This window comes from Diuraphis noxia, unplaced genomic scaffold (assembly GCF_037042655.1).
Source record: "Diuraphis noxia isolate RWA-SAM2 unplaced genomic scaffold, SU_Dnox_SAM2 contig0002, whole genome shotgun sequence".
NCBI classification, from domain to species: domain Eukaryota; kingdom Metazoa; phylum Arthropoda; class Insecta; order Hemiptera; family Aphididae; genus Diuraphis; species Diuraphis noxia.
The window spans coordinates 20,000,001-20,135,264 of record NW_028301712.1 but is presented as its reverse complement, the minus strand read 5'-3'; the positions used below and the strand labels follow the sequence as shown (position 1 = coordinate 20,135,264).

Genomic DNA, 135,264 nt, shown 5'->3' with positions numbered 1-135,264 from the left:
TACTTATCTATATAAATAAATTAAAGTATCGCAAATCACAATTTTAATAAGGTAAATAATGAAGCAAATTACTTAAATTAATTTTTAGATGCAAATTACTTATATATATATATATATATATATATATATATAAATATGAATATATTTTTATTTTTTGGGTTGTTCTTGAGGCCAAATTATGTCGCCCGTATTATAAGGTGGAATTAACCATAAGGCACTAGATTAGTGGTTGCCAAACTTTTTTTTTACTCGCTACGTTCTCAAAGCATGACCAATCATAAAGAACCACCGCCGTTTATTGGGATGCAATTTACTATTAGATCAGATAATATTCTGCAAAGGCCCTTAAAGGCCCTATAATTAAGTATTTCCCAAAAATCAGAGGATCCAAACTCAAAGTTGAAGATAAAACTATAGAATCATTTTTCTGCTCCAAAGGCCAACGAAGGAGATAAAAAATTTTTAAAATAAAAAAAAAACACATAAGTTTCAAATTGGAGAGCAATTGGTTACCTATTTAATTCGCGCGAGCCGTGCCCGTTTCAAATATAATATTATGTCTTTTAAAATCGAAATGATAATTTATTCATTCTTTATATACCAATCATCTATATCTAAGTAGTAGATTATATAACTGGTCCTAATCTTCTGATCGGATATTTATACTTCTACATAAATATACTGTTTATAGTACGATAGTTAAAACAACTACCTACAACACTTGAAACTTGTGTATTTGTGTGTCTATGGTTTTTGTAGGTACATATACATTATATTCGTGACAGTAAAGTGTCATTTAATTTATTTGTGTTGTTAGACTCATTTTTTATTGCGGTTCATAAACTGTTTTTATTTCTATCATAAACTTTTATGGCAAACGCCGTGACGTTCAGTGGAACATAAAACTGTTCACCGGTAAACTACCTAATTACCAATGTTCATAGCTCATAGGGAACGCGCGAACAATTACTTTATCCATTTATTTATTGTCGTAAGCTTAAAAATGCATGTGAAGCTTCAATAATTATCATGCAGTGGATGCGAGCTCCTATGTATTTATGATGGGTAGCTGATAATATTTTTATGTCAGCGTCGTCGTTTAAAAAATTATCATAATGTTTACAAACAGCATAAAATATGATATTTGTCTATGTCCAATGAGAAAATGCGACATACTGCGTGGAACCGATCTCGATTGCTTAGATTGCAAAGGGATGCGCAGAATAACCGATTTTCGTCAGGGTGCAGCACATACAATACAATACTACTGAATATACATAATATACAATTAATAGAATAGTATATCTATAGTATTAGCAAAATATAAATAACAATGGCACGGCATGTAAATGCAATAAAATAAGTAATTACTTCACAATAACACTGTGTAAAATATAATTTTCAGAAGTAGTTTGAAAAAAAAAAAATTGGATTATATCACGCCACTATAATATATTAATTTCATATTATAACGCTATTACTTTATTAAGTAAGTACGTGTATAATACTACTGAGAATTATTGTAAAAAAAAAGTAACATTATACATTTTTACCAATAAAAATATTGATATTATATTATTATTATCATTATTATTATTATTATTATTCATACCTTTGTAGTTCACAGCATTAAAATATTATTAACGCCATATTTACGTGTCATTTACTTGGTTCGCGCACAAATTTATTGTTTCGAAAAAATTATACGGTAGTACTTGTATCGTAGTATGGCTTTTTAATAATTGATAAATAATAGGTTTATAATTCATGATCTACAAGATTATTATTAACATAATAGTATTCAGTATTTAATTATTAAAACATATTGCATTATGATACATAACTAATACTATGATTTAATTCCCATATTGATGTAACTAGGTAATCGCATACCTACTTAGATAGTATTCCGAAGACTTCATCTTTCAAAAATATGTATAATATTTGTAATAGTACTAAAATTTAATAAATATATTCTTTGAATATTGTGCATATTAAGTAATTGGCACTGATAAACGATAAACTATATATTGATTATTATAGTTATTTATTAATTATTTTAGATATTATTCATATTAATAAGTTTTTATTTTAAGTTGGACTTTAATTTATAGTCTATACCTTCATGAATGATAAAACGTAATTATTCTTTTATAAATAAACAGTTTAATAAAATTAACGGATATTAACAAACGATTAATACTTAAGTCAAGAATCTTATAATATATTTGTGATACATGCATTTAACATTATTTAAAACATCAACATTTTTTTATTTAGTTGTTTATTCAGCAGACATTATTATTTATGAGGACTTGGACAACAAATTGGAGTATTGGGCTATATTATAATTGTTTTTATTTTTATTTTTATTTTTTTTATTATTGGAGTATTAGCTAGGTACTTACTATAGGTACTTTAATATATAATACATATTGTTGTACTTATGTACACGTTTTAGGTAATGTGGCAATCTTACTAAAATAACAATTTATTTCCTAAATAGTTAGAATATATAGATTATAGAACACACTTCTAAAGTTTCAACAAATAAATAAATTATAACTTTATTAAGTATGAATATATGATTATAATGTAAGTAATTCAAAGTTTACTAATAATATCAAATTATAGAATTATATTATCTCAAAGTAGATGTTCAAATATTCTTCCAAAAAATCTTTTTAAAATTATTTTACCCAAGATGTATACATCTAAAAGGCAAATAATATATAGGGCTCTCCAGGGTTAGCGGGGTAGTTAGGCAGGTATAGTTTACTGAAGTTGGTATATGTTCCTGATACATTGCTTCATGATAATTAATTACTGACAATACAATATTATAATTATATCGTAAAATATAATTTATTAGCATTTTATAAATTTATAATTTATTATTATCGATTTATGTTTGTAGACTGGGCAATCCCTGATACATACAAAAGTTAATAGAGCTCATGAAAATGTGTATAATCGACAATCGTTACTAGTTCATAAAATCATAACTATTATAGTTATAGATCAAATATTATATTACGAATCGGTATAAATCGAGCATTCGAGCCAGGTATCTACATAAAAACCGTAATATAGATTTCCAATATTACCCATCTGACAAATATAAATTACAATATAATTATTATAAGCATTATAGGCATATTATTTATAAAATGTATTATCGCTCGGTACAAAGTACCTACAAAATATAATATGTGCTTCGGAACAGCATTGTTCTTAATTACTTCTTATGTAACATATTATTATAATCACTTTTCGTAGATTTAAAAATAGAACTTGTTTGTAATTAATATACGAAATAAGTACTCGATATTTATATTTAAAGAACGTTCTATGTTCTATCTATAAAATTATATATTATTGTATTTACACAAGTACTTAAACAAAATAACTATTCATTGATATAACTATGTAAAATATATAAGTAAATATTGCGCAGAGTCACGTGAATATTCTGTATAAACAAATTAAAAATTCAAACGATCGAGGTTGAATTTTTCTGTATGGATGGGTATGTTTCTCGTACATTGTCGCTCGGATTTTACTCCGCCCACCTGTAAATACATTACTATTAAAATATTCTATGTTTAAAAAGGGTAATTTTATTGTTTTATATAAATACATTTTTTTTTTATATTAATAAACATTTATATTCTAAGCTTATGTATTGATCCTGGTCGATTTTCAAATATATTAACACCAAAATAAACATTTATAAATTATTATTTCTTGTTTAAAAAATCAATATAGGACTATTATAGGTATATTTAAAACTTTTTATTTAGAAATTTCAATGTATACAATCTTCACGTTCTCAAAGTACAATAATTATTTCTTAGATAACTTTAAAAAATAAACAAGAACAATTTTTAAAAAGAAACTCTACACTGGAGGTGCTTCAAGCTTTGATGATATATTTTATTTTATAAGATGGCTCATAGTTTATTTTTTAATTTTAACTACCAATATTTACGTATTTCTAAGAAATTAGTGAATATGTGGATTAAATAGATCACAGCACCGCATGTTACCCTTAAGTTGTCTTAGAGATTGGCTTGCTGGGATCGTTAGAGAAAATAAGAGTGGGAGGATAGACTTAAAAAATCAAAGCTATAATAATAATTATAATTGATACAATTTTTAGGAACCTTATAAGTTCAAAAGTATATTATTAATTGGAAAAAAGTTATATTGACGAATACAATTAATAATATGGCTACAACATGCTTAAGTATCGACAATATATTGAATTATATTATTTTCACAAGTAGGCACTCGTTTTTACAAACAATTCAAAGTTAATCTACAATACTTTGTTTATTAATATTATTATACACCCGTAGATCTACAATTTTTTTCTAATAAAAATTATGATTTTTTTTATCTTGCGGGACATTGTTTAACAATTCATTGTCTCAATAAAATACATACGACATACTTACCATACACCTATGAATTGTCGTCAGACTTGCACGCGTTCGACGTGTGTAAATGTGTAATAAATAATAAATAATAACTTAAAAACAACATCAAATAAGTATATACTTACCAATATAATGACAGTGATTCGCTCGAATCATGATCAGGTCCATTTTTAAGGTTAAACCCGCGAAATTTAATTGCTTACGTTCGTGTTTTATTCCTAAATTCTAACCTTATATGCAGTAAATAGGACTATATTTTACAATATATTACGCGTTATATAATACAAGCGTATTATTATTATGTTGTCCGAAAATTATTAATTTAGAAAATACACATATTACAAATATTATGTATAGGTATAGATTAATATATATATATATATATATATATATTGTATACATGTGATTATATTATATATTATTGCAGTAACCCTGGTGCAACTCGATCAAATTACACGATTATATATGTATAATATATATATATGTATATAATTAAATTTATATAAACATTAAACCTATACCCATTATTCCTTAGTGTATGATATAATAATGATGTAATATATATTATTGTTGATTGTGAGCGTAATCGCTAATTTTAAATCATTTTTTGTGACATAAGTTTAACCATCATGCAACGTCATTTAAAATTGTCTAAAGGGAGAACAAATTATCTTAGGTACTTGTAATATTTGTATCCTCGTTTCAACATGATTAGAGAGAGGGATAACTCTTCCTAATCGTGCACGAATGTGCACCGTACAAAATGATGTATAATGTTAATGTATCTATTTTTGTTTTACAGTGTTATGCAACTCACAATCTACAAACGCGACAATTCTATTTTTCAAAATAAAATATTATACATTGTACCTACGTTTATAGCCCGGAAGTATTTATCGACATTTTTATACATTCATAAGTGCAATTAAAGAAAACTGTCGTTAAAAACAAATTCTTCTTTACCGCGCTTAAACCTAGGACCACGAAAAAAACCATTAAAAATTAAAATATTTCATAATTGTGAGTTTTCCACCATAACTGAAAGTGACGTTGATATTATCGTAAAAAGTCCTGGAAGGTTGAACTTATTGACGTTATCAAAAATTTGAATGCAAATTTGAGAACACGATATATTATAACGTACAGTGAACGAAAACTAATCATATTTTACTATCACTGAATTAGTGAGGGAACAAAACAAATGAAGTATAACACACGTCATAACTATTATAAGAGAATAAATTCAGTTATTATAAAGTAATCGATCATTGTCAAAATAGACAAATAACATCAACATGATTACTCAGAAAAACATACAACACCAACTCAGCGAATACTTGGTAGTTGGATTCATATAGATATTAGGTACGTAAGGTTAATAAATAGTGGTTTTTGAAGTGTACCCATAATTGCGTGCACCAAAAAAGTGTCACCACTCAAAATGTGTGATATATTTTTGATATAACTAATACCAGTGCTTGAATTCAGAGGCTATATGCGAGAAGAGAGAGTCCTCTTCTCAAAAAAAATATATATATATATTTATGGATATCTAATTCAATCATTATTGACTAATACTATTAAATATTACGTGACGCTTATTCATAAAATCGTGCACCATATAAAAAAAATGTTATTCAAGATGCAATTAAAATATTTTGAATTTTTGATGCATAAAAAACCTAATTGTAAAAACAGTGAGGTTGCTCGCATATATTCGACACTATTATCGGCTGTCGAGTGTACCTCTTTATTGAATATTAACTGTGATGGATATTGTGTTAAATTCATTTATAAACATTGCATACGAAAAACGAATCTGATCGTAGACAGCTGACAGCTTGTAAGGCGTAAGCCTACATTTCTAAAGATATTTTTTATAAATATTTATGTATATTGATAATAGTAAACTATTTTTCCAGTACCTAGTATTTAGTAATACGGAAGCTTAAACTGCTTAAGACCAAAAACAAATTGCATAATATATTATATAATAATAGTTATGATGTTATTTAATTTTCATAGAATATTGTTATAGCTGTTTTAACTTAATTAAAGTTATAAATTAATACTGACGCACTGCAGAACGTTGTATATAATTTCGTATCTTTGTGGTATTTATATAGCTTAAAATTTATCTGAATATTTTGAAAATGTAATTATGTACCTAAATAACACCTAATACTAAATAATAATGAACGCAGTGTGCAAAAAATGTTTCAAATTCCTGCGAATGTTATATATAAACATTTTTGTGAATAATCAATATTGTCAACATTTGAACATATAATCTCTAAATAATAAAATGTATACTGGGTAATTCAAGCATGCTCATCCCTATTTTTCTTTTAATATATTGAATTTGTAAGATTATGATTTTTGGAGTTTTTAAATATACTTAAAACCCATATTTTCAAATTTGTGAGATTATTCTTACTACTTGAGAAGAGTCCTGTCGCAATACAAACTACAGTTTTTCTAATAAAAACTCCCTTTTTTTACTGTAAATTGTTTAAAATTGTTTAATGGATAATTTTTTTGAAAATGTTAATACTTTTAATTCAAAATTTGAACGAGTAATTTCTTAACTACATAAATTGGATCTAGTATTTATTAAGCTTGGAGATCGTATTTACAAATAATATATGTTGGTCACTGATACATTAATGTTAATTATTAAAATGTTCGAATTATCATAATCCCTTAGGTATAATATATTATCTTCCAAAACTATTATCCTTATAATGCGAAGTTAACTACTCAAAAACTAATCGTTTGAATTTTGATATAAATAAGTAAACATTTTCATAAAAATAACACACTAAATAATATATAGTAAAAAAGAGGAGTTTTTACATGAAAAACAAAATTTTTTATCACCATTGGAAATGCCTTAAGTAACATAAAAAATCTCAAGAATTTTAATATATGGACTTTTAGCATATTTAAAAATGTCAAAGATCAGATTTTAATTAACTGCGTTATTGAAAAAAAGGGGGGAAATGTTTGGTAAATCACCCTGAATATATACGTGTATGTTTGAGATTTTTAGTTTTATTTTAGAACACCTTATAAGGAATCTTGTACCTATATTGTCTTATACTTTATAAGGACATTTCATAAATTTTTAACTACATTTAATTGTAATTTTGTGTGAATTTGACGAATTTAGTCAAAATTGAAATTCTATATACTTTGATCGCTTAGTTTTTTAGGAACTCGTAATTTTTTTATCTCACTATATAAGTATTTATAACAATTATAACAATTAACAATTATAGACAATTTAATTCTATTTATATTAATATCACAATATTATACATATTAATATATTATATATTATTGTATCTTAGAAAAATGGAAAATAACCGACTGTCTAATTGTATTGCATTCCAATCTAATTTGATAATTTACTCATTTTCATTTTTAATTTGTCTAGTTGAATTTTAGGACTCGCCCTTAATGACCTCAACACATACAATATTACAATCCATTGTGTTGGAACAAACAAAATTTGGTCAACATAAAATGACGGACGATAATACGTCAGACAGGATCGTTTAGTGTTTTTTTTTAACATACAATATTTAAAAATACCTTATCTAAATTACAACTATTAATGTATTAGAACCGCATAATATAGTAAATTATGTGACGCTTTTGTCACTCGTAACGATATCAAATATACGCGTCTATTTATAAATACTATTACCTGAGTATGATAATTACTATACATAAATCATATTATCTGTATGTTTTAATCCATTAAAAAACATAAGCACATCATATTATATTCTAATTTTAGTAAATTTTATCCGATAAATGATGATCCTATAAAATTTGTCCTTAACAAATTTTATGTTAAATCTCTTACATAAATGTATAATATACCTATGCTGTATTAGCCAACTCCCTTTGAATGTTTCATCAGTGAACGCAATTATTCCTTTAAATTTAAAATTAAGGGGTTATACATAGGCAATTTAAATGAAATTTAGAAAACATTTTAATTCAACATTCAAATGGACTTAAATGAATTTTTCAAATGTTTTAGAAGATTATTTTGAATTTTATTGAAATTTGTATGAAAAATATAACAGTAATATTTTGTTTGATGTAAAATATTTTATCCAAATTGTCTTCTATGGTGTGTTTGAAATTTGAATCTTATTCTTTTAATCATTTTAACATATTATTATATTAATATTACTAACTTTACTGTTTCAATCAATCAGTATAATTAACATAAGTACATACTAATGTTATGTATAAGAAAAACAATAATAGATTATTATTTCTGTATCAAAACCTAAAATATTGCGCTGAAAGGAAGATATCTAAGTAAAATTGTTTTGTAACTATTATTCACAATGTTTCATAGAGTGTATTGAATTTTTATAACATAATTAAGTTAAATATGTATATAATAGGTAACAGATTAGAAGAATATAACTTTGCCCATCCAAGAATAATTAACCTCAATAAACTTTTTAAAGTCGTGATCAGAAGAATCAGGAGTGCTTCATAAATGCCAATGTAGTATATTTCAATGCAATTAATAAAATTGCTTGTGATATGACGAAATAAAATGTATATATAGGTAAATAATATCAATAATATATTTTTATATTTTATACCTAGTCCTAAATTATTTTATCAGTTCTTAAAGGGGTTTTCATCGGTTATAAAAGTGAGAATAATATACTTCATGACGCCATAACTGAGCTATAATCAATATTCACGTGTCCACGCATAAAATTCACAAAAACAATTTAATGAAATGAGCTAATTATGTTTGTATGATCGCTCAACATTATAGTAATATATGATCACGTTCACGTATATAATGAATGCAGTTTAATTTCCTTTGGACAAAAAAAATTAAATTACACGTGTTTTCTATACAGGGTGATTTTTTTTATCATGAACCATTCATTATTTCAAAAAGTATCAATGTTTTTGAAAATATTTTTTTACAAAGTTTCATGTTATTAAAAAAAAAAACGTTTTTATTAAAAAAATATGTTTTTTAATATTTTTTATCCTTATAATTTTTTAAGTTTTCACTTTTTTGAATGACAACCTAGAGTTTTAATTTCATATTCCAAAGCAGAATATTTTTCTAAGTATTTTGATGCGTAAAAATCGAATTTTGGACGAGTAGTTTATGAGTTATAAGTATTTAAAGTTTAGATTGGCGGAGTGGAGTGTTACGGGGTTACCCCACAAAATGTTTGTCCACTACTCCGCTTGTCTAAACTTAAAATACTTATAACTCATAAACTACTCGTCCAAAATTCGATTTTTACGTATCAAAATACTTAGAAAAATATTCTGCTTTGGAATATGAAATTAAAACTCTAGGTTGTCATACAAAAAAGTGAAAAACTTAAAAAATGATAAGGATAAAAAATATTAAAAACATATTTTTTTAATAAAAACGTTGTTTTTTTAACAACATGAAACTTTGTAAAACATTGATACTCATTGATGATCAAAAACATTGATACTTTTTGAAATAATAAGTGGTTCATTATAAAAAAATCACCCTGTATACTACGAAGATATTATTTCAAAATAACACAACGCTTTGATATCTACACCGTACAACGATAGTAAGTAAATAAATAAATATAACATTTAAAAGATACTAAAACAATATAAATTTTAAAAAAACAGTAAACAATACACGATTAAACGACGTGTACCTATGTAGTACGCGTTCATCTATATTTAGGTATATTCAGCAACATTTTATAATATTAATGATAATACATTGTTTCTTAAGTCTATCTTAGTATCTTTTACTAATTTTTCATTTCTGTGGGGGGGGGGGGCTTGACTCAACAAAAATACATTTTATAAAACTAATAATTTTTTTATATTTCACTCAGAAAGCTGACTTTGATTTAATCACATATAGATTTAACCGTTTATTCAACTGTTTAAATGATTTACGTACAACCATTTTCGCGATTATGTGTTTGTCTCGATTATTGTAATTTATTTTTAAAAAAATATGGCAACCTATTCCGTGAACTACTTGCGAAAAAAAATATTGTAAGCAACGTCGGATAACATCGGATGGTCCCACGCAATTGTATATTAAAAATCAAAGGAAAAAGTAATATAATACGTATAATACAGAAGTTTATTCGCTCATTAGGTACCTATTTGCAATTTTTTACTTTATATATTGATTTAGTTTTGAACCAAGTAGTTAAATTCACTTGGGTTTGTTCTTATTGTTGAAGATGATTTTAAAATAATTTAATATTTCTCGGAAATTTATTTATTTATAGTAAATATTATATTTGTCGTGTTTAATGAATATATTAACAATAGATATTGAATGAGTGATTATAAATATTTTTTATGCATCAGTCATGCGTTATTAACACACATTACAAACAACAACTTCAGATGAATGCAAATGTCATAATACTCAGATTACATAATTAACAATGATGTACTATCATCATGTAGGTTACATTGATTTACACAATTAAATAAATGTAACAAATTTTATAAATTGAAAACAGATCGAGTTGGTGTAAGTACATAACTGTTAAAAAGTATTGCAACTGTATGTATGTAGGTACTTCAAACAATTAATGCTCGAAAACAAAAATAATATGATGTGAATTGAACTCATTAACTCGCAGTTATTATGCCCTGTATTTACTGTATATAGAACATATTATACTTTTGCGTTTGGTAATAATTATCGCACAACGCCTAAAATGTAATCCCTAAATTTTCTCAAAAGTCATGTTTCAGCACTGTAGATTATGTGACTAAAATAAAATTAGACATAGCTATATAAGTAGATAATAAGAACATTATAATACTACGCGGCATTACGTGATCCGTTAAATTAAAATCACAGTTTGTACCTATTATCTTTCTAAAATCCTGTTTTACGTAAGTACAGTGTAAAGCACTAATACAAAATATTCATCAACCATATATTCATCACTACTCTTGATCCTTACATCAACTCACTGACAATAGTAATCAGTATAATAGACTACAGTTAATTACACATTGTATTCCTGTATAATATATTCAATAACCTTTTTCCATCCGTCCCAAAAGTTAAAAGTGGTGATGAAGACTTCAAGAGAAGACTCGAGCTTGCAATATTAATTATCATAATATTATACGAGATACGACTTTTATACTTGGTCAAAAACGAATGCGCAACGCTATTTTTAAAATGGTTGGAGGGAGAGCTATATTTTTTATAAATGAAGTCTAGCAGCTAATTTATTTTTTTTCCAAATTGTTCAATATTTTTCAGTTTATACAATTATTCCACAATATGTCTATGACCAATTGTAAAATAGTAAATTGTAAATCAATATTACATTTTAAACTATCTAAGCTGAAATCAAATTTACATTATTTAATTTTAAATTAAAACTTTTGTAAATTATTATAACTTATTTGCTGAATGCCGTGAAAAAATAATTATCTGTAGATGTTTAATATGATTTTGTAAATTGTAATGCTCATTGTTCAAGGTTTTAAAGATTAAATATTCAACCCCCCCCCCCCCTAACAATCAAGGCCCAGGGATGCATCAGTGTATACGTTGGAATATTATAATAACATAATTTATATTAGCTTGATTTGAAAATCTACGTCTGAAACGCGTTAAATTTATACAAAGCTGTCCAATGTTTAGTGGTTCTGTGTAAACATTACTACCGGAAAAATGTATTTTTTAAATATAATTTTTAGCCGACCGATGTTTTAGTGGAAAGAAAATAGTATAATTATATAAATTTAGTTTATTATGCTCGTGAAAGGTGTAATTTTATAATTAAAGTTTTCTGTACAAAACATCGTTTTTGCAAGATTTTATTTGAAAATTATACTAAATTAAGCGTATTACGGCGTATGATAACTACTCATGTGGTATTTTCTTCTTACGATATGTTACCGGTTTTTAAAAAATATTTCGATTTCTATTGAACTAGTTGCACATCTTTGTAAATATTTTATGGTTTCTTCCTAACCACAAGTTTTGCAATACATTATTATTACCGTGCATAGTTATTATATAAATTTACAATAATAATAAGAGAGCACAACAGATATTATTATTATTGTTTAATTATTGCCAGATAACCATATTTAATGATTAAATCGTAATAATAATATTATTAAATAAAAAAAATGTTAAATGTAAAACAAAAGTATTATACTCCATGGGTGGTATTCGTAATATCTCTTCTTTTAGAAAATCGTTTGTGACGTTTGTTTTTTTCAACAATTTTCCTGTTCCACGAATCAGATAGTAATATATCCTTAGCATTCTTCTTTGAATACCTATTGATCAATATTGTGAAAAAGTGATCACACGATGACGATATCATACTAATATTTAATGTTTAGTAATTGTTAGTTCTTAAATTAACTAGACATTATTAACTACCTATATGTACAAAAACAACGACCAACACAATACGCATACAAGTACATACAATCAGTTGTGATTGGGATACCCGGAAACGAGAAAGTATAGACACGATACCTAACGAAGCCACCACATCACCATTATTCATACAATCAACACATCATGCGCATTCGAAACTTTTAACACAATCCATCAGAAAATAGTGGAAAAATGGCAGTATTTTTAGGAAAAACTTCCTCTCTCCAACAAATTAAGAAACCTAAAGTTATTATTATGTTTAATTCGAATCCAACGATAAATCATTATATACGAAAAACGGTTTGTCAGGGTTAGGTTGAGTTAGGTTTGGTCAATCAGATCTTATGTTGATTATATTTCAACAAGAAATTTTTTATTGCTAATATGGTTTTTTGAATTAATTTTTACCAAAAAATCATATTAAGATTTGAGAGGACGCTACATCCGCATAATATGTTGTTTCCGTCTTACAAATGTAAAACATTGCACAAACCGTTTTGCTCGGGAAAAAACTACTCAAGCTGTAATCTAAGCTAAGCAATCAAATGTCCACACTATACAGAAGAGAATATTTACAGTGCAACGTTGTTTTTATTTTTTTCGATATTAGAACTAAAAAAAAAGTTTTTCAAGTTTGAAAAACTCAAAAACAATGAATTCTTAAACAATAAGAACTTTTTTTGTATTTTTCATATCGAAAAATTAAAAACAACCTTGTACTGTAAATATTCTCCTTCTTTATAACGTGAACATTTGGTTGCTTAGCAAGAATTACAGCTTGAATGGTTCTTCCCGCGCAAAACAGTTATCGCAATGTTTTGCATTTGTAAGACGTAGACAACGCATGTGGGTGTAGCGTCCTCTTAATCGAATATTGTATACAATAATAATTTATCGTTAAACTCAAATATTTAACACATTCATTTCAGCGACTTACTCTATGACGAGGTGCACTAGATGTCGCCTACTGTATGACATCTGGTTACTTGGCCACAGTTTGTCGTTTTTCTTTCGATTGCATGCTCTGCATTTTTACTTTTGATCTCCTCAAAGTTTTAGCTCGTACAGATGTTTAACCATAAAACACTATCGAAGTTGAAAATTGAGTTATACTGTGTTCTACTATAAAAAATAAGCAGGTACACAAAAAAATTAATAAATGTGAAATTAAATATTAATGCATCGTAACCACCAGAATATAACCTTCTACAAAAGAGGCTTGGTTTTAAATGTGGTAGGTAGTTATTAGTTTCTAAAGCAAAATCAAGTACCAACTTTTCTATAATAATATTAGGTTCCATCTCCGCTGAATTGTATAATCAAAGATTATTTCTAAGTTTAAATATTACAAACGTATATGAGATAATACGGAATATCATATTTATTATTTATAACATTGACATTTTAATGCGAACTCAATGTATCCACATAATATCAAATGCAATTTTTAAGAAACAGTTGAGGATTCTATGAAATCAGATATACAGTCGAGACGGCGGTTAAAATGATAAACAGCTTGTTGGATATAAATTATAAATACGTCATATTCTCGGAAAACCTGTCATTCTGGGAGACTGATAAAATCAAACTTTGTACGAACATTCTCCGAAGAATATTTTAGATTTAATTTTACATAATGTGTTAGTATAATAATGGTTAATATTATACTATAGCAGAACATATTATAATATTATGTTTTATATTTTAATACGATTTACATAACATATAATTATTTAATATGTTTGCAGGTACTCCGAGTCTTTGAATAATATTCGATTCCATAGAATTAACTAAATATTATCAAACCGCCAAGAGGATTATGAACACATAATATATTGTTTTTTGGGTATTATCAATTTTTTAGAAACCATACCCTTTAGCCGTCTCCAGGACTCCAATTCAGTAATAACTAAATAGTATTAAAATTCGCATACGGAAAGTCTACATTTTTATTTCAGAATTTATTGAGTTTGCGTAATTTCACATGATTTAACAAATTATATTCTACTTCAAAAGAACACGAAAAATCAATAACGATCAAATCTTACGGAACTTAATATTTTATTTAATCATGATGGTAACTGGTTACTCCAAGACAAAATTTATGATATTCGACCTTTGACGTCTGAGTTGTCCATAATTCCTTTAATTTACCGTCAATTATTATTTCGATTACTTTCCTCTGAGTAAAAACTAATGCAAAAATATACTCAAGTACCTTAAAAATATTCAATATTTAATAAATCTTAGTTTTAAATTTGTTTTGCGTTTTCTTGAATATCGAATAATTTTGCCAGCATCATGTATACATGAATAATAATACATTATAGTTATTAGTTTATAATTTTAATATTTAAAGTAATTATTATTGTTACTATTTACATTTTATACACATTTTTTTATTATTATAAAGTTTATTTGACATACAAGGTCATCAAACTTATTAATAATATAATAGAAAATATAACAAATATGATTGGTAAGATTAAATTAATTACAACATTTACAACAAATTACAGTAATTTAAATCGATAAATAAATAAATAATGATCCAAGAAAGAATAATTAATTAAACTAGGTGTAGTATTTTCCTTTTTTATTTAATTTTTTGATATTTTTAGGGTTGAGAGGGGCATCGTGAGGACGTCCACGTTTGAACGTTAGAGGGTAATTTTACGCACATAATTATATATAATATTTTGTGGATTAATGTATATTAACGGTTGACCATTTAACTTTTTTTTACCTTTTTTCGATTTTAATAATTAATGGTTTAAAACAACTTGGAAAAATACATGCACATATTAATATGTCGTTTATTGGCTTACGTCATTAAAGGCGATTGTTTAAAATGTTGATGATAATCTATAATGTATCACAGTGCGACGAAATTTCGTAACTGAATTAGGTAATATTTTACAAAACATCGTGTACTCACGTTGAAAATGCCTTGAACAAATCGACGAAAAAATCGATCTAAAAATCAAACTTAACAAACCGCAGCTTATGTAAGTTATACATTTTGAAAAACCCATTTTCGTTTTTAAAGCATTAAATACATAGCACTTATAACCTGATTTTCGTCGGTTTGAGTTGTTAAGTACGGTGTACCTGTTTACGGTGATCTCTCGTAGTGTACACAGTCGTAAAACAGTCAGGGAATAGAAAAAGAAAAATTATTTATTACTGCATCTTTGTTTCTGCAAAGATGTTTTTTTTTTTGCATATACAATCATTTACTTATTCTACTAAGTGAAATAGTGTGAATTCGTTCCCTGAATATCCATCCATAGGGTATTCACCCATTTAGTATAGATAATAACAGTTGTTACTATTGATGGCAATCGCCCTCCAAAGTTCAAAATAATATATAAGGTAATTATAATAATGATACTTGACGAGAAGACCCAGACCTATGTACAACTTGTGGGGAAGCTTTAACTGTTAAACATATCCTCCTATACTGTCGAAATTGCGCAGACACCAGAACAGCCTTAAGTATACCTGAGCATCTATATGAAGCACTAGGACCCGATCACGAAAACACTATCAAAATCATAAAGTTTCTTAAAATAACCAAATTGTATAACCTTATCTGACATTTGTAATTTTTTTTTATTTTTATCTTTCACTACCAATGCTGTACTTATATATTTTAACGTTATACCTTTATAAATAATCTACATTATTCATAATGTTATTTAGCACCTAATTTAATGTTTACATTGTACAATTTTCCAATAACCTTAGTTGTTGCGGCTCTAATAAATAAAAAAATTATACTTGACGTCGTCTAAGTACGATTTATAAGTTTATACTCGGACAACAATGACAGTGTAATAAATTAAAAACGATGAACCGTACATTATGAGAACTTCTTGCGGCGCAAAAATATAGGCAACTTATTTAGCTTTATTGATGATATGTTCATCGTTGCTAGTCGTAACATTACAGAGCGATATGAACCGTAAGATCGTTGAACTATTGTTAAATAATATTAGTGAAATTTGAATTTAAACATATGCGTTCGATTGTCGAAATCATTATTTGTTAATTCTCAAACACTTTTAAGTTGTTATAACCAACGTAAATAATATAAATGTTAAGTGTTTGAGAATTAACGAATAATTATTTCGACAATCAAACGCATATGTTCAAATTCAAATTTCACTATATAATATTATTTGACAATAGTTCTACGATCTTACGGTGTAGTTTCATACCGTTCTGTAATGTTACGTCTAGCAACGATGAACTTATCATCAATAAAGCTAAATAAGTAGCATTTATTTTTATATCATTTATATTATGTACGTTGGTTATAACAACTTAAATGCGTAAATTTTTTTTTGTAATGTTCCAGGGGGTAACACGGTCAACTTCACGTCAACCGATTTTCGATTAGAAAAGCAGACACAAGAGTTTTTTTTTTGATTTAATGAAACATTGACTGTTCAAAAACGTTCAGTATAACGTTCAGGATCATTTTACAATCTCAAAGATTTTTTTTAAATTACATACGACTTTTTTTTTTTACATATTAGTTACGAATTGCACCGTGAATCATCCGGACGTCTGCAAGTAGTCTTTCAGGAATAAACCTAACCAGGAAGTATCGCTCAAATAATTACCTTCAAAAGTCGTTAGTCTATCAATTATACCTATATTTTTATGTAATCGAGCTGGTATATTAAAATTGTTAAGAATTCAAATCGTGGTGAAATTGATTATTTCCACGAACGCGATTAATATTAATAGCCAATCTCATATACTGATATACTGATTACAAAAGAAATATAATTAACAGATAATTTTTAATAGCATTTATAATACTTGTCTCTAACAATAATTTATGATGAACGTTGTGTTAAATTTTCAAGTTTTTGACAGACTACTAAAACATTTTACTGATGATAACTAAAAAAAACTAATAGTAATTTTCTCGAAAATGTTATGTTGCATAGAAATTATAAATATAAACATCCTGTGAGGCTGTAAATATGTCATAATGTATAGTTACGCTAAAAACGTTTTTTGAAAACTGGTTTTGAAAATTATTGGGATTTTTACTTTTGAACTCTGCCCCAAGTAGCAAATAGATTCATTTTTCTACCAGAAAAATTCAGATAAGAAAAATCGAAACATTTCCCGAATCCCAAAAAGTGATGGCAAAAAAAAAAATTATAAAACACACGTCATCATAAAATGAACCGTCTCACTTAGAATCTAAAATATATAACTGATGTTATTTTCCCATGCATGTTGTAATGTATTAATTAGCCAATTTCTTATTAAATTATTTTTTTTAATAACACCTTAACTATATATTATTTATATACATTGATGTATATATTGTTAAAACACCCCCTCCTCTTATTAAAAAACCATTAATACTGATATTTTCTTGTCAATGACACATTCATTTTGAATCAGCAGATTGTATACATATTACATACACATAATATAATAAAATACATGGAAAGTAATAAAATAAGATTTTTATTTATTTTTATAAATGGATAAAGTTGAAAACTGTAATTTTAAATAAATGACATAAAAAAATGATATAAAAAATAAATGCTATTTATTTAGCTTTATTGATGATATGATATTTTATATACCTATCTATAATTTACATTCATTTTATATCGAATAGTTCACGCGTTATATTATAATAAAATACTTATAAGTATGTTAGACATTTTATGAGTTTAGAATTCTAGATAATATATATATATATCTAATTCCACTAGTAACCTAATACAGGATCGAGATTAAAAATGTTGACTTGTGCTGTATTTTATATCCAACAATTTTCATATGTTTAGAATATGGTTTTCAGATTGTAAATAGTTTATCGTTATAATATTATATACATTCTTTTCCGGCTAAAATTAGGTACTGCCTAACTGGCACTCTTGACCCCCCCCCCCCCCACTATGGATACATCATTGACTGACGTGGCTGCACATTGTATACATCAATTTATAGATAGAATAATTCATCAAATACACGTTTACCCTTTTACTCTGATTTTTGAACATTGCAAATGTATTTTCTATGTAAACTTCGATTTTTAATGGCATTTAAGGAATTCTTGAAATGACTAAATGAGCATCTTCGCTAAAAACATCAATCCATAAATCATAATATAGTAAAGATAAAGGTATAATTGAAAAAGTTATGACACTTGCTCTTTGTAAAATATGTCGCACGAAAAATCTAAACGAAAAATATAATGATGTTCATAAGATTTGATTTATAAAAAAATTAAAAACAAAAAATAATTGTAAATCTACTAATTTGGATCATAGTCATGGAGATAACAATATAAACTAGGCGTAGTGTTTCTAATCTTGTTTAAAACAGAAAATTAAATTGTTGAAAAATCTAAAATTTTGAAAGAATAAAGCTTTTAAAAATATATTTTTAATGCACAGTAAAGAGCACAATCGAACGGAGGTGGGGAGGTGAGCGTGTTTTGTGAAGCACGCTGTATACACGAGTGCATTTTTTTAATATTATGGGCTATGGCCGCGTGAGTGCTAACTACCAATAGGTAACGGATGTTTAATTGATCACGATAAACTGCTACATTACTGTTGGCACGTACATATGTGATTTGTTTTCTGAAACAATATAATGATATTAGTTTTCTTTTACCTTTTTGTTGCTCTGGTCCTCGGTTAGGTACTCGGTGTTTCGTAGATACAGGCGGCTAACAGCTGGCGGATGACGGGGAAGTAGACAGTATATAATAATATGGTGTATGCACTGAATATGCAATCCGAATGCGTTTCCTGCTGCAGGCCGTCGGTGACGAATACTCGAACATGGAACGCAGACACGGCACGTATAATAAATACTAATGATAATATTATAATGTACGACATTCGGTCCACTCTCGCGATTGTATAATATTAACAACAATATTCTGATACGATGATACAACACACGCACTTGGCCAGTGCTCGAGTACGCGACGGACAGATATTGTTATTATTACACATAAAATGAAATTCGAAAATATTCGCCGAGGGCAGCGTAGTTTTGAGTGTTGGTCGTCGTCGTTTTCGTTTATTCGATGATCGCACGGAGGAGACGATGTCTCCGAAGGGTTTTCGGTTTAGTGCACTAAAATAATATATATTGACAGACTCAATCCGGCCAACGATTTTCGGAAAGCGCCGAAAGCGGTAGAGCTGCTGAAGCACGTGTGAGACGTGCGACCGGCGATCGATTAAGACGTTTACACACGGTCGACGGCGATCTTCTATTCTTAGGAGCGTACGTAGAAAATAATAACAAAACGGAGCCCGACCCGAAGAATTTATTAATCTAAACGTTTATTTGGGGACGCGAGGCACTGCTGCGTCAACTGGTCGTCAGCATACACACGATATCACCGTCGTCATAATATGTCTCTATGTATGTATAATATATTAATATGCATACGTATGTCGTTTCTTGTTTATTATTATTATTATTGCAGTCTCCCGTTCACAATACACACCTACACTGGCTGTGGTACCCATTTACATGTACTAGATGTGTGTATTATATCCGTCCCTCTATTCAGACTAGTTCCTCATTATTACAATGATAGAGTGTGCTGATTTTTTTTTTCAAGTCTTCTATGTCATACGACAAAAATATAACAGCAGTATGTAACAATAAGATGCCGTCGCGACGTTACTATACTATACCTACATTGTATACGTTATAATATTTTAATGCCGTGTTGTATAACTTCTAACACAATCACTAACCATATACTGCGTCCGTGTGGTTATTATTGTTATCTTAAATATGACATAAATATTATTACCTTCAATCGTGATGCCGAGAGTTAAAATCGTTTTTAAAAAACAAATAATAACTGTTGTTGTTGCGCTGTCGTCACTGTTCTCGTTGTTTCTTGGCGTTTCGTCCGTCGTACGGATGACATTATTATTATTATTATTATTACGCGAATCGCATAATATTATATATTATATTATAAACCGAGTTCACAATAACATAATATTATTCTACCTGACACCGTACCGGTATTAGGATTCTCTACGGGTCTCGGACGTCCTGTATTCCTATACTGCGATTCACAAACAGTATATTCCTTCCGAAGAAGCTAGGACACTATAAATATTTATGAGGGGATAATAATTGATACCGAAAAATTATATATTTGTTTCGATGTTGGTGAAAACAAATTAATACAATTTAAAAATATGTTGACAGTATTTAAAAACTCAATTTTAAAACGCTTTACTTATTTAAATTATTGGAACTAAATATTAATTAAGGGGCTCGGTAGCGAATAGTTATTTTAGCCAAAATAGACTAATATTTTTGTTCATTATAGTTCATACTGATTGATCTAGAAATACTTATGAAAACTCATTTAAATTCTTTATTATATTAATTTGTAATCGGTCAGTCCATTTTTCCCATTTTCACTCCCTCCCTTACAAATAAAAATTTAGTTTTTATAATTTGAAATTTAGGAATTTTCAAACGTTGATTATTCCAAGTTAAAATCAGAAATTTTAAAATGTAGACTATATCATTAGAAGATGTAACGAAGATTCATCTGCCACTTAACGTTTGAGACTTGAGTAAACGAAGCAGCTTTGCTCCAAAAGCCACGAGGGATTCAGGGACGAGTCCACCAGGCAAAGGGACAGGTGGGCTATGTTTGTGGGTGGTTTAGTTCAACTACATGTGCCATTTGCTACATTGAAGTGTTGCATACGATATCATCATTTACACATGGCATCATATGTGTCCTTGTTGACGTTAACTGGAATCTTAAACTGACAGAACGGCACAGAACATACCGTAAGATCACGAAACGCAACAAGGCTAGAACGGCTTTGCTAGATAATCGCAGGGATAATGGATCACAACCGTAGAGAGGTATGTTTTGATTCAGGGTGTTAAACTGTTTACTGAAAATCCACTTGAGTGCTTCGTGATCATAACCTTAAGAACTGATAATAATTTGGATGTGGTTCTAATAAATGTCCACACACGTCACGCCATCAGATGACAAAGATGAAAAATAAAAAGAGTTAATTTATGAAATACCTACTGGAAAATATTTTGTAAATTCTTCTTCTTCGTTTCGTGAAGGTTTTTATTTTAAATTAATAATCTTCAGCTTCACTTTTTCTCTAATAAAGAAATGTGTACCGACTCTTCTGTGATTATATATTATTTTTCACAACAAATTATTCTTTCTTCACTTAACCGATAATAGTGAACATATAAACAAATCGTCTGCATCTTGCTTATCATCGCATTCACATTTTCTGTCCTTTTACATTCCTCATTCACATTACCAGCAGTCCTTTAAGTTTCTGATATTATCCAATTGATTAAGTATTTTACATGTTGACTTTGATCAATGACTGTCAGGGAGTATTTTAGAGTAATTATTAAGTTACAGCATAAACAATGAACTACTTATAGAAAACCTTGTTATAATATTCAATAACTAACCAATTATCATAAAAAAACAAATTATTTCATAAAATATGAAGAATATATTTTAGGAAAATAATTTTATATAATATGTAGAGCTTATACCCCAGAATCCCATAATTTCTACCAATACCAAACAGGAAAAACTGAAAAAGAGACGGACACTTGTTAACCATCTCTAAACCTTTGTGATAAATTTAACGAAAACCATAAATATAATATTTCTCTCAGATATCACTAGAAACACCAATCAATATGTAAATAATTACAAGAATACAACAAAAGCCTATAAACTAAAAATCAGCATATATGCTTATGATACTAAATTTGTAACGGTCGTGTTAGTGCTGATGAGACAGTCTATACATTATATCACTTGCATAATATACGATATCCATACGTGAATTAAATTGTGTTTCCAATATAAAAGTTACAATAAAAGGGCTGTCATTCTCAATATCAGTACCTACCCTACACTTGTGAATTTACCGTGGTAAACAAAGAAGCACTCAAACAACCCTTACTATATATTTTTGAAATATGAGCGAACAAATTATAACCATAAGTATACTATATACAAAATGTCCCGCGAGGATTTACCCATTGCGATATATAAACCAAATAATGGAGATATCAAAATTCTGGTTTTATAACAAGATTCACAGGGATAAGAACTACAATTATTTCATTTTTAAATTTATTTTAATTTTTGGGTAAAAAAATTACAAAATATATTTTTTTATTTAATTATTTCCAAAAAAAATGAAGATAGCCATTTTGTAGAGTTTATTTTTCTGAAAATATTGACGTTTCAAAACTTTATTTTCATTAATTTCCCGATTTTTAATATTTTTTTTAGTTTTGAAGAAACAAAATATGATTATAAATTTATATAACTATTAGAAACACGGAAAATATTCTACCGGCCGTATGGGAATGCGTGCGGCACGGCGGGTCACATGTTTGATAACATTACGGTGTTAAATAATTCGCAATTTTTCTCAAAACTAAAAAAAATATTAAAAATCAGGAAATTAATGAAAATAAAATTTTGAAACGTTAATATTTTCAGAAAAATAAACTCAACAAAATGGCTATCTTTAATTTTTTTTTTAAATAATTAAATAAAAAATATATTTTTAACTTTTTTACCAAAACATTAAAATATGAAATAATTGTATTTCTTATCACTGTGAGTCTTATTACAAAACCAGAATTTCGATATCACCATTATTTCGGGAGATATCGCAATGGGTAAATCCTCGCGGGACACGGATTAATATTGTAATATTAATTGTAGTATTGTACTACAATTTATAATCTATATCAGGGCCAAGTAAAATATTTAAAAATGATTAGTATTTTTTTGGTAAACCAAGTCACAGTTTCATAATTTTGCTATTTTTTACCATTGGTTTCTGGCTTTTGCGATCACGAAGAGGATTATATGGATAAATAATACAGTAATCAGTGATACGCGATAATCTATATGATACAGTACATCGCGTATTCTCAAAATAATAGTAGCTAGGTACTCAAAATGGCTGGTGCCTATTACAACGATCTACAATTTTAGATTCTGAGCGGAACGATGAATGTATCAATTTTTCAATGATGTGTATTTTTATATTTATTTATTTATTTTTCGTCTGTAAACACGATAAGTTGTCGTATTAAAGCTTCGATTTTCAACTTTAGTAGCTTTCTAGGTTGGTATGTGAAACAAGTTTGTGAGTTGGGGAGGTCTTGAAATTTCTAGTACTTTTCAAAAGCACCGGTAAAAACAAAAAAAAAAAAAAAAACATGAAGGAAATACGGGAATTTTGACAAAAATAGATTTTTAAGAAAATTGATTTTAGATATTAGTGTTTTTCTAAAACTTAAAATCTATTTAATTGAAAATTTACAAATTATTTAATAGTTAAAACCATATAAAACGTTTAACATTAATAGCTAAAAATTCCACCAAAGGTTCTACGAAAGTAGTTAATTCTGTAACAAAAAAATTTAAAATCTATACACACAAAATTTTTTCTAAGTTCAAATTTGGATGAAATTACATATTAAATAACCAAGAATAACAATTTTTGTTATATTGTTGTAATTTAAAAATATTATTCGTGGGTACTTGAAATTTCTAGAAATAATTTTGAATAGTTAACGCATGTTCATTTAAGGGGTTATATATAGGCAACTTTGACACAAAATAAAGTGAAATATAAATATTGAAGAATCCTAGATTTTTGATACAAGAAATAAGTACAAGCAATTAAGCTCCATATATTTCTCTGTATAGAATCATAGAAAGTCGATAAAGCATTTCTATTTATTTGTTTGATCTAATAGAACTTTATTTGTGTTTTACAGAAGTTTTTTGTTGCGTTTTATTCGTTCCGTGTGTAATTGTTACTGGTTATTAGGTTTAAATAATATTAATGTTAACATTTTCTGCATCGTCATTTTCTGATATCGGGTATTCGTTATATGCTCATGTACATAATGGCGTACATACTTGTTATAGGTTATATATATTATATTTAAGCCAATTAAGGGTGAGTAAGCCATCTGAAAAACGTATTCCATGATGAAAATTATATGTAGGTTTTGTAATTAAATTCGACCATCGTATACCATGACTCGCTTTCGCCTGCCGGTAAAATACGAAATAATTGCGTTTTGATATAGCTCGTATAGTGGCTAAATTAATCATTAATAACGGAAACGCGTCAAGTATATCGCGACCTGTTTATTAGTGCTTCTACGATGTTGGGTACATCTACCTGCAAAAATATAAAAACAAATATTCTGATTGAAAGACGATTATTAGTGAAATAAATTCATAATATCATACGTGATGTATAAGTGTTCGTATACTCAATGTAAGTGGTTTTCTGCAGTATTTTTGATTTTACTATCTTCGACCCTATATTATAATAAAATCACCGAAGCTTTTGCACTGCAAAAACTGGCTGGTGGATGAATGATGACTGCAGGCAATACTCACTGACCGGTTAAAATTGCATTCACTTTTATTTATTATTATTCTAAATGATATGCATATTTTATACATATTATAATAGAATACTTTAAATTGATGTAGAAAAAAATAATCCGTGTAAGTAGTTTATTTAATTTCAAAATGTTGTACTTATTCATTTTTAATCATACCAGCTAAATTGCCAGTTATAAAATCCACACTATCCATGTTGACCTAGTTATTAATAATTTAGGTATTCCTCACTACCGACTAATAGGAAATTTTGAAATCATTTGCTGGGTAGGTACCTAAAATGCGTGATGACACGAAAACACGACTACACAATTTGGCCGATTTCCGATCGGTGAGCTGAGCTGGACATAATAAACGATATATATACATGGAACTTTTGTAGCAGTACTGAGTACTCATATAAATTATAATACATATACGATATACACTACATCTATATAGTCGTTTTCTAAACGTAAAATAGCGAATGTGCACTTGTTTTGTGCATTCAATATTTAACGTTGGGTAATAATAAAAAAAAAAAACCAAACACGGCATTGTATAAAACCAATAATAGAAAATAAAAATGATTTTATTGTTCGAGACTAAAGAGAGCATAATACAGAAGTACATAAGCATATAAAATATAGTACGTAGGTATAATAATTTATATTAACAATACAATACTATGATAAATTAGTATTTACCCACAGAGTAAGATCACATTAAGTGAGTATACTTGATGAAAATTAAAGTCATTTGAATATTTGACTTAAAGATTTTTAACATGAAAGTATAAAATAGGCACACAATAAGGATGTCTGAGATGTTTAAAATAAAAACAAACATTTGAGTCATAACCCATCAGTAAACCTAATTGTTAAAAATCATTTAATTATATTTTATCATTCATTCGTGTTTTTTTTTTGGTCTAAAATATCTAATGCGAGTATCGTGATATTTTTGTAGTACCTATATCGCTCGAACGTTTAAGAAATCAATAATTATACTTAACATGCATTTTTTTTTGATTTCAGTTTTAAATTTTCATAATGACCTGCATCTAATATTTAGGTAGATTACCCAGATTTTAATTTCGTTTAAAATGAATATATTTTATTCAGATCAGATATACAGAAAAAGATTATAAGATACGGATGTCCCCTTACATTACGACATACACAGTTTATATTTGTTTCTTATTGTTTATTTGTTTTTAATTGTACAGATTAAATTTTATAAATTTATTTAAAAAAACACGGATGACAGAAAGTTTTAATTCGGTCAACGAGATCGTGAATAACAACAATAGTTGTATTGCATTACAATTACATCGATGATCGACATATTCACATATTATTATATTCATAGCAATTCCTATAGGCACAGGCTACCGATACCTACCTTATTAGGCTTATTATATATCATTAGTTTTATTTTGAGCTTAATGATTGCGTCCGAAGACTATACACAAAAGTACTTAGGTATTAACAATATTATCTTCATAAACACTTTCTACATACATCTCGAACAATAGTGGAACAGAGAGTAAACAATCGTATACTACTCAACTACTCAAGTCAGTATTCAGTTTTATGATTAAAAGTGACGATGATCACTGATGATCAATAACGGTAAGGTTCATGAAAAACATAAATTTGGAGCAGGATAGTTCAAAACATATTATTACGCAGAATTAGCACTCATAAACGGTAAATATGTACAACATGGCACTCGGCAATATTTCAATGTATATACCTACCTATATGATTACCAATACGTGATTTTTATTTGTATACAATTAGTGAATACACATAAATCATGATAGTGAGTGAACCAAGGAGAAGTGTGATGTGAAAACAAAACACCTCAATTTCATGAATAACAATAAAAATAAGTTCCTTCCCAAATAAACAAACGTAATATAATATAATAATGTAATATATTTCAATGACAATGATAAGTAAATATTATTGTATTTTATACTCTGAGCGGAATGATCAAAAAGACATAATATTAATGTAATATACGTACAGCGCGACCATCATACTTTGTCATAATTGCCTAATGTCGACATTCTTAAAAAAGATAAAACAATATTGTGCAGAATGTGCATAAGATAGGACCCAAAGCTAGGCTACATTTAGCAAATATTAATAAGTTTAGGGTGGGGACTGGGGAGCTTACTCCGTATCAGTTAGAATCTCATCACCAGCCCTTATTATATATATATAGGTATATTATGTTTTTTTTTGTGACTGAATATGCCGTATGAGATGGTGTAGATTAGTGACAAGAATGCAATATGCCTATAAAATCAAAACCAATTAAGAAAATATATTTTCTGGCAAAAGACAAATCGGTGTCGAAAATGGACGTGCAAATTTTAGATGAAAAAAATCCACAATGTGTGGTATACACCCAAAATAAATTATTTTGTCTAAAATATCAAGAAAGATGTAGCCTTTAGAAAGAAAGAGTAATTATTACTAGGCACTCAAATAAATTGATAGTTTGGAAAACTCTTAGCCGCTGCTTACTGTAATTATTGGGCGAACGAGAAAGAACTTGAGAAAATTTAAGATTCTAAAAGATATTAGAAGAGAGGGAAGGCATTGATGCGAATGCGGAGAGGTTTAGACAATGGCACATCAGCTATAGCATTGCTTGCAACAATTGCCCTGTCAGATTCGATTTGGCAGACTAAAGAGTCAATAAACGTCAAACGAAATTGCCATCGAAATAGTACCTTGGTAAAGCATTTATTATTATTCAATACATTTTTATTTACTTATATTTATATTTTAAATTGTGTTTACTTAACTAGTTGATACTACATTATATGATATATAAAATTGAAATATATATGTAATACATGGTATTCATCGGTGAGGCCCACACGTAAAAAAAATATAATAGTATAGGTAGGTACATATTTATATTATAATATATTATTATAGGCACTGTTATTAACATTTGAGTTAAAACCAACTACAAAATGACTAAAATGATTATAATTTATTTTTATTTTAAATGTACCTATCCTAACTGCATATGATAACTTCGAATGTTTATAAAAAAAAAGAAATTTAGTTACGATGAGTATATTTTTTTAAATATTAGGTTGGTTCCAATGGTAACATAAACAAAACGAATGATCCATATTTCAGGTTATTGTAGGAAGTCACATCGATCTTGATTGCTTCAGCCATAAATGAATAAAAAACTTTGAAAAATCAATCAAATCTAAATGTAGATATTTAATATAGTGTTAAATTGTTCTGTATCATTTTCCTACATTTTAAACCATACAGTCGCTTCTTTAACAACATTTTTCCATAGTGATCTGCAATATAATCATTTGCAATGCAAATAAATAATTTTTTATCAAGTCTTTCTTAGAATATTAGGATGAAGTTGCGTAAGGGAAAATTATTCATTGTGAGCATTAAAAAAAAATGTGAATCTAGGTAGATTGTATTTATCTAGCACACCGTGACTCAATCCATTAAAAATATTTGAATAGGTACCCGGGCAAATATAATATTCAAATAATGTGCAGTCCTCTGGTAACCATCCTCATGACATCTTAAAATCTTAAATCAATAAATTTGTATTTATGTATATATGTATATGTATTTATCTAATTGTATAATTATATTATCATATAATTATACAATTAGATAAATAAATATACATATATATAGTTAACTGCTTCGTAATGTGATAATTTTCATTTTTCTGTATATAAAAAAACTTATACTTCTTACTTTTATACCTATGATGTACAAAATTTCAAAAACTACTTCTGTATCCCTAAGTTAAAATGATAATTGTCAGGAAAACTTTAAATAAATGATAATAATAAAAAAAAGGTAACCATCCTGGCAGGGCCTATGAATATTGTTATCCTCACTCCTCGGTACAAATTTCAAAAAATATTTCACTGATTTTTTTTAAACAGTATATGTGATGATGGAACAAACAAATTTTTATCATCGAATTTACCTTTTTTTTAGTTATTCTTATATGACGTAATTTCTTGTTATGCCCTTCGTATCACAAGTTGACCTTACCACAATTGTCTGGTTTATGCACCAATGGACAGCAAAAGTAATATCTTCCTTGCCAAACGACTCCGCCTTTGCAATCATTATAATATATGTATATATATATTTAATATATAACCATTTAAAGATGTATGAGACTTAATAAATAAATACATCATCAGTAAAGAATTGTATATATAATAAATATAACAATAAAAATAAAGTTAACGAACATTATATAATGTAGAACGGTTGAACTTGTTTTTCTCCTTTTTCAGTATAATGATATATTATGCTTCTGCCAGTGATACATAAATATATATAATATATTGCCATTTGGATACGAATAAAACTATTATTACCAAGCCGATTATTAGGTATTTATAGGTATATTAATTATTATTATTATTAGAGAGTTTAAAATGCATTAATAAATATTTATTTTTTTGAAATTTCAAATTAATTACACGTCATCACAATTCACATTCTGGGTGGTTGATAATTTAAAAATTAACTTATTAGTTGTAACTGATTGGTTAAGAATGAAAAACATCTGATTTATAAATTAAACATAAATTTGAAATATTGAGAGGCAGCGGCCAATATCATACACACTTCACGCGCCTAACAAGTAATCAATATCTAATACTATCTAAGTACACATTTGTCGCAAAAATGTGTAATTTTGTAATGGTCATTGGTCTTTACATGTCAGCACTTATTAGTTAGGTATTACTTAATATAAAGACTCATAAGTCATAATGATGATAAATATTTTATACAATTAATCAGATCCTTTACTTTTATAATATTTCGTCACGGTTGTTTGTGATACTTTTATTTTAACTATGTTGAAACTCGAATTATACGATGGCTACATCGCCCTACATTTTATGCTACTGCGCTTATATACTAGCCAAAAACATGATTTTTGGTGATGAATTACATTTGTTTATATAATATAATATACAATTACGAATACATACTTATTTGGCTTTTTTTTTTTGTTATAGGAAATAAAAACAAAAAATTAAATCAAATTTTTATTGATATTAAATATGTTACAAATATATATTGTATACAAATGTTAGCTGATGTTTTCACATCAAACTAACTTAGACTTTATGATAAATTAACAATAAGTTTAAAAAAAGGTTGGATAATATGTATACTTAAAATTTTTATTACCCTGAGAATTATATTATTTTCACATGCGACAAACTACCAGCTGTGTATAATAATATATAAGTACCTACACACATACAAAGAAGTACACAGTAATATACTAGGTAATAGAGTATAGTTAAGTGGTCGGAGTGGCGTTATTAATATTAACCTGCAGTATTAATATTGAATACAATGGATAATTTTATACTTATTGTATTTTCAAGTGTACCTACGAGCTACCAACGGTATGTAAATTTAATATAGGTATACATTTTATTATTATATACACATGCCGTTTTTTGAAACTTAATAATGTATGATTAACGAAAAATAAAACCAGAAAAGTTGCTCCGCTGTATAGTAGGTGTCGAGTGTACTTCAATCTGTTGCATATTATACAAAATACAGTTATGAGAGGAGGTTGGATACCGTCCGTCAGCCTATATGTCTGAAGTTATTTTATTATATATTTATTCAGTGGCGTAGTGTGACACTTGATGGCCTACTATGGATTATAAGAGGGGGAGCCCTCCGTAAAAAATTATTAAATTATTAGTGATGCTAGAAAGAATCTGATTCATAAAGCTATACTACACGTAGATACTTGAAGTTTAAGTAATAAATTTATTTTAATATATAAATAACATATAAAATATGTTGACTCGTTTTTAACTATTTACAGAAATTTTTAATTTTTAATTTCTATTTTTTTTTTCTATATACGAGTATAGGTACTTAACAATTTATTCGCAATGTCAAAAATCTTGAAAACTTAATACTATGTTAGGTTAGCAAATGTACAACAGCAGTTTAAAAATATTATAATAAATACTTACGCGACATTTTTTTCAAGCATTTAAACTTCAAATTTGAACAAAATTAGATATTTAAAGGAGAAGAAAAATTTTAGTTTTGTGTTATAATTTAAAAGTATTATTTGAGAGCAAATAATGTAATTTTTAAAGTATATTATTACATACATACACTCGATGTCATATTTTTCAAATGCAATTTTGTTTTCAAAAAATTATCCAACCTACTTACTGAATTCAAAAATGTATAATATAGTAAAATAAATTATACTTCAATAGCAATAATATCATGAAACATACTACGAGTATAGCAGACAGACAGACCATCTCGCTCAAAATCGTTTTTTGTATACAATAATTGCATATCATTCAATACAACTTAACTCATCCATTACAGTATGGCCACACAACACCTACCACGTAAAGCAGAGCGGTTCCAACTTGCCCACCTTTTATGTTTTTGTTTTTCCCAGACGCTTTTAAAAACTACTAGGAATTTTCCGTTTTGACCTTATAAATGTAGTGCTTCTTATCGTGCATAATATGGTAAAACTCAAAATTTGACAAAACTAATTTTAACTAACCAATACTAATTTTCAATAACTCATTTCGTCAAAACTGCTTAAACTAAACTAGAATTATTCAGGAACCTTATCGTTGGAATTAGTTCTAACATAGCTTTTACTTGTTGTACCTGAATTTGAAATAAAATAATAAAAACTAAAACTAACTAGTATTCTAGTGAAAGCCAACTTTCAAGATTTCTAGAAAAAGGATATTACAAAAATATGAAAATTACATTAATTAAAATGCTTATCAGTGAAAATTATATGGTAATGTATTTTTAATATTTATTAGTTGTAGTGAGAACACATGAAGAATTTTGTATTCTATTTTCAAGTTTTTTTGCTGACAAACAGCAATTTATTAGCAATATAATATATTATATTTTAATATTTAGACTATTTAGAGTAACAGACCGTCTCGGCGTCTACGCCTGAATTATTTTTCGTATGCAATCATTCATTATTGAGTTCAAATTTAAAGATACAATTCAACTACAGTACTACTACACTGACATACTCAATTTTAGAAACACTCGAGACCTACCACCTACTATGTGCCAGAGAGGATATCTACTTTAACCTATATTTATTTTTGTTCTCCCAATTGTTAAAATTGTTTTAAGTTATGTTGTTTTATTACTTTTAAGCCCCCTACTTTTATATAGCAGTAAAAATAAACACATCATTGTAATATTAATAGATTTATAGCTTAGTTTGGGATGTAATATTTAACTGATACTGCGATCACTAAATAAACTATAATATTGCGGTTAAATAAAAATATACGGTTGCCACTTTGGCAGGACAGACAAATTACTATAATATTCTATAAATGTCTACAACAAGAAGATATCTACATAGAAGAACAAAAAAAAAATTTTCCTTTTTATTTTCGGTTCTACTATATGTACATTTCACAAATCCTCCATACAATGTACAAACGCAGTCAATTGAAAAACACTTGTTCTTGGTTGCTTTCACAGATGTGCTAATTAGTAATTTTAATGAATGTCCGGAGGATGAAAAATATTTTATCAGTTTAAATTAACATAATATTACAGTACTTACTTGGTTATATAATTTGTTCATAAAATATAATAAGATATGTCATATACTTAGGATTTACCTACCTGATTACAAAATGATTGTCTATAACTTTAAGTACCATATCTCCACAAATATTTTAAGTCGATAAATTCAGACAATATTAAAATCCAATCAATAACGCATTTAAAATATTTCGATTGGCGCAATTATCGTACTATATTTAGTGATAAATAAAAATAATAATTATAGAAACCATTGTACCTATTCATTACTTATCCGTACTTATTATATACTTAGATTGTGTCCACGTAACCACAATGATCGAGTAGATTAGTTATTAAAGTAATTATTAGACTATAAATATAAATAATACTAGATACGGGGAACTTATTAAAAACAAAATTAATTCCTCTAAATGAATCAGTAAGCTCTCTCCACACAATTTCATAATATCCAAAGAGGATGTCACCTCGTATGTATTTTCTCCGTCTTAGAACGTAGCTCCCTCTGTATTTATAGTAGATTTACCTAAATTTAATAGTAAATTCTACAACGGATATTGTAAGAATAATTATCTATGTCATAATAATATTATTTTTAATAATTAAATTGAAAAAAAAATTATACTCTCACATTGATAATTAGCTGGCCCGTATTTAAAGGAGGGCTCGGAGGAGCAATTGCCCCTGGTGGTAATATAAAAATTAGGTTTAGGAGCAGCACAATATTGAGATGATCAAAAATGTAAAATATAATGTTATGAAATTATGAATTAATTTAACATTTTTATCTATCAAGTTGTTGTGTCATTTTAAAATTATTTTAAATAACATTGTATATTGGTTGTTACACAGTTTTATTTGATATTAATTGTAACTTTTTACTACTACAATTGTGTAATATCAATAAAGTAAAATATTTTTTTTTAGGCAGGGGGGGGGGCGGCGGCAAATTTTATGTTGCCCCTGGTTGCAATTTCTATCAATACGGTTCTGATGATAACTAGTATAATTTATGTTATAAAATAACGACGCTACGACATAATATTGATAAAGTCTTTCTTTATACGTTGCGGAGAGTAATTTTATTATAAATACAGAGGGAGTAAAGTTGTTTGGCGCAAAACAGTTTTAGTTATGTTATACGTTAGTAAGACGGAGACAATACATGCGGGTGGGGCGTTCTCTAAGGACATTATGAAATTATGTAAAGAGAGCTTACTGCATAGGCGCCAGCAGAAATATTTCTAGGGTGGGAGGGGGGTGCAACGTTAGGATTTGAGGATAAATATTATAATTTTACTAGGTGTTTTAAAATAATAATCTTTTTTATTATTACGATACTCGTATACAATATATTATATTTTATTATATTACAACTTTATTTCATACTTTAAATTTATTGTATAGTATATAGAAATTTATCTTAAAACATTCAATTTAAAAAAATATTTTGAAAAAGCCAGGGGGGGCAAATGACCCAGCTTGCACCCCCCCCCCTGCGGGCGCCTATGGCTTACTGATTAATTTGAAGGAACTAAGTTTGTTTTAAAAAGGTTACTCGAACGATAAGGTATTATTTAAAGCCAATAACTACTTTAACAATTAATCACCTGGATGTCTGTATAGTACGTGAACATAATCTAAAATAATTAGATTTTATTATAATTTATGCTATAATAATAATGGTAAATTGATAACATAATCAAATGCACGATAAGTGTTATTTATATTTAAAACATTTTTATTTTTCTGTTATAGAATCAATAATAATGATTAACAATAGTCACTTTCGGAGGTTAGTTAAACTTTAGTAGGTAACAAATAACAATAATACTAGAAATTATTGAAAACTTTCTACGTCGACTACTTTAACGTGAGGTCTTAAAGAAATCGTTTTAGAGATGTTATTATAATTATTTATAACTATTCATTTATAACACAAATTCAATGAGAAATCGGATATTCGGGTATTAAATTACAGTAATACCCATTATTTTATTTACACCTAAATAATACCCCAACAGTATTCAACATATTATAATATAATAGGACAATAGGACAATAGAAATATTATATTGTAAACTGAGCAAGGAATATATTGATGCATATGTTCTCTATTAATTACATTAGGGCTTAAAGTAGTATGAAACAATATAATCACTTTTTTCGGATCTCTGAGTGCAAATGCTGTTTCATACAGCACACCACTTCTAAAATATCACCATAGTAGTGAAAAGTGTGCGTTTTTTGAAACGTAATGATCACGTTTGAAAGTTTGAAATTTGTTTTCATCATCACTTTTTTACCAAGTAAAGTTCAATGAGTAACACAAAAAATCCTTCTGAATTAACAATTCAGCCAACAAAATACATAAAAATATGATGAGTCTTAATCATTTTAAAAGCATAGACAAATCAATGGATTGTGCACTTGTCTACACGAAACAATAAGTTATTATTTTTATGGGTGGTTCACTTATCACTGACAGAAGGATTTTACACAATTAAACTTATTATTATGATTGATCACTCACGTATAGCATTGCAAATTTATTAATTGCGTTGTGATAATATTCAACATGTCATTTGAATTGCGTTCTGGCCTGTTAAATATCAAACTTCCTGGGTCTTCCGAAAAACTGTTATCCATGAAAAACCACAAATACCACCGCACACATACTTTCACTGCAGAATAATAACTGTTGCTTATATGATACCACATGAAAATAGAACACGTTTAAATGTTTTTATTAAATACAATATACAATACACGCAGTTTGAGTTTTCAAATTATTTTTGTTTTTATTGATTTATACATCTTTTTATTCATGTATATAATATTATAATATATATTATAAATATATATAATATATTATTATATATTATAAATATATATTATATACACGCATAATTATTATTTATAAATTTCTATATGTATACATATATATAAAGTAGAATCAAGAATGTGTCATACCACAAAAATTTATTGACACGTATTTAATGTAATATAATTTATATATTATATATATTTAATTATATATATAAAAAAAACAGGCTATTCACAAGTACATGAAAAATTAATATTAGGTATGCACCATTATAGAAAATAAAATATTACTAAATAATAATATGATTTATAAAATGTATTCACATTTTTTTAAGGAAAAATAAAAAGTATAAAGTATAATATAATAATAGTGTGAAGATTGCAGAAGACATTATAGATACTACTATTTAAAGTAAAGAGAGCTAAGGGGAGAAATAACTTTAAGAATCAAAATATCACATATTTTAATGTGGCTTTATCTTTGGTACTTAACTTCGCACAATGTTACAGTCCATTGTGAAGCAAGCCAGACGTACGGGAACATTTTGGTATCGCTTCTCATTAGCATATTAATATATCGATGAAGCGAATCAAAATATTTATATCATATATCAATTTTGTTCTGGAATAATGGCATAAAAATAAAATTAATATCACAAAGGCAAAAAAAAAATTAACGGTACATAATGCTTTCTGCAAAACCACTTGATCGATTAAAAGTATGTTAATACGCTAAAAAAAATATTATTCAAAAACAAGACAAATCGTTAAAAATGCCTAGATCCATAAATTATTATTTACACGGATGGATACACTTAAACTCCGTTATATCTTAATCTAAAATTGTTCCATTGACTATTATCTTTTTGTATATATATTTTATATTTTATATTTTTTCTTTAAGTATAAAAAGTATAAAAAATATTTGTTACAAAATAATAAGTTTCAAAAACAATATACAATAATTAGGCCGTTAATATTATTATTACTCCGCCTATTCCCTTTTATATTACATACAGGAATACACATTATAATTTAAGTTATTATCTCATTCCTGCCTTAAACATTTCGTATCAATAAACCTGCATTTCGATATAACAAAAAAAAAAATGTATACATTACAGAAAACATATTTAACACTAGTTAAATAATAAAATTAAATTTAAAAAAACACATTCTATCTTTATATAATATTATAACATTAAAATAAATGGCACTTGCAGTAGTGTGCCACATGCGATAGGTGGATTTATAAAAAATCTGTTAATAATTTGCATTATTATGTATATTATCAATATCATCGACAGTCTTTAGAAAACGTACCCTTTTTAAAGCTGGATATGTAAATAATTGTAGTGAGTACAGTTCCTGACACCAATACTATTGAATATGAATTTTGACGTATTTCTGTAAGTAAAATTAAACATTTTTATTAACGGAGGTAATTGCAAACTGTCAATAATTTATACAATTATACTACACACATACAATTATTGGACTAATTTATTATTTCTAAAAATAAAATATATTAAATATGAATACAATTTTACGTCAAATTGTAAAATGAATAATATTGTTTATTAATATTTAATATATACTGATTTAGTGTTTGTTTTATATTTGTATAATAAATTTAAAAAAGCTTACAATTTCAGATTTCAAAAATAGTTATACGTGGTATTAAAAAATCAAATTCAAAAGGAAGCAAAACCAATAAAAATAACTTATGTAATAAACTAATAAACTAATAAATGATTAATTCAATAAATATATTTAGGTGCTATATTATTATTTATTACCTAAATCGTTATCAATTTAGTATACATCAATGAGTAATCAAAAATTAATTTTTATGTCCTTAAAAATCATTAAAAATTTAAAACAATAATTAAAGATGATTTGATATACATAAGTCAAACATTTTAATATGAGGTTATCGAAGGTTATCGTCAAAAATCAAATGAGATCCAGTTAAAACTTAAAGAATAGGTTACTTATAAATAATACTTATTATTTTTGATGTACCTATTCAAATATGTTATAACACATCTTATTATAACAGTTTATTTGAATCTTAGTACAAGTATTAAATCATAATAAGATATATATATTTATAATAATATAAGCTATACAAAGGTTTTCAATTTTTGTAGAATTATCATTTAAATAAAAAAAAAACGAGTAAAATAAAGAATCTTTATAATTTTTTTCACAATACTATGTTTTTGGAAAATATGTATTGTTGAATAAATACAATATAATCACCGCAATACATAATTACGGTGTCATTGTTCACGTAACCTGTGTGGTGTAGCTGTACCTCTTAGTTATATTTTCCTCCCACGCACATAATTAAAGATGTCACACATGTGACACGAAATTGAAAATTAATATGTTTTTAACTTTTTAGCATTATTAAAATTATACAGAATTTTCCAACAGTTTTAAAAACGCATTAAATCGCGTAGGTAGCCATATAGTAACAAATAACAATGAAACATTTTAATTTTGATACAATGAGTTTGAAAATATAAATACCAAATTCAATTCGGATAACATCATACATCGGGTAGCCTTCGTTTGTATATTAGGAATTAGAATGGATATTTATTGTATTTGAATAAAATATCAATTGTATTATAACAAGGTCCAATAAGTATATAATATGACAAGAGTATGAACCGTGTATCAATCACCGGAGAAAAATGTTTCGTACTATTTTAATAGAGGGAAGGGCCTAATTTAATCTTTAACGGTGGTCGCGTTCTATTTATGGGTTCCCTCATGACACACACCTCACATACACGCCCGCGTCCCAGCAATATTATACTCAATACCTCGCTCAATACAGTACAATACAGTACACAGTACAGTAGTCGTACAGGACGATTCTTTCAAAGCAATAGTTTACTAAACAATTGTTTAATTGCAATTGAAAATTCTGAAATGTAAAACGCTGTAAAAGTTATAATAATCATAATGAGTAATCGCATTTTAAAATCAAACTGATGGCGTGTATTATAGGAGGAATTAGAAAATATGGATACACAACTCGACAAGTTAGCCTAGTTATAAAAGTCTTGTCTATGCTAATTTAAAATATACAAATTACCTACATCTATTAAGATATTTCTGGGTAAGACAAAAAAATGAAACTATTTAAAAAACTATGGACTCACTGTTAGAGGGAATCGCTCTGTGTAAATGACTTATTTTATACAGTATAACATGACGCATTGTTAATGTGAAACAGTTTCATTTTTTTTTTAAATAATAAGCTAACAATGTGCCGTTTTTGGTATAATCTTCCGGCCGCCACCCCTGCACTAAAAACCAATTATTTCGTTTGGAAAACGCATACCAATACATTATTATTTTATACTCTATACCTATAAGCATACCACACCATTTCGAATACTATAAATTAATCTGGATGCGGTACACACCCAAAGGGTCGTCCTCGTGACGTCGAAATAAATAGCCATCAAATAGAACAACATCGTTGTTTGGATGAGTAATTAAATCAACAGATATTTAACTGTAAATAGTAAATTTTACATACTCCCCAAACACACACAGGGGTCGTTCACGATAACGATGACCCTCCGATCACGGGGGAGCCATTTTTACCACCGGATATTCGAAATATTATTACGTTTACGCAGTCGATTCGATGTGTTGTCTCATAACATAATATAATAATATATTCCCCAGCCGTTAACACACATACACTCGACGGGAGTCCTACAACGATGTTATTATTAGGACCATTATACTACTACCACGGTGTTGGTACATAATATTATTATACACAGTTTCGAATCGAGAATGTCTCGTAGCAACGGCCACGACCATTGTTGTTGTCGTAGAGATTCGTAAGCAATCGACTGACTACCACACGATATGCCATGTGCAATGGACGAAGCGTATTTTTTGAGTAAAATGCAAAAAAAAAGATGAGTACAACACTACTGTCTACTGAAGTCTGAATGTCTGCATAATCATATTATAATAGGTCGAAGGCGATACAGAGAAAGGCTTACGTAATAATTGTCAGGAGTAACACATCTTTGTCGCAGAATAAGTTTAATAACATTATTACCTATGACCCGGTAAAATAAAAAGCACGATTGTCATAATATCTAACATCCTTCGAGAGATATCTATACTCTTGTTACATCGTTACTCATTAACTCATTACGTTAATACTTTGATTTGTAAACAACAATAAGGACAAATGATAGAATAGTAATAAATTATATAAATTATATAATAATACACATAAACGATATATCGCGACCTTGGGTCAAATGTCAATGGTCATCGCACCATCACTATTATTACGGTCACGTACATCGTAACGAGTAAAATCAGTGTATAGATAACGACGAATATTATATGTAATTGCTTTTTAAAATTCCCACTTGCGGACATAATATAATAATGGTTTCACGGAATGACGGAACATCGGGAACATACATCCTGTTTTCGTATAAACAAAAAATTCGTAGTAGTAAAACGGATAAATAATACGAGCAATGGCACAACTGATCTTATTATTATTATATTATTTGAATATAAATAAAAATATATAATATAATATGATAAATAAATCTTCTCAATGCCATAAAACTGACTCACGTGTAATATGTAAGCCATATTATAAAACTTGGAACCTCGCATATGGATACGGTTAACGTCTTAACGATAACTAAACAATAACTGATTGTGTTCTCTTGCTACGACTGTACCCTTCAACCCTTCGACGGACCCACCTCGACCAATCCTCCAGTCCATCAATAGGGTTTATTGGTTTATAGCAATAATGTATATGGGAGTAGCCGACGAAACAAAGGTATGTGGTAGATTGTTATTATTATTTATATTGGTTGGTTTCTTTTGTAGTTTATCGTTCGAATAAAAGGACAGGGAGGGGTTGTCACGGAAAATTAAACGTACAACATTTTTGCCACCACTTTTTTCTTCAAGACATTCTAGAATACAAATCTTTGATAGTTAAAATACTATTAACTATAATCAACGTTAATAATTAATGTCTAACACACGAAGTATAATGTGTTGTTCTATTACAGATTCACAGATTACAATTCATAATGTTATATTTAATTCGACTATGCATCGGATTCTCGTAAACGCAGTGTTTTACAACTACAACTACAAAATATTACAGCTTTACCTCACCTATACGGTTCTACATAGCTATCAACATAGTTATTAGTTATTACGGAACGTCGTACAGGAAGGCGATTTATTTCGTCGTTGAGAACATTAGCCATTATACATGTAAAATATATATTCCAATATAAATCAACGTCATAATATTGTCCTGTGCGCAAACTAGAATAACTTAAATAAAACGAATGTTAACTCCAGGAAGCCAATTAGAAAGAATATAAGGGGCTTCAATGAGTCACAGTTTGTTATAATACGATAATATTAGTGTATACAACGCGAACGTCATAGAATTATTGTTTTCGTTGAAAAATTTTTTTTAATTAAAACAAGGTCCAAGCGCCTGCCGTTGATACGATTCAAAACTAACACAATTCACCAAATCATAACAACGACAATGTTAACTGATATTATTATTATTATTTTTTTTTTATCACGATAATTAATTTATAAGACTGTGCGGTTAATGCACTTATTGATAATGTATAGGTGATCGAAGAATATTTTTCAACACAACTTATGACACAATATTATATAATATATAAAATAAAAATATAATTACAAAAATTAGTTGTTCAACTTTTCACGTATACCTATTTAAAAATTACCGTTGCAAAAATGTTTTTAAGCATGAATTTTTTTTGGTTATTTACTAGTAAAAAAAGTCGTATACTAAATTAGGGGCGGCATATTTATATTTGCTCCCCCATACATTGATCCTTAATACGGCCCTGTCAGCAGAGGAGGATCTGTTTGCACAATACTACTCCTCAATTTTAAACATGAATTTGAATATAATAAATATACGTTAAAATTCTTTGATTTTAAATAGTTTCCTTGAATAACTTTTAGATCCTCGCAGGCTGATGAATATATTTCCTTTTTTTAAGTTATGGACTGTAGATACAATATAAAACTGCTCGAAACTATATACCTAATAGCAGTAATAGCTATTGCTTAGTGTTTTTTATAACTTGATGACTATTAAAATAACCAATTATTGTAGATAAGATTTAAAACTCTAACCAATACAAATTGAATTATAATATTTGTTATTGTACAGAAAAATAGTGATTAAAGTAGAAAACATTTTGATGGAAGACTAGTTACTATAAATTTAGTAGCGTTCCTGAGTTCTTACCAGTCTATATCTAATCAAATTATTATAAGAAGCTCACGAGGTCTAAACATCCATTATTTTTTATTTCATTCACCTATTTGTTCAATAAAAGTTTTAATTAACAAATTTCCTCCTAAAAAAAAATTATCCTACCAACACTACATATTAGACCTGCTCAGAACAAATAAATTCGAGAAATAAAATGCAATTTATGAATTTATTATAGCAAGAAATTAAAAAAAAAAATTTATTTAAATTTTAAAGTTGTTTTAGTTTAATATTCCTATTTCATTACAGATAAACAAAAACTAATTTATATTAAACATCACACAAATTAATTTTAATGTTAAGCGTTCTTTCCCCCTCCCAGACTTTGTAGACTTCAATTGAAGAGGTCACATAATCTTACCTAAAATAAGACCATTGATGTAATATATTACTTTATACAACAAAACTTCCTAATATCAGATACTTTCGCTCACTGAAATTTAGTCTAGTTATTCATAGGGTTAGTTTGTACCCAAGGGTAGTTGTCCATCAGGGTAAGTTTCAATGTATTAAAATGGATAAAAACTAAATGAAATAAATAAGAAATATAATGAAGGTATCCATCTAATATCTTGCACAAATTATAAACAAATATATAGGTTATTGAGAAGTTTCAATTTTATCAACATAGTTCTACATTTTTATAGATATTGAGTCATTAAATATTTTAATATATTTAGACGTTCATATTAAAGGATAGAACTAAACCAATATTTTGAAATATAATAAATTAGTTTTGATGTACGATAATATAGAAAAACATTAATTTATACATAATATTATATGTTTCTAAACAATGTAAGTTTTAAGGACAATTAGATCACATTAAATGTCATACAATTACAATATATAAATATAATATACATGATTAAACACAGTTGTGTTTTGAAATCGAGTTTGAAATATTTAATTATTGTACTACTTCTTTTTTTTTATAAAATGTGTTCAATGCGTTTAAGTCTAATGATAAATTATAATTTGATATATAATATCATTAATTTATTAATTTTTTAACTTGAAAATGATAGGTAAGTACTTTATTTTATTTAAATTAACATCAATATACCTACATTAAATATATGTCTTGTGAATAAAATTAGGGAACACTTATGAAAATATTTACTATGATTTTTCTATTTTGGTAATGCAGTTTTTAATTCCAACTAGAAATAATAATCATAAGTTACTAATAACTAAATAAGGCTTACAAAGTTTATTCATATTCATGCCTTTCAATTTCAAATAGTATTTGAATTTAAATGTTTTTAGGTAAAAGAAAGTATTTCAATGACAATAGATAATAAAATAAATGTATTAAAGGTAACTAAAAACATATCTAGCATTTAGTAATTGATAAACACAAGTAATTTATTATCTATTAAATCAATAGACTACATTTTATAATTATATTATGCATTGAAGTTATATTTTATATTATGTTAACAAATTATGATAACACAAGTTATTGTAGATACCTACACACCCATTGTAAAACTAAAGTAGTACACTAAATATTCCAAATAAGTAAATAATATATATCAATCTCTTTAAATTCATGATGGCGTGAGAAAAATGTTCACAGAAAACAATGGATACAGTGTATTAAAACTAAGACTCATATTACCTATATGCTATGTTCAAAAATAAATGTTTACCTGATAAAAATTGAAATCACCAGCAACATTTGACATTGATTGATGCACACAAAACACAAAATTCTAAAAAATATGGCTTATAGAACTGTACAGCAACAATAACTCTTCTTCTCTTTGTCATTGCTGAAATTCATTTCACGCACAATCTCTGCAAACACTTCATTTACATTGGTACGGTTCTTGGCACTAGCCTCGACAAATGGACAGCCCCAGATCTGGGCTAGAGTGTTTCCCTCGATTGTTGGAACCTCACGTTGATGTTCTAAATCAATTTTGTTTGCAACCAGCAATATGGGCACCCGCTCTGATCCCTTCACCCTGGTGATGAGCTCCTTCATGGGTTTAATGTCCTGGAAGGTCTGATGGTTAGTCAGGCTGTACACGACAACAAAACCCTGTCCGTTCTTTATGTACAAGTCGCGCATACTGGCAAACTGTTCGGTACCGGCAGTGTCAAGTATTTCTAACACGCACGGTGAACTGTCGACTTCTATCTCCTTCCTGTAGAAGTCCTCTATGGTTGGATCGTACTTCTCCATGAACCGGCCAGACACGAACTGTACGGTCAAGGCACTCTTGCCCACGCCGCCCGAGCCCAGCACGACAACTTTGAATTCGCGCATCGTCGTTGAATGGCCAACTGTAGAGCGACCACTGTGCGCATACGGACGACCGCTATGACCGGTTACTGACGGTGACAGCAGTGAAAGACATATCGACTCGTCGTTTCTCTCCTCGGCTTTGACGTACCGTTCGCCGGGGGATGATAAATTATATTGATATTTGATATCGATCAGCTGTAGGGGGATGCCAAAAAAATTTTAATTCAAAAATTATTTTGGAAAAATAATAAAAAACGCAACTAGGGCTGACGGATATCGAATCTCGTCTACTCCTCTAGTGACGTAAAAAAAAAATTCTTACATATTATTACAAGCATATGAGACTTACAGCGACAACAACAACGAGCAAAAGCAGCAGCAGCACAATGAAACGACGATTACGCACACACTCCCAACAATCGCGTTTACGTTCACGCACACACGCCCAGTTTTATCGCGTGTGTGTGCGAGTGCGAGTTGCCTACTACAGTGGCGCCAAGGTTGTGTCCATGCATTTCCCGGCCGCACAAAAGACGATTTTTTTTCGCCTTGTAATTATTTTATATTTACAGTTTCACCGACGACCGACGAAATTCAATTTTGATTTTTAATCGTTATGAATTATTAAACTTGAAAAATATTTCAACACTTGAAATAACTACAAACATCGCCACCAAGTCGTTCGCATCACTACTGTTAAGAACAAAGTAGGTATAATTTTCCATCAGTCTGCCGATCGTCCTTTAACTCCTACGCACATTGCATTAATATTACGTCGGATGTAAATAATAATAATGATGATGACAAATAATCGGATCACTGCGAAATCGACGATTGAGTATTTTCAAGCAAACCGTAATCACTAATAATAACTGGCAAACCGTTGTCGAGTCCCGTTTTTAATATTATAATATTTTATCGCGTGCTAATCGGATCGGCGGTCCTCGTCGGCAGCTACGCGTCACAACTCGCGAGCGACGGTGAACGATCGGTAGCTAAGTCTGAAAACGAAAATAATATTATTATTAGTATTACGCGCGGTAGACGGCAGCCCCACCGGTGTCTCAGACAACACACTACAACTGCGCTGTATGCCTTATGCCTCTATACATGACATATAATACTGATTACTCACTCCGCGCCGCCGTGGGCATCAAACACCGTGAATCTGTGAAAATATATCGCGATTATTATATTATTATTACTATTAGAAATTGTGATATTATTAACAGCAACAAGCGAATTACTTTACCCAATGATTTATTAAAAATAATGTTGGTATAAGAATTCAACAAATACCTACCATAAATCGATAATAATTATCATTATCATCATTATTTGTATTATTATTGTTTTTTTTTTTATCTCTGCGAGTCGCGACAATACAATATTTTATTGCATTCGGCTTATCACTGATGCTCGCGACCTACAACTGTGATTTGTGAATTATAATGTATTATATTTTTGCTATTGGCTTAATATTAGTTCATATCACGGTGGTTATATAACCGTGGTTCATATAGAACGCCTTAATAATAATTATAAAAGTATACAACATACACTTACAACGTGTCTTGATATCTTGAGCATAAATCATGACATATTATAATTTATCATTATTGTTATTCGCAATTTCGCATGCATTATGCACAATGAATACAGGGTGATATTTTTTAAGCATGGTCACCCCCATTTTCCCCTCTAATAGTACATAAACATATTGTATTCGAATTCTGGTTTTTAGAATTTTTTAGTAAACTTAAAAATCATATCTTCTAATTTCTGATATTTTTTATGCTATTTGAGGAGTATCTTGTGGTGATACCAATTTTAATTTTTAAAATAAAAACCACTCTTAATGACTGAAAATTATTTTGCGAATAATCCTGTATGTTTGTCACTGAAGTGGTACAAAAAATTTTAACCATTCAATAAATGGTCTTCAAGCAATCAAGTATATTTAAAAGTTCCAAACATCTGAATTTTAATTTATTATGCATATTTTAACCATAAAAATAGGATTAACAACGATCAGGCTTAAAAGATCACTCTGTATATTTTAGTATATTCGTTATAACTACCAACCTACCTAGTCGAGTTTTTGTAATCAGAACTCAAAAATATTAAACAATAAACACCGACAAAAGTCCTACCTGTCTATGCTTTATATACATATTATAAATATTATTGAATAATATTTTTAATATATTTCTATAATAATTTATACGTTGGACGTTGGTACTTTTATAGAATAAATATTAAGCATAATAATATACATAATATTGTCAATATTGAACATTCAACTTACACACATAATTATTTAATTTCAAAGTTTAAACGATTCTCAAAAAAATAGGTTATAAATTATAATACATATTTTAAAATTGTTTGGGTGTAAAAATATTTGTACGTAATATAATTTACTACCAACAGTGAATAACCATAGATAATTCGTTAAAATTGTATACTTAGCATTCTAGCCTTTCTGTAATCATTGTTCATTATTTTGGTTCCTTTTTAGACACTAAGTTTTATAACAGAAATTCGTTAATTATTACAAATAAACAATAATATTATGTGCCTACTAGGAATTAGTAATAATAATTGTATTGGTATTACCTTTACCTGTTCCTATAATAATATGTAATATGTTTATACTTGATACTTCTTTATCATACAGCAAATTGTAAAACATAGCAATCATACCCTATTGCTCCTAATAGCAATTAATTCTTATTTATGAACCATGAAGTTAATAATTACCTATTTTTACGTATTTTTTCGCTAAATCAACAATTTGACTTGATAGTTGTGATATTATGGTTTATGACTGATTAGTAAAAAAATTAAAGATGTTATGTAGTTAAATTTTGACTTAAATATTATCTATGGATGGTATGGACTTGAGACTTGGCATTTAATATGAAATATGTATATCAATATCTTCTAATTTACAATTGTCAATAGTTGGTACATATAGAGATTTTGAGCAACACTTTGTATGAAATGTCGTATTAAAAATAATTTAGTAATACTCAGAAATCAATGATATTAATTATTGTCATTTATCATTTATGTGTAGTAATTATGTATAATACACACGAATATAAATATAGAGGACATATTATTGCATAACTGAATATAATAGTTTTTAATTCTATCAAGTACCTTCCAATTAAATGTATTTATTCAGATATTTATTATCATATTATCCATTTCCTATGCTAAGTGTTTAATGTTTAAAAATAATGTATAAATAATATAAAAATATAACTAATAGCAATTATAACTATTAACTATAGTACACGCCCAGTTTCCCAAACTATATATAGTTTATCTGGAATCTAAAAACATATTCCACATTATTTTCAGATTTATATTATAAATCTATAGATTTATCTATTTTAAATATTTAATATGTTTAATACTTTGTTCCATAAATGTATACAGTATGTTGAGGGTAAGATTTACTGCAGACCTGAAGTGGTTTGGTCAATTTCTCTAACATGGGAAATGTGCACCTAAGTATTTTAATTGACAGTAGCAGAATTAAAAACATGCGTGAGGGATGGAATAATAGGTTCACTCATTTGGTTGGAAAAAAATTAAAAATCTATCGATTTGAAGCTGTTAAAAATATAAACAACGATGAAGTGAAGGCTGACAAAAATAAATTAAAACTAAGTGAAATTGCCAAATTGGGCGATTGACTTACAACTTTACAAGCTACATAAGTGCAAAACGTATTAAACAATGTATATTGTATGTGAACAATTTATTAGAGAAGAATTTAGTATTTTGACTGTACTTATTTTTTACTAATATAGGGATTAATATAAGTCTACAATTTGATTATTTGTATAATTTTTTTGTATGTAACATACAAAATACAAATATAATATACTCGTAACATATAAATAGTATATTTACTTGCTAATATGTAAAAAAAAATTTACAAAATATGAATAATTATATTTTAGGGGATTTTTTTTCTGGATAAACCATTTTTAAGGTATACTCGTAAAGTAGGTAGTATACTTTAAAATATTGTACAAATCATTTTCAATTTAGGTATTTTTTAAACTATTTTATAATGTTAATACGTATGTATATTTTTTTTATTGACACAATTCCCTTGATGCGTCATTAAAATATGCATGTGTTATAATAAATTATCACATAATATATTATTATGATATGGGCCTTCATACGTTGAACGTCCACAATAATACAATATAATATATTTAACATTCAAACAATATATGACTAATGTCGTGGACATGTTTAAATTTGTGAAACTAGTTATTCGGTGGAAAACTATGAATCAATGAAATTAGCGACTGGCCTTACTGTTCTTACTAATATAATATATTAATACTTTAATAGGTACCTATAGCATAATATAATATGCTAATTGTCGATGCCATAATTTTGAATGTGCAATGTGGTGAAATCACAGATACATAACTAAATATAATATATAGTATACTAGTATACAGCACACATTGTAAGATAGCTGATAACCATATTTATTAATATATCATATTATATTCGGTAAACGAATATCCCCCCCCCACGACTGTTTTCGGTTAAATTCTGCATCTTTCCCAATTCCCCGATATATTTTTTAATGCGGACATTTTCCTCCAAAACACATTAAAAAAAATGTATAAATTAATATATTATATCATTTTAAATATGATTGAAATATTTAATTTAATAGAATGTCAGGGTACAGTTAGTTTTCTCTCTAAGGCCCGCAAGCGCAACATAGACGAGTCATAATAATAATCATTATGTTTTTTCGTATTTTAAGTTGGTAATCTTAAAGTGAATAGTGAATCACTAGTTACAAAATTTTTAGAGGATTTTATTTTTGGAAATAAAACTTATCGATTTGTCTAAATATTATTTCAATATTCAATACAATTTAATATTCATGAAATATAATTTTTAATGTCGAATATAAATTACAAAGTAAATATAATATAAAAAAAACAATATGTCAAACATTCGAAAATATTATCTTCTAAATGTTTGTTATTGGTAGATTATTTAAAATTTATTTAACATTGGTAAGATTGGAAGATCGCTCAAAAAGAACATTTTTATTTTAAACGATTTTACTTGAATGCGTTTCAGTTGCATGTGGATTGTAGTCTATACTATAGACTCTATAGATCTAAGAGAGAAAATAAATAAATATTGCGTAGACGGCAGATATCGTTAAAATGTTATGATTCATTCGGTAATTGTTATCAATGAATAAATTATCATTAATATTGTGTCATCAAGAACGGTCACGATTATTAAGAAGAAAGAACAGGTTAAGCATCGCGCGCCATATCAGCGGTCAGAACTAGTTACGCTCCGCGTAGTTCATAAAACCGCCGAGCTAGTCAGAGGGGCTAGATTTTTATTATTTTTATTATTCCATTTATTCCCAATAGAAAAGAACGTTTTGTTTTTTGGTGTAATTCTAAAAAAAATGTCAGTACATACATGACATTTTCACTGGTTTTTTATAATAGCACTTCCTATATTTGATACAATTTTCAAAATATTTTGACTTGTTTTGAGCTGTTTACGGATATACTTAGTTTCCAACTTTTTTAGGTTTTTTTTTTTGAATGACAATACAACTTTATTTGTTAAAATGTTAAGTAAAAAAGCTTGAAAATTTAATACGATGCTTCTTTATATTGTTACAATAGTAGTTGAAAAATATTTAAAATCCCTAGTCACAGTTTTTTTTTTTATAAGCATTTAAATGAAATCTTGACAAAATACGGAAAAAACACGAAAATTAGCAAATTATTTTGAGTTAGAAATTCATAAAAATTTTTCTTTTTGAATCAAGATTTGATAATTTAATATAAGATTCTTCATAAGTATGCCTTATTTTATCAAACAAAAATCTCTACCAGAAAGTCAAATTAAATTTTTATGATCATTTGAAATTCACATTTTTACAACATTGGATATTTACTCGATTTCTCATGTAGCGTTTTTCTAGTTTTGTTGTAAATCAAAAAAGAATCACTGTAGATGCATGAAAATTTGACTGAATGTTTATATTTTCATTTTATATATATCATAAAATTTTTAATCTTTTTGAGCTGTTTATAGACAATTTCAAATTTCCATTTTTTTAGTTTTTTTTTTTTCTATAAATACCAATAAAATTTTATTTGTTGGCAGGCACGCCCGTAGAGATGCAGCTCAGGGGGGGCAAACAAAATTTTTTTTATGTTTTTCATACAAGATTTCGGCAATTACGCCTAACCAGCCAAAAGTATTGAAAATAATCGTTATTGCGATTAAATACCTCCTATATGACTTGTTAGATACAAGGATTGTCGAATAGTCGCTCAAGATCAACTTTATGTAAAAAAACTTCCAATTTCGTAAGTGACACGAAAAATCTCAGGGGGGGGGCAATGGCCCCCACTGGCCCCTCCCTCCGGGCGTCCCTGTTTGTTGGCCCAAAAAGCGTGAACATTTAATATAAGGCTCCTGATATATTGTTACAATAGCAGTTGAAAAATATTAAAAATTCATAATATGTACGATTTTTTTTTTTTATAAGCATTTAAAGTTCGAATTTTTACAAAATTTATCAAGTTGAAAATTTACAAGTTATTTAGTAGTTAAAAATTAATAAAATTTTTATAGCTAAAGATAGAAAATTTATAACATGGTTCCACGTACTTAGGTTATTTTGTAACCAAAAAATCTCAAAAATATAAGCACACTACGGTTATTTTTATAATATTATTTTATGATCAAATTTTGACGAAATCACATCATATTAAATAAATATTAAATATCAAATAACTAAGAACAATGATTTTAGTTATTTTGTTGTAATTTTATAATATTAATTCAACTTACCGGCTACCGTATTATAAGAAATAAGTAATATCAATATAAATAAAATTTAAAATATCCACTAATCCACTTGTAAAACAGTCTTAGCCGCCAAATAGGTATATCTATAATTGGTATTCTATATTGAGTGTTGACTATCAATATGAAAGCATTGATAAAAGACTAAAAGAGCTTCAATGCCTGCCTCTCCAAAAACGCGGCCTCAAATAATATATTATTAACATAGTCGTGGCCTATCCATATTTTTATTATCTATGGTAGTGTGATATCTCACTTTATCAAATCATACATTTTTATCACACCAATTGTTGATAACTGATAACAATTGTTTACGTCGGCACTCGACACGGCACCTATCATTGACTCTATAGTCATATTAAAATAAAATTGCTATATATCTAGTTAAGATATTTAATAGTTGAGAGTATTAAATTTTAGTTCCTAACAAATTACATTTTCTACATACCACTAGGCTTTTGACATTTTGTGTATCGCACTATTGCTACTAGTTCATACAAACATTTCAAATTGAATTATGGCGAACAATAAGTCAGGACGAATATCTGATACATTGATTCGATGGGAGGCTGAAAAGAACCCATTGGCACCTTTAAGTCAGTCTCAAATCGACGCATATCTGAGTTTGTCTGAACACATAGGCGATAGTGATTTTATGGTATGTGTTGTACATTATTTGAAAATGATGTATTATATTGTTTTGATAGCTATATAATATGTAATTTTGTGTTTAGTCTTTTGAAATCAAAGACCACGACAATGATAAACTAAATATTAATGAAGAGCCACAAATTTTAAATACAAATATAGAATCTGCGGAAGATGTGAGTATTAGTTTTTGCATTTACTTAGTCTGGAATCTTAGGTTGGAGAAACAATGAATAAGGACTATAATTATGTTTGTATTTAAGTTCAAAAATTATAAAGTGTCGATTAAGACGAATATTTTTTTTCTTAGTCATGTCATAATTATAGTGTGTTAAAAATTATAATCATAATAATTATGTATCTAATTATAATCTATGGATTTAAAGTATTAACATATTTTTTTCTTTTTATTACAAATTTGAAATCGGGTACTTGGTAGGTGTCATGCTGTATAATACCAACAATTTCATTTTCTGTTTAGTTTCTTTGTTCAGCATATTATTTCATTAAATACTGTATTTTAAAAATACTTTGTGTAAATGTTATATAAGAATGAATTTAAATTTTTTTTGATTTTTGGTATTTATTAGTAGTTAAATGTTTTAAAATTTTGTTTTATAAATTATAGGTATCTTAAACTTATACTTAGACTATTTTTGACATATTTTATGCAAAATCATTCTGCAAATGTGAAATATTATGCTCTTATATTCATATTATAGGATTTAATTGTACATTTATTCATAACTCTAGTTATCATAACTATTATATATTTATTATGTTTTAGATTGAGTTGTTGTGTGTGTGTGTGTTTGTGAAGGAGGGGGAGGGGGGGATAAAGGTAATTTTCCCATTTGTTTCTCCTATTCAATTATTCAAATATATAACTGAATGTCTAAACTCTAAATGATTATATAAATTTAAATAACAGTTTAACCATGTTACTAAAGTAAATGTCGTGCTTGGGAGAATTTAATAATAAAGTTGATCTTCAACCTTCTACACACAAGTTACTGACTTAAATTTCCTAGTTGTAATTTTTGTTTAGTTTTATTTTATAACTTTATATTAATTATTTCATAGTTTCATAATTTCTATTACGAGATAGCACAAAAATGGATGTCCACAGAAATTAAACCATGTATACAGCTTGCAAATGAACTACGAAATCAGCTGGACGAGTGGAAATTAATGTTATCCAAGGTAAAAACAATTATTATATTGTTATATGACTGATGTAAAATTAGTTATTTAGGCTATAAATGATAGACAATAGTATATATATATTTTTTTTTTACAAGAAATGTACTATTAAATATTGTATATACAATTAAGCACAATAAGTATATGTGACATTAGGGTAACAAAACATTATGGGGTTACGTGAATAAGAAGCCACCCATCAGTAATACTTAGCTTGTTTATTATGTGATTACTTAAATCTTATTAGGATTAAGTTAGATGATCCCTACACCATTTCCTTTTCAGCCTGCGACTGAAGAACTGACTTTTAGAAAATAGCTTCTTCTTCTACTGTTTTTATACCTAGGTCTTTGTGGAGGGTCATGTTACAGACGAAGGGTGGGACATTTGTGATTTTATAAAGGGTAATAGGTATTTTGGAAGGCCTGTATTTTATTTAAATTTGATTTTTTAGCCGTTCCCCATTGTTAGATTTCATACGTCCATATGGGTTTCAGAAGTGATTTGTATTTTTGAAATTTTGTTTTTAAAGATGTGAATTTATTTTTAGAAAGTAATACTGTTAGAGAACGGTAGCGAGCATTAAGTATAAATCTTTTTTTTTTTATATGATTTTGCCATGTTAATCTTTTATCGAGGTTTAGTCCTAAGTATTTAACAGTGTCAAGAGCAGGGATAGGTACGTTATTTACAGTTACGTTAGGGCAAAGTCTGTGTCTTAGGGTGAAAGTTGTGTGAATGAATTTGTTGTTGTTTAATTTAATTTTCCATCTGGCACACCATTCTGAGAGTAGATTTAAGTGGGATTGTAAATTTCTTAAAGCAATTAGTAGATCATTATGTACCTACTGACAATATGACTTTATCATCAGCAAAGATAATAGTATATAAGTCATTTTTAGATGGACGAGTGTATGCAGCTCATTAGTATGTTGGAAGAAAAATACAGTGAAGTTTCAAAGAAAACAAACTCTTTATATTTAGCTGGAGAAGAACTACATACAGATCAGGTTTTAAGAATTAGTACAGTTAATTTTTAGCAAAAATTAAATTTACATATTTGTTTTAGACAAGTTTGAGTAACATATGCCAAGAAATCAATGAACGTTTATCCATCTTCAATGCTGCAGACTCTATACACTTGAAATTGGATTCACCTTCATTTATTGTCACTAGTGAAATGTTTGCTAACATGATGATGTCCATTGATAACGGAATTAAATATTTAAATTCTCATGTTGGTATAGTTAAATCATCATTATTAGCATTGAGTATATTATATTGCATATACAATAATAATATTAGCTTTTTATTAGTATTTATCAATCAATATATTATTACATATTTGCCTTACATAGATGTCATATAAAGAGAGCAATAAATATCTTGCTCTGTATGTAAATGCCAGGTACAAGGCTCTATCACTTGTTCAAACTTATATAACTCAATGTCTTCAGACTGGAACAGAAAGTTTAGACACAGCTGAATTTATAGCACACTATGGAAAGTTTCAAGCAATTGCGACTAAAGTACGACCAGTGTTAGAATTATTGGAAAACCGAATAGATTTGGATCCAGTGTATGTTTGCTGCTTAATTCATTGACTAGACTTATTAGATTAGCCATCCAAATATAACATCTTTATGTTCAATTTATGTTCTTAGATATTCTGTTGCATTGGAAGATTGTGTACTGGCCTATGTGACACGACGAAAAGCTCTTCTTGGTTCGTCCATCAGTAATACACTGTCAAACTACACATCAAGTGGGAGTGATTATTGTTCAACATTACGTTCATCGTGTAAAATACTCATACAATTGACTCATGATGAAAATCGATTGTATCAATGTTTCTTTACAAATAAATCTTCAGTATTCAGGTATGTCATGATACAAAAATGTATTTTTAAATATTTTTATTCATTTTAATATTTTTATTATTTTTATTATTATTATTATTTATATATTAATATTTCCATTTGTATTTTGGTAGTTTGAAAGTTTTGTATTCTTTTTTATTATAGAGAATACCTAGAAACTGTTTGTATGCATTTATATGATATGCTCAGACCATTAGTGATTCACATGAAACATTTTGAAACATTAGTAGAACTTTGTACAATCCTAAGAATAGAAATATTACAAGACTATGTTTCGGAGGATGGTAACTAAAAAAAAAATTATTATTTATTAAAACTATTGGAGTTAAAAACAAACTGATTTTCTAGCATCTCTTGAGGTTTTTGGATCTGTAGCAGAGTTACTTTTACAAGATATACAAGAGCGTTTAGTATTTCGAGCCAACTTGTACTTTGTCACAGACATTTCCGAATACAATCCATCACCTGGTGATTTAGCATATCCAGAAAAATTAAAACAAATGGAAGCAATCGCTGAAGAAATGCAATATCGACAGTTGACTAGATACGACTCAACTGGTAGTTTAGTGTCATCTGTATCTGAGGCACCATCTGTTATGTCAAAACAGTCTACTGGTAGGTATTCATAGCTCTTTGTAACTGTTTATTGTTTATCTTTATTTCCACACTTTAGTGAAATAAATCTTACTTGCAACACACGTCACACAATAATATGTAATATTCAACAGCCCATCATTATATAATCATTATAATATGTCATATCATCTATAACACTTGTCACTTAACATTAAGCTACTGCTTAATTTGCTTTATTTTGTGAAGAAATCATGATTCATAAAAGTTAAAACTAATTATGCTATGTCCATCTGTATCTTTATGTACTATTCTTAAAAGGTTATCATTAATTAACTTGAAGTACTCATTTATCATGTATTATACAGCTTAAAAGTTAGTATAGTCAGTTGTCCCTATAGCCTGCTTTAATTTTTCAAATTATTAGTTTTTTATACTTCTTATTTGTAGCCTGGTAAGTAAAACACTTTCAAATTGTCTCCAATAAAGAACACAGTTTCACTGCACTCTACTACAATGGACTTATAATACGTTATGATTTAATTTTGTAGGTGGATGGACTTCTGCTGCAGATCTTCATGGAATGTGGTATCCACCGGTGAGGCGTACATTGATGTGTTTATCACGTTTGTATAGATGTGTTGATAAAACCATTTTTCAAAGTCTTTCTCATGAGGCAGTTGCGTTGTGTTTGAAAAACATACATCAAGCTGCTTTGATGATTTCTCAAAAAAAGGTAAATTTATTTGAAACATTATTTTTAATCTTTGATGGCAGTTTCTTTTCATACCTTTGAAAACTATTAAGAAATCAAAAAATGTCACATAGTGTTAAATATATGTTATTTTAATTAAAATTTTTTATCTTAGACTCCAACAGATGGCTCTTTGTTTGAGATAAAACATTTGTTGATAATCAGAGAACAAATAGCACCGTTTCAAGTAGATTTTACTATTAAAGAATTGAACCTGGATTTTAGTAAAATGAAAAATGCTGGTAAAATAAGTTATTTAAAATACATATACATTACACACTACATTTTACATCATTTTAATAACTGCTCACTTAAAATATATTATGTAAAAATTTTTTTTTAGCTTGGGGTTTATTTCAAAAACACGACAAAATGTTTGCTTTAAACTCTAGTAACTCAATCATTGAATTTCTACTGGAAGGAACACCAGTTGTGCTAGAAAACTCTGTGGATTCGAGACGTTTAGTAGATCAAACATTAAAAGAGTCATGTCAAACATTCATTAATCATTCATCTAATACATTAGTATCACCATTGTCTATGTTTTTAGATGAAGTATGTTTTGACTTGTAAAAGCTTGATATGCTCTCAAACATTTCTTCTTATAACATATTTTTTACAGGTTCAAAAGTATATTAAATGGTGTAATATGCAAGGATTCTTGGCTATCGTTAAACAACAAGAATTTGCCCAACCTAAAGCTATTCATGAAAAGGTACAAGAATCGTTGGCAAAAATCAAAAAAGATTTACCATTGATCCATCAGAGTATGGCCTTGTATTTAGCCAATGGAGACACACAATTTGTCTTGTACAGGCCTATCAAGGTACATCAATAAAAATAAGTTTCCCAAGCATAATTAACTTATTTTTATATTTTTATATATATATATTTTTTTTTTTTAGAATAATATCTTGCACATGTTTACAAAAATTCAACAGTTTTTAACGACAAACAGTTACACTAAAGAAGAACAACAATTAATTGCATGTCCTTCATCTGAACAAATGTCTATGTTGTTATCCACTTCATCTTTGGCATATACTAAGTCGTGAGTGCAACATTATTTTTCTATACTTAGTTTTAAATTGTTCTGTTATGTTATTCAATGACTATGATTTTCTAGGAACTCGAGAAAAACTAGTGCTGTATCCATTGATGAACATCCAGCTGAAACTAATGAAAACTCTACGTAGTATTAAATCAATTTGATTACATTAAAATGGTCTGTGATAAATGTTATGAAATATTCATTCATTAAAAATAATTATGTTATTGTTTATTACTTATGTTAGCATTAATGTATAGTTACAAGTCATTTTAAAACGCAGTTAATGGTCTAAAAGGCTCAGTTGTATTATTTTCGCTGATAGTTAAAGATTTAGGGCGCTCTCTTTTCTTCAAAAGCTTTTCAATTTTGATTTGTGAAATTTTTCTCTTTTCTCTTTTGTGCTTCACAAATTCAATTGACAATATGATTGTAGCCAGCAATATGCCTCCGCCTAAAAGTACAAACATGCCTTGGACATCATCCAATGCAAGTTGGCGGTCTTCAGGAGCAATTATTAAATTTGGCTAAAAAAATTTGAAACATTAATTTTTTAAAGATATGATGGACTGATTCATTCACATTTCCAACTCCAGACTTTTGTGTGATTTCCCATTCAATATCTTTAATTATTTTATTTAATAATCCACTCTGTTGTGTTCGAAGTATGAAGTTGCTAAATATGTTACGAAATACAAAATTTTTTTTATAGGCTACACCTATATTAAATGGAATATAACACTCTGAAGCAACATGAAGAAATATTTTCTTGTTTTTGTATCTGAAATCAACAATATAATATAATATTCTTGGCCGTATATTTGATAATTATTTTTGTCACTCAAAATTTATATAGGTACATACTTTTGAATGAAGTTGTTTTGGGATAAATAAGTGAGTGAAATTTTAGAACCCAGAAAAGCATAGTCTAATATGAACCTGGTTCTGACAATGTAATCTATTGCATCCTCTAAATTATTCATAAGCTTTATATTTGACAGGAGCCTTTGAGACATTGTGTCATTGGTAATATTTAAATAATGTTTCCAACCACCCTTATCTAAAATATAAATTATAATTTAAATATAATATCATTATTGAATTTATTTTTCTTTGTTTTAATTTTTTTTTCAATTGAAATTTTATGTTTTTACTATACTTTTTTCTGTTGTTAAGTTATTATGTTTTTAAATTATTATAGGTAGACAATTATTTAATAAAAATAAAATAATAGTTTTTTTATGTCTTTTAGTCTTTAAGTGTACATTTTTTGAAGACAATAATAACTAATAAGTAATCTGTTTCGTCTTTCTTAACTTTTCCTGAATACAGATAATGAATCATAAAATATTTCATTTATGAATTTTCCACATTTTGTGGTGAAAAAATCTGTTATGATCCTGAAGGTTCACGACAATAAAAAACGTACAATTATGTAATTTAAAATATAAATATAGTTTATCGTGACTTTAAAAAAATAAGAATAGCGAATTTACAGTTACGAACGTTCTGTTACTCTAAGGCTCTGTACTAACACTGACTGTCCTCCACTCTTGTGCGTCGGCCTACGGCCAGCCGGATGTCGAAATCCCTTAGTCGGTGAATTCACGTCGACGAGCCGTCGGCTAACACACAATTCTTGACAGTCGTATTACTTATCATACTAATATATACTCGTATTAATATTATACATAATAATATTCAGGGGTTAATAACACCCCTCCGACTAAATGAGACTTGGGGATCCCACGATCTCACAGTCTCGTCTTAACCTATTTATCCGAGAATTTAATAAGCAATACAAAAAAAAATTTTTTTTTTACTTTGTTCCTTCTTCCAGAGTACCATTTGATGATTCATCTGGTATTTCTGGTTTATACACTTTAACATAGTTTTTTCGAATTCTTATTATTATGATAGAAAATATTATTACTATAATGAAACAAAATACATATATAAATATAATATAAAATTCTATTCTAAAAACTAACATATATTCAACTTATATTTTGCTTTGAAGTTAAAAGTGTAGGGGACATATGTAACTTAAAAGTTTGCACAAATGTTTTAAGGATATGAGGTTGGATGAGTGCATTTTTGAATTTCTGATTTTATAGTGTGCTAATTACATGCTAAAAATCAGTGTTGGATAAATAGGCGTAAACCGTTTGCCAAATCCATCAAAAATGTGATCTGTTTGAGCGAATGTTCATTCCAAAAAAAAAAAAAACCGTTTGGGTGAATAAGTGTGAATAGGGCTATAGCTGAATTAACTTATATATCGTGCAGTAAGTTCAATGTACATTTTCAATGTTTCTTTTTCTTCTTAAATCACACATAATACACAGATACGTGCCAACTTTCATGCACGTCCTCGCGTGTGTCTAATATTATAAATATATTCTAATATTGTAAACTAATATGACATGAAAATGTCAACTTAATGTTTATGTTTGCTAGTTTGGAAATATCAGGGTGTATTATTGTCTATTGACAACTACAGTTGGAGTAGGTCAGGGTTCTGCGTATTAAAGCGGTCGCGGTATCTGGTTTTAGTTGCAGTGTAACTTTGAAATTAACAAAAAAGAAAAATGTAGGTACCTATTTTAATAAATTTTTATAATTTTTACCAGCCATGGCGCACAATTTGGAAACCATAGAATGTCGATTTATAATTTTAGTAATTTTTTAAAAATTAACAATAGGTAAATTCACTCTAATATCAAAAATAACAGCACACTATTGAAACTAGTGAACGAAAATTTGCTATGTTTTATGTGTAAAGACGAAGACAACAGCCGCATGTGTGGTGTCTTCTTAAAAGAATCATTTACTAATTACTATGTTTATATGATAATTGATTAGATGTTCGCACTACCTATGTAGTTTAAAAATTAAAACCGATTTAATTTCAAACCGTTTTAACGCTATCATATTATATAAACTTAGTACATATTATATGACTATATGAGTGATTTCAAAATAATATGAGAATAGATAAGTACCAGATAAAGAATTTTCAGAATAAATTATGGTTAAAAATCGTAACATTTTGTGAAAAAATTACATAATATTAGACGATTCCCATTCAGGTTAGTTTGCTTGTATATCTATATGTTCATCGAATATGTACCTCAACTATGATATTTAAAGAATTTGTTCGATTGAAATCATTACCAGACTTAGCTAATGACTTTGTTTCAGATGAAATATCGAACACATTTAATGATACACTGAAAAAATGGCTATTCGTAACTGTGACCATATTTTTTTTTTCTCTAAAGCGGAATACTTGTACATTTTAATGAGATAACCATTTAATTTTGCGTAAAATAATAATTTTTTCATTGAAAAAAAAACATTAATTGCTTATATAAAAATTGATAACAAAAAAACGCAAATAATTAAATTAATCATAATAGACTCTCAACAATCTATGGACTGTGGATTTTAATGTTGTATAGTATATATAAAGTATGTAGGTATACATATATTGTAAACTGTATAGGTACACTAGGTACAGTATAGATGTATGATTGTTATATGACTGGTATGTGATCAATTAATATATCTATCAAAAGTCGACTTTTCTTAGAGCGGGATATTTTTAGGTTGTTTAGCTGGACAAGTACCTATCTCGAAAGCGGGACGTATATGGTCACGTTAAGCATACCCAAGATTTGAACTCTTTACATATAGTTGCGCCACTGGTAACTAGTATTTTTAAAGAATACTTTATTTTATATTCGGAATACATATTTGAATTTAATTTGCTATACATCTACACATTAAAATCATTAAATATACCTACCTATAGACAAATAAGTAGCATTTTATTTATTACTTCATAGCTTATAACACCACAATAAATAATAATGTTAATAACAATAATTATAGCAATCAATTTGTGTATTCACCAATTTAAAAATGTTAAGGGTTCAGAAACAAAGTATTTTTTCAATGAATAAAAAAATGCAATAATACGTAGAGCTATTGTAATGAAATAGACTTTTTTTTAAGTAACTATTAGGTAAAAAAAAGAAATTCCAATGAAAAAAAGAATTCGAAAATGTTTAATTGAATACATCGTTTGAATAGGGGGTTCTTTACAAAACTGCAATTACTTACCTAATGTCATTACTCTGTACCCTTTATTGACCAACTGGTATGATGTATCCACTATCACCGGTTGTTCTGGTAATGTTATGAATGCTATTATTGAACTAGTGTAGGCCGTCGTAATAATAATCGTAAAAATCCAATACGTTCCTACCATGAACAACGGACACATAATAGTAATAATCATTTACTAATTTACTACTTAAATAAAATTCAAAATTTGAACATATTATGTAATGATAAATAATACAATAAGCCATGATACATATACGATATACACGGTCAATAACGAACCTGTAACGGCTGTAATAAACTCCTGCAGTTTTACTCACCAATAAAAAGTCTGGTTGATCCCATTTTGGTATTGGTCCAAGACTTGACGCTCTTAAAAGTGAACAGATTTGTGTACGTCCCGAACATATAACAGCACATGCTTTCCAATTGTTTGGGACTCTTGCACAGCGTCTTCACACTGCGGTTATTTGTGAAAGCTATGGGAAATATGGCCACCATATAAGTGATCACCACCATAACCCAAATGCTCCAATGAAATGGACCAAATATCGCCCTATACCTATTATGAGTTAGGGATGATAGTTAAAAATCTCAAAAATTTGTAATTTTAATGTAAAATCATCACCTAATAATGAAACAGTTGGCAAGACACTAAATTATAGTGGTTAATAGTTTAACTGGCCCAGTTACATTTTATTAAGAACCTAGTAATTTGTGAAAGTGCGTCAATGTCTAATAAAAGTTGGGAACCAACTTTACACATGTTTAGACACTGTAATTGAATTTTTTGGTTTAAAAAAATATATATATATATTTGTGTATAGTTTGAACTATGAACTTTAAATAAAAATATTTTTGTTAGTAAAAATATAGGTAACTGATAAATAATATGTTTTGATGTTTATGAAAAAATAAAAATGCTTTTTAGATATATATTGTATAGTAAGAGAGGTAAGACCTTCTCATGCTTTATTTGTGTATTAATTGTGTGTGTGTGTGTGTGTGTGTGTGTCTTAAAGGTGGGTCGAGAAATATAGTATATTTCCGTTTGATTTATTTCATGGGCGTAGGTAGGAAATATTTTCGGAGGGGGTTTTTGTCTAAATTTATATTAATATAATAAAATTAAGAATCATTTATTTGTAAGTATTAAATAATATAATTATAATTATAATTATTTATAATATAAATTCAATATTTTGTCCATATAATTTACAAATTTAAAAAATTTTAAGATAAAACTTTGTTTTCTTGGTTAGGTTAGATTGTTTTATTTAATTTCGGGGGGTGTTTGAACACCCAATCCCCTCCCCCCTTACCTACGCCCATGAATTTTATTTATATTATATTACCGCGAGGCAAGTGGCAACGATGTCATTATTATTACAATATTTGTTTACTTGGACAAAGCAAATGATCCTAAAGACATAAATGTCCCACAATCTTGCAAGATAACAGGAGAAAAATCGACTGACGAATAACGAGCGTTGGTCATGTATAAACCTGATATTCCGAGATCAGCTTTCGAGGCTATTAAGTCTCCAATAATACGATCGTTAGCTTCGTCTCTAATGAAAACAAATAAGCATGTAAGTTATATATTAAATTATTTTGTTAAATTATGAAGAAATCTATAAAAATCTATAAAATAGATAATATACAGTAAAATTACATTATAATTATAAACTATTATACCTACCTATAATATTATACTTAAATTTAAATATTTACCTACTGTAAATGAACAAAATTATACTATTATAAAACAGTGGTACATCCAGGAGGGGGTTTTAAGGTCGAAGCCCCCAAAAAATATTTTTTATATATTTGATTATTTATTATTATAGTCAGTGGCGCGTGTTTTCAATAATTTCTTGAGGGGGCGGGGGCTTAAAATTTGAAAATCATACGATAAAGGTTATTTGTTTCATCTTACTTTGAACGCAACGATACTTCTCAACAAAACCACACATTAACATAATTGTTTGTATCGTTAAATCATCAGAAAACCCATGATAAAATATTGATTAACAATGAGTAACTTTTTTTCTCTCTTGTAGGTCTCAATCCCTCCCCCTCACCTTAAATATGCCACTGAATTTATAGCACATCGTAGGTATTGTCATTTGTCACTAATATATAACGATAACGAATAGCGATGTTTTTGATTTCTAATTTTAAATGTTATCAAATGTTAGATAGTAATATATCAAATTAATAGTTAGGTATATTGTATATAGGTATATACTACATAATAAGATTTGTGGCAATCACTGATTGATTAATTAAAATCGATATCGTTAAACATTTTTTTCAGCGATTGTAAACTGCGCATCTAACCTAAAATCATACACGTAAACTGCGCCCGGATAAACTTTTAAAATGAAATAGGTACCTATGTTATTGGAAAATTAAACTAAATTAATAAATTTCTAATCTAAAATTACAATCTTTAATTTCGTAACATCCATATAATATAAATAATTAATAGAATAAAATAAAATTAAAAATTAAAAATATATATAATTTTAAAAAGTACAATATCAGGACAAAAAACATATTGTTGATACATATTGATCAATTGGAATTTGATCACTGTTATATTTATTAATTAAAATTTGTAACGCTACGCTTTTTTCGTTCGTCAAGAATTAATTGAACTTATTCGATTGATTTAGAGAATGGAGGCAGTGTCTTTCTTCTATTATAGCATTATATCTCTTTTAATATTACGTACATCACTTACTTGTAAAGTTGTAAATGTTCCGTCAGTGGCAAATTTTTAATAGCATTACAAAATATTTTACTAGGTTTGGTGATTTTACAAACGGGGCACATTATACTTTTTTAACATGAATATTAACAGTTAACATATAGATAACAATTTGGGTTCAGATTATAAAAATAAAAGTCATTTTGGCACAGTTTTACGTATGCCCATTTTTTTTAGGTGTTTGCTAACATAACAACAAAATATATTTAAACAGAATCCCTTAATATAGTGAATATAAAGATATCTATAAACAGGTAAACACTTGGTTAAAAATATCTATCCCCCACCTTCAGGACAAATTCCTAATTACGACATTGGTTAGGTTATTCATATTATAGGGGTGGCCACTAATCTCAATTTAGAGACTAGAGAGCCGTAAATTATAGAAACTAAATTAGTTTCACTAATTCTAGACAAGTCCATTGTAAAGGTATGTTTATAAAATGAAGACTTATTATTAATATATAAATTATTTATTATTTTATGTTTTTATACCATAGACGGCATAGACATGGTAATTATAAATCTATAAAATAATTTCATAATTAAAATATGATATCAGCTGTCATTCGCCATTCTTTGTTTAAACTTGAGAAACAATATTATTTAAATGGATTTAAATGTAACAAGCAACATTATATTATTGCTCTAGATTCACCTGGATTTTGAAAGAGTTGCGTCCTGTATTTCCAATGTGAAATTCAATGCTCTAGAGATTAATTGTAACAATCGAATTTCGATCCCGTCCCACGATGATGCAAAATGTTCTTGAATCAAGTTTTTGTCGACGCTTAATAAACTAAATATGATAGATACACACATTCGTTCAAAAAACAGAAAAATTATTTTCTAAAATATGTGATTAACTGCACTACCTCCGAAATACTAATGGCGGGTTTTCAATGACAGACAAAATAAATCGATGTCCCCGAAATCCATCATTTAATTTGACCGGATACAAATCAACCTCCGGTCTCGTAAATTTATTCAGCTTCCACGTGGTTAAAATTGTTTGAGCGCTGCTTCCTAAACCATCTATGTACATTTCATGAGTGTATAATTTGATATCAGCTACTTCCTATAAGAATATTGGTATTTCTGCAGGTTATTCTATACTATTAAAAATATATAAATACATTAATACTAAATTAATAATACAATATATTTATAACAATTAATGGAATCCGTAAATAATGCATTTAATGTGTAAATGAGTTCGTGTTATAATGTTGTGTATGTTTAAAGTATGTATTAGCTTTACCAACATAAATTATGTATATAAACTATAAAGTATAATATAAGTACGTTTGGATTTGTTTTTGGTTATATTTGAGTTATAAATAAACAATACGTTATAGTATTTAGTAGAAGTAGATGAGTAATTGAATAATGGGTTAATTGGTTAATAGATATTTAAATAATATAAGCTGCTCGAAAGTATTCGTTATCTCTTATTCTTTATCAAGTAAAAAATAATAATTAGTGGGCGCATTTATACTTATGAGCAATAATATTAGAGTACCCAATATAATACTTGTTTAAAAGTACTATTATAGGTCTATAATTTTAAGTTTTGACTTCATAGATGAATACACAAAAAATGTATTATAATATTTTTAAAATATTAATCTAACAACAGTGTATAGTATATTTATTATATTCTTAAGATAATTTTATTTTAAATAAAAAGTAAAAATTAAATTAATAATGGAATTCTCGGAGTTGTTATTTTATTTGTTTTAATCGATTACATTTTTGTTCTTTTCCTGCTGTAAGGCTGGTCCAGCGGAAGCAACCAATAAGTTCATAATATTTTGGGATGCTTGGCTCTTGAAAAATTCTTGTATTTGCCATTTGGATCCAATTGTCACGATGAATACTCTGCTCTCAATCGCGTGACCAAATTTAGTTGCAGTGATTTCAGGATCTTGGCAAAATATCATATAGTTTTCGCATCTAGACTCCAAAACTCTGGTCCTTTTTGATGAATATTCATTAACATGAAAGAGATTGTACGATATTGTATTGAACGATGGCAACATAATTTGCAGAAGATCCTGAAATAAAGAAATAAAGTAGCCGAATGGCAATACAACAATTAAATACACGTGATCACGTGATCAAAAAGTTTTAGTATGTTTATAATGTTTATACATATTAAGTATATGACATAATCAGTAAGGATCACCATAAAGTAACTACGACAACTATTGCATACTACCAATCTACATACAATTTTAGTTATCATTATAACTATGTTTATAAGTTATTAAGTCAACAAGCTATATACCTACTGAATATAAATACAATTTTTTATATTATCGTATTAAGTGAAGCTATTTTACAAGTTAATATGTAGGTATATATTATTTTATGTTTTATTAAGTACTTTATTAAAGTTATCTAACTAAAAAATAACCATAAAATAACAGTATCGATAAAATTTTAGGTTTATTTTTTGTTATACCAAAGCTTATTATAATTCAACTTTTCAAATATCTATAAAGAAAATACCTTTCTTTTAAATTTGTAGTTTGGGTTGAATTTTAGATTCTAACCGAGCGATTAATATAATATAGATTTTACGTTGATCTGTGTTTGTTTTTGTTTTTGTACAGTACCTAATTAAGTGCTTAGATTTTCAACTTTAGGGAAGTTTTCTGGTAGCGAGTTGGATGTAGTCGGTACTTTTGAGATGGTGGTTAAACGTAAAAATTATATACATATAATTCCTGGTACTTACAAAATAAAAAAAACTGAGAAAAACAACTAAAAAAGATTTTTTGTTAGTTAAAAAATAAATAATAGTAACCTATGTCTAGAATTTTTCCCCAAATGTTCATAAGTGTTTTTATAGCAATTTTAAAATATTAATGATGTATATGTTTATTTTTCGAGAATAATTTAAAGTTTAAATGATAACAAAATCAAGATGATTTGCAAATCATTTTGTAGTTCAAAATGTATTAAATGTTCAATTGTTGTAGCTAAGGTTTGAAATTTTAAAACTAGGTTTCTCATAATTAGTTCATAATATAACCAAAAAAAATTTAAAAATATATAAACACAGTATTTCAATATACAAGTTCAAATTCGATTTTAAACTAAGAATAATAACAGTTTTATTGTTATAATTTAAAACTATTATTCATGGATACTTAACACTATTAAAATGTATTATTAGTGAATTGTAATATATATATAGTGTACAGACTGACTGTCTTTTATCAAAATCGTCTTTCTTATGCAATGATTTATTATTAAATAATTAACACGCTCATTATAGTGACCCACTCATCGAATCCTACTGTGAAGCAGAACGGGATCCACTTGTCTACATTTTTTTTTGAAGTTGTCAAACGCCGAACCGTCGAAGTGTGATAATACTAAATAAGTACTTTCAGCCTGTAAAGAAAACTATTTCAGCCCAGTGTCGAAATTATAACGTTAACAATTTGAGGAGGTTAAGGGGGGGGGGGGTGCTGAAGCACTTTTATGCATTTTCCTAAAAAGTAACTTATATGCTAGAATAACTAAGTAAGATAGTTATGTATATTGTATATATGATTGTAGGAGAGTAATCACTAATATTATTATTGCTAAATGCTAATTATACGTTTACTATTATCCATCATTGGCGTATTTAAGGGTTTTCCGCCTATAGGCACTTTCCAATTCGTAGCCTTCCTCCCCTCCCCCTACATCCTTATTACAATTTAATTTTCAATTTAATTACTACACACAATAAAATTCTGTCTTAATTATAAGAAATCAAATCCACGTATTTTGTTATATATATGTGCTCGTACTGTGTTGCGTATGTGTATAATATAGTTGTAGGTACATGTAGATAGATGATTAATTTTGAGTGAACAAAAATTAGTTGAGTTTGATTTCATCAAGTGAAAAATACTTTTTATAATTTTGTAAAAAAAATCGTTGAAATTTGCCGCCCTCCAATGTTGCCGCTCTAGGCCCGGGCCTATAGGGCCTGTGCCTAAATACGCCTCTGCTATTATCAATGAATGTATAATCACTTTGTGTGTACGATATTATAATTTATAATATGCATTAGGTACCTAGCTATATTGATTTGATTCTGTATAGGTAATAATAAATAAATAAATATTTTTTTTTGAAGTAAATTAAAATTATTATTTATTAAATTTGAACTGATATTCTACGGGTTCAAAGATAAGTTTATATCTAGAAAGTTGGGTTAGCAACGTCCTTTCCCTCTACAACTGCTAATGAACGAATAAAGTTCAATACCTATATTATTTTATACCTAATAAATACCTTTATTTACATGGTACTTGTATACAATATACATTTATTAATGAAATATATTTTATAATTTATACAAGATTTGTATTTTTCGTAAATATTAAAATATTAAATATTATAAATGTAATGTGAGATACCTAATTAACTTATATACCCATACTTTATATGGATCATAATATGAAAAATATTATTCCTTATCACGAAGAGTAATTATGACTATAAGTAGGTAAAACGGGGTCATCGGGCATTCGGTCAAATTGTATTTTATTATTATTATATGTATTATGTACCTATAGTATGTGCACATGATCTTAATTCGTATACATATATGCAACACCATTAAATTTTTAGATAGAGGCTACGGCTACCATACTATTATGATTTATGGTACCTATTATCATATAATACATGAATCATTTAGTCACTAAAAAAATAATGTTATGTTGGTAGGCAATTAGAATTCTAAATTCTTGAACGATTAGAAACAAATTCAATTTTATGATATTATATTAATAAAGTTATAATATACAATATACCTCTGCCCTATACCTATTCAATATCTTCTGTATAATAAATTATATCTTATGAATATTAATATAGTGGAGGTATGCATCACGTGGTCATGTTAAATAATGATAAAATATATGTATTTATTATTGATTATCTACTTTTTAATGATAACAAAACATAGATTAACAGGAAATAAATTTGGAATTTAAAAAACTGAAAATTGTTTGAAAACCAATGACGTAACCAAATTAAAAGTTTTAAACACCAAAACTGTTTATAAATATTTATTTATAAAATAGCTATTTTGGATTATAAGAAAATATTTAATACAAAATTGAAATTATTTAATTTTAGTTGTAAAAGCATAAAATAAAATATAACATAAAAATTATAGCGCAGAGTTCTAGAAATCATTAAAGAACAAAAAAAAAAATGTATAGCAAATAGACCTGTTACATCCTGTATGTCGATGTTTCAGATGCTTGATAATTGGTATATTATCAGTACCTAGGTAACTAGTGACACGTAGCATTTATTTAATAAATGTATCTAATAAGTATTTTAAATTATTACTCGCAAGTCTTAGTGTTTGCTCATTATTATTATTATTATTATTATTTGGTAATCGATCGTTATAGGTAATGATTTGTTTGTATTTTTGTAATAACCTAACTTATACTTATATATGATTATTCCATAATACGAATAATAGTACTTATGTTATATACAGTGACGTATTTAGGGTGGTTTGGAGTTCAACCAGTAGGTACTAAAGAATAAAGATTGAGAAACACTGGTATATATACTATACGTATACATTTATTTAACTCAATACTTTTTGCAATATTGGAGCAATTATTACTTATTAATATTTGTGAAAAATTAAATTTTAAATAACCCTTAATAGATAAATCAAGAATAAATAAATAAACATGAATGAATATAGTATATTATATTAAACTAGGTATATTACATTACATAATACTTAATAGCCAATCTGACTCCGTCAGAAGTTTATCACATGTTAACTTTTTATATTTAAAAAAAAAAAATCGTTTTATTTATATAATATGATTATAATATTAATATAAGCATGTAATAATAACACATAATAGTATAATATTCGTGTATAATGTATATTATGAAATTGCATTTTGTATCTAAAATTCTAAATTAATTAAGACGAGTGTAACTACTACCTATCTACTATGAAAAAAATTGTTAAATTGTTATAAACAATAAACGTAATACGTAAACCTACATGCTTTTATTCGTTTTATATACTTACCTAATTTTAATTAGGTATATATATTGAGAATATCAGCGTACTATTTGTATTTGAGTCCAGAAAAACCAATCTTGTTTTAGGTTTATTTGATTCCATGATTTTCTGTATTTGTCTAACACAGACGCATAGTATACAGTAAATACACACTCGTGACAGGATTTTAGCTGTGGTCTTTGCAAAATGTACCTATACCGATTCATATTGTGAAGCGATAAGAATTATGAAAATAGATTTGAATTTGTCGTAAAGACAACTTGAGAACGAATCCACTAAACTTTTGATTTTTGGATTTTTACTTTTCAAAAAATTGAAACATGGCTATTGTTTAGTTACTTTTTTTTAGTATAAAGTTTTTACCTATGCATTTTGAGGATAATATCTAAAATATGGAAAAATCAATGTCTTGACGAAAAATTCAAACCGGTTTTTAAAATTCTTGTCATTCCATTAGATCGGTATGCTTGACATAGAACACGTCTAAATCCTATGTCCCGTATTGTTAGACAAATAAAGAAATCACGGTATTAAATCCCCTTAAAATTAGAGTGAATTATTGACCTATTATCTAATTTAATTTAAGAATTCAAGAACATTATCTATTTTATGCGTGGGTTTTTTCACAATATTTCTATAATTATTAAGCATTCAAGCAAGTTATAACTTTTGAGTATATACAATTTTACAATATTTAAAAATGCTCAAATATTTCAGAAGTTGAAATATATAGCGAAAAGTTAAAATATTGGAACAGTCGAAACAAATGTTCTTAACTTTATTTATTAACTCATGTATGATATATAATAGATAAATTCACTCCTATATTAAAGCCAGCAATATAAGATTGATTCTTCAGAACGCATATTTGCTTTGTTGCACGTGGGACAAAGAGAGAAATTAAAATAAATAGTGAGCTAACATTCTTTTAAAATATACTTTGAATGATAAGTCATCGTGATACGAAAATGGTTGATTTATAATCATTGCAGTACTCAGCAATATAATCCAACTATATCCGTTAGACTTACTTCCACTAATTAAACCATTTACACGAGTGTAATGTTATGAGATATTATTAAATTATTTACAATAATTAAAGTACAAATTCTAACTTCTATAAGTACTAAAGAGTATATTATGCTAAGGCACCTATTAAAATAAATTATTGTTAAAGCATTCAATAAATAACATTTAATATTGTTCACGTTTTTACTGTTCTTAGTGTAAACAATAAATTAAGATCATTGTTAATATTAAAAATTACCTTGTAATACAAATCAGTATCAAATAGATCGTCATAAATTATATTCACATGACAACTGCTCAAATACTTGTTGATGATTTCATTAACCAAAGAATTTAGTACTTTGATTTCGGGGTTTTCTTTCTAAATCCAAAAAAATAATTGCCTATAATGTAGTTTGCTTGAAGATAAAGATTCAACTAATATTACATCTGTATTTAAATTTCTTACGTCGATTAAATTAAGCCGAGAAACTAGGTTTGCTAAATTGTTAAGGGATATGTTTTGATTTCCGTACATTAAATGAGTACAACTGGCTAAAACAACGAACAGGATTATTGGAAACTGCATTATTGAATTATTCCTTAAACTTTTGGTAGGTAAGGTATACATTTAGTGAGGTAGGGTATTTTATACTAAACTTGATTTTTTTTTTTTTTGCCAATGCCTTATAAATTCTATTACAATACAAAAGACAATTCCATATTATACACGTCATATTTAATATTAATAACAGTATATGTATGCTATAATATTATAGGGACATGATCCACATAATATAATAATAATATTTTGATTAAATTGATTCGTGTTATCGTTATGACTAGTTATTTATCGTAATGACTTAATACATACATACATATATATATATATATATATATATATAAATATATAAATAGTCATAATTTATAGGTAGGTACTCAAAATTCAATATCCATGTGACATTTACAAGTCATGTGTTAGGCATTTAAATTTTTAATAGATAGCATATTATATCCATCAAGTATAAATTGTTTAAGATCTGCTATGCTTGTTATTCGTACCATTCCTGAAAAGTAAATTGAATAGAGTTGACTTGAGCCTTGAAGTATAGGTAATATATATGAAACAAAAACTTATATCATCACTCGATTATAGGTATATATGTAATATGTTTCAATGTTACAATTGTATGAGTGCATTTATATACAATTTGATATTTAGTAAAAAGAAACTTGTTTCATGTTTGTGTATCGAAGTTATACTTGGACAAAATTATTCTCTGGTTTAGAGACTTATTTTCCATGGTAATTTTAATTAATATTACACTACACCCGCACATGTGTTCTTTCCGTCTAACAAATGTACAACATAGCAAAAAGTGTTTTGCGCTCGATAGAACCATTCAGGCTCTATTCAGGCCGTAGCCAGGCCAAATTCCCTGGTGGAGTAAACTAAATTTTAGGGGGGGGCATTATATATAAAAACAATGTTAATATCTAGTAATTTTAATATTTTTAGAGAGGGCAACGCCCTCTCTTCCACCGCGCCCCCCTAGCTACGAGCCTGGGCTGTAGTGATAGCTAAGACTTCAAATTGAAAATATTATCGGTAAAATATTGTGTTTTTTTTCCATATTACTCATTAGGTATAAGAAAAAAGTTCATATTGTTTCAAAATACAAAATTTTCGTTTTTTTTTTCAAACTAGAATAACTTTTTTGTGGTTCCGACATTGAAAAATAAAAACAATATTTCACAGCCAAAATTCTGCTTTTTATGTGGTAGAAATTTCGTTTCTTAGTTATGTCTGTAGCATTTTCGTCGTAAATTCTTATTAAATTATGATATATGTAATATAGGTACTAATATGTAATAGGTATACATTTTAAAGGATAGTTAAAAGTATTACAGACAAAACTGATCGTTTTAGATTTTTTTAATAATAAATTTTTAATATTCCATTCATTCTTAGGTAATTTTTTTATTATATTTAGGTTTAGATCATATTATGTTTATTTACTTGCACATATTATTTAAATATGTTCAATTTATATAAAAATCATGTATAAATCTTAAAATAAAATTTCAAGTTTAAATGTTGAACTCAAGAACTTTAAAAATCCTGAAACGCTTTAAAAAATGAAAAATACGACCTCAAAATTTAAAACTTTCAAAAAAAGGAAATAAACGGAAATTAAATCTTTGTTATGGCGAATTCGCGACGTTTGTGGATATTTACCTGTTATCAAATCCGCTGTTATCTCCGAAAACAGCTGATCGGCTTAACCTCATTCGGATACGGTTTTGAAAGTCGTTTCAGCATCGTTGCGATTTGGAACGCACGGTAGTTAGCATAATAATTATACCATGTCGTCATCCATTGTGTGTTGATATCAATTATAAAATTATCAATGCTGATTGTTGCTTGTCAGTGTTGTAGTGTTAGTTGTCGTCATCATTTTCCACTATCACAGTATCACGCGGCAGCGGTGCTTGAGGCCGTCTGTTACTAGTTAGTAGTTACTTCTTACTTTGCCCGCTTCCTTGACCGTATTAACACTATTAACGATCATTCGTCTGCTGACCAGACTTGGAGGTCTACACGTCCGCTTTCGACACGTGTCGTCCAAACACACGCCATGCCGCCCCTGGCCACTGCCACTAGACCATTACCCGAAGAAGACATCAAATTACCCGGCATCAATGCAGTCCTGCTCGGGCCACCCGGTTCGGGCAAGGGAACGCAGGTAGATTAGAATTTTTTTTTTTTCAAACACCGGAACGAACGAACGTTCATCTTCTTCTATTCACTATTTTTCATTTCTTCATTTTTTGTCTTATCTACCCTGTTGTCGTTTGCAGGCGCCAAGACTGTTGCAGAAATTTTACTCGTGTCACCTGTCCACAGGAGACATGTTGCGCTCCGAAGTGGCTTCCGGCTCGGAACTTGGTCAGAAGGTGAAACAAGTCATAGAATCAGGTAATTACCAATGATGGCCATAACTGTAAATTTAATCAATCTGAGTACCTACCTTCTATACTCCAGTATATCCAGTTTTTCCCTTTGACAGTCATGCAGTTCAATTTGATGTACCTATTTAACAAAGCTTAATTTTAATTATTTATCAAACAAAACTAGGTATAACTATAAGTCTATAAAGTTGTAAAATTTAATACTTTATATGATGTGTTTTTTATACCTTCTCTTCGGTAAATCTTATGTAATCTTAGTTTAAAAAAAAAAGTGATTTAAATCTCGTTGTTGTGTAATATTTTAAATATTATTAAATTAACTTAAAAATAAAATTCAAACCTTTTAAGTTTGCTGATCTTAAAAGACTGTAGCCGCTATTAATTATCTATTAATTATACCCTAACACTTAAGAACTTTTCACACTTATGCAAAATAGTATAGGTAAGGTAGCTGTTATGAAATCAAAGTGGTCAGTCACTTCTAATTTTGTATCAATTCTTAATATAAATGTATATGTATTTTAGTAGGTTTATCATATTAATCAAATCATTAATTTTTAATGAGTTGGATATTTCTTTATGTAAATTGGAGGTCATATTATGTGTAATATTCTGTTTAGTAAAATCTTGATGACCAGTTTTTGTCAAAAACAGTAAGACTCCCCTCCAAAAGTCATGTGTACTGTAGGAAAATGGCAAAGTCCATTCTCAAAGTTATTCTTTCAAAATATTCAGTAGATAGGATCTAAAATTTTTACAAGTATTAAAATTAAATAGCGAGTAAGTATTCTATGTAAAACTCTTGCGACTTGTTATTCTAACGTGTTTAAAATTGTTTTTTTAGGATTTTATGACTAATAAACAGTATATAATAGGCAAGTGTTCAATAGGATTTTAAATTCAATGTACATTATTGTGTTTTATCTTTGAAGGTTTTTTTCCCTCAAGCAAACTGTTAATACTACTGGAAATTTCAAATCCGACTTTTTGTTGTATAATAGTTTTTTATTATTCTTTTTACAAAAATAACTTAGTTAACTACAGTATATTTTTCTTCAAAAACATGTTTATACTTAACCTATATTATATTAAACACATATTATTATCATTATCATTGTTATTAAATAATAATAAATGTGTATTTAAAGTTTTTAAAATTATTATCAATGTTATGGATACCTTGAAACAATTATAAAATACATGGTTAGTTTGAACCATATAAAAAATTATTGTAATAATGTTGGTATATCATATTATACCCATGCTATTATATTATGAATTTAGCAATTATAAAATTGCATCTAGAAACTAATTATGATTTATTATAGACAAAAATTATTAGCATTGTAATTCAGTTAAAGACTTGCATGGTTAACATCACTTTATGATACTTTCTTCAATTAAAATTGCTATAAATTAGTTTTTAATAATAAAATCTCTTGTTACTATTAGGCTTAAATTACCTATTTATATACATATATTTTTATGTTGTATAAAACAATTTAATTGAGAATATAATTAATAAGTGTCGCTGGTTACCCTCAAAGATATTTTCATGATGTCCATGTATTTGTTTTTTTAATATCAAATATTTGTTCTTATAATTTTCTTATAATACACCATATTATGCTAAATGCTTATTATATTCCTTAGCAAAGAATCAAATCTTTTATAATGTAGTGTGGTAAAAAAAAAATTTCAACTACATTTTGTTTTGATCAGATTGTTAATACCTATTTTGTTTAAATTAAGTTTTACATAAAATGTTTAGTTAAAATTATTATATAATATCTATGGTAAAAATTAATTTGGTCTTAATTATTTTTAAAATTTTAGGTAACCTGGTTGGTGACAGCCTTGTTGTAGATTTGATTGATCGAAATTTAGATAGACCAGAGTGTAGACAAGGATTCTTATTAGATGGTTTCCCACGAACAGTTCCTCAAGCTGAAAAAGTAAAAACAAAAAAATCTAATAATTTTCAATAACTTAATTTTAACTATAACATTTAATTGTCCTTTCAGTTGGACAGTCTTCTAGAAAAACGGAAAACACAGTTGGACTCTGTGATTGAGTTTAACATAAGTGACAGTTTATTGGTACGCCGTATAACAGGGCGTTTGATTCACCCTGCTAGCGGTCGATCTTATCACGATGAATTCCATCCCCCAAAAGTTAATATGAAAGATGATGTAAGCTTTATTTAAATTATGATTTAATATTTTGATAATTAAATTTTTTAACATAATATAAAGGTTTATCTGCAACTTTTAGGTAACTGGCGAGTCTTTGATACGTCGCGCTGATGATAATGTGGATGCTCTAAAAAAGCGTCTTGAATCATATCACAAACAAACATCTCCATTGATAGATTATTATCAGAAAAAAGGTTTGTGTAATTTATTAATCATAATTAAAAACAAATATTTAAATTATTATATTGTTTTAGGAATTCATTCTAAAGTTGATGCCTCTAAGAGTTCTGATGAAGTTTTCAAAATGGTAGAAGATATATTTTTGCGTTGTTCAAGTTCATCAAAAAAAGACAGAGTAATATTTGTTTGAATCATTCCAATTTTGAGTTTTAATGTTTGAGGTTTTCAAAATGTTGGACGTACAAAATCATACTGTTTTCCATTTTCTCAATAACTTTAGTAATTATAATTATAATAAAATGATCTGAAATTGTAAATCTTTTTTAATAGAAAATGGTATATTATTCAGTGTTTTCTATTAACAAATAATAATTATTTTAGGTTTAATTTAAACAAAAACCAGTGATTTTGGGAAGTAAGTATAGTTATTAAATTTAACATATTTGGTGTACTTACTAAGAAGCTTTTACGGGTTTAATATATACACATTTTGTTTGATTAATTTCAATTTTATATGTGCTTAATATGTATGTAGGTATATGTATGTATATAAATTACAATTAGCTTATATAAATATTAAAATTAAAAGGTACTTTAATTTTTACTAAGGTTGCCATTATTTTATTATCTTAATGTAGTGGTTTTTTCAACTTTATTATATTAACATCCTATGTGTAATACACAAATATAAATTTTTTATCAGGGGTAAAATGCATTTGTATAAAGTGAAATCTCTGAATACTGCTCACTTTCTGCACTGAAATTTTTTCAGCTACTCAGAGGGTTCAGATCATAAAATTTCGTTGTTGGTTTTCAAGTAAACCATTGGGATACATCTGTTAGGGGAAGTTTCACTGTATATAATATATATTTGCAGTGATTATAATAATTATTTATATATTTTATTAACAATGTCAACAGCTGATCCTAAAATAAATAGCAATATGTTATTATTTTAACATTTATTTTATACCTAGCTTTATTTGGTAAAAAATGATGTTGAAAAATAAAATACACCTCTTAACAATTAAATTATCTATGAAAATTATAAAAAGTAATGTAATGAGGAATACTATTCACAAATCACAAACAATTTTACAGGTAATTTAAGTAGTTAGAGACGTGTATTTATTTTTTCAGCAACATTTTTACCCTACTTTACTGGTATGAAATAAATGTTAGAGCATTTAAAATTATATTATTACTATTTATTACATAACCAGCTGTGTTTACATAGTTAACAAAATACTTAAATATATAAATTGTTATTTATTAAAATGCTTGTAAATTACATTGCTTATTGCTTTTTGTGATTTTTATTTATTTATTCCTATGGCTTAAACCATAATATAATAGAAACAAGGATGTACTGAATGAATTCTTCTCGTTGAATAATTTATTCATTATTGTTTAAGGTGTATTAATTAATGTTAATCCTCCTAAACAGGCTTGTTAAGTCCATTTTCCTTATCGAAAAACTAGGTTTTAATCACGACCTATTTACCTAACATACAAATTATATCACGAAAAATCTGAATCAAAATTGTAGGAAATTATAAACATTAAAGATATAAATATAATATCTGAGTGCAGCGGTGGTTGGCTTCAGTCACTAACGCCGAGGTTCTCAAACTTTTCAGGCTAGATTACTTACTTTGGTCAACCCCAGACGCAAATTTCACAAATCTTTTTGTGTCCTAATCTAAACTACCAATAAAATGTTGATTTTTAAAATTTTCTTCCCCCCCCCCCCCTTATAAGTTTTCGTGGCCAATCGAAGTGTCGGGACCCATACTTTGAGAACCGCTGCACTAACGTGTTCAGCATCAACCTGTATCTCTAGTTCCCAGATGCGTGACCACCCCGGTTTTTAGTGCAAAATCCTCGTCACATATACATTTGTTTTAAACCAACCGTATCCTCCCCCCATTAATAAACCTACTAAATTACCCAGGCTTATGACCTCAGATGTTGAAGCCCTAACTTAATAAAAACAATATACCTAGGCAATATTTATGCAGGAAACTAGCGATAAAACCTGACGACGAAATTCTTATAAATGAAATAATAAACGCGTAATTGATGGTTTATCAATCTTTTTTCTCCACGCTTAATTTACATAGATCATATTATGAACGCTATTTATTCTTTTGAGCTTAATTCCTTTTTTCCATAAAAAAAATCCAAAAATAAAAGCATAATCACTTGGTTACACTGTGTTGAATGGTTAATGGAAAAACAGTGTAAGAGATTACAATTTGGAAACCTGACAAAAAGCGACCAAGACAGCGGTGGATTGATCGAGTTATAGGGAAGATCTCAAGCTCCTGGAAATTAGAGATGGAGACAATTTTTTATAAAAATTGGGATGCATGAAGAGGTGTAGTCGAAGAAGCGATGGACATATAAGGCCTGGAATAAACAAAAAAAAAAAAAATGTTTACTTGTGCCAATTTTAAATTACTATTCATGGTACCTATTTATAAAATAGATATTAGAAATAGTATATTTCGTTTGGTTAATGATATAAGATATTTTTATTGCTAATTGGTATAATAGTATCTAATATAGATGGGGGAGGGGTCGCAATGTGATTGTCCATATTTTATACCTATTTTAGGCGGTTACGTAACACTAAAAATGTTACGATGACCTACGTATAAATATATTATACTATCTATACGACAAATGGCATGTAAACTATATATATATAAGACCAGAGGCGTACTCAGGAGTTTTCAAATGGGGGGGGGGGGTTGAACATTTTGTTTTTTATTACTGGGATTTTGTCTCCTTTTTAAAAATATTCTTATTTACCTATCTAATCTTACAGTTCTTAACAGATAATGCATGCAATCGTTGTATATTGCATGTTGACATACGATTTAAAAAATATATATTTTGTTTATTTTATCCCTCAAAAAAAAATTTTTTTTTAGAAAATTGCTCCTTTGATTTATATATAGGGGAGAGGTGGCCACAGTGAGACACTAAAAATTACTTTTTAAATATTGTTTTTGTTTTAAGTGATAATCCTTCAACGGCGTTATGGTTTTATTCTAAATATTATTTAGCATTAAAAAACATATTAATACATTCTAAAATTTAACGAAATTTCAACCCAGAGAATTTTTTTTTTAAATGTCAAAGTGTTTCACTGTGACCCAGCCTTGTACACAATGAGACACGTCACGGGGCAGTATGGTACATAATATAAAACCTTTTAAATTTGTCGCTTATCTTTTATATTTAAACTTTTAATTTCACAACATTTATATAATATGATAAAACAATTAAAGAGAATTTTTTTAACAAATTTTAAAATAATTAATTGTGTTTTTGTACAATTAAAAAAATGTAGGTATTCACTTAGTTTATTTCAATAGTTTTATGTTTAAGTTATGAAAATTAAATAAAAAACGGGTAAGTCGTGTATGTCGCTCTGCTGTACAGTAGGTTACAAGTGGGTTACTGTAATGGATGGAATTAAATTTGAATCCAATGATATTATATCATTGTATACAAAAAACGATTCTGAGCGAAGGCGGTTTATCTGTCTAGGATATATTATAGATTATTAAAAATTTTCAAATCTTAGATTTAAAAAGAAAAATTTTTATGAATTTCTAGCTTAAAATAATTTGCGAATTTTCGTGATTTTTACATATGTTGTCAAAATTCAAACATTATTGAATGCTTGTAAAAAAAAAATTGTGACTACGCATTTCTTTTATTTTTCAATTTTTATTGTAAAAATATATTATGAGCCTTGTATTAAATTTTCAAATCTTAGATATAAAAAGAAAATTTTTTATGAATTTCTAGCTTAAAATAATTTCTGTATTTTCGTGATTTTTACATAATATGTTGTCAAAACTCAAACTTTGAATGCTTAAAAATAATTGTGACTATGTATTCCTTTTATTTTGCAACTGCTATTGTAAAAATATGTTAGGAGCCTTGTATTAAATTTTCAAATCTTAGAATTAAAAAGGAAAACTTTTATGAATTTCTATCTAAGATAATTTGAACATTGCCGTAATGTTTACGTATTTAGTCAAAATTTGAACTTTAAATGCTTATAAATAAAAATCGTGCCTACGAATTTTTAATATTTTTTAACTTCTATTGTTACAATGTGTTAGAAGCCTTGTATTAAATTTTCAAGCTTTTCTACCGAACAAATAAATTTTTATCGATATTTATAGAAAAAAAAACTAAAAAAGTTTAAAAATTAAAATGTCAGTAAACAGCTCAAAACAAATCTAAATATTTTGAAAATTTTATCAAATATATAAAACGCCTATATAAACATTCAGTCAAAATTTCAAGTATCTGCGGTAATTTGTTTTAGAGTTACACCAAAATAAGGAAATCGCTAAAAGTGAAAATCCAATGTTGTAAAAATTTAAATTTCAAATGCTCATAAAAATTTAATTTGAATTTCCGGTGGAATTTTTATTTGTGATAAAGATTGAAAAACTTGTAAGGATTCTTGTATTAAATTTTTAAATCTTAGATTTAAAAAGAACATTTTTTATGAATTTCTAGCTTAAAATAATTTGTGAATTTTCGTGATTTTTACGTATTTTGTCAAAATTCAAACTTTGAATGCTTATAAAAAAAAATTGTGACTATGAATTTCTTTTATTTTTCAACTGCTATTGTAACAATATGTTAAGAGCCTTGTATTAAATTTTCAAGCTTTTCTGCCTAACAAATACATTTTTATCGATATTAATTTAAAAAAAACTAATAATGATCGAAAATTTGAAATGCCTATGAATAATTCAACTTAAGTCGAATTTTTTTGAAAATTGCATGGTGGATAGAACATACTTATATAAACATTAGGTGAAAATTTCATGTATCTATGGTCATTTGTTTTAAAGTTACATCAAAAACCAAAATCGATTTGGTCGAAAAATGAGTGTGCGTAAAATTTCCCGTTTTTCCCTTAGTTTTTAGTTTGTTTTTCTCAATTATTTAGAAAAGTATTAAGAATTTTTTACTTTTGACCCCCCAAAGTACCAACTAGATTCACTTTCTGATCGAACGAGGTACTGAAGTCAAAAATCGAAGCATTTTTACTGCCCCAAAACAAAACACACATCATGGTAAAATCAATACATTCATCGCTCCGCTCAGAATCTAAAATCATAACCTAATATCACTTTATTATGATCACAATTTATTTCAACAGTCTTGTTTTAGAGTTAACTGATGTTGGGTACAGCGAGACAACAGTCTTTATTTGTCTCACTGTTTACCGATCTATTATTTTGCAGATTTTTTATTATTCTCGTATGAATATTTATGATAAACAATTGTGCATATAACTAAATTGTGCACAAGAAAAATTTAATTTATACATACCTTAAAATACGTAACTTTGAATAAAATTCGATACCAAAATTGAAAAAAACGAAGCTCACATTTTTCACGTTTTGATAATAAAAAATAACAATATTATGATAAGATGATAGTATCATTTTTGATCTGAACTTACTAATAGGCAATAGCACGGATATAGATACTAGTATCTCTATCCGTGACTAATAGTTAACCATTATATTTATTTATTATGATTTTATGAATCTTCTGGATTCTCCATCTGATGGATAAATATTAAATTAGTCGACTCATATTTAATGGATCACTGTGCCCCGTGTCTCACTGTGGCCACCTCTCCTCTAAGCACGAACGCACAAGACTACATTTGAATTTTGTTCGATATTCTTTTCAATGAATTCTTTTCATATTCTTGAGTGATATTAATTGTACGTTATAAGACTCGTGTTTGTAGGTAGGTACTACGTTTTTGGTAGGTATATAAACTATAAAGAAATATAGAAGTCGGCTTGTAGACTTGTAGTGTTTGTATAACCGTTATTAAGAAATAAAAATGCTTGATTTCTACGGAGGAATTGATATTTCACGAGTAACTAACATAATTTACATAATATAATATTATACTAGCTAATGGACGTGCAGTACTTCGTTGCCCGTTAAAAATACCATTTCTATATGATTCAAAATTTGTGTTTAATTCTTTGTTTAATCCATGTACTTCAAGATTTTTAACATAGCTATAAAATATACAGGAATAAAACTATTCAATCATAATATTTTCTCGCATTTTTAACAATGTAAAGGTGAAACAATTTTTTTAAATGGTACCTAATAACAAATACCTTAAATACCTAACTAATTTATTATTCAAACTGTCAATCGATCTTTTTTATGGAAGGCATAAATGCATAATTGCATAGAAATTGCGTTATTATAAAAAAAAAAAAAAAAAAAACACTAAATATCAATAAAAATTAAAAACTTTTAATGCTATAGATGCACGTTCAATGGAAACAAATAATAACAAACTCAGGAATAATAATTTCTTTCGCACTTATTATTATTATTGAAACTAATAGTAACCATCTTCTATAAACAGAAATTTCCATCATAAATCTCAAAATATCTGAGCGCCTCTCGGGGATGGGCTTATAACTTTTTAACTTAGTTTATCTTCTGTTCATTGGTCTAATATATCTCTGAACCAAATTTCGTCTCAATCGGTCCAGCCGTTTAGGAATGCATAAAGGACAAACAGATATACAGAAATCCATTATACGTATAAATATATATAGACTATAGGTACAAGATACTTATAAAATATCATAATTTATTATTCATAAGAGGATTATTTCAAAGACCAAACACAAATATCTTGTACACGCGCGTGTGTGTGTATGGCAACATTACACATACGTACGTGGATAAGCATATTATATATTAAATAGGCACTGAATATATAAATATCTATATGTATATACGAAAAATTATAATATAATCGTAGGTATTATTCAGTATTCTTAAACAGTTATACTAAAGGATAATAAATATATATCTATATGTAATATGTATATAATATGTAATAATAAGTACGAAGTTGATATGCACGAACAATGATGATTAACAGTTAAACACTGTTCGGGGTTGCCGATTCGCATCGACACACACAGCAAGACGGGAACAAAAACCAATCCATGAATATCCCTTTGCAGTCGTTGTCGGGATCGTACGCTAACAGTCTGTGCCATTTATACTTTTGTTCGCATCCACAGTCACCTGAACAGCGTGCCGTCAACGTTTTGCTGTAGAAATAAAAAATTATTATTGCAATTTTTTCTCCAGCCATGTTTAGGACATTTACTAAATGCTGAAGGTGTATACATATGGTAATGGTTATTGGCTGTCGATGTTAAATTAAAAAAAAACTTTTTAAAAGAATTACCTTGCATGTGTACAATATACTCAATACTCAATAGAGAGTGGAGTCGACGGGCTTTTTTGAATGTAATTTTTAAAAAGAAAGTTTAAAACAATGTGACCACTCTGTATCCTATGAAAATAGGTAAATTATTTTGATGAGAAAAGAGATAGTTTGCTTTGGTCGCAAGATGTTGTTTCTTTTTTCAGTTAAAATGTTTTTAAATTTAAATTAATTGTTATTACACTATTTTGTACTTTTCCAATCAAAAGTGATTTTTTTAGTATTTAAATTTCATAATACGAAACGATTGAATATTGAGTCATTGAGTCGATGGACAATAGTTAGAACTTGCAATTTTAGAATCATTTAAGTAGTATGTAAACATTAAATAATAGGTATTATCAAATACCTACTATACATTTGCTGTTGTTAAATTTTTTTTTCTTTATTTGAAAATATACAATCTATACCTGTTGGCATAATAAGTATATTATGTGTTCTGAGTATAATTTTTAAATTACAGTAATGTATTAACATATTGTGTAGAGAAATCATCCATTAATGACATTCGTAGCTTGCTTTTATTTATTTCTCTCTTTTTTTTTTTGATTGTTAAAAATAACAATTAATTGATGAATAAGTTTTAGAATATTTATAGTCAGTTTGATTCACATAAATATTAGTTATTTTGTTTTGTGTTTTATTTTTATTGACTCACGTGCAGACTTCTTGATGAATAGCTTGTTCGAAGTGTTCGGTGTTAACGATCGCTCTTGTCTTACCAACGCTGTTAGAAGCCCAATATGGAGTAACCACTTCTACTTTAGACTCGCAAGAGTCAACCCTGTAAAATTAAACTCCAATATTAATTGGTTCTAGGTAATATGCATACGAAATCAATCGCAGTAAAATATGTAGGTAGTTACTATAGTTGTTGTTGTATTGTTATTTTGTAGGCATTTGTGATATTTGACCTTATTATTAGCGGCTAAAGTCATTCAGATATTCTAACGCAAACCTATAAATACTTAAGAACCCATTTAGGTACATGTACCTACCTGCGGAAGAAATCTCGACTTCTTCAAAAACTCAAATGTTTTTCTATAAAACTTATAGTCATACAAATTTGCATTCCTACATGATATTTACTCTAATTATACAGTTACTTATAAATAACTAAAAAAAATAAAAGTTATAAATTATAATATGATGCCTCAATAATGATTAAGAATGTTTCTGTTTTCTCGAAAACAAATAAATTTTATGTTCACAATTATGACGAAAATATGAAGTCAACTGTTATAAATAATGTTATTTAGGTAGATAAAATGATCCTAAATTATTTATTTAATGTTTTAGGAAATGCATTACCTAGATAAAACATTGCATAAGTAGGTACGTATAAAAATTATGTTATATGTATGTAGTGGGTAGGTATACACAATTGTAAGTAGGTACCTACATTCTAATGGTTTTGTATAATATACAGATATTCAGTAGATAATATGTAGGTATTATACTCAATTATGATGTTATTCCATAATAATATCATCAATAAAATATAATATTATAGTTATTATATTGTTTTATAATAATTGTGATTTGTGTTATATAACTGGTACTGTAGGTATTAAATATAATATAGTCAAACGACTTATGCGAAAGCCCGTTTTTTCGTTACAGTGGGGAGATTTAGGTTTGGCGGCATCCAGTATAAAAATATGTATATTCTGTAAGGACGTAACAAATTTATAATTTATTACTGTTTTATTACATAGGTACCTAATCAACAATTAGTGAAAATAATATGCATCTTTTTAGTTTTTATAAGATATTAATGAAAAACAAAAAAACAATATAATAGACTTGGCATTCGTTATTATTTTATTTCGTTTGAAATGTTAACGTTAATCATGTTATTAATTAATAATACTAGTTATGCTCTTATAATTTATCTTTAAGATATTTTATATTTAATTTTAATAGTTTTAAACAAATACCGATACTCTTGTCATGTACTAAGTTATTTGTGAATTTGACGGTGACGTGGTGTGGTATCTTAAAACTTCAAAGTGTAGTTTAGCCAGTTTAGGGATATATGTCCTAGTTGACATGCCCTAGGGCCACCGCTAGTTTTGATGACAAAAACCATTTACCTACAAGAACGTTGCAGTACACCTTGAAGTTAGCCATAAGGACGAGTAAACAAAAACACATTATTTTTGTGGCTATCATATAATAGAAACGTTCACGGCCGTCCTAAGTTATTTTGCAACCAGGTGCGATTGAATAATTATCAATAATATTTAAGATTCAAATGCCGCTCTTAATAATTATAACCACTCAAAATTGTCGCCCAGTGCCGACGCGCTGATTGCATGCGCCTTAAACCCTGAAAACGCCTATATTTTTATGAATCGCGAAGATATATATATATATGTGTGTGACGTGTGTGTGTGTGTTACTGTCAATTATGTAAATTAGGCAATAACGTTAATGTCTAGCCAATATCATAAACTCCTAAAATTAGTAAACAAATCGTCAATGCCTAGGTATTAGCTAGCTGACAACGTAGGCAATGTGTGAAAATCAAATATTTGTTAACACATTTATTACCATGAATAGAGAATTACCTCAATGTATAATATTTATAGACGATGTTGATAATTTTGTATAGTGAAATATTTGAATTGGGTCAGAATTTTATTAATATGAGATAAATTATACATGATATTATTACTTAAATAAAATACATCGAACGATTCATTCTAACAATTTGATGTACTGTACACTTTGAAGGTAAGTAGGTAGGTACTATATGCAGATGTTAGTTACCTGCATGTTATGCAATGTGCTAGTAGGCGTACGTAAATACAAATATTATTATTTAATGCAGGGTGGTCCGACTATAGCGGCTTTCTAAGCCTTTTTTTTGGCCCTCATTAAAAGACATAATATTATAATATTTAATAATTTTAGTATTATGAGTGTGATAAAAATATTTGATTTAAAATTTTTTTAATATGTCTGAAAATGTTCGGAATTATTGTCATTACCTACCTAGAAAGTATTTCTAAATACACCATTGCCCGAAGATAATGGTCATTAACGTTACCTCTTACCTATTTCCTAATCAATATTGTGTATCGTTTAATTTGATCGAAAATATCGTTATTGATGACTAGTCATTAAAGTCAATTTCTTAATTTACGTCTTTGCCGGCAAAATGAATTGTGTGTTACGAAAACAATTAGTACAGTATGAAGCAATGAAATGTCGAGTTTGGTACAGATCAGACGACCTGATTGAGAGCGTCGCGAAGAGCATCGAACAAAACTTATGGAGAACTCTCCACTAGGTATATCAATGAATAACCGCGAAATTCGGGAAGCCTAGGGGCCATCGAGACACTCCCGGTTTTTGGTTATGTCAAGGGTTATTAGGTGTATATTTATGACGTCTTATTATGTATGCACACTGCACAGGCACTGTAGTGCTCCAATGAGTATAATAATATCTGATGTACCTACCTAAATAGAAATGAAGTAGGCGGTGGTACTATAGCGTGTTGTGTTGAACACACAATATTGTTAATACCTACCTATAGGGATCTGTCTCTTAATGACTCATCAGCAGCAGTCATCTACATAATGCTCAATACTATAATACATATTATTATGTCTACCAATATATTATATTAATTAGTATATTGATTTAAAAAAAAAAAATGCGTATTGTAATGGTACCTATGTATGTAAGGGGAATAGTGATAGTTCCTACTCGATAGTTCCTACGAATGTGATGTGTTAATTCCAACACGAATATAAAAATGAGATGTGTAGGTTCCTGCACGATAAAAATAATGAGTTGATTATGTTGGTTACTGTACGGTGGAAAAATTACTCTGTGATTATTGAAATATAATATTATAGCATGGATTAGCCGTATTTATATTATCGTTCTTGTTTAAACCGCGATGCATGGGTACCTATAGGGTGTATGACGGCGATATCATGTTTATTATTTCAGTAGTTAATTTTAAAAAATGTTATTATTATTTATTTTTATTTTTTTTGTGTGTCAACGATAATGATTATCTTTTAATTTATGAAAAGTATTAGTATGCTATTTTCATTATTTTTTTAAACACATTATGATCAGGTTGAATAAGTACAGATTTTAATATTAGAAATATACCTAGTTTAATAACAAATATAAACACTATAATATAGCATAAGTACTGATACACTTATTGACATTTGAACTTTTTTTTTTACTGTGTAAGAGAACTTTCATATTACATGTACCTACCCTTTTCTATTGTGTAGGAACTAACATCAAAGGTGGACAATTTGATGAAAGTAATTAACTCAAGTTAAGTTAAGTTAGAGAACACATCATGACCTTTAAGTTTGCAGTTGACAGTTAAGAAGTTATAAATTTAACTCAATAAGTTAAAAGTTAATATAGAAAAAAAATATTGATTTAATTCAGTTAAAAAAAATCTATTTTTTAATTAGTATGTAAATCACATAAAACGTGTCTGTGTCTATATTATAATCTAATAAAATATTTAAATATATAGAATTATATTATTGGGATATAATATTTAGGAATAAACGAAAAATTTCAAAACTTTTTTAAATCAACTGAAAAAAGCTTAGTTATTTCAAATGTCGATTGAGCTAGTTAAGTTCATATGTTGATTAGAAAATAAACTAACAATAGTTAAGTTAAAAAGTAATAAAAAAATTTAACTACTATCTAAACATTCGTCCGTATGTACATATATTAGATATTATACAAAGTCATATATATAGTACCTTCCAGAATCTGCAGGCTGGCCTCTGGTCGGCAGCTTATTCGGTTTTGATTGGTTGTCCGAAAAACTGGAGTCCTGCTGTCTTCTTTTTCGAGCTGTTGATCTTTTTGACTTTGGGAACGGGCCGTTCTCCATCATTTCAAAATCGCCATACATTCTTTTCATGAGCGCTTTATTTTCATCGATAAATCTATCGATTCGGTCTCTGAGTTAAACAAATAAAAAAATAAATAGTAGGTACAAATATTTTATAATTATACATCAAGGAACTTTTGGAATCAAACGTTTTCAAGTGTTAGCGGATTTATCTTTCTAATAACAATCGGCCGTTTGCTCCGGGTTCTAATCTCTGTGCTATAAGTAGACTTAAATCACGGACTCTGACGTCATATAGTCCGTGACTCGTGAATATAGTAAAATCGTGTGTTTATCTTTCACGTTTACCTAAACGGCATGTCGAGTGGCGATGTTATTTCAAATATCCCGAACAGTGTATTGATTTTTATGGAGGAGAAAAAAAATCATTTACTAAAGATAATAATTCATTGTGATATTCGTTTGTTTACAATAAAAACTATCTAATGATTCACTTGCTTAAAAATATGTCTGTTATATACTATCCTTCAAAACATGTATTTTTTATTTTATCACGTATACAATAATAATTATGCGTAGAAAAATCACGAGGGTAGTTTAGTTACTACTTACTTACACTGGGTAACTTTTTCCTGCCGTCGGGCAAAACAATTGGTGATTTCTTTTAATACACGGAGTTCCACGAATCACATCTCCTCCAATTTCATATCCTAAGGCAAACGAAAGAGCAGTCCAAAATACCTGTAAGTAATACGAAATTGTTCATTAAATAATTTTCATCTTACGAATAATTTTTCTAATATTTCATCCAAACGTATTAAAAAAAAAAAAAAATTAAATGAAAATCACAAAATAATATAATACAAATCACAAATGAATGTTTGTATGCGATATAAACGATACAGTACCTATAATAGTGGAAATAGTGGAATCTAACAAATATTTACCATATTATGGCATTAATTTTTATGATTGATTTTAATATTACGTGTAGGATTATTAGGTGGGAAAATAGTTCACTTTAAAATTTAAAATTTCAGAATGTAAGTCTAAAAATACGATTACATAATGTCATAATATAATATGTACCTATATGAATAATTAAATTATCTATTGTAATTAACACAGTTTATTGTGTTATATTGTTATACCTACACGCGTCTAATAAGTGTTAATACATGATAATCAGATAGGTATATAGCAGGGGTCGGGAACCTTTTTGTAGGAAAGAGTCATTTTTTCAAAAAAATACAAAACTATGATATCCAGGAGCCACACTGGAGGTTTGAACAACCTTTTTTTAGTAGGCAATAAAAACATAATAATACGTCTTAAATTCAGAAAATATGGAAAACTTATATTTATATTATTATTATTATTGTTTATACAAATATAATATTATTTAGTATAATATAATTTATATTTTACGGATATCGATGTATTGATAATTATCCAAAGAGCCGCAGGTTGCTAGTTAAAGAGCCACTTGCGGCTCCGGAGCCGCAGGTTCCCGACCCCTGGTATATAGGTTCGCGTGACGATGATGACTGTCCATATTTTCCCTTCCATTACTATAAGAATTTCTTTAAACTAAAAACCTTCATAATATCATTATACTTTTAATATAATATGACTAATAAAGTTGCTCAAATTATTTTTTGTTCTATACAGATATAGTGAGTACACTATTTTATAATACTTTGTCTACATATTATGTTTAAATATTTTATTATTAATATAATATCTAAGTATTATTAAAGGGTAGAATGTTTTTAAAGATTGTATACATATGATTGTACTTATGTCCTTTATGTTTTATATAAATAAATTATATTTTTTGACGTATCTCGTGTAAAAAAAATAATTCATAAAAGTTAAATGTATTGTTGCCAAATGTGATTATCATTACAACGGTGATTTATGAACTCGTTTTACTAAAAAGTATGGACCTACCTGCAATAAATTATTTTATTTAAATTATGTCTTATATTTTTATTGTGCTTTTTTTAATTAATTGAATAACTAGCTATTATCATATTTATTTAAAAAATCTAAATAATTTTATGAGAAAACGATAAATATTCAATCAAAAAATTACTCATGAACTCATAACTATTTTTAATTTTTTCATCGAAAATCGAATAGGTGCAGTTGATTGTCGAGTTATAAGTTATAAGATCTATAAGTTAAGGATAGATTGATAAATTTGCTTTAGATTCTGACCGGGATGCGAAGATTTTACAATGTGTGTGTGTGTTTTTTTAAATTTTTAATTGCTGTGATTGATGATTATAGAACATAAGTTTTACTTTGATATGGTTTCTGGAAGGCAGTACACATAAGATTTGGTTGCTACTATTAGAAGTTAACTAACTTGGAAATTCTCAGTAATATATGAAAACGAATTTTTTAACGTTTTAATGTCACAATTTATTATTAAAATATAATTGTTGGTAATTTTTATTGCCAAAACGTTAGATCATCTTCACTCAGAATCTTTTTTTTTTTAATCGTATTTAACGATTTATTATTTAATTTAAATTTATCACATCCTTGGCAGTATCTACCTACTCAATGACGATACACTCGACTCCTACTACAATAGAGTGGTTACTTACTTTCCTCCTTTTTAAATGTAGTCAGTTAAGTTGATAGGTGATTAGGTGATATATACTCTTATAAAATTATAAACATTACATAGACACAAAGAGAATACAATTTAAAAGTAAAATATTGTTAGAAAAATAGCTGACAAAAGTGACTATTGAACTTATAAAATCTAACTATATTATTGCGGTTAAAGTGATTGAGCCTTATTGTTAACGTATACGTTTATTTTACTGAAATAAATATGTTATGCTAGTGCTTTGAAAACTAAAATAAATACTGTATAGGAATAATTTTTATAGTTTATTGCATATTTGTATGTTCAATTAATAATGGTCAAAGGCTCAGTATTAACTTTGGAAAGCACGTCTTGGATATCATAAAAAGAAGTCTACATTGACCATATGATTGGTTTGAAAACTTTTCAAAAATAAGTTTCATTGTAGAAGAAAGATACATTGGTGGATTTATTATTGAAAAATTAAATAATGCACGCTATTTAGATATTTTTCCTCTTCAAGGAACAGGACAGGGTGATTCTTTTAAGTGCACTAAAAGTAGTAGTAGTAGTAGTGCACTACTTCTTTTAGGGTACACTAATTATCTCGAAAAGTATTTACTTTTTTTAACATTTTTTTTTACATGATTTTAAGTTGTTAAAAAACCAACGTTTTTATTAAAAAATTAAGCAGAATATTTTTCTAAGTAATTTTGATTCATAAAAATTGAATTTAGGGCTAGTAGTTTTTGAGTTAAAAGTATTTAAAGTTTAGATTGGCAGAGTGGAGTGGTACGGTGTTACCCCGCAAAATGTTTGTCCACTACTCAGCTTGTTTAAACTTTAAATACATATAACTCATAAACTACACGTCCTAAATTCGATTTTTATGAATCAAAATACTTAGAAAAATATTACGCTTTGGAATATGAAATTAAAACTCTATGTTGTCATTCAAAAAAGTAAAAAACTTAAAAAATATTTTAAAATATAATTTTTTAATAAAAATGTTGGTTTTTGTTAACTTGAAACCATGTAAAAAACTATTTTGAAAAAAGTAAATACTTTTTGAGATAATTGTAACCACTTAAAAGAATCACCCTGTATAAAAACGAAAACCTTTTGAAAAATCGGTCGGAATCAAAAAAATCTCATATTCAGTATAATTGTATATCTTGTTAATTTTTGTATCCCCAAAACACATTTATATTAAGCAAACCTAGAGTGCTATTTGATATTTTTTCTACCTCATACAAAAACAGTAAATCATTGATAGATGTATTATTTTTGGGTTCACGATAGACTTTCTGGTTTTCGAAATTTGAAGTCATAATTTAATCTGTTTCAAAAAATAACAATAAGAACAACTGAGGTACCTAATAGATAAATAAAAAATAAAAATAATAAAAATTTAAGCAATTTAATTTATAAATTAGTATTCTGAAGATTGATGTAACTAGTAACTACCTATACTAAATCCGAACCAGTGAAAAGTAAAATGTAGTCTTATGATCAAAATATAAAAACATATAATTAAAAATTACAATCGAGGTTGCTATGTTAACCTAATTATATTAGGAGTAATATCTAGATACTGTAATGTGATATTGACGACGCAAAATCGGTCAGAAAAAAAATTGTTTTACCCATCCCAAAAACTTATATATCTTATGCCGTATGCCTATTCTAATATTATATAAAAAAATATGATATGTTGTGCAATATGCACGTATTAAAATCGTATCTATTCAGACAATTTAACTAGGTAAACATAACTTTGAGTCATATAAAAATTACTCTAGTAAATTACTGTACTTCAAATATAATAGTATATAATATGTGTATTACATGTGCTAAATTACTTTTGGCGTGATATCATAAACCGGAAGAATCGTGACCAAGGAAGAAAATGAGAGAAATGTAGAATTTAATTTAAATAATACTTATGTACTTGTGTTCATAGACCAGCGGTACTTAAACTATTTCAAAATTCAAAATCATAATCGAATTCAATTATATAGGTTGTTTCGTATGGTCATTATGATGTGAAATTTATTTTGTTTTGTTTAAAATTGACATTCCTGATTTTTTGTCGCTCCATAGTTCTTCAAATGTTACCGTGAACAACCAGAACATAAATTGCGTTCTTACCGTTTTTGTTTTATTTATCTAATCATAATCAAATAATCAAATATTATATATTCATTATCAAACAAAATTAGTTGACACATATTAGTAGATATGTTTGAACGAGGTCATAATTATGTACATTATAGATAAAAATGTAAACATAATTCGAGTGAAGATATTGGAATGTTCACATTAAACACAGCGTGGTAATGCCATGCCGCTTGTTCGAGGTCAAATAAATACCTATAGATACTACCTTTTAAATACCAATTAATACCTGAAAAATATTGTAAGTCCATTATAGTGTTATTGGTGAAATCCATTAGCACCTATCTACACCTTTATATAGGTTAATAGTTTTGTTATAATGTCACTTCGTCTCTGATTTCTGCTAAAACTGTCCTAATCGTGTTCTACCAATATTCTGATTACTTATTCGTCAAATTATAAAAATTTGTCATAAAATCTTTGTTGTTTGCTGATTAAAACAGTCAAGACTTAAATCTATAAAGATTTTTCTCAAATGCACTTAGTAACAGTCAATTGACTATAATGTAAAAAAAAATCAGAGTGCTTCCACTCATGACACCAATCTGTTGTCAGCGACTAGTATTTGTATTGAAAAAATATGTTTAACTCGTTTTTATCAATTATATGATTAACTAGGTCCCTAATCCTAATAGACTGTTCTGGTGCATTCATATTTTCGAATAGGTAGTACAAAGTAATAAGAAAATTTATTAGAATACTACATTGGTTTATTATTTGTAAGACAGTTAACTATGCAAAACATATTTTTCAAGGGGTATATGTGAATTGCGCCAGAAATCACAGGTAAAAAAAAAATTTGGGATTCAAAAAGGTAGGTAATACATCCACTGCGCCGGACGATATAACGAGGTTATATATTAATTGCGCCGGTGATATTGCACTGAAGTACGAATAATCGTTATGATATCGATATCGATATTTTATCAGTTTTTACAAATTATTGTATAGTAATATGTATTTTAATATTTTAATAATCCCTAATTTTTGAAATTACAATTAAATTTTTAACAAATTATTATATTTCATATGTATTTTAATATTTTACGATTTTTTATTCTACAATATGTTTGATTACTATTTTTTACAGTTTTTGATAATGGCTTATAATGTAATTTGTACACGTACCTATTATTTAAATGTAATGAAAAACATTTCTAAAAATATTTCTATTTTATTGGTGCAATCGATGTATACCTAATTAATTTGTGATCAATTTACTGGCGCAAAAGATGAGTAGATTTTAAGTAGTCTAGAAAAATCGGCGCAATTTACAAACACTGTTTTCAAGTTACATCTAGCTTTCTCAATTAAACAAAATACTACTCAAATGCGCTTTTGAATGTAAAATGAAGCAAGAACGTTCAAAATGCAATTTGTTCACAAAACCATAAATTGTGGTACATTGTTTTCAGTATTTACTTGTTAATCAAAATTTTCATTGCTATAATAAATTTAAAAAATCTTTTGTAATAGTAACATATGTGAGTGATCCGTGTCCAATGTACGTACATTTGTTAGAAGGGCTATATTATTTAAATAAGAAATATTATCTATTCAAAAAAAGAGTAATTTATAGAATTTTAACTGCTCGGATATTCATTGTTCTTTTCATTGTTTATTCGTTTCTCTCGTTTCAACGATCGTCTTTGTTAGATCATAGAACCTAATCATTATATGCCTACATATTATTATTTATACATATTCATCACGTTTTATGCCATTTTATGTAATATTAGGTTTAGGTACACTAGTATATGAATTATATTATAATCTCTAACGTTGACATACTTACAGTATGAATACGATTTAATTATATATATTTACGTAAATAACATAATATGCCAAACACAGAATTTTAAAATCCTTTTATTCCGAGGTCTTTGACTAATGTTGTACAATATACATTTTAGTCATTTTAGTCATCTACCAGGACGTGTGTGAAAAAATCTTGAGTTTCTGTAAAAAGTTGTAACATTTTTTTCTCTATTGGTCAGGGTTTACCGTTAAATAATTATTATGCAACTTTCAGCACCATGCAATTGATGTAAGCTAATTGATTTACTTATTACTATGTGCACTATATGTGTGGGTATTAATTATAAACATTTGCTCATACGTACCTATTTTATGTAGGTACAATTGTCAGAAATTACGTAACTTAATATTATTTTCTCCCTTTCTTTTCTAATACATAATGTGTGTTTAAAAATGTTTTAGATTTCAGAGTTTTAATGACATGGAATAATAAAAATACCTATTTTTAAAATAACTAAAAAAATTTTCTGTCTCAAGTTAAATTGTTTTGTTTTTCTCGGAACCGTTAGCGTTTTATAAACTATACAACTGTCTTAAACTTTTTTATGAGATCACATTGTTTATTTATAGAATCTATTTAAGAAAAAAAAAATACTTATCAAATGTGATAAGCACAATATTAAATACATAATATTATTATATACTGTACATTGCTTATTTATATTAGTAATTATTAGTAATTATTTATATTATATTATATAAATAAACATATTAGTAATTACAATGTATACACGAGTCATGAGTGTTATGACTATAAATTACTGGGAATTTAAACACATTTATTTATTGTTTGTTATGTTGTGTTAAAACTGTACGGGGTAGAATATTCTGTGGAAATAAAGATAAGGAGATCCCCAAATTAAATTGTCATACATTTTTTTTGTCACGTACCTGACAACTAAAACATGTGAATGATATGATTATTAAATTAATACTTAAAATAATATGATTCGCTTTTCTTAATTCTATTATAAATCAAATCGATAGAAAATTGAGAATTATAATTTACGTTGAGAATTGTATTAATGTATTACATAGATAACCAAAAACAGAAATACAAATTAAATGTACCTATAATATTATAATGTGGTTTTTAAGTAATAGAGACCAATAAAATTGTAAAAATTAAATATCTTCTATCATCATCTATTAATCAATTTTTGTAATGCAATATGTAGACGGCTTAGCAATCAATAAAAACATCGTTTTAACTATAGGTACTAAGTGATTAGTAGACTATTGTAGACTGTAATATGTCTGATTAAGGGCAATCAATTCGGATAATTTTATTCTATACTACCTAATTGATATTTGATTAGTTGCTGTAAATTATCATTCAATATAAGTACATGGTGAGTTTTTTAAAATTAATATTCGTATGTTATCAGCTCTTAATAAAACTTGAAGATAGGTTAGCTACGCTTTGTTTATGTTTTAATTAAAGTAATTTTATTCAGTCAAATCAGATGTGTTTCATTTTTTAATTTAATAATTTGAATACGCCTTACGATTTTGGAAGTTATCCAGTGTCGTGAAACCGAATTTATACATACGCACAGGTGTACCGCGTAGGTACCTTCATATATGACATACACACGAGTCGGAATTATAATAATTTATAAGTACAATTATAATAATACGTTTAGTGCAATGTTTAAATTAAATAAATGGCGCGTGGAACTCTACCTGGTGAATACATTATAATTGTGTCTGGACTACTTTCACTGTATTTTATATGTCGTTATGAAAAAGATAGCCACTACAGTCCATGTGGATGTATTTCCAAAACTTCCCAAAACATTATTTTAAAAACACGTTACTCCTGCCCCGTCGTGGATGTCCTTGCGCGTTCATTATGCAATTTTGTCATGAACATTTCATTAAACTGTCACTCTGGTGTATTGGTAGGTATTTACGATGTTTATGTTTTCTCAATACCCAGTAGCACAATTATCAGTGTTGAACTAGGTCACGATTACCATATAACTTATAATAATTATTATCAAAAGTGTAAAGCATCGTATTTAATGACAATATTATGAATGTATGAGTAATGACCAATAATTTGAATACGGAATACAGTCTATAATCACTGAATAATGCCACTACGACAGTTGAATACATAAACATTTTGTTGTATTTATTGTATTTTATTGTTTTAATAATCGTCGTCGTCTATATCAGGGTTGTCAAAATGTCTTAAAAATGAAAAACATCAATTTAATGCATAGAAATATGTTCTATATATTAATTAACATTCCAATAACCCTGGAGGGGTCTAATATTGGGTTGCAATATCAATTAATTATACTACGATTACTTTTTATATACCTACGTGTATTATCCATGTTTTTTTTTCTTAATTGATTTAACGAGGTGAAATAATTGTTGAAAATATTTTGATATTTATGTAGAAAAACCTACACGTTTTGAGATTTATAAAAAAATTAATATATTTCGTTATACGGTTGTACTTCAAAATGTTTCGTATATAATCATATGATAATCAGTTAATATTATTGTATCATTAGAATCCACAAGAGAAAACATTTTTTAGTAAAAACTAAAAGAGTAATTTTTATTCTTAACTAGTGTCATATTTTACTACGAAATAAAATATTTTTACTAACGTTAGTCGTTATTTAATAGGTTTAAGCTTAAACAAATATAAATATTATATTATACCTTTCCAAAAGTATATTATCTAACTAATTATGGTTTAATGCGCCCACACACATCATCCGTGTTATTATTTTTTAGATATACTGTTTATTTATATAAACTCGTTGGGTTCAGTCCAATGGGAAATTACGTATGTATGTGCATGTGTTTTATTCATAATAGGCTTAAATATTTTTCTAGGTCCATGTACTCAAAGCCTATGGGTATGTCCTAAATCGACGCCTACCTACAACTACGGGTGTACACTGATGCTGCAGACAAACGAAAACCACTTACCGGTATCTGCAGCAAAGATCCGTTGCTCACTTTTTGGTAACCGTACAACGGCACGACCGGCACAGAACCATTTCTTAAAAATATAGGACCCTGAATGGGCGTCACTCCGCTGTGACTGTACGTTTCTTCGTAGTAGTCCGACGATTCCTCTTCCTCTTCGTCGTAGTCTAGTACCGCGTGCAGCGAAGTCTTACCTAAAACACGTATGAATAATAATATTATTTATACAAAATAATATTATTTCGTATTTTTATGGCATTCGTCGTAATCCGCAGTAAAGCCGCATAATATTATCATTAGTACACGATTCGACTACCTATTTTATTGTTGATTCAACGTGTTTTTTAGGGTTCCTCGATTTCGCTATCAGCTGTTAAATCTCTTCGTACATTTCGAAATCATGAATTGCTTATTCTTATTTTTTTTATCCATATTTGATTAACAATCATACTGTCAGGCAATATTAAATTGCATATTTTTCCTACTAGTTGGCGATCTGTTTAAGTACAACACACCACTAATTAGGTATAAACCATCAAATCACAATGGCTGTAATTAGTGGTATACCTGCATATTAATACAATGCGTATTATTAGAAAAGATGAATTTTATTCTCACACTTAATTAAAATGCAGATATTGTTTTTTGTAATATTTCACAAGAAATTTTCACACTATGCTTATACAATTATGTTATTTAATTAATCTTGTTTTTGTGCTGGGTATCTTATGACAAATAATTTCGCAGTGCGTTCATATAATACTATTAATTAAAATGACCAAATCAAAACAAGTTGTGTGGGATTACTAAAAGGTACAATTTAAAAGTTTATATAACCTATATAAGATACACTATTTGAATATATGTTGTAATTATTGCAGATATCACATAATGATAAATAACGAGGTCTTAATAATTCCTTAAAATACTATACGAGTACAAATAAATTTGCGAAAAAAAATTGCTGCCATTCGTTATAATCTATATAATAAGCGTCGCATGTTATTTATTTGCAACACGAAATTTTTAAACTATTTTCAAAAGTTTGGTACCAAATATGTAGTCATAAAAATTGCGTAAAAGTGTAACATCTCGAGTAATAACCAATAAAAACCTTGAAGAATCCGACTTGTATCTATTTTTACATCTTGTAATCTACGTACATATAAGTACCTTTTAAATCGTGAGTTTGAAACAAATTTCAATTTTTTACAGTGCACATTAAACAGACAATAGTTAAAAAATAGTTTACTTCTTTCAAAATTGCTTCTACAACTAGCATTTTTCTAGCGCTTTAAGAGGAAGCATAGGTTTTTAACACTTCGACTAATGGCGATAGACGATGAGGATAATCATGATCATCGAACATCGGTACACGGTAGGCACATAATATCAGTGTACAAAATAATCGTGATTGTTTATCGACTTCACGCAATTATAATAATAAATAAACTCAAGAGTACCTATAACACCCTATTATATTAATTCTCGAATAATTAAAATGTCCGATCGATTTAACTTTTTAAATTATATCATCTTGTTTAACTCAGACATATTTTAGATAAAAAAATTCTGATAACATCTTATTTAACTATTGAATATTTCATACTTATCACATACAAGAGACATTGACAAAATAAAATTGTGTTTATTTCAATCGTTTTCCCAATTGAAAAAATATCATTTTATATGTATGACATTTTGTAAAACTGAGTTTTATATATTATGTTAAAGAGAGAGTAATACATGTTCGCTTACTATGTATATTATATTAAATAAATTATATAATAATAATATATTATTTTATTAGTATTTAATGTTATATACATATAATATTACCTCCACCCACCTTCTATCTAAACTTAAAAACTTACCTAACTATTTAAATACTTTATGGAAATCGGTGATTCAACTCTTGAAATATTTACACAGCAATTAGTTATCTATATAAATATTGGTCACACATCCGGCGATACAACCGGCAGTAATAACTGCAGCTTATATCTATACGTATAAAACGTCAAAAGAGTTCAATTTGAAAACGCTGTAGGTTCAACAATTTGATATTTACTGTGTATAAGATATATCTATCGCACTAATAATACCAATACAGTATCTAAAAATAGTAACAATTTGAATACTGTTAACAATATCGATTCCAATCCACGCGAATTGTACGATAAACGTATTTTAATTTTACAGTTTCATACGATTAATTATTTTTGCCCACCCACTCGTAAATTTTTGAATTTTAGTCAATATTAGACAGCCTTAGCATACGTTTTTTCGTGTAATATGTTCCAACACATGTCACTCTCGTAACCACACCAACATGGCCAAAAAGGAAAAAAAAACCTATACCTAATGTACTTAACCGCCCTAACCCGCGACCTTATACACAACACAACAACAACAACAACAACAACAACAACCACCACAGAGTTTTATTAAATCGTATTTATATAGGTATACCGCCGGGCACTCCGCCTTGCACTCTGGTGAACTGGACTGGCGGCTGTTGCGGAACGGGTTTCTTGCGGTTCGGCGGTTCTGGCGTGGACATCGGCGGCCTGTTTGGCGATTCATAGTACCTGGACGGCTGCGGCGGTGGCGCCGGCGAGTCGTAATCCGCCGGGTGGTATGCCACCGGTTGCTGGCCCGCGTTGTAGGCGGCCTGGTGCGCGGCCGCGGCCACGGCGCCGTACACGGAGTGAAGCTGCTGTCCGTGGCCAGCGTGGTGGCTGTACGCCATCGGGTTGTACGCGGCGGTGGCGGCGGCGCCGCTGAAGTTCTGAAACGAGCTGATCATGCTGTCTGTTTCCGGTCGTCTAACGCGGTGCCGCCGTTTTGTATCGCGGGCGTGCGGTAACCGCGGTATACGAACAAGGATAATATTAATAATATAACACTATCGGCGGCGGTGGCGGATTTCGCATGGCGGACGGTCGAAATAAGAAAACGCAATAATTATATCTGCAGATATATGATGACTGCCGTTTCGGGGGATCGTCAATATTAAATTTTTTTGCACTATATTATGTTTTATTCGGACGAGAGTGGCCCGTCTGTGGACAGAGCACCGCGCACGTCTGGACACGCCGAGCGAATGAATCAATGAAATGCGCGACGGCGACGCGCCACCACCTGTCGCGTGCGACGGCTCGTTCTGTTGGCGGCGACCACGCCATGGCGGAATTATGCAATAGGCGGCTGGACTTGGCGTGCGTGCCGCCGCCGTATTATATGGATTGGAGTCTGCATACATTACGTCTTGTTGTATGACTATAGTGTATCGTGTCCATAATATTATTATCTTATAATAGTTTCCATGGGTAGGAGTAATACGCCGCAGAAGGACAGTGTGACCATTTTTTATACGTTTTTTTTTTTTTGTTATTGATTGTTTTAAATCCGTTTTTAATTTCTCATCGATTGCTCACGCGTGCACGTACGCGGACACACATCCAAGTTCGGTCACGATCTTATTATATTCTTATAATAGATCACAATAGAGTATAGACATATTATATTAGACATATACGTACATCGACAATCTTGTATATTAGTATATATGCAAATAATGCATTTATATTGATACCGGATTCAACGGTATACTAAATAGAAATACATAATAAGTAGACAATGTAATTATTACATCCGTTAACCGTTCGTACTATATGTTTCGTATTATAATATTCCATTAAATTCGATACCTTTGTGGAATATCCAATATTGTCCAATAGGAATATTCTAGATATTTTAAGACATCGATTACAATATTCAATATTCAAACCAACAAAGGCGAATACCTGCAATACAATTAAAAAAAAAAAACTTTTTAACTTAAATGCTGATTCATAAATGACAAATTGTAAACAAAGACAATGTACCTACTAGCTACTACCTTCTAAAAATTATCCATACTGTTTAATATATGATACAAAAATACATCTATATTATCCTGATTTTATATTTGAGACGAATAAAGCCGCAAACAGTTATTATGCTACCCATTACGCATTACGCACCTATAATGACAACCTATATAATATTATATATTATACTGAACAATACATATTATTTACTTGTATGTATTATAACATCCGTCGTCTGTGCAAATTTTCGGGATAAACCCAATGTACGATTGCAAACCCGATCGAATATTGATCATTCCGGAGTCCAGACGGCCAACAGTTCAAAAATCATGCATAATATTATACGTGCCAGTTTTTATAATTAAAATATACAAGGTGTAACAGAAAGACCTGACAAATGAAACAACTTTTGTTCAAATAAATTTTATTTTTTTCAGGATCACACTACAAATATGGTATAAAATTTTTTTATTACTGAAAATAAAATAATAAATTTTATTTGAAAGAATTCAATAGTCAATTTCTAAGCTTAATTAAAAATAAAAGGAATAATAATTATGGTTTTTTTTTTACGAAATAAATAAGTAACATTTACAATCTGTACAGTAAAAAAAAAGTTACAATAAGCAAATAGGTGAACATGATGTTTAATTGGGCATGGTGACGTGGAGAAGGGAAGCTATCCAGCGATAGGACCTTTTAGACGTATTTCGGCAAGAATTGACAAGACCTTATTTTAAGTTAAAAGGGTACGACACCAACGTCTTTATAAACGATGAGGCGGGTTGTCGGGAATTGTGACTGTATGTTGTTGAGCAATTGGTGGATTATGATGCAGAAGTAATTTTGAGTAGAGTTTAGTATAGTGCGTTTTAAATAAATTTTCAACTGATTCTATGTATAGGTCTTTGTGTAAATAATTATGTGACAACTTCTATTTAAGTCAAGTAGTTTATTTTTTAAAATTTTTAAAATATAAATATTTTTTTTTTTAGTATTATAGCTTTTATATAACTATAAATATAATTTTTAGGTGTATCCAGTTACTAGTAAATCTTTTATAATTTATCATGCATATTTTTTTCATAATGTTTAACTTGTATCAATTTTTAATTTTTAACTTGTCAGATATTTATCTGTTACACCCTGTACAGTGTACATATATATATATATATATATTACTCATAATATTACTGAGAGCCGGTCTGCATGCGTTCGCCAAAAATAACAAGGGCGTTGTGTGGATACCTCCTATTTTTGTGCGAGGGACATTTTATCTGATTTTATCTATTCTAAGCGTGGAGTGTAGTAATAATGTAATACCAATTTTAAAATAATAATAATAATAAAAATATTATAATACACTACGCATAATATGATTGTGATAGTTTTGCATTATGGCGTGTTCCCGAAGGACACTTACCTATGTTTAGTCTTTATGGGCCTTTCTGCCCGAAACCGGTTCCCTGATTATGTATATTCCTATCCACCAAAAACGAAAAAGATACGATTTTCGTTTCCGTCGAAATGTATTTATGTATTGTTGTGAATAGATTTTTCCACCCAATATTATTTGGGAACCTATACAAACGAAAAAGTCACGAGTGTACACTGGACACTGGACATTAAAATAAGAAAATGTTTAGTCATTATATATAATTGCCGAATTATTGTTGATCACATATCCATTACATTTAGATATTTTATAATGTCCTAAAAAATATTATACAAATATTAATCATACCCATGCTAACAGTATGAAAGTAGTACAAATACTATTGTTTAAAAAAAAATCACATAGATCATAGATTCATCAGTTGAATTATAAGGAATTGGACTAAGTAGGTATTATAAAAGTTTCATAATTGAAAATCATCATCTAATATTATTTTTCTATGCTTTTGACAATAATTGTTACATAATTATTATTATGTTAATGTAGCTTATAATTTCGCTGTCGAAAAATTAATCGATGTATACTACTGTATTGTCTGTGATTATTTACAGATTTCAAAGTACTTTTCCATATTTCCATTTCTGTGTCACAAATTATGGAATATACATTGCCTAAAAATAATTAAAATCATATTTTTGTATGGAAACGGGAATCGTACCTTTTTTGTTTTTGATGGAAAAGAGCTGTTGCGGAATTAATCAATATTATTATTTTTTGTAAATGGATAACACGATTGTCTCGACCATATTTCATTGATTTGGGATTGGATGTGTCATATTATGTCAAGCTGCATGCAGGACTCGGTAAAACAACAACTTAAAGGTTCATTTTAACGTTATGATGAACTGTTAACTTTTTTACCCGGTAAAAAATGAATTGATATAAAATGCAGTGTGTATTTCGGTTTTAGTGTACTTCGTTTTACTAACTAATTCTATCGAGATGAACAATTCACCTGAAATCAGGTATATTGGATATACCACTTGTTATATTTTTGAAAGTGGTTTAAACTACTTTTTACAATTTTCTTATATTTCTTAGAATAATCTTTTATATGTTAGTCAAAATCGGTCAAGTAGTTTTGAGTATATAAGGTACAAACATACATTCATTTATTTACATTCATATTATTATGTATGTATACATATGTATTTTTTTTATTTTATTTTAAATGAGCCTCAACAATCAAAGCCTTTAACATTAATATTTTTTTACACAAGAATGAATCATTAACAATAATATACACAAAACAAAGGTAATAGTACATATTATGTATCATGTGTATTGATTGATATATATATATATATATTGATAAAATAAAAGTTTGGTTTACATTTGTAACAAATGGCAACTCTATATATAAATAAAAATATTCAATTTTCGTGTGCCAAAACAATATTCAAGTGTAATACTCCCTTTTACAGCAACATACAGAAGTTAAGACATTAGCACCTAATACAACCGGAGTCTCAAAGAATATGTATGTAAAATGTGGTGCAGGCAATTGGTTCTGTAGTTTTTGAGATTACCGGATACTAACAAACGCACAATCGTTTTATGTATTTAAAATAAGTTTATATGATGACAGTTTTTATTTTACCATAATATATTTATTGCGAATTAGCTTTAATTTTTCACCATCATTGATTTTCTCTCTCCGACCGATGCGAAACATAGCAAAGTTACTTTTTCTAGAGCCAATTTTGTGTTGCCACTTTCAATATTAGAGTTAATTTACCTGTTATCAAACTTTAAGCTGAGAATATTACTTGTGTCCTTCCGTTAGCTTTTAGCGATATTTTAATTCGTATACGATTTACAACTTACAAGTACCTATTTTTAAATTGTAATAACTTATACGCTCGTAACTTATACATAAAAATTAAGATAGATATTCAGGCAATGTTGTTAACTTAAAGTTTGTTAGTAAGTGAATACTGAAAATTTATTTTAATATTAGAAGTAACAACACGTTTAACACACAATGAACAATGGTTGGGTAGTTTTTCTAAAGGTAAATTTGCTGTGTTGCATGTCGGACAAAGAGGGAAAACAAATAGTGCGCTGATATCCTCTTCAGATTTAATTATAATTAAATAGTAAATTTTCCTCTCACTTTATCCTGAAAAAAACTTATTCTTGTTGTCTGAAATCTAAATTTCGAAGGGCGCGTCATTTATATTTTCAATAAAACAACATATTATGATAATGACGTGTTGATGTATTTTATTGGAATGCGCGATATTGAAATATGTGTATGCGTGCCTATATATTTTTGAAGTTTATAATACGTAAGTAAAATATATAATGTCGTCCGGTGCGTAAGCGGACACGGGTGAATAATCAGAGCAAGGTGAATTTGTATATTTTTAAGGAAGTGTTGGTGCGTCGTAGTCCCATACCACAGGTCGAAAACCTTGAAACTGACGCAATTTATTAGTGAATATGCCAGTAGCTAAATCGAAAGTTTTTAACAGGAAGTGCGTTAGTTCACGTATGGTGTAACAAAACAAATAGTTGGGTGTGGTATTGTTAAACGTTCACGAGGAACTCATAAAGCATTAAGTTTTGTACTTGTCATCTGGTATAGATTTGCACACTGTAACCATACGAGTATTTATGAGTTACTCATAAAGGGTGGTTTAAAAAAAAAAAAAAAACACTAATGGTATTATCTATTATAGATTTATATTATATTGACGTGCGATTAAAATAATATTTACTGACAGGTTTGTTTTTGTATGAATATTAAATAATATATTTCATTTACTCATACATGTAGGTACAATATATTATATTATTATATGAATATTTATAAGTACGTTTATAGGTATATGTATGCTCATTTAAATTTAATCGTGCGTGATTGTAATTTTGGTACATTCGTAGAACGATATAGACATTAATACGTTTTAATATAATATGAAAAACTGACAAACCATATCTTATTCTTATTTTCATACAATATATAGTAGACAGTGTTTTCAATTTACCTGTTTCAAGTACATACCCAAGCATGAAGAATGTACATGTATACTAATTAATATATCTATAAAACGTGTAAAAGGGAGATTTTTGGTTATAGTTGGTTATAAAATTTGGTGTTTTTTGAAAAATTATAGTGTTGGTATCCGTGCCGGGTACTATAGTGCTGCGTTTAAGGTGTTGGGTAAGTTGAAGCTGCTGATTTCGCCTGTGTGTTGGAGGCATTCAGAGATTATGTGATTGACTGAGAGTTCAGTTCGACAAAAATTGTACAAAAGGCAGTATTATATTATATTTCAACTGATTAAAAGATTAAAGAGTTAAAAGAGTAGATAATTTGAACAATTTGAACGCGCTTTGATTTTAATGTGTATAGCTGGCGATATTGTATGTCGAATAACAATGTTTTAAATCCCCATTAAAATTTTCCCCTTCAGAGTGTTTTATAAATACTGATTTTATGTGGGATGATATTGAAGTTTTCAAATTAAATTTATGGTGAATAACGAAAAGTAACTTTATCATTTGATAAGTGCACGTTAAACGCATAACAGTTTCAAACCACATATTTTATTATAATTTTATAAGGATTAGAATTGAATTAATAAAATTTCAAAATAAACTATATCCTTTTATAAACCCAGTATCAAATAATGATACAAATAATGCAATAGCTGATCCCTATAGTCGCAAACGTGTACCGAATTAAAATGATACCGATATTCAAAATGTTCCCAAAACTCGTGTCAACACTTAATTAGTATTTAAGTTTAAAGTTTAATTTGCAATCAAAATTCAGTCATTTTAAATTGTTCACCTTGTCTTAAATCATTACTTATAGAACACATTTCCAGACATACACATATTATTATTATGCCTACTTTAATCAGTTAATAACTGTTAATACCTGTGTAAAGAAGTTTACTTTGACATCTAACTTAATTTTTTTGAGTTATACATACTAATTAGGTGTAACCGCAGTCCACAGATTTGATGTAAATGTTAATTAACTTTGTATATATGAATGTTTAGTTCTATAGATAAATATATAATATACGAAACCTTGACAAGTTGAGTATATACTATACGTACACTGTACAGTGACTATATAAGATAGTAAAATCAGATTAAATTCATCATTCTTTAAAAAAAACAATTATATACATATAATAATTGTTATGCACCATATAAAATACCTACTACGTATATCTAAGTAAAACGCAAGTAAACATGCATATAAATGTTATCCTAAATAAGTATAAATAATACATTCTTATATTAGGTATAGTCTTCTATTTTAAATTATCATCTACATTATTATTTTCGATTTTGTAAATCATAGTCCATATGAATTGTCCTTATATTATGTATTAGATTATCCATATTTTGATTTATTAGAAATCGATTATTAAAATTTTAATATTTAATATACAGTAATAAACTAATAAACAATTATTATAATTCTCTATAATATACAAACATTTATATACATATTAAATGAATAATTAGTTGTAAATTAAACATTCGTGCGCGCGCGCGTAGTATGATTTCTTACAATATTTTATGATAGTATATAATTTAAAATATCTACCTACAGCGACGTATAATTGTATAATATATTTGACTAACTACGATTTTTTTCAACTGAAAATATTATATAGTATTATATTATTTATGATTATAATTGAAAATTAAAATGTATAATAATTCAAAAATTATTATACTACCTAACTATGAATTGAGATAGTATGGATGCTCAATTGGTAATGAATTATGATAAATCAGTCTTTTCCGTGGTAGGCAACGCTGTTTTAACTCCTAGAAAGAGCTGACATCTGTAAAAACTGAAAACACAGGACTATATCAGTCCAATTGCTAATAATTAATGTAATCAGAGATTATATCTTATAAAATTATGCTTATCATTATTAGAATTATGTAATTCAATTCACGACACTTTTTAAGGGATTAATTCATTAGAGAAGTGCACTGCACTAGTAAAAATATGCGTACAGCATCATAAAAGCCTAGTCAGTTTCGTTGTTTTTTTGTTTTTTGTTTTGGCATGTTGGGAATCAATTTTATCTTAATTTATTCGTTATAATAACTAAGCATGTAGATGTGTAATTATTAATATTTGATATACCTACACAAACAAATATCTGTATATTCAGTAATAAAAATAATAATAAATTAACATTATTACAATACCAGTGTTTTTCCATAATATATAAGTCTTTAATGGAATAACTATAGATATTTGCATGTAATTAATCGTTAGAATACATATATTTACTTAAAAATGATTAATATGAAATGTTTTCATATATTATATCGTCAATTTTATGAGTCAAGGTCGGAGTAATAATCTTTGTTATAATTTTTTCATCCTCGTAATGTTGGATTAGGAATTAATCAACACTGCATACAAAAATTATATGTGTACCTACTTATGTTGTATTAAAATATTAAGTTCGATATCAAAGTATATTATTATCACTCAGTTACAGCAACTATTATATATTCGGTAAATTAATAATTATAGCGTAGATGTTATAATATCAGTTCTCTTATCTCGTGACACTTTATTCATAATATAGTTGCAGGGTCGTCTAACGGTGGTCTGCGAACATTCATGAAGGTTGCAAATTGTAATAGAAAGAAGGGTTATTGGTTATTGGATATCATGATGTATTTAACACATTCTCCGTGCAATGGCTATGCAATACAGTCTAACCACTCCCATACAGAAGAACAATATCCAAGGCTTTATATTATAGAGTTTATTGGGAGACAAAGGACATATTCCTTAGGCAATTAAAAAATTGCTAACTACAATCACAAAACTTTTAAAAGGTAACATTTTAAAAATTCTATTATCTCCCGAAAAAAATAAATAAATCGAAATGGTAATTAATTACTATTGATTATATAATTGTACTGAAATAACAAATTTAAAAAATATCATGTAAGCATATTATATCTTATTACGTGGTAATTTATTCAAGACCTATAGGAAATGCATTAAAATACTTAATTTCAATATTTTAATATAAATATAACTAGAACCTATGTAATTATTATTAAGTATTGAAAGAGAAAAAATTGAATTTATTTTTCACTATAATTTTCAAAATATTAGAATAAATAAAAACATAAAATTCATAATAATAATTATTATTAAACAAAAATAAAAATAATAATTGCATTTTGAAAACATTGATGTATTTTGTTCTGTATTTGTTCAGTATATTTTAGAGTTAAATTAAAATGTATGAGATATATCATATTGTATATAAAATGCAGTATCAGCCTGGTTATGGCAGCTAGGCAGCGATCGTAGTCCTTAGCTTTTTTTTAACCACAATACATTAACTTTTGAAAAAAAATTTGCAATATATTATAGTATGAGGACAAAAATAAAAACGAGTTAAAATACCTAAATTATTAGCAACAGACAGGCGACAGCCAACTGACCAAAAAAGAACGCATGTAGGTTTTTAATCCAACGATAGTAAGATAACAGAATAATAGCCAAAGTTTAGACAAATATAGTTTCCTTTAGTGTTCCTGCACATTACGTGTGTTAATTCGTAACACTCTAAATTATCACTTCGCCAAAAAAACATTAGTTTTTAATTTTAGGAAATAATACCATCAACAATAGAAAATTTGTGGAATTCCTCAGCTTCTAATTGGGATTATATTAGGAAATTTTAACAAATCTACAAATTTTATGGCTATAACTGTATTAGAAAAATTGTCAAATTTTGAAACAATTTTTATGATGTAATTTTGTTGTAATTTTAAAATATTAGTCTTGGAAACTTTTTAAGTATATTATTATATTATATGCAGACAAAAAATTTTCAAATTCAATTTTTTCCCGCAAAAATGCAATTAATCTCCTGCATTAAGAACACAATAATCACAATAATATCATAAAATATATTTAGTAATATTATAGGCTGATTGACCATTTTCGATCAGAATCGTTTTGCCTACAAAATAATTTCATACCTATCATTGAATTCAAATTTAACATATCCGTTACAGTGACTTCTCTAGACACAAGAAAGTGTACAGCAGATCATTATCCTATTCACTGATATTTCATAATTTTAAATTAAATAAAAACAAGTGCTGTTGCTTGAAATCGTATGGATCTATTTTGATTACATTTAACTACATAAGGTAGGTTAAGTCCCTAAACAAAAATCCTGTCTGGGCCTTTAAGTGGCCAGGCTGACATTGATTATAGTATCTAGAAATATGTGAAAATCTTATAAGTTGTTATTGCATAAATACATACTTACTTGGTGCCGGTCTTACAATGTCCGGTCAAGACGTGTCCGTAACGTTAATCGGTGATCAGTCTAATATGTTTTTTATCAAATGATTACCGACAGAATTCTGTTAATTCTTTTAATTTGGTTTAAATTTTACTTATGGTACCATGGGATACTACAATTTTCGTTTTTTTGGTCACCTATACAGATCATGAATTCTTGTGGAGGTAAATTTCGAAATCAAAATACAATATACATATGATGTACTAGTGCGGATGTACCTGTATCGCGCTAGACACTTTTTTTACTAGTCAATATATTTATATACTATATATAGTAGTGGTATAAATAAATATTTTTTTTAAAGTTTATATTATGGGATAATTATTCGTCCACGTCATTGTGAGTCAGTTTTTACATGCGGGGAGAAAATAATGCTCAAATAGTTGCCTATACAAAGCCCCTTCATTGACTCGACCATCATTAAAAAAACATTATTTCATTTCGAGTCGTTAGAATTACACATCAAACTTCATACATATATAAGTATAGGTCACTATAAGCCCCAAATTAGGTTGAAACGACACACAATATTTATCTTTAAATTTTTTGACATTTATTTGCGTTTAAATATTTGAGTTTTGGTGACAAACATAACCGAAATAACATCTTTTTACATATATAACCTCAAGACTTATATTAATTTAATATAAGTGTACTTTAAACCAGTTAAACAAATTATGTTATCATTGGTTATATTCAAATTTTACCATACATAAAACAATATTAAAAATACCCATACGAGTATTATCATTGCTACACTTTGTGTCTTGCGTAGTTGAATTTATTAGGTCAGCTTTAATCAACACAAATATTTAATATTTTGTTCACATTCAATACAGTTCGTCGATTTGTTTCACTTCGTGGTAAATTTTTAATTTTCAAAGGTAGTCCACTTTTGAAATGTCGTGAATATTGTACTACTATTGTGTACCTATAGTAATATATTGGTCACCTTGCTGACATTGAGGTATAGAATTTGCAAATATTGATGTAATAACATGAGTTTATTTTATTAGAAACGTTTGTAATATATTTTTATTTCTATGTGTACACTAAGAGTTATGATGTTGGTGTATGAATGAATAACAACAATCGACTTTTTCGAGTAAAATTATTTATACCTTTAGATACTTCAGTTTTGGTTACAAGCATTATCGAAATGGCAACAATATTTCCCATTACTTTTAGAACTATTTTGATTATGTCCAAATGTATGGGTTTAATTGATATTTCATATACCGTGGATTCAAATGGATTATTAGTTCAGAATATAAAATCAACGTTTTACATATTTCTAGAAATAGCACGGATGATTGTGTTGTTAATATTCACCTACATATACTTTCATCAGTTTGATCCAGAATTTCATATATTTCAATATATAGGTATATTAAAATTTTGGGTTGTTATTATCGCGGCTAGAGTATCAACGATATGGATAATCAAGTAACTATATATGTATGTTATATATATTTAGAAGTTGGTATTTATTTGTTAGCTTAAAAATAACTTATTTGTGATTTATTTAAAAAAGTCCATTTTTTATTATCTTAATGCCAATTAAAAAATATTTAAATTTAATATCAATTTAACATAAATAATAATTTATATATTATATAATATCAATTAATCCATAATGATGCAAACAGTGGATTCAAACTATTTTGTAAACAGAATACTATATATGGATTGAAATAGTAGTATATTATTAGGACATGAAAAATAACTAAATGTTGTAAAATATATTTTAGATTAGTATTTGATAGAGATTCTTAAAATAATACTAATTTTGTGAAGTATACTTGACTTAATTTGATTAATGTGATTCTTTAATGATGAACTATTATCTCAAATATAACTAACATTCAACTTAGAAATGAGAATCTTAGGAATATTTTTTAAGGTCATAACTTTTTCGTTATTAGTTCACATTAACTGCTGGAATTATTATTGAACCTAAAATATGTCATTATATGACTTAATGTAAAATAACTTATGAGGTAACCATCGCGGATATGTAAATTTTCAGTGATAAAAATTCCTATTCCTGTTGTTTTGTCAATACCCCTAAAATCAAACTTCAACTTATTTATAGAATGATATTCAAAAAATAATGATTTGTAGAATCTACAATATAGATACACTTGTAAATAATGACACAAATATGAATTTGTACAGAAACGGAACAAAATCTATAGAAGATGATAGAAGTAATATAAGATCTTTTCGTCTTAAAAAATTGAAAATTTTTAAAAAGTCAATTCGTGAAAAAAATTATATACGACCGCGACACCAAAATATTATCTTACAAAAATAAGTTTGCTAAATTATTGTGCAACCGAAAAAAATACTATTCTTTCAAATTCAAAAATGTTTGATATGTATTAAATTTGTTCAATTTCTTTTTTTCAGATTTATTAATGGCATTATCGAATTTGATCGAAAAATTACACCACTTTCTACCAATTTGTTAGTCACACAGCATTCATTGAATAAAAAACAGTGGGGCAGGATTTTTACTTTGTTCATTGCATACCTAATTGGATTTAAATGCCTACAAATATATTTATATCCCATGAAGATAGTAAACATTAGTTCATTGGTACACAGTTTAGTATTCGCTCCGCCATATGTTATGGATTCCACAGTGACGATTGTTTCGTGTTACTTCCTTCAAAACTTGTACTTTAGATTCCAGACATTAATCGATTTTTGGAATTGTCTTCCAATAGAATTAGTTGCTGTTCCCGGCCAATGGACACACATTGAAATAGTGTTTTTGATGGAAAATACTCGGCTATTGCACTCCGAACTCTGTGAATTGTCACAACAATTTACTCAAGGTTACGGCCTATTGCTTTTGGGTTTCTACACATTCAGCTTCATTAGTATGCTGATCGGAGTTTATTTTATTGTCAACAACGACCCATTATCCAATACAAATACAATTGAAAAATTTCGAGTAGTGATTCCACTCGTAGTTCACGCACAAATGTTCACGTTCATGGTGTCTATTATCATTTCTGTTTCATACATAAACGAAAAGGTACGTAAATAAACTATTATATGTGTGGATTGAAAAAAGCACTCTCATACACACATTTTTTTAATTATCGAATTATTCATATTTTGATTTTTAGAATTTTAATTTTCCAAGCACATTTTATTTACCATATTTCCAACTGATAGACTTAATAGATTAATTTAATTTAATTTTAAAGACACAATATTTGAAAAATCTAAGACTTCTTATTAAATTTAATGAGTACCTATATTATAGACGGTATATCATGAAGTATATAATGATAAGTTTATACAAAATTACTAATTTACAAACGAGAAAAATTATTGTAAATTGTTAAGGAGATTGTTTTTTAAATATTATGTTCTAGAAATATTAATCAATATATGGACAAGTAGTTTTTGAGCAGGATATATTGTATAGTATACTATAAACTATATATTAAAAATAAATGGATAATTGTATTTAAAAAAAAGTATTTTTAATTTATTTTTACAGCGAATAATGATGATATCATATTTACGATTATACCGAATTTCAAATTTACACTTGGACATAAAACGTCAAGTAAGATTTTTTTATATGAGTAGTTTGCATGCTTTGAAAAATTATTTCTTAAATTACGAACGGTGTATTTGTTTTTGTTTTATTGTTAATATATTTTAATCATTCAGATCAGAATGTTTATGAATCAAATATCAGCCTATGAATTGGATCAAATTTCGGCGTTTGGATTTTTTCATATCAATTTAAACCTTGTTACATCAGTAAGTACTTTTATAGACTTAATTTATCATATTAAAACTGCATATTATTTTGTTTGTTTATAATAACGTTGTGTTTTATACCAAAATACTTAAAAGTACAAAGTATGTTTTATGTGTTAGGTTAGGTTAGGTTAGGTTAGGTTAACCTAACCAGTTAATTTTGGAATTTATTTTTTTCATTTATAATAAATATTGAGGATTTCGTCGTTTAGAGAATATTATACTACATTTTTAAATTATGTTTGTTTACAGATTATTGTTTTATTGATAACTGGAATATCAACAATGGTTCAGATGAAAGATCACCCAATAATATTACAATTGAACAACGACACTAAATCGTTTTTGACAAAATTATTTAAAACGTCAAAAATTAAATTAAATTAAATACTTTTATAATTTAGATAACTTAACCTAAATAATGAATGAGAAGAATGTATGATCCTCTAATCCTGACGAGAAATAGTAGGATATTATTACCATTACGTAAGTCCCTGCACAAAAAATACACGCTTATGTCATATTCCATACGAATATATAAAAAATTAAAATATGCTATTTATATTTCATAAAAACATATATTATATACAAAAATAAAATGTGTCGATAAAAAAGAAATATATTTATTCACTTAAATCAGATTTAATACTGACAACTTAAATGTAGTTAAGTAAGGTTAAAATTTGTATGTTTTTGTGTTACATAACAACCGTCTTTAATCCAATTTTTAACAATCAATGAATACTGAGAATACTGAATTCAATAAAATGGGTTAGGTTAGGTTAGGTTAGGTTAGGTTATTTCGTTTATGTTTATGTTATATTATTTTGTTGATTATTGTAACATACATTAGTGTATTGTAATCCAGTGGCGTGGTGAACTCAAATATTATCAGAGGAATGTAAATTTTTCGATAGAAACCCATCACCCATCCACCTACCAACATGAGCCATCCAACTATTTTTGAACATTGCATTTTTATCTCTCTCTTAAAATAAAAAAAACATGTTTGGTGGACGGGGGATGATTGCCTCTCGTAGACAATTTTATAACCAAACAGATAATTACGAGATTAATCAAAATAACATGAAATGAGACAATATCTTTTAAAAGATAACTTTTCTTTGTATTTTAATGGGGGGTAATTTGTACAACATTCTTGTGAAACTAAACTATTACTGGGCGCCCGGGAATTGGGCCACTAAAATTTTATATTTATAATAGGAAGACCCGGTGATTGTGCCACTATTACATTTTAAATTGTGATAAAATAATATTTGGGGGTGGAGTGGCCGAGCGGACTAAGGCGTCTGTTGCCATGCACGCAGTCGCCGGTTCGAACTTCGGTCACGGGCGGCATCGCTCTTTGGGCATTTCGCGGTGTCTGGAGAGAGAGGCCGCCGCCCCCCAACCGGGCATGGCAGAAACCTACGGGTGCCCATTCAAAATTCTTCCAAAAATACCCACGTGCTTAAAACCTACAGTACCTTCCCCTACAAATCCCCTAGGCTAATGGCCTCAGTTCTCGAAGCCTTAACCCTAATAAAAAAAAAATAATAATATTTAAGAGGATGTCAGCGCACTATTTTTCTATCTCTGATTCACGCACAACATAGACAAATCACATTTGCGCAGAATCATTTTTTCTATGAATTTAAAACATTATTTTGTTTATTTTGAAAGTCAAATAACAATGAAATATAAAATCGATGTGTCATTCCCTCAAAAATATTATTATCTATCTTTTTTGTAATGAGTGATTTTACTCTACGATTACTTAAAAATATAGAAAAACTGATTCTGCGTAAACGCGTTTTGTGTTTTGTGTATGTAACGCGTGGGCCAGAGAGCCTTTGTATTATATTTTTATATACCTATTAAAAAATATTTTTTTCATATTATTTATTTTTGACAAACTTTATGGTCCTTATATTATATTTGTAAAATGAGTATTGGCATTCTTTATAAAAATTATTTCATATTTGACTAATTTTATGGACCTTGTTGTATATTAAATTAGTTAATCTGTATGGAAGTATTTAAAAAAAATATTAATTATTTGACGAAAAATATTTTTATATGTTAAAACAATAATAATTAGTTAATAAACATTATATATTCGTATTAATATAGCGTGCTATACTTTTATGGCCCAATCTCCGGGTATATTTTAAAAATATAGATTTAATTTGTGGCCCAATCTCCGGTTAGTAAAATGTAAACAAATATTCTATACGAAACAGGTAGTTAAAATGTGGTCCAATTCCCGGGCGCCCCTATTACTCACCCACCCACCACCCCTTAAACAGTTGAGAGGTCATTTCTTAATTATCCCCTCGCCACGCTACTATTATAAATTAATTTAACAAATTATATTATCATTCTGACTATGTTTATCACACGTCAAATAATATGTCATAGGTTCAGAGATTATATTACTGCACTCTTACCAAAATCATAAATGTTGCATTTGAGTTTAAAACATGTAATTTTCAAATTACATTCGAAAGGAATAGTATTATTTGGTAGACCTGTCAATGATTAATATTAATTTTAGTTAAAAATTGTGTCCAGTGAATTAGTATTACAATTATGTATTTATGATGTTATTATACGTCATTTGCACTGAGTAACTTATTTAAAAATAAATATAAATAAATACATTTTTGATAATTATTATTTTGAAATTGTAGTTAGCTAAATGTAATTATTATAATAAAAATAATAAAATTTAGATATTAGAAATATAAATTATTCTTTCAAACGTCGACTAATTTTTCAATATATTTTGTTGAGTAATGATCGAAACGGCTGCTATTCAAACATTACCTATTTTTTGTACATAACTTTTCGACAAAACTAAGTGTAATTTGACATTATTTATGCCAAAGATACACTAACGAATGCTATCCTTTGATACCTTTCGTTTGTTTCATCAATTTAATTCAGCATTTCAAATATTTCAATATAATATCTAAGTATAGTTCAATTTTGGAATGTCATTATAGCAGCCAGAGTATCAATAATATGGTTAATCAAGTAAATATATAGTCATTATAATCTTATAGGTATGCTATAAGTAATATATATATATATCAGTGGCGTACCGACGGGGGGGAGTGTTTAAGGGGTTTAACCCCCCCAAGTAAATTAGCAATGCTAAATGTTCATCGGAATATTGAAATCTTAACAGACGAAGTAGGTACTAGATGAATTATCAAAATCATCGAGACGAATTAATATTAAGTCATAACTTAATAGGTTAGTGTTTTTAGACCATAAAATATACATTTTTTTAAAATTTGACTGTGCATGTATTTAAATATAAGAAGAATACAATTGTATAAACATTTTTTTTATATATATGTATATAAAATATGGTAATCCCCCCTCCCCCAATTAAAGAATTTTACGTACGCCACTGATATATGTTATATATTATATAAATATATCTTACATACAATGTCTGGAATTGTACATTTCGCAATTTGTACAGTGATTTTTGTACACATCGCGAATTGTAAAATGTTGCTGTACAAAGTAACTAGATTGTACAAGTTTCATTATACAATTCACGATGTGTACAATAATCACTGTACAAATTGCAAAATGTACCTTCATTGTACAAATCACAAAATTTAAAAACATAAATGACAATATAATAATTAATAACTGGTATGTTTTAAACGTATTTCCTTAACAAATATAGTTATTAAGAAATATTAGTATATCATATATAAATATAATTAGATGCACCTGGTCTTTACGTATTACTTCTTTACGTATACTACAATCATCGAACAAATCACAAAATTTAAAAACATATTATAAAAATTACAAATCGAATAAAACTACATATTACTGTACAGTGTACAGGTGTACACAGACTACACAGTACACAGTGATATGAAATAAAATACGTGAATCTATAATAAGATGTATAATTTCGTATAGTCATATGAGTTATTTTCCCGCATTATGTGAAATCTAACACATTATTAAAGTTATAATGCAATAAAAATGATAAGGTTTATCTAAACGACTTTACGATAAGTACTGTCGTTGAGTCGTTCAGAAATATAATTTAAACAGATTAAGACGGACTAGTGTATTTTTATTTTTTTTATTTATTGATACGGCTTCAACATTAAAGTCATTGGCCGGGAACAAAACATGTTTACAAGTAATTTACAGTCATCTTAATATTTAAATAAAGGAAATACAAGAATATTACAAGTATATGGTGATAATGATATAAGTAACAATAATATATAATTATTTAGATTCTATTATATAGATTGGTTATTTTAAGGAATGTTATTAAATAGTTAAAATTATCTATATTTAAAATATCTCTTAATGATAGGTGTGGAAAAATTTTTCTTTGTTCTGTTAGATTAGGGCACTCTAGGAGTAGGTGTGCTGTGGAAATCGGGGCGTTGTTGCAGAGTTCGCAGTTTGGTCTCGGCTCTCTTCTCATTAAGTGTGCGTGAGTGATGTTAGTGTGTCCAATTTTCATCCGTGTTCATATCACTTGTTGTCTTCTCGTTTTTGATGGGGGATTCGGGTTAGGTGACAGAAAAGGTTTTATTTGGTATAGTTTGTTGTTCAGTTCCTGCTCCCAGAGTCGTTGGTGGATCTTTTTGCTACTTTTTAAGGCGATTCGGGCGGTGTCCTTGAGAGACGAAAGGTTTATTTTGGGAATATTGATGTTGGTGGAGGCTTCTTTAGCTGCTATATCAGCTTTTTCATTTCCTGTTATGTTCTTGTGGGCAGGAATCCACATGAAGGTCACCGAACGGCGGGTAAGGGAAGAGGCTCTTTCTTGTATGTTTTTTATTATTTCATTTGATGTCCCTTGGTTTTGCATGGCTAGGATAGAGCTAAGGGAATCGCTGGCTATTAAGAAGGACTTAGTATTTTTCCAATTTTGTTCAGTTAGTTCTATGGCTTTCAGGATCGCTAGTGCCTCGATGGTGAAAATAGAATTAATCTCAAGTGATGAGAACTTATAGGTTTCTTCATCTGTAATTATAGCTAGTCCTGTTTTGATATCAGATTTTGATCCATCAGTGTATATAATTTTGTGATCACAGAAATTATTAAGTATAATGTAATCAAAGAGTTTAGGGATTTCGGGCGGCTCTATTTTTTGGATTTCTTGGATCATTGAGGTGTTGATGTTTAGGTTCATTTTCCGAGGATGGTATATGTATGGAACAGGGGAGAGCAGTTTAGGCAGTGTTGTATTAGTTGTGTCTAGCCATTTTTTGATAGATGTATCATATTATACCTAACCTATTATGTATTTGCTTCACATAGGATGCTAGGGATGGGGCTGGATTTAAATGCGCCAATACTCAGTCGGATGCCTTGGTTGTGGATTAGATCTAATGATTTTAAAATTGAATTCAGGGGCTGCTCCGTAAATTTTGGAACCATAATCGATGACGGATTATAGTATTAGACTTTTATATGTTCCAATTTAGTTGTGACCAATTTAGTTGATTGTTTAGGTTTAAACCTAACATTTTTAAGTCATATGTGGGTGGGATTAGAATATTGTTCATGTATATTTGAGGTGGTTTTTTATTTGATTTGTATGAGAATAGGATAACCTAACCTAACCTTGGAATTGCTGCAATATTTCAACTTATATTAGTGTGATTATAGTATTATACAATTGGGCATAATGAGTGAAGTTGAAAATAATATTAATTAAAAAAAAATTTTTTATTTGATATACTAATATGTAATATTTGTTAAGAAAATACTTTTAAAACATACCACTTATTATATTGTAATTTATATTACTTTATATTAAAATATCCAGTATTTCTATTTATTTGTTAATAATAATTAAGACTTTAAAACTAGCAGTAATCTTGTGATTTGAACAATGAAGATACATTTCGCAATTTTTACAGTGATTATTGTACACATCGCGAATTGTATAATGAAACTTGTACAATCTAGTTACTTTGTACAGCAACATTGTACAATTCGCGATGTGTACAAAAATCACTGTACAAATTGCGAAATGTACAATTCCGGACATTGTACGTAACATATATATATATATATATATATATATATATATATATTATGTTTTATACTGTTATCAATCAGATTAAATTTATTTGTTTGTTTTAAATTGCTTACTTATCTGTGATTCATTTTGAAATAGATCTTTTCTATATATCTACTGATATAAACCTAAAATTAAAAATGTATAATAAAGTTAAGATTAAGTTTACCATATTAAAATAATAATTTTAATTTTAATTAGTTAAAATTGACTACAATTTAACTTATTTGTTCATATTATTAATGAATATATGTCCGACCTCACCTTATTACAGATGAAAATTATAGTATAATATTAGGTATACTTTTAAGGATCACAAACTAATAAATGATTATCACAAAAGTTTATAAAACATTACTTTATAGTTAGATATGATACGTTTTCTTTTGCTTGAGGTAATCTAAAAACGATGCATTCAATAATATTTAATTTTTGACTTTCGATACACTTACGAATATCGTGATAAAATGGTAACTTTTTATATTTTTACACAATAAATTCTGGGATTAATGTAAATACCAGACAATACTATTATGTATGCCATGAACTGATTTATGATTAAAATGAAGTTGGTATCCGAACCTAACTACCTAACGTTTGTGGACATGCAGAACTTGTAGCGAAAAAATATTGATATCTACTGTTATAAAATTATCCCAATATTATATCAATATTAAAACATTTGTAGTAAAATACTTGAAACATATATTTTTTATTAAATTCAGCTAATAAATCCAATAAAATGATTACTCAGATTGAAAAAGCGATAATATCTTGAACCATCTAAAATCGTCTCAAATATGGATTTCGATCATATTTGATAATATGAACTATAAAGTGAGTGACGTTTTCATGTCATTCGAAAATCTTGAACATAAACAAAGAGACTTCTTTGTATAATATTATTTCCTAACACTAACCTGTTTATTGAACTAAATTTTTGGTGCATTTTTTTTTGTACTTCTGGCCAATTCTGTTGGCTTATGACTTACACAGGATACAAGGATCTAATATTATTATACCAATAATATAACATACCTAATACCAATACGCATGTAAATTTAACATGCAGTGTAATATGTTTTTATCTCACATCATGATGAATAATATGTGTATATTTTTTAGTGATAATAATAATAATAATAATAATAAAAAAATTAGAAGAAAATCAATTTTTAAACATGTATTTAATTTATTTATACAACTATGCCTTAAAATTAACCATTAATATTGACTAAATTCCATCGAATTTTTATATATATATATTTATAATATATTATACTAATGTGATATAATTGATCACCACATTATAATATAAGCTTACGTGTCTAATAATTTTTAAATAATTTTTTTTATATAATAATAATATTCTTATATTATACAACGTTAAATAGGTATGTTAAATTTTAAAATATGGTGCACCTGAATATTTTCCATATGACTAGCTTCACCGTTGGTTATGTATAATATTATGTTTTCGCCAACAACAACTAGGTACTAAATTTATTTTTATTTTTTACAAATCGTATTAATTTTAAAATTAATAATAGCCGTGTGAAATCATATTATATTTAATTAAATTTTCTTTAAAAAATCAACTTCGATATGTTCGTACGTCGTAGTTCTGTTTTAAAAGTCGTTAAGTACACAAAACACGTCAAATTTTATTCATCCTGCGCGTTAGTATTATTATTTACAATATTATAGTCGAAAAATAATATGAAATCTGTCAGATTACCTAGTATAATTATTATTGTTTATTATTTTCGTTATCGTTATCGTAGGTAACACATCAATATAACAATAGAATTAAACATGGATGAACATCAATGCTATCGATTTTTTTTGTGTTTTTTTTACTTAAATTTTTATATATCAAAATATACATCTATTACTCTTATTTTATTTTTATTTTTTATTCACTTTTATGTAATTTACAAGGCACACCAGATTGAACATATAATAATACATTTATTTTTATTTTGTACATTTAGCTTTGTTTTTATCATGGAAGTATATTATGTTAATATTATTATATGGTACATGTAATTTTTATAGTTGATTGGGCCGGAGTGGAGGTGGCGGGGCTTAATATCCCCCCTTTTTAAAATCGATTAAATACCTACTGTTCAATAATATATAATAGGTACTATCGCTTACGCGAGGGGAAATTTCACACTTATTATATTATTATTTATTGACATAATATGGACATTTCGCCCACGGTAAAAAATTGTTAATTTTGTTCTACGAAAAACAAATTCGATTTATTTACCCCGCTTTTAGAAAAATACTATACAATACTACTACATTTAAAAATGGAATTACAAATTTCATCTGGTCGACATCGCTCTACATAAATGCTAGAAATAAACACTAGTAATATTATTTAACTGGCTCTAAGTGTAAAAAAACAATCTTCAGTCTTTTTCTTACATATATATATATATGTATAAAAATTATAGAGTTTTATTCAATGTAAGTGTGTGAGACATAGAGTAAAAAAAAACTGAACTACAAGCTTGATTGTTATACATAATATCATATAATATACGCGAAGAAAATAAGAAATATTATACAATATGACGAGAGGGTGGCACCAATTTAAATTATTATTTCTAATCTATAAATGCTCAAATAGAAAATAAATTCCTGTAATTTCTTTTTTAAACGTAAGCTCGTATATTTATAAAAAAATGTACCGATGAGTTTTAACGAAGCTACCTGGAAGGAGTGGTTTTGTTCATATAATATATAATCTGGAAAATGTCGGCCTCTGGCTATTTTATTATATAAATGGAGAAAATTGTTTGTAAATAATTGTCTTTATAAAAATTGATTATTTTACCTTGTGCTTGGTTTATAGATTTGACGTTAAATATCGCCTTAGAAATATTAAACATGTATAAAATAAACCTATTTATAATAATATATTTATGTATTATATGACATAAAAATACGTTTAAACATTATACGGCAATTTGTATAATGTATAAAATATCCATACATTTAATGTATAGATTCTTGACAATAATATTAGGTTAACTAATTAAACATTTATAATAATAATTTCTCTTAAAATTAAAATTGATTAATAAACTTATTGTACACATGACTAGAGATGCGTGGCTGTTATTAAAATTATGATATAAATTCTTTATAATAATATAATATACTAACCTAAAATGTAAAACAAAAAAATAAAATTACATTATAGACTAGGCATATAATATATATAGATATTATATTCATTATCGATAATTCATTAAATAAATATATATATGATAATAATATTATACGGATAAAAATAAAAACATATTAATTATAGTATCATATAGTACGTAATCGCATTTTATACGTTTAAAAAGTTATTTAATTGTTATAATTTTTTTTATTAAATATATATAATACAACAATAACCACTTAATTTATTAATAATTGGATGGCTATTTTATTATATATGTATTATTATGATATTTATCTTATAATATAAGTTACAGTTTAGATACTTTATTCTTTTCCGCGTATAATATGTTAAACCTACCAATCAGCAGGTTTTCTTCTAATTTAAATAATTTTACCCACTGGGTTTCTTGCACATAATTTAATTATTTGCACTTTTGCTTTGGGATAGTTGCTAGTTAGTTTATCAAATATATCACATTTAAACTGCCCAATATTTTCAATGTTTGGCACAAAATGTATTTTACTGAACCCATTTATAATCATTAAAATAATATCTAGGTAAACTTCTTGAGTATTTCGACTTTTAATTGCCCAAAAATAATTGTCTAGAATTAACGTGTTGATAACTACTACGATTTTCGATCGCTATAAAATAAATTAAAATCTAAAATATTAAACAAACAATAATTTGCATTCACAAATAAAATAAATAATCGAAAAAAATATATAATAAAATTGAATAAAATAAAATTGAACTAAACAAAATAATAATACATAATTTATGCGCTCGAGATGCGATTGCACGGTCGTAACCTGTAGGTATACAACATAATAGTATAAGAATAATTGGTGTAATAATAATTATAATATTATATTATATGTACAGGCTCGTATAATATTCGTATAGGTAAATCAGGTAAGTATTGTTACAATATTTTGCGTCGGTTATGATGATAAATTGGTAATGGTATGTCGGTGTCGATGTGCATAAAATGTAATTCAAAACGGCCGCGTCTGTAAGTTTCGTTTATTTCCGAAGGGCGAATATCGATTGATTGAATTACACAGACATATTATAGTACATTACGCGGCCGATTATTATATGCATCACTTTTACCTACGTAGTATAATATTATGTACAATAAGTGATCGACACCATCGTCCACAGTTCAAAATATATGGACGAAAAGCTTAAGTGCGCGCGTTTCAATTTATTTTTAATCCACATATATTATACCGCGGGCTTTCCACGCCGACGGCCACTACCTAAATACTACATGACGATTCATATATATTATTACAATAATTATTATCTATATAATATAATATACTTAAAGTCTAAAGTTTTTTATAATTATTAAATTATAATAATAATTTTTTTGGTAAGCTGTAGACAATTTCGTTTTTGACGACGACATATAGTTTTTTTTTTTTGTTTTTTTTGTTTTTTTTGTTTTTACTATATTATATTATTATTTTACAATTAATATTAGTGTTATAATGTTATTTAATAATCGAACGTACTCCTAAGTTTTATATTTAATAAGTTTTTGTTGTTGTTGTTGTTGTTGTTTTTGTTTCGCCTGTCGACGAGAATGACGACGACGACGACGACGACACACTACCGGTGTCCCTGACTCTGAAAAATTCGTAATCTAGGACGGAGGGCACGGGCTGCTTTGAATTGACAATGCTACTGTAACCGTGCTTCTTGCAGCGACGCCGCTTGTTGGGCAGCAGCTGCGGTGTACGGAGACAGGCCGGTGAACGCGCTGGCCGAACTGGCCGCTGTCGGCAGACCGGCAGTACTGCTGGGCAGTGCGGCGTAGGAATACGGCGTCGCGTAGTTGGCGACCCCTGTTCAAAAAACAAAACGAAACATCGTCATTAGACAATACATCATTGTAAGTATACCGACCACTTGACCAGTATTATGATAATCACACGACAATATAATATAATGTTTTATTATATTATTATATTGTATTTAAACCTCCACAACGCATCATGCAGCATATGCGACGGAAAATTCAAAACACGCACGTCACGCGATATCGTAATATATATGCCATCGATATGCAAAAGAGAAAAAAAAAATACGGTCTCGATCGTTTTTTGATCGGTGAGGTAATATAACACTAATGGTATAATAACATATAAATAAAATCTAGTAACGGCGTGAGCAAGTAAGAACAATGTAATTTATCGAACGATCGTTACACTGCAGCTGCAGATATCGTACAATAATAATATATGCTATGATTTTTCGAAAAGTCTCTTTTTTTTTCCCATTTGATATTTTCCAATAAACTATCGTGTTATACCCAGCCCGGCCCCAAAATCTCGGATTTTGAATTATTTTCAAATAGATATAATTATCAGGTAAATCGTATAGAAATATACTATCGACCATTGATATAAAGTAACCATCGCAGACGATGTCGTTATAAAGTTTGACGTCAGTTTAATATTGACGACCGTATTACGTTATTCACAACATAAACCAAAAGTCAAGCATTACGTGCACTCTATTATTTTTCAACCAAATCAAATTATTTTTAAATTAAATTAAACGATCGTATATTTCGGTCACAGTTCGTTTAATCGTGCGCACGAAATTAAACATAAAACAACAATAAAATTGTAATAGTTGTCTTATAAAAAGTAAAAACTATTCAGCATTGTACCTATTACTTACTCAGTATGCATTAAGGTATATTATACCTATGTATAGTGTATAGATGGTAAGAAATTACAAATGGTGTAATGAAACAACATACATAGGTAAGGTGTATTATGTATTTGTATATGTACTAGCTGAGTTTTTATGGAAAAGACTGATCGAAATTTATAGCTTAATCTAACTTAGATGCTAGAGATTGCAGTAAACTAGCAAAGCAAAGTTGGTTTGTGGTTAGGACTCGCGACCATGATAAAGAATATCGAAAGCAATTCATTGAGACAATTGATCAGTTGATACGTCAACGGCGACGAGAGATAACCTTAAAGTGACTTAATCTATGTCTGAATGAAGGATGTTCAATTTCCAGCATATTATGAACTTTTTTGAGAGGAAATAGTCGTTTAGAAGTGAAACTGGACTTGTCATCAAAGTTACTGATTGGTTTCGTAAAATTAACACACACACACCATACAGAGGTGTCAAGAACTTGTGCCACGTTCCACGTTACCACAAATGTACGAAGGAAGAAGGCAGTGGATAGGTAGGAAAACATTTTACACTTTATATAACTAATATAACTATATATGATAATACAATTTTTCTGGTTTTTGGTTAGGTTAGGTCTGGTTTTTGGTACATTTTTTGATGTTTCCAGCATGTGGAAATGCGCTCTATCTATCGTAAAATATTACTGTAGAACAATGAAGAATAAAAATAATTACCTGCGGCTGCTGATGTGTACGGGTCGAACGATGCAGCGGCCGCGGCCGCGGCGGCGTACTGCGACGGATAGGACGACAGGGCCGCTGCGGCTGCTGCGGCCGCGGCGGCGTTTTGGTACTCGTAAAACTGCGATGTGGCCGCGGCCATCGCCGCGGCGTGCGTTGGGGCCAGTGGCATGACGCCACCGCCACCTAAGTACGCCGCGCTGGCCGCTTGACCAGCTTGGTACAGGTAGCTCGGCTGCACCCTGAAACACGGTCGTGGTCGATTAAAAACGTCGCACTCGACAAGTCTATCGGACTACGCATTATAATATTACATTAAAATAATACAATATGTATCAGACCGCTCTACACGCAAAACGTACTACTAAAATTATGTTTTTTTTTTTTTGTGTGTAATACAATCATTTAATAATATCATATTGTGTTTACATTTTATTTTTTACGCATCAACAATTTAACTCATGTATTACTATCAGTCTACATAATATTATTATTGTGTGTATGTGTGTGTTTTAACTTGAAACATGTATTGGAGTCATTATCACGTGTAATATATATGTTTAAGGGAAAATTGGCATGTCCTAAACAACGTTCGAGTCCCCAGTGTTTCCGTCAACTATAATACTACACTTGACGACCACAGTGGATAATACTATATAGCACTATCATGTACTGTCGCGACACATTCGCTGTAGCTGTTGGTTTGTTTTTTTGTAAAATTTTTCCAAGCATAATACTATATAGATTTATTTTTATAATTTTTCATTCTAACGTCAGTTCGTGTTATTTACCCGAAACATTCGAGTGGAATATTTTTTAAAACATTCGATCTGTCCACTCAAACACTTTTATAAGTACTTTTTATACGATATTATGTCGAATTATGTAATATGTGATCATTTAATACTTTTGTCTGAACACACTGGTGTTGTTTGGCTCAAGAATGTTAAAGATTTTAATAATATACCAAAACTATATGTATTTTACTTAAAAACTTTCCACATACATTTGCTTATAATTAGGCGAGAAGCCAAATTTACACACAACTAGGACAGTGCAATATATAATGCATCGATATAACTATTTCAAAAAAGTGATATCATTGATTTTAAATCCATTTTCAAACTTAAAGAACTTATTTCCGCTGTGATATCGAAAATAATTACATGTCACAATTAAATTAACTTTCTGCTTTATTTTGCTCAGGTTCCTTCTCGGTCTTCTTGGTCTTTTCCAAGCTAAACTGTTTTTAGTATAATTTTGTAATCAATCCAAAACGGTACTGGAAAGGGACCGCCTGTGAGTTATACGTTGAATTAAAATTTTTGCATAATATACAATTAAATTGAAATTGACTATACCAAACCCCTTAAAAAGCTTTTCAGTATTCATAACGTGTCGCCCCGAGTTTTACTATATCCATCCGGTGGATTATTTCATCTGTTACACGCGACTGAGAGATAAAGTCGATGCGGTTGTGTGATGTGTATTAAACGGTACAGCGTACAAATTATAATATTATATATAATCCATTCAGATTCTAAGCTAAAGTGACGAGTGACGTATGTACATTTGACGTTACGTTACGATAGAAGGATACCTAACCGTTATAGTTTTTGAAGGGGGCGGAGTGACAGAAGTTGAAGCAGGAGTTTCTAAAACATCATGTATATCAGAAATCTACGAGTTTGATTGATAGGTATACTGAATTTACTTATTTTACAAAGGCTATTTGGGCCGATGGATTGTCGTCCAGGTACATTTTTTTCGAGCGTAAAAAAATCAGAAATCGTATTAAATTTAAATAGGTATCAAATCGTAATCCGCAAAACGAATTGTTATTATAATAATAATATTATTCGATTTTACCATTTTTCAATCGTGTATCATAACATTAGGATAGTCTACGACGTTCTACCCATATAATATGTGCATAATAATAACATAGTTATAGTTGAACAGTTCTGAATTGTATCCCTGAAGGATTGCGACGAATAATTAACACAACGTTTTTAAAGTTATTATATTTATTTGACCTAGTCACAGTCACATGCGTGTGTAGTTTGAAAACGTACATAATATTATAACTTTATATGTACGAGTTATTATTTATAATTAATTTGACGCGGCACAATGAGGTGGACACCTAGCTACCTGTAAACTACTGTGTATTCAAAATAACGGGAAGCATTGGTCGTTTTCATTACAGAATTTGTGTGTGTGTGTGTGTAACGTGTTGCTGACTTTTGTCACTAAATTTTTACACACGCTTAATATTATTACATATGAGCAACATGCATACCTACTAGGTAGGTACCTATATATCACACTATTAGACTAGTTACGAAAATGCGCATGCGAACGCATATATTAAGTTGTTTTATTGACTCTTATTATTATAAGTTATACACGTTATATTGTATTGTTATGACTTATATATAAGTTGCAGTCTAATACTGAGTCATTTATAAATATTTATTAAGCACATTGTTTTGTACAAAAAAAAATATTTAAATATTTGCCATAGCGGAATAATGTCTTGGTTCACGGTTCTACACTATACCATCGGTTATAGAAAAATAATAATTGTTATAACCAATGATTATACGTTATCATGTTACTGGTTTTGTAACATTTGGCGATGACAAAATCATATAGAATGTATTCATATTATTATTGTAAAAATCTATACGCAATACATTACAATGAACTTTTCGAGAAGTTTTCTTTCTTAACAATAATTTTTAGAAAGTACGTTAAGCAAAAACATTTTGATAATTACCCATCTGTACGTGCATCCGATAAAATTAAGATAAATTAGAAAATAATTCAAACAATTAGTATTTTTCAGCATTTAATTAAATCAATAAAAATTATAATTGCCTTTCTTTATAAGCTATAAAATGTGATTTAAATTTGATTCTACAGGTTGTTTTGTTATGCAACCTACACTGTGTTCATAGAGACATTAAGTTCTTTAGAATGTTATTACGAAACGCTTTGTGGAATCAACGCTCGTCTGAAAAGGTATTACGGGACTTAACGAATACAAATTACAAACATAGCAAATGAAGTTTCAGCGGCTATAGTAAGTACTATCGATTTTAATTTTATACCCATAAACATGATACGCGTAGAAACGCGTTCGAAGTTGTGGGTAATAAGTTTTGCAAAACGCGTAAAAAATACGACCGCCGAATAATATATGCAATGCATGTTCGAAATGAGTTTTATCTTTTGAATGGCACTTTATTGATTTAATTCGATACGATTAAAAATGTCTAAACATACCTATATAGTTATAGTTTTGTGTACTCTCCAAGGGGTTCTTTTTAATACTCTGTTGAACCGGCTTTTGAATTATTATAATATATAATTTATGATATTATGTTTAGAAATACTATTTGATATGCGTGGGACAAATTTTGGTCGACGTGGATTAATTGCGCGTATATAGGTATTAGTTCGTACCAGAAAGTGCGTAAACCAAAGGAAATATATTGTCTCGCATATAGTCAATATTGACTATTATCATATTATATTATCGTGTTATGAATAGGCATATATATTCTAAATCGTTTGAAAAACATATATATAATAAACATCCGCGTACGATATTATATAGGTACACTATTCAATGTCGACGAGTGTTTATAAAGAAAACATCTTCCTCCGCGTTTCGACAATTTATAACAAACAGGGAGGTGTACTAGTGCTTATTTCGTCAGTAGTTGGAGTAGATATGCGCTTTAATGGCGCAATTCATTAATAATCGTGAGTATTTAATTTGTTAAAAAGAAAAACTACACTCGTCTTAAATAGATACGTCACGGAACGTTTAATGTTTTTTCTGCGTGTACGAGGGGGTGGGGTACAGAAGGGTTTGTAATGCTTGATGAAGCTCAACGACCCCCTCGCATATCTTTCGCACGCACTACAGCAATGCGAGTTTTCCGTTATTAATCGTAGTGTATATATTATACGGACTAAAAGTGTGTGTGTGTGTGTGTGTGTGTGTGTGTGTGTGTGTGTGTGTGTGTGTGTGTGTGTGTGAAAAATGTGCTCGGGATCGTTATTTAGTGCCATGCCATTTTTCCCTGCTATAATATATGTAATGTGTATACATATAATAATACCTACTCTAGGACATTAAATAACACGTTCAAAAATATAATAATGATAATCGTATTGCGTTTTACTCCGCGTGAACGTTTTCATTTGGATATAGTCGCAGTCAGTCGAAATCGTCATGCGTTTCTATTTTTTTTTTTTCATAATAATGTACTGATATTTATTATCCAATGTGCTGCGGGTAACGATGACATTACGTCGAAAAAAATAATAACAACATTATTATAATAAATTAATGATATATAATCGTGCTAATCATTAATTATTATACTATGTTATTTATTATTATGATACAGAAACTACGCTAATATACTGCACTGCTAATGAAAACGTTTACTGTGTTAATTCAATACAATAATTATTATTAAAGTTTTAAGTATAATATAATAACGTAAAATAATATAAAAATTGCAATAGAATAAAATTAACCTAAAGCGTTTTCATATCCGTTATGTATAGTTATGTAATTGCAGCAATATCATAATCGTGACTTTCAAAAGGTACAGGCAATTATTAACAATATTGTGGCATAAAAAAGCCTCCCCGTGATCAAAATAATTCTATTTGTACGTAACAATTCGTGTTTTACAACAATATAATATAGGTATATGTCAAAGCACAGTAATCAATCGATGCTTCATTTCTAAAAAAACATTAAAATTAACAAAAAAAAAAAAAAAATGTAAAACACTGCAAACCAAAAACCCTGCACACCAAACAGGAAATAAATTAAACAACTATTACATACATCGATATATCATATTATAATATGTGTAAACAATATAAATAATATATGTATTTAGTATGTATGATTCAAACAATATATCGTATTATGTGGTTTAAATATATTGCATTTGTAAATTATATTTATTCGTACGTTTTGTTTATATATATCATCGATATAATTATATTTATTTCACCAAAGCCTACGAAAAGCTCTCACCATAACAGCACGCATATTATTATATAATATATAATATGTTTAAATAAAAAGAATCAACGCCAAAATGAATTTTAAACGAAAAAAAACACCTTTTTATAATTATATATAATAGCGAGAAAACAGTATAACAAATAATGATAACAATAGTATTAATGTGATGATGATGATGATGAGCTGGTAATGTAAGAGTAAAACAACGCGTGTGATCGTAATAAATCAGTCGGATTATGATCAATTAAATTAATAAGAAAAACAGTTTGTGCGTTAAAACGACACGAAATGTTTGAAATGAAAATGAAACGATCGCAGAATGTACACAAATACACAAAACAAAATGTTCGATTTGTAGTGCTGTGTATAGTAGATATATAAAGTACCTAAAATATTATATGACGATGATTAACGAATAATGGATGATAATGGATATGATGTAAAGTAGTTACCTATAAAAATAATAATAATAATATACTCTAAATATATGTGTAAAGAAAAAAAACAAAAACAAATCCCAAAACGAACAAATGAAAACTGTCCGGGATTCAGAAAACGTATATAAAATATATATTTCCACACGTGCAACTGTCATCAACACTTGGTGGCAAAAACAAAACATGGCAAACAAAGAAAATAATAATAATAATAATAATAATAATAATAATAATAATAATAATAAAAATTATCAAATAAAACCACACGAGACTACGCACATAGTTAATATATGTGTCGAACACGTATAAAAAATATGTGCGCGACGTATAAAATAATTGTATTTAATATTTATTTAGTGTCATAATAATTTATGTATATAATATATTATATATATATATATATATATATATTATATATATATACATTTTTGCCGGGTCGATCTCTGCGCCATGTCGGCCGCAAATCTAGCAACACAGCATCGATAATCTTGTACACCGCTCGGTTCTATACACGCGCAAAAAGTTTTTTTTTTGCGCTCTCATTTTACACACTCGGTAACACATACATTGTCTGAAGTGAATATCTGAAAATCCGACGAGCAACAGATTAGGAACGTGAATAAAAAGGCACACGCACACACATATTATCATATCATACCTATATGTAATATGAATTATATAGTTTATATTTTTATAAATGTTATTACCATATGTATAGGTATAATACCTAGTCTCACCTATGTACGCGCGAGTACATCATAGAACATAATATATGAAGGGACTTTCTGCGTGCACGACTAACGCGATCGACCAATTCGACAAGTTTATGACCATGGAGCAATTTATTGGACATCATACAATTTAAGTTGTAATATAGATAGTGATTGTATTTGAAATATAAAAAATAAATTGCTTATTGTCTTACTCACTTCTCTCCGTTACAATCATTACAAGTCGCTAATCACATATTTTATCGAGTTATCGAGAATTCGAGAAAATAAATAATTATTATTTTGGAACATTTTAAATTTGGAAATATTGGATTATAAGCCGTATTTTAGGTGCTTTTAATTTTAAATAAAATAAGTTAACACAACCAGAAAAAACGTTAAATTTAATAACGATGGAGGGTGCACGTGTTGTTTTTTTAAAATTTTATTTCCTTTGATCATTTTTACTCATTGACATAAATCTCGGCTTATGATCTCGGTTAAGTGTTATATTTGCTGAATAAAAACGGAAAAACGATATATCTACTTTGTACATAACGGGAAACTACAATAAAAGGGGCAATTATATTATTTTAAACTAGAATTTTACAATTTACGCCGTAAGAATATATAGTATATATTGGGTACACACATTTTTATATTGTGAAGGAAATTGTGCAACTAAAATTATGTCTTCTCGTTGTCACTTTTTATAGCTACAAGACAAGATATAGGTACACTCGCTCGTAACTCTTAAAAGCAAAAATAGAAATATGTGAACTGAAATTCAGATTTCCCAAATAAAGAGACTCGTGTGCGTTGTCGGGTAAAATTAATTGCCGTCCCAATGCTACCGAGAAAACAGTTGCAGCGGCGCCTGGATATTTAGTGTTTTTGCAACAAGTGTATCCGTACAAACGATATCAGCAACAGCTATACATACAAAGTACACACTACCGAATTTATGTCGATTTTGTTGGCTAAAAAATATTGTATTTTATTAACACGTGTAATACATTTATATTACATGTTCTACTTGTTCTAGTATCTAATATCTATACATATTGCTGTGATCCACGCACACCAGGAGTTGTAGTTCACGAATTCCATCGAATTAGTATATTGGTATATTATTGTTCATAATTTTAAACGCATAATTTTATTATATGATATAATTATCACGGCGCAATGGTCGTTATACAACTTTTATATATATATATATATTTTTTTTTTATTATTGCATAATAATTAAATAGGTCTGTCGTTCCAATCATTAAAAAACCTATTTAGTATATATCATCATCGGTGGTGTATAATAAATGTGACAAACCACGTTTATCGATGACTGTAATGTTGGTA

The 135,264-nt window shown here is 28.1% G+C and overlaps 7 protein-coding genes across 12 annotated transcripts in view; 3 read left to right on the top strand and 4 right to left on the bottom strand.

The window, feature by feature from the left end:
* Nucleotides 1-35,775: 35,775 nt before the first annotated feature.
* Nucleotides 35,776-45,457, bottom strand: Rap2l (Ras-associated protein 2-like). 2 transcript variants are annotated; one of them, XM_015525022.2, is made up of 3 exons: nt 44,767-45,457; nt 43,843-44,639; nt 35,776-37,233 (listed from the first exon to the last, which is right to left on the bottom strand). In XM_015525022.2, the coding sequence occupies exon 2, from the start codon at nt 44,463-44,465 to the stop codon at nt 43,920-43,922; it is 546 nt and encodes a 181-aa protein (XP_015380508.2). In that variant the 5' UTR covers nt 44,466-44,639; nt 44,767-45,457; the 3' UTR covers nt 35,776-37,233; nt 43,843-43,919. The 2 variants fall into 2 exon arrangements, with proteins under 2 accessions (XP_015380508.2, XP_015380507.2); XM_015525021.2 differs by having other exon boundaries at nt 44,794-45,457.
* A 6,215-nt stretch (nt 45,458-51,672) lies between these two features.
* Nucleotides 51,673-58,705, top strand: Cog3 (conserved oligomeric Golgi complex subunit 3). The gene is made up of 15 exons (XM_015525019.2): nt 51,673-52,011; nt 52,088-52,177; nt 53,085-53,204; nt 54,107-54,214; nt 54,274-54,441; nt 54,563-54,783; nt 54,869-55,084; nt 55,229-55,368; nt 55,433-55,699; nt 56,209-56,393; nt 56,527-56,653; nt 56,755-56,966; nt 57,034-57,237; nt 57,317-57,462; nt 57,538-58,705. Exons 1-15 carry the CDS (start codon nt 51,871-51,873, stop codon nt 57,605-57,607), a joined length of 2,415 nt encoding a protein of 804 aa, XP_015380505.2. The 5' UTR covers nt 51,673-51,870; the 3' UTR covers nt 57,608-58,705.
* Nucleotides 57,732-72,119, bottom strand: LOC107174149 (Ionotropic receptor 21a). The gene is made up of 11 exons (XM_089220418.1): nt 71,923-72,119; nt 71,713-71,835; nt 66,118-66,423; nt 65,242-65,444; nt 65,025-65,165; nt 62,994-63,161; nt 61,911-62,152; nt 61,588-61,728; nt 58,324-58,519; nt 58,042-58,240; nt 57,732-57,986 (listed from the first exon to the last, which is right to left on the bottom strand). The coding sequence occupies exons 1-11, from the start codon at nt 72,082-72,084 to the stop codon at nt 57,732-57,734; spliced, it is 2,136 nt and encodes a 711-aa protein (XP_089076544.1). The 5' UTR covers nt 72,085-72,119.
* A 1,821-nt stretch (nt 72,120-73,940) lies between these two features.
* On the top strand, nt 73,941-80,128 carry Ak2 (Adenylate kinase 2). Of its 5 annotated transcripts, none has more exons than XR_016190412.1 (8): nt 73,941-74,200; nt 74,316-74,433; nt 76,263-76,381; nt 76,451-76,618; nt 76,701-76,815; nt 76,876-77,080; nt 77,183-77,216; nt 77,574-80,128. XR_016190412.1 is itself a non-coding variant. In XM_089220417.1 (8 exons), exons 1-7 carry the CDS (start codon nt 74,093-74,095, stop codon nt 77,186-77,188), a joined length of 735 nt encoding a protein of 244 aa, XP_089076543.1. In that variant the 5' UTR covers nt 73,941-74,092; the 3' UTR covers nt 77,189-77,216; nt 77,574-80,128. The 5 variants fall into 5 exon arrangements, 3 of the variants coding, with proteins under 3 accessions (XP_089076543.1, XP_089076542.1, XP_089076541.1); XM_089220417.1 differs by having other exon boundaries at nt 76,876-76,976; XR_016190411.1 differs by lacking the exon at nt 77,574-80,128 and having other exon boundaries at nt 77,183-77,405.
* A 3,338-nt stretch (nt 80,129-83,466) lies between these two features.
* Nucleotides 83,467-101,709, bottom strand: spz3 (Spaetzle domain-containing protein 3). Its single transcript, XM_089220413.1, has 6 exons — nt 101,024-101,709; nt 98,552-98,745; nt 89,609-89,733; nt 88,898-89,101; nt 84,793-84,918; nt 83,467-83,955 (listed from the first exon to the last, which is right to left on the bottom strand). The coding sequence occupies exons 1-6, from the start codon at nt 101,358-101,360 to the stop codon at nt 83,781-83,783; spliced, it is 1,161 nt and encodes a 386-aa protein (XP_089076539.1). The 5' UTR covers nt 101,361-101,709; the 3' UTR covers nt 83,467-83,780.
* A 10,568-nt stretch (nt 101,710-112,277) lies between these two features.
* LOC107170481 (uncharacterized) lies at nt 112,278-117,632 on the top strand. Its single transcript, XM_089221437.1, has 5 exons — nt 112,278-112,665; nt 113,632-114,265; nt 114,740-114,808; nt 114,916-115,008; nt 115,261-117,632. Exons 1-5 carry the CDS (start codon nt 112,298-112,300, stop codon nt 115,393-115,395), a joined length of 1,299 nt encoding a protein of 432 aa, XP_089077563.1. The 5' UTR covers nt 112,278-112,297; the 3' UTR covers nt 115,396-117,632.
* Nucleotides 117,633-122,264: 4,632 nt separating this feature from the next.
* Nucleotides 122,265-135,264, bottom strand: part of LOC107174176 (uncharacterized) — a 42,694-nt gene continuing 29,694 nt past the window's right edge. Inside the window, exons 4-5 of the mRNA XM_015525027.2 lie at nt 127,688-127,935; nt 122,265-126,139 (exon numbers count right to left, since the gene is read on the bottom strand). Coding sequence (XP_015380513.1) covers nt 125,976-126,139; nt 127,688-127,935 — 412 coding nt within the window. The 3' untranslated portion in view covers nt 122,265-125,975. The remainder of the gene's footprint in view (nt 126,140-127,687; nt 127,936-135,264) is intronic.

Bases quoted from the DNA above. Each gene is read 5' to 3' on its own strand.
- Rap2l (XM_015525022.2), bottom strand. From the start codon at position 44,465: ATGCGCGAATTCAAAGTTGTCGTGCTGGGCTCGGGCGGCGTGGGCAAG.
- Cog3 (XM_015525019.2), top strand. From the start codon at position 51,871: ATGGCGAACAATAAGTCAGGACGAATATCTGATACATTGATTCGATGG. The intron at 52,178-53,084 runs GTGAGTATTAGT...ATTATTTCATAG, and splicing joins ATATAGAATCTGCGGAAGAT to TTTCATAATTTCTATTACGA. The intron at 53,205-54,106 runs GTAAAAACAATT...AGTCATTTTTAG, and splicing joins GGAAATTAATGTTATCCAAG to ATGGACGAGTGTATGCAGCT.
- LOC107174149 (XM_089220418.1), bottom strand. From the start codon at position 72,084: ATGTATACCTTACCTACCAAAAGTTTAAGGAATAATTCAATAATGCAG. The intron at 62,153-62,993 runs GTAAACAAATAT...AACTCATAATAG, and splicing joins GGATCATTTGCTTTGTCCAA to GTATAGGGCGATATTTGGTC. The intron at 58,241-58,323 runs GTATGTACCTAT...TGTTGATTTCAG, and splicing joins CAAAACAACTTCATTCAAAA to ATACAAAAACAAGAAAATAT.
- Ak2 (XM_089220415.1), top strand. From the start codon at position 74,093: ATGCCGCCCCTGGCCACTGCCACTAGACCATTACCCGAAGAAGACATC. The intron at 74,434-76,262 runs GTAATTACCAAT...TTAAAATTTTAG, and splicing joins GAAACAAGTCATAGAATCAG to GTAACCTGGTTGGTGACAGC. The intron at 76,382-76,450 runs GTAAAAACAAAA...TTGTCCTTTCAG, and splicing joins CAGTTCCTCAAGCTGAAAAA to TTGGACAGTCTTCTAGAAAA.
- spz3 (XM_089220413.1), bottom strand. From the start codon at position 101,360: ATGATCAGCTCGTTTCAGAACTTCAGCGGCGCCGCCGCCACCGCCGCG. The intron at 98,746-101,023 runs GTATACCTATAT...TACGTGTTTTAG, and splicing joins GCAAGGCGGAGTGCCCGGCG to GTAAGACTTCGCTGCACGCG. The intron at 84,919-88,897 runs GTACTATATATA...TTAATTTTACAG, and splicing joins CAGCCTGCAGATTCTGGAAG to GGTTGACTCTTGCGAGTCTA.
- LOC107170481 (XM_089221437.1), top strand. From the start codon at position 112,298: ATGAATAACAACAATCGACTTTTTCGAGTAAAATTATTTATACCTTTA. The intron at 114,266-114,739 runs GTACGTAAATAA...TTATTTTTACAG, and splicing joins TTTCATACATAAACGAAAAG to CGAATAATGATGATATCATA. The intron at 115,009-115,260 runs GTAAGTACTTTT...GTTTGTTTACAG, and splicing joins ATTTAAACCTTGTTACATCA to ATTATTGTTTTATTGATAAC.